The sequence below is a fragment of the Stegostoma tigrinum genome, chromosome 18 (genome assembly GCF_030684315.1).
Source record: "Stegostoma tigrinum isolate sSteTig4 chromosome 18, sSteTig4.hap1, whole genome shotgun sequence".
Taxonomy (NCBI): domain Eukaryota; kingdom Metazoa; phylum Chordata; class Chondrichthyes; order Orectolobiformes; family Stegostomatidae; genus Stegostoma; species Stegostoma tigrinum.
Window position 1 is genome coordinate 26,590,974 of NC_081371.1, and position 111,501 is coordinate 26,702,474.

Here is a 111,501-nt window from a genome sequence, read left to right on the forward strand (position 1 = left end):
GCAGCATCAGAGGAGCAGAAAAGCTGACGTTTTCGGCCTAGACCCTTCTTTCAGAAAAAGGATCTGGGCCCGACCACTGCATCCCAAAACCAGTCCAACCTGTCTCTGCCTCCCTAACCTGTTCTTCCTCTCACCCATCCCTTCCTCCCACTCCAAGCCGCATCCCCATCTACCTACTAACCTCATCCCACTTCCTTGACCTGTCCATCTTCCCTGGACTGACCTATCCCCTCCCTACCTCCCCACCTATACTCTCTCCACCTATCTTCTTTACTCTCCATCTTCGGTCCGCCTCCCCCTCTCTCCCTATTTATTCCAGTTCCCTCTCCCCATCCCCCTCTCTGATGAAGGGTCTAGGCCCGAAACGTCAGCTTTTGTGCTCCTGAGATGCTGCTTGGCCTGCTGTGTTCATCCAGCCTCACATTTTATTATCTTGGAATTCTCCAGCATCTGCAGTTCCCATTATCTCTAGGCCCGAAACGTCAGCTTTCCTGCTCCTCTGATGCTGCTTGGCCTGCTGTGTTCATCCAGCTCCACACCTTGTTATCTCAGATTCTCCAGCATCTGCAGTTCCTACTACCTCTGAAACAATATTTACCACTCAGTTAATTTTCGCCACTGGTTATAGCCCACACTCCTTTGGTTCAAATTTGCCAGAGATTTCAAAGCGGATAAGTGAGAAGAACCAAACTGAACTCCTCACTGTGTTGCAAGTGAGGAGAGAGCAGTTCCAGGGTTACACAGGGCAGCCTCATAAACTCATTTCGCGTCTTCAGCGATGGCAGGAGGAGCTTGTCAGTATTACACACGCCCACCTTTCAATGGGAGGCTCCCTGCCATCGAATGGTTCGATGTGATTGGCAGGGAAAGGAGTGTTATTCAGTGATTGGCGGAGTTGCCCGGCGAGTGGGCAGACCCTGTCCAGGCTCCAATTCACTTCTCTCATGGGGGAAAAAAAAGCCCTGAAAGTTCTGGGGCAAAGTTTGGCGGGTCGAGAGAGTTACAGGGACAGGGTAAAGGACAGGCAGCGAAAGAGAGTCGGGTAACGGATTGCAGTTATTCTGGCACATTCCAATACAATCAAGGAAAGTCAGCAACGAACCTCCTAAATCCCCAACAGGTCCCACAAAAGGGAAGAAAAAAAACGCCGCAGCGTCTGCACCGGCTCCGTGGCCGAACCTGACATTCTGAAACTGAACAGAAGAAATCAACGTCTCGGACACGGAGGGAGTTACACATCCTCAAGGCCTTTGAGCAACCCTCGGAAAGAAGACATTAAGAAATTGTCACTAACACTAGCCACTGAGGACTCGCAGAAAATCAGAGCAAAACTATTGTTGTTTCTTTTTTAAAGAAAACTCTCGAGGGAATTAGGAAAATTCGCCTATTTTGAACTGGACAGGTGTATTCGGAGAGAATCCAAACTTCCAGAAGGTGCCCAGCCCTGTCAGAGGCCAAACCACAATCTCCTATCCCAACCTGCCCTCCAGTAAGAGAATACATCATTCAGCAACATCAAAAAGCCCGCAGTTTAAACAGCCCCGGGATGTTGAGGAACATCTGGAGAGCCCGGAAGCTATTGCTGGTCATCTTGATCCCTCTTCTGTTGTTACCCCTGCCTGTCCTCTACCCTGACAGTGTAAGTGCACTATTTCATTCAATGTTACCAGGCAGCCAAGTAAAAATACATCTGCTGCTCGGGTTTCAAGTAATAACTCTACTTGCTAGAAAACACCTATCAATGAATTAACGCTGTCGTCATTCATTCATTAGCTACTTTGCATTGGCTAGTCAAAATTCTTTAATGGGGGCGGGGTGTATAAATTGTACATTTTAAAGTAATGAATGAATTAAATTATGGGATTACAGTTAATCTATTGATAATTTCAGATACATAGGACCAGTGATGCTGGTAGCAGGGCCAGCAGTTCTTTCGAGTCAACAATGTGTGCAGATTCTGGAGCGAAAAACATTTGTCTTTATAAAATGTCTTTAATGTAGAAAGATGCACACTGTGGCCCATGAATGCATTAGGAGACAACACAGAAAGAGATCAAAGATATGGGTTCTAAACATTACTCTTCTCTACGGAATGGTGGTTTCATTTAAGGCCATGTCTCCAATGTAGTGTAATCCTTCACAACCACGTCCAACTTGATTTTATTAATGTGTGTCCAGAACTTTTCTTTTTAAATAAAGGGTTATTAAACTTATGAGGTATGGCAATTGAATTAAAGCTTCTCCTCAATATATACCTGCTTTCAACAGCAGCTTTCAGATATTGACATTGAGAAGGCCCCATGCCTGAATTTCTCCTTAACGCAGAGTTCCTGTGATGAACTGAAGTATCCTGGTTGAAATGGCAAAATATAAAGAATTGACACTGTTTAGCCCCTTTAGAGGTGTCCCACGGTGCTTCACACAAAACCAGATACCTGGAGATATGATTACAATGGGAACACATGGGACACATCGGTTAATTCTAGTTCTGATGGTGACTTGGAGCAGCATTTTGACCAAGACCCGGGTGAGGTTCCTGACTTTCTTTGAAAAGTACCTGAGGAATTATAACTCTCCGCTAAATCAGAAAGAGGCAGGCAACGTCTCTGTTTAACCTTTCACCTGAAGGATGATACCTCTGAAAATGTGCTGCAATGTAGCTGGTGGTCTGAACTTTGTGTCAGGCTTGTACCCTTCCCTGAATCTTGGACACGAATGATAACACCTTGTAAAAGTCGGATAATCGGAGTTTTTGTGCTCACAATTGTATCAACTAACTACTGAATTACATTCAACTTTAGGAGAAGCCCGGATCATGATGTCTAATCTATTATTGACTTTCATTTCTATTCCGCAGCCCGTTTAGTGAATACCATATTCAGAATAAGACTGCCGTGCTTTCGGATTAAAAGTTAGGTTACTCCCGTCTCTGTATTCAGCTTCTGTGATATTATTCTGCAAAGTAAATTTACCACTGAAAGCTGTGATCTGTGGCATTTTCTTTTACAGATATTGAGGCAGTAATCTGTGTACGATCAGTTGGATCTCGTAGTTTTTCAGTCCAAAGGCTGATAGTATCAAGTTTGTCATTTACAGGTTTCAAAACTGCATGCTCCCTTTTAGTGAACTTGGAAAAACAAGTCACTGGGGGTTTAACATTTAGCCTCTGGTATAAACACATCCCACAATACATAACAGTTCAGTAAATCCTTGTTTTCCAGGGCCCCTTTAAAATTAAACAGTTACAAAAGGAATCACGATGAACTTTGGTCTCAGAAAGATGCAAATCCACAGCCAGACGTACCTAAAAAAAACACGTGCTGATGGAGGAATTAACCACATCAAGGGCAGTGGGTATCTGATCTAATTACACAATGTTGATGGAGTCATGCCTCAGTGCATTTTACATACTGTCATCGATATCAGTTTTTCAGGATTACATTCAAAAACAAAGATAACAGAAGATAAGTTTCTACAACTCACACACTCCGTCTCTAATAAAGAAGTAAATAAGTAAACGGGATGAAGCAAAGGATTCGAATGCCGCCACAGTTACTGCATCCAGCACATCCCGTATCTCCTGGAATTCTTATATTCAGCAGGAAAGCTTGCTGGTGAATGAGGAGACAATCCTGGCATCCAGTTAATGATTGTTGTCATTTTAGAAGTCGGGATATGCATACCACAGAAATCCGTACCGCAGAACCTAAAGCGTTTAACAAACCAAACATTTTACATTGCTGGCTTGGGACTGTCCGTTAACAAAGTCTATCAGTCTCATTCAAAGGAAATTATTGCAATCTATTTAGCAAAATTACGGAACAAAATTAATTTTTGTTTCTATTGATTTTCTTGTATCCTTCTATATTTAGAAAGGTACGACAGAAAAAAAAACATGCATCTTGAAATAAACTTCCACTTGTAATCTAAATATTTCATTCTAACTTCTCATGGCTTCAAGTTCTCCAAAGTTTTGTGAGGCAAGATGGAAATAGCCGGCTTTCAGCTGGCGGCTGGTGTTCGTGCTGGTGCATTTTATGTTTGGAACATGAGTTTGGGCACCTATGTCTTCTGATCTACCCGAATGGGAATACTCATAAAAGGTTCTCTTGGTCAAATTGCAGTGCTCTGATTTTACGACAGTCCTTGATTGATTAGATATTTCTGATGTCATTTTTACACACAGAGATACATTACCCTGTAATGTAGTCCAGGGGAAACATGGTTTAATGCAGCATTCTCCGAACATCTCGCTCACTAACTAGTTTTCCAATCTAGATATTAATGAGGGTGATATATCCTTGAAAGTTGCAGCAAGAACCAAGCCCGTGGCATCACAGATATCTGAACTGTTCGGTAGGAGAGGAAGGGCAATATTGTTAGGAATTCTTTAGTCATGGGAGCAGAGAAGCAACTCTATGGCTGTCTATGTGACTTCAGGATGCTTTGTTGTCTCCCTGATGCTTCGGTCATAAATGTCATGGAACAGTTGCATGACATTCTTCTGGAGGAGTGGGAACATCCAGAGCTTGTGGTCCACACTGGTACTAATGAAATGTATGGGGAGGGGGATGTGACCCTGGCATCAGAATTTCAGGACCTTGTTAGAAAATTAACAAGCAGGACCTTAAAAGTCACAATCTCCAGATTACTCCCTGTGCCACATCCCCGAAATGGAAAGATAAATCAGACTTTTATGAGGCTGGGAAAATGGTATAGGAGGGAGGGTTTTAGATTCCTGTGATACTGGGACTGGCTATGGTGAAGATTTCACCTGTACAAACTGGATGGGTTGTACCTGAACGGAGCTGGAACTGAATTCCTTGTGAGTTATTTTGCCCATTTTTTTGGGGGGGGGGGTGTGGGGAGGACTTTATCTAAATTAACAGGGGTATTGGAACCTGAAGAGAATATTTGAAAGTCATAATAGGGAGCACAAAATACTGGGAGAAACGGATAGCACTAGAATAGGGAACAGTGAATTAATAGGTGGAATCAGAGTTAAGAGAAGTCTAAATTAGAGCTACACTGGATGTGGTGAATGCACAGAGTATAATAATTAGAACCGGTGAATTACAGGAACAGGTTGTCTTGTGAAATTAATGATCTACATCTTGGGTATGCAGGGCACAACTTTAAAGTTTGTGGGTGAGAACACTTTAGCCAGTTCATAGAAAGCTCAACAAGGAAAGGGGCAGTTCTGCGCCTAATATTCAGAAAGGAGCTCTTCCAGGTGGAAGGTGTTCAATAAAGAAGAATTTTTAGACATGGTGACCATAACTCAGTTAGATTTATGATATTTATGGAAAAGGCAAAGGATAATCTTGGAATAAAACTTCTAAACCGGAGATCGCTAATTTGGCTCAAGTGGACTGGGAACAGCTGCTTGCAAAAAAAATGTCAACGGTGGGAGGCATTCAAGGAGGAAATAGTGAGAGTATAGGGCAAATATGTTCCCATAAAGAAAAAAGAGTGGAACTAAGACCATACAACTATGGACATTAAGGGATATAACAGTTAAGATTAAGAAATAAAAAGAAGCTTATGGTAAATGCTCAATATGGTAGTATTCCTCAACGGCATATGAAAAGTGCAGCACAAACTTAACAAGGATAATAGAAAAGCTAAGAAATTGTACAAAAAAGCATTGGCAAGTAGAATAAAATAAAACCCCAAAGGTTTAAAAATATACATAAAGAGCAAGAGAATAATTAGGGAAGGAGAAAAACCCATTGGGAACCATTGAGGACCCAGGATCTTAGGCACTGTCTTCAATAAATATTTTGCATCTGACTTCACAATAAGAACAGTCAATGTAGGCATAGGCATGAGGATGGAAAATGATGAACTATGAGAACAAATTAACTTAGAGAGAAAGGAGATATTAGTGGATTTAGGGGCATTAAAAGTAGATCTATCCTGGATGAGATGTATCTCTGCCTTTGGTTCCTGTTGACGGACACAAGGAAGCAGATATAAGGAGCCCTGGCAATAATTTTCAAATCTTCCCTGGCCACAGGTGATGTGCCAGATGACTGGAGAACTGTTAACATTTCTTACTGTTCAAAAAGTCAAGAAGGGATAGACGAGGAACTTATAGGCCAGTTAGTCTATCCTTGGTGACAGGGGAGTTATTAGAAATAATTCTCAGGGACAGAATATATCTGCACTTGGAGGGACACAGACTAATCAAGTATGATCAACATAGATTTGTTAAGGGAGGAATGTGTTGCAAAAAAATGGTCAAAACTTTTGAGGAAGTAATTAGGAGCAGTGCTGAGGACAATACATTTTTTAAAATTCACTTTTTGGACATGGTAATTACTGGCTGGGCTAGTATTTATTTAGTCTCTAGTTGCTCATAAAAAGGTGTCAGTGAGCTGTCTCTTTGAACCAATACAGTTCATGTGCTGTAGGTAGACCCACTATGCCATTAGGGAGGCATAGCAGAATTTTGACCCAGTGATACTGAAAGAATGGTGATATATTTCCAAGTCAGGATGGTGAATGGCTTGGAGGGAACTTGCAGGTAGTGGTGTTCCCATGCATTTGCTGCCCTTGTTCTTCTAGAAGGAAGTGGTCAGGGATTTGGAAGATGCTGTCTAAAAAGCCTTGGTGAATTCCTGCAGTGCATCTTGTAGACAGTACTCACTGCTGCTACTGAACGTGAGTGGTGGAGAAGCGGATGTTTATGGATGCGTTGCCAATCAAGTGGGCTGCTTTGTCTTGGATGATGTCAAACTTCTTGTTGTTGGAACTGCAGTCACCCAGGAAAGGTTGATGCGATCTACATGGAACACATTGACTGAAACGATGGTTGAATCAGAAACTCTTGAAACACTAAAGCAGTGTTTAGGTACAGACTTGTGTTGCTATAATTTCCAGGAAAATGGGCTAAGAGCTCAAAGATTGGATTAGTTTGGTCAGATGTTTGTTGACTAGAACATACAAGATTGGTGGAGGGGCCTACTTCTGTGCGCTAGGTGTCTATAAGTCTATGAGGCACGAAACATTGAAGAATTGTAAACCATGAGACAGTTTGGAACTTCAAAAGGACATTAACACGTTTCTGGGGTGTTTAGAAAAGGGAGGTTATGATGAACTTATTAAAAAAGAAACTTTTGTAAGACCTTAGCTGGTGTATTATGCACAATTCTGGGTGCCACACTATAGGAGTGATGTGAATTCACAGGAGACAGTGCAGAAATGGTTCATAAGAATGTTTCAGGGATGTTTTGAGGAGTAATGCAATAAGTTAGGACTGTTTTCCCCACAATGTATTCACCATCTATAAGACACAAGTCAGGAGTGTGATGGAATACAGCCCACTTGCCCTGGATGAGTGCAACTCCAACAGCACTCAATAAATTTGGCACCATCCAGGACAAAGCAGCCAACTTGATTTGCACTTCATGCACAAACATTGACTCCCTCCACCACTGATGCACAGTAGCAATGGTGCATACCATCTACAAGATACACTGAAGAAATCCACTAAGACAGAACCTTCCAAACCCATGACACCATCAAAAAGTGGACAAGAGCAGAAGATACATGGAACCACACCAGTTATACTGTCCTATCCACGCTACTCATTATCATGACTTGGAAATATATTGCTGTCTCTTCGGTGTCGTTAGGTCAAAATTCTGGAATTCCTATTCCCCTAACAACATTTGGGTTTTGCCTATGTCAAATGGACTGCAGCAGTTCAAGAAGGTAGTGAATAGCTCTCTGCATGATATCCCAAAGACTACCCATGCCCACAAGGCACAAATCAGGGGCATGCTGGATCACTCCACACTTTCCAGGATGACTGCATCTCTAACAACACTCAGAAAGCTTGACGCCTCCCATGACAAAACAGCCTGTATGTTTGGCATCTCAACCATCAACACTCACTCCATCTACTGCTGATGCTCAGTAGCAGCAATATGTACCTCTTAAAACCTTAATCATTACCAGCTAGAAGGCCAAGGACAACAAATACATTGAAACAGCATCATCTGCAAGTTCCTCCCCAAGCCAATATCATTGACTTTGAAATACATCAGTGTTCTTTCAGTGTTGCTGGGTCAAAATTCTGGAATTGTCTCTTCTCTAACAGTGTTGTCGGCATACCTACTCCAGATAGATTGTACTTGTTCAAGAAGGCAGCTCACTACAGTCTTCTAAAAAGTAATTAGGGGTGGGAAATAAATGCTGGCCCAGCCAGTAATGCCTACGTACCATGAATGAATGAAAAATGGAAAAACAAGCATGCCGAGTGCAAGTTCAGGAGAATGTTCTACAGCAGAATGTCTAACAAGAAAGGAGGCACTGCTGGACCTGTTTCCTGGTAATGGGATGGGCAAAATAGATCATATGTCACTAGGGGTGATAATGGGAACTGCAGATGCTGGAGAATCCAAGATAATAAAATGTGAGGCTGGATGAACACAGCAGGCCCAGCAGCATCTCAGGAGCACAAAAGCTGACGTTTCGGGCCTAGACACTTCACCAGAGAAGGGGATGGGGTGAGGGTTCTGGAATAAATAGGGAGAGAGGGGGAGGTGGACCGAAGATGGAGAGAAAAGAAGATTGGTGGAGAGGAGAGTATAGGTGGGGAGGTAGGGAGGGGATAGGTCAGTCCAGGGAAGATGGACAGGTCAAGAAGGTGGGATGAGGTTAGTCGGTAGGAGATGGAGGTGCAGCTTGGGGTGGGAGGAAGGGATGGGTGAGAGGAAGAACAGGTTAGGGAGGCAGAGACACGTTGGACTGGTTTTGGGATGCAGTGGGTGGAGGGGAAGAGCTGGGCTGGTTGTGTGGTGCAGTGGGGGGAGGGGACGAACTGGGCTGGTTTTGGGATGCAGTGGGGGAAGGGGAGATTTTGAAGCTGGTGAAGTCCACATTGATACCATTGGGGTGCAGGGTTCCCAAGCGGAATATGTGTTGCTGTTCCTGCAACCTTCGGGTGGCATCATTGTGGCACTGCAGGAGGCCCATGATGGACATGTCATCTAGAGAATGGGAGGGGGAGTGCAAATGGTTTGCGACTGGGAGGTGCAGTTGTTTATTGTGAACCGAGCGGAGGTGCTCTGCAAAGCGGTCCCCAAGCCTCTGCTTGGTTTCCCCAATGTAGAGGAATCCACACCGGGTACAGTGGATGCAGTATACCACATTGGCAGATGTGCAGGTGAACCTCTGCCTAATGTGGAATGTCATCTTGGGGCCTGGGATAGGGGTGAGGGAGGAGGTGTGGGGGCAAGTGTAGCATTTCCTGCGGTTGCAGGGGAAGGTGCCGGGTGTGGTGGGGTTGGAGGGCAGTGTGGAGCAAACAAGGGAGTCACGGAGAGAGTGGTCTCTCCGGAAAGCAGGCAGGGGTGGGGATGGAAAAATGTCTTGGGTGGTGGGGTCGGATTGTAGATGGCGGAAGTGTTGGAGGATGATGCGTTGTATCCGGAGGTTGGTGGGGTGGTGTGTGAGAACGAGGGGGATCCTCTTTGGGCGGTTGTGGCGGGGGCGGGGTGTGAGTGATGTGTTGCGGGAAATGCGGGAGACGCGGTCAAGGGCGTTCTCGACCACTGTTGGAGGAAAGTTGCGGTCCTTGAAGAACTTGGACATCTGGGATGTGCGGGAGTGGAATGTCTTATCGTGGGAGCAGATGCGGCGGAGGCGGAGGAATTGGGAATAGGGGATGGAATTTTTGCAGGAGGGTGGGTGGGAAGAGGTGTATTCTAGGTAGCTGTGGCAGTCGGTGGGCTTGAAATGGACATCAGTTACAAGCTGGTTGCCTGAGATGGAGACTGAGAGATCCAGGAAGGTGAGGGATGTGCTGGAGATGGCCCAGGTGAACTGAAGGTTGGGGTGGAAGGTGTTGGTGAAGTGGATGAACTGTTCGAGCTCCTCTGGGGAGCAAGAGGCGGCGCCGATACAGTCATCAATGTACCGGAGGAAGAGGTGGGGTTTGGGGCCTGTGTAGGTGCGGAAGAGGGACTGTTGCACGTAACCTACAAAGAAGCAGGCATAGCTGGGGCCCATGCGGGTGCCCATGGCCACCCCCTTAGTCTGTAGGAAGTGGGAGGAGTCAAAAGAGAAGTTGTTGAGGGTGAGGACGAGTTCAGCTAGGCGGATGAGAGAGTCGGTGGAGGGTGAGGACGAGTTCAGCTAGGTTTTGCGTCTGTCTTTACCTACAAAGGCAGATGATTCCCAGACCATGGTGACAGATGAGGAAGCTCAGTTGCTGGAGAGGTTTACCTGATAAACCGAAGGTGTTGGATAAGCTGTCAATACTTGAAAATGCACAGGACTGAAGGAGATTCATCCACATCATTTAAGAAAGTGAGAGTAGAAATTACAGAGACACTGATAATTATCTTCAATATTCCTCCAATATGGAAATGGTGTGAAAGGACTAGAGAATCGCAAACATTATGTCCTTGTTCCAAAAGGTTTGTACAGTATCACCTAGTGATTGCAGACCAGTTGGTTTAATTTCAGTTGTGATGAAATTTCTCGAAACAATTATTAGGATAAGATTTATAGTCAAATTTTTCTTAGAAAATGGACAATTCAGAAAAAAAACGTGTTAGGTAGTTAAAAGCAAATAATATCTATCTAATTTGTTGGAGCTTTTTGATTAAGAAAACAAAGAGGGTTGATGAGGCTAATTCTGTTCAGAACAGAACAGGATAGAACTAAAATTGCAAAGAGAGAGAGAAAAGGGAAAAGGAATAAAAGAAGAGAGGCTAAAGAAAGAGAAAATGCATGTTAAACGGAAAAGAAAGTGAAAAAGGATAGAGAAAGGGAGTGAGAGAGGGTATTCCAATCAAAAGTACTAGCACCGGAAGAGGAGGTTTCCCATAAATTCAGTGGAAATACTGATGGGGAGATATTTGCCTGGAAATCAAGGTTAAGTGTGGAGCTGTTTAAATCTTTACAGTCAATCCCAGTGTTTGAAGAATGAGAGTTAAACACATTTTTCATTTTGTCTGAAAGTAACGCCAAACAAATGAAGTAGCTCATAGAAATCTGGTCAGAAATCACATGACACCAGGTTATAGTACAACAGGTTTCATGTGATTTCTGATCTTGCCCACCCTAGTCCAACGCCAGCACCTCTGTACCGTAGGAATCTGGACATTGCTCATGCAGGAGAGGCTTTGTGGCAAAGCTCATGAAATTTATGCCATACTTTCTTAGGAGGCTGCTAAATGAGTGACCCAGCCATGCACCCAGTCAAATTCTGGCAACCCACAGCTACCCTGGACAGTTCCTGTCAGTTGCACTTGAAATGTTAGACAAAGGGTAATTGGCATGCTGCTTTGCCATTGAGAAAAATGTGTGGTTGGTAATAGGGTATTCCTTGGCAATAAGAAGATTCCTGATGTTAAGAACAAGAAGTCTCATTTCCACCAATTATTCAGCAATGAGATGACATTCTTCTCAGTGAGTAGTGAAAGGCCTAGTTGCATACAGTAGCTTATATTCACATTTGTTTTATTACGTCATTTCACTTCATTGATATGCGGTTTTGCATTCTCCTCTCTCCAGATAGAAATTAGGTGGTGAAATTACTGAGATAAGAGTCAGAGCAGTTACCTGGCAGCCAGCTCTCCACTTGCGCCTTTCGTTCACAATTGGTCACCAACATCTCAGAGCATACTCCATGGGCAGCTACTGCATGCACTCCTTGTCCATCAGGACTTCCAGTTTCCCCATTGGAAATGTAGGATGTCAAAATGGACTGAGTGTGAAATATCAGGGAGGAGGTGGTAGCGATTACATTGGCTGAGTGGAAAAGGACATTCACCCTCCTACATTGCTGCACATTCCTCAAGATGGCAGAGACTGCTTTAACCCAGGCTGTCATGGTTTGGTGTCATGGTCTCCCCTGCTAGACCTAGGGAGGAGAACCAAGTCTAGGCCTGCAATGCAGGTTGCTGATATCTCCCCATCTGCCCTGTTTTCAGATTTTCTCTCAGCATGTTAGACCATTATTCATGAAGGTAGCCATACTTTTTTTTAATTGTAAATTTTTCTCTTCTCTTCCTTTCTCAGTTTCACAATGAAGTACAGGTAGGTTTTCTACCTTTTCCATCAGGGACTTAACTGACAGAGGGAGCCTGACATTGTCCACTTCTTTGCCAGTTTACAATTCAGTTCTACTCCCCTACTGCCCAAATGTGACAACCCGTAGCCCAAACTGGATTTATCGGCATTTTTCTCTCCCTGAATCTGGTTGCCATTTTGCCTTGGAGTACCAATACTAGCTGTTTTAGCTTCCACAAGCCTATGCAGACTAAGTTTCATTGAAACACTTTTCAGTAGCTTACTGACTGGCTGGCCCTTCCTTAAAAGTGTATGCACTTCAGGTAGTAACTCATATCTTTGCAGTATGTTTTCCATTCATTTCTCTTTAGAATCTTCCCACTATTGGCCTCTTAATGATGCAGTCAGACCCATGCCACCACTACTGGGTTATAATAGTGATGTGAAGGCGTCAGTACTTTAGGTAAAGTGTTGTCACCAATCCTTCTTCCTGTTCTAGTCTGGGGAACTTTCTAGTAGATTGTAAAGAAAGATGAGCCACAAATTAATCTCAGCAAAAGTGGCATTTATTTTAGTAAGGAGCTCATCTTAGTAAGATTGTGCGGGTTATATTAGAGTGACTGGAACATGAGTAAAAGACATAGTTGTTTCCAAGTGCCCAAGACTCCTCAAGATTTCCCAAACACTTCCCAGTAGCGGTGTGATATATCAGAGTAGGTGCAGCTTCAGCTTAGCTCTTAGATTAATCCTTTCATATCTAGTACCAAATTAAAGGTGGTACCGTCCATGTACTATTGGGAGATACCAAAGGAAGTACATGAAATTCTGAAGCTCCTCTACGAAGGCCACCAGTATTGTATCCAACAAACTAAGCGCACTCCCTTGCTCAATCCCTGAGCCTTCCTGAAAGGTACCACTTATGTGTACCAGTAGGCTCCAAGAATTGAAGTTTCACTGGCACATTGAGTAGGATGTGGAGATAGGATGGATGGGCATAAGAATTTATATTGTAAGCCTGTGTGATGGCTCTAACCCATCTCTGGGCCATTTCCTGCTGTTGAGATGGAGTTAGAAAGACCTATCTGCTCGCAAGTGCTGGGTAGCCAATTTAAGGAGTTTAAAGGATTATTAAGGTCTGTAGTCAGAGGTCAAATGGAATTTTGTTTAACCTCTTTTGCCTCAACTCAATTCTACCACTATAGAATTATAGAATCCCTGCAGTGTGGAAGCAGGCCATTCAGCCCATCACGTCCCACAGAGACTCAGAGAGCATCTCAACCAGACCCACCCCCACACTCTATCCTGTAACCCTAAATTAACAATGGCTCATACACCTTGGCTGCGCATTCCTGTAACATTAGGACCAATTTAGCACGGCTAATCCACCTAACCTGCACATCTTTGGATTTGGGAGGAAACCAAAGCATCCAGAGGAAGCCCACGCAGACACATGGAGAATGTGCAACTTCACACAGTCACTAGACAGTGGATTCGATTTCAGGTCCTTGGTGCTGTGAGGCACCAGTTCTAATCATTGAGCCACTAAGCCACCCAATAACGGAACATCATTTACAGGGAAGCAATCAAACAATTCCAGGTATGAGCTGTTACTGACAAACAGCAAAAGGGAACACAGAAATAAAAACTAATAGAGGCTGCATTTCACCCTGACAATACAAACCAAATGCTAGAAACATGAACAACAACTATTCCACACTCTGTGATGATCTGCTGCACCATGCCCTCACCTAGTGCTTGAGCTGCCGTGCCACCCAGTAAGTAACATAAGGCAACCTAAGATCTGTCATCCATTAGGAGAACTTCATCCATCTCTTTGCATGACTGCTCCCATTGCCTGGCTCTCAGCATCTATCATATCACCGCATTGCCTGCTCCCAGTATGTAGGGCACAGTATGCCGCTAACTACTGTATTACTTAAATGACAATGTTAGGTTTCCAAGTACAAATTGCATGGTGCAAACTGATTTTAACCAGCATTTGAGGCCTCAGTACATTCACTTTGCATGCATTGCATATGGGCAAAGAAATGTTTGTAAATTAATTCAGGCTACAGTTTGCAAACACATGCCTTTGTCCCTTCAATGTGCGATTGTCCAGCAGACCCAGATCCTGTGCTTTGTGCCATCAAACTGACCTTGCACATTGTTTGATACATTTCCCATTTGCATTTTCCATCTAGAAAATGGCAAGTAATGGCAGGAAATGCAGTTCATGGTGGCTAACAGATATCTGCTCAGAACATCCATGGCTCCCTTCACCTTGTTATAACTAACAGAACATTTCCACTATCCTGTCCACCAATTGGAGACACGACACTTTGAACTTTGCCTTTAAATGTCCTGCCTGCTCCTTGAATACTGACATTACACCTTCAGGAATTTCACCCTTCTCTTCAATGCTCCCCAGTGGAGGCCATGGCAGTGGTCACTGCCAATAAACTTCCCTTCTAATGCGGTGCAAGGACCCCCATACTCTGAGTGCTTCCGAATCACTGTCACTCTCCTTGTCCCTGTCTCGACAAATGTCTCTGCTTTCATCGCCCTCCAACCTCACTCCAGCCTTGATGGATACAAACAAAGAACAGGAATAGGCTACTCCAAAAATCTCATAACACTCTGAGAGAGACAGAATATTTTCTCATCTGCCTTAAATGGGCAGCCCCCTATTTTTAAACTATGACGCCTAGTTTTAGGTTCTCCAAAAATAGGAAACATCCTTTTCTCATTTGCCAGGTCAAGTGATCTCTCAGGATCTTATGTGTTTCAATTAATTTGCTGCTAACTCTTCTAAACTCCAGTGGATACAGGCCTTTCCTGTCCTCATAAGGCAACCCGCTCATTCCAGGTGTTAGTTTAGTACAGGCACTCCCTCGGTTGCAAACAGGTTCCATTTTGGTGTCCATTCACAAGTTGATTTGTTTGCACATTGGAACACAATGCAGGACATTATAAAGGAGCCATTTGTAAGTACAGGAAAAGTTTGTATGTCAGGTCTTTGAAATTACACCCCCCGTATAAGATTGTGTTCGTAAACATGAGCATTCACAATCTGGATGTTCACAAGCCAGGGAACCCTCAGTAAATCTTTTCTGAACAGCTTGCAATGCATTAATGCCCTTTGGTAAGTACACTACAGTACACTGTACTCTAGATGTGATCTCTCTATGTCCATGTATCTCCTTGCATCATACGCCTCTGGAGCAGGTGAGACCTTAACCTGTGCCTCCCAGTCTGGGGGTAGGGACACTAGCACTGCCCCAAAGGAACCCCCTATCCTGCGCTTTTCAGAAATATTCCCCTAAATGCTTGCCACTCAACTTCTACTAACTATCCTTTAATCTAAATTACCAGTTTATTTTCACTAGCTCTATATTCACACCCTCATAATTGCCCTTGTTTAAATTCAAAATAGTGATCTTGGACCCACACTTCTCTCCTTTAAATTGTATGTAAAATTCAATCATATTATAGCCACTGCTGGCCAGGCATGTTTTCATTATGAGGTCTGCAATTAATCCTGTCTTGGTTGGTCAAAGCCACGTCTAGTATAGCATATTCTCTGTTAATGCCCTCATAACATGCTGTCCCAAGAAATTTTTCCAAAAACATTCAATAAATTCTTCATCTTGACTACCCTTACCCATCTGATTTTTGTAGTCTATACATTGTTTAAAATCCTTGAAACCCTGTCTTACCAGGTGGTTACTGTTAGGAAGCATGTATATCACTCCCACAAGTGACTTCATGATTTATCGTTCCTCATTGCTACCCAGATTGCTTCTATATCCTGGTTTCCTGAATTTATGTCATCACTCTCTATTATGCTACTTTCATCTTTAATGAATAGATGCAACCTTCCACCTTTACCTAGCTTTTCGTCCTTCCTAAATGTCACATATCCTTCTTATTTGTACCCCTTTTGGTAATGATCACCTTGCTGCTGCTGAGGCCCCCTTTCTACACTTCTTAATGATCAATGTAGAGACCCCTAGGACTATGATGGCCCTGGATCTCTAACTACCTTTGACAAGCAATTCCCAGATGTAACTAACCACACTGGGTTGACTGCTGTTTTTGCAGCTTCCTCTGCGATGGTATATAATTTTCCTGACTGCTGCTGGCTCTACAGGACTGACCATTAGTGAGGTGCTTGGTGAAGGCAGTAGGATTTAAGTATGTGCAACATGTGATGGGAGGGTTGGAGTGAGAGGGCTGGTGGGACAAGAGGCTTGGAATTTGGGACTTGGTGGGACAGGAGGGTTGGAGTGCAGGGCTTGGTGGGACAGGAGGCTTGGAATGTGGGGCTTGGTGAGACAGAAGGGTTGGAGTATTGGGTTTAGTGGTAGGGTTGGAGTCTGGTATTTAGTGGGTAAACAGTGACCAGGAGCTCTGTGGTTTCTTTGTGAAGATTCTTCACCTAGAGGCCAGATACTTTGAACCAATAAGATTGATAAGCTTCTGAGCAAGGAAAGCTGGAGAGCAACTCAGAGTCCAGCAGCAGAGATATTCCTGCAGCTGTGGGTACGGATTAACATGCGAGTTCAGTGTGGTTTGGAAGATGGCATACAGAGATGTCAGAGTGGTGATCATAGATAAGGGTTTGGCATTTTGGAAGGGGTCTAATCACAGAGTGGAAGAGATTGTCTTATCAGAAGAATAAGGAAACAGGTTTAATTATCATGGTCTGCAAGGAATGTTGGAAACACAATTATCGCTTTCACAAGGACTTTGCCTCCCTTTAATTTCTGTGTCTCCTGCTTCGGTGTTAAAGTCAGAAAGGAAGGAAAATCTGAGGCATGCAGTCTCCTCAAAATATGTAATAAGCGGTCCAGTTCCTGGGAACATGCGATTGCCTTCCTTCATCCCATTGAAACTTGAAATGTGTTTGGCTTTAATTTATGATATTTTATGTATTAAAATTCCACTTGACCTAAAACTAACTGTTTTAGATGTTAAATGACCCCCTCTCTTTCTTTCACTACATTATTACCGGCTCACACTTTCAAACACATACCCCACAATGTCTTTAAAAATCTGAATATTCAAAGGTGTGTCAAATAACAATAATTAAACAACTTGCCATGGCAAATTAGAACACATAATCTGAAGAAACAGGGCAAAAACAGTTGTCTATTCTTATTCAGTTATGAAGCCAGAATCTAATTTTTGAAAATTTAGGAATGGGTAACAAAAACTGTCCTTTTTAGCAATGTCTATATCCCATGCCAAAGCACTATATAAAAAAAATCCTGGTGACATGCTAATGCAAAGACGGTAGTCTCAAGACTGTGAACCACCAATGGAGTTGCTGGATCATTTAATTGTGTGTGATTTGGAGATGAAAATATTACAAGTTTTCAGATGAGAAGGTATTTCTATTGAGATATTAAACCAAGGCTCCGTTAGCCCTCTCAGGCAGACTTAAAAAAATCTATCTGAATAGGAGAACGTGAATTCTCATTGGTGTCCAGGGCCAACATTAATCCCTTAACCAACATCAGACAATTTGTTTATTAATCCCATTGCTGCCCATGGATCTTGCTATGTGTAAATGTTATCTGTAGGCAGTTCAACACTGTGGGAACACTTTCTAGCTGAGCTCAAGTCCATCTTTGGTGGCTTTCTAAAGATGAACAGTTTTCAGATAATAATCAGCAGCAGGAGTAATGGCTGATTACTTTCTCTTTCTTGGGCCTGGGTAACTGAGGTCACTTGTTGGGATTCCTACTGCTGCATTAGATGAGATGATGACATTGACTAGTAGCCAAGTCTGGGATATTCCTGAACTGGATACTTCAGTGCTATATCACGTGGTTTAGATATCCATTTAGCCAGCACAGAATCCACGGCCTGTCTGTTCTCTTTTGAGTGACCTATTAATAAAGATTGACAGAAGTGACATTGAATAAAAAGTAAATTAATATGAAGTAGAAATCTTTGACACTAGTGTGGAAAGCCCCTTATGCTTTGGATTTGTTAGCGCTACTTTTACTTGAATCACCTACATTTTGGTGGTTTGATATATCATATAAAACACAACGTTATTTGTCATTGAGTATCGTCTATGAATTTAACGAGGCAAGAAGCTGTGACTTGCATTTGAGTAAACATTGCGTCCTAGAGCAGAGTTGTTTATATGCTTGGAACTCAGAAAATACCATTCTTCTATCAGAGAAAACAAGGTCACAGAGTTCGAGTAAACTGATTTAACCTTTTTCATATACTAGGAAAACTATGATCCCTTCTTCAGTTACTATTCAAGGTGTCATACTTCCTCCAAGTATAACCAATCACTCAATATCATAAAAGGGAAGAACTAAAAATTGTGGAAAGAATGGAGACAATTCGGAAGCACTCTGAGTAAACAACTTTCAGGTGAAGTTCGGCTTTGCAAAACAGTAGTTAGCAAGTTAATATTGCCTAGCAATTCCACTGACTGCCTACAAACATATGTTATAACCTGCCTGAATTTCTCATATAAGTTGGCAATTTCATTGTAAGGGAACCACGTCATACTATTGACCACATTATTATTAAATTTGATATCAATTTGAGACAGAGAGTCAAAGGCAAGGTTTTAAATTTAATCAGGAAAACTTCAATCTACACCTTGTTATCCTAGAGCAAGTGGTGTGATGGGTTGGTTGCCTGATCCCACTGAGTAATTAAGATAACAAAGTGTGGAGCTGGATGAACACAGCAGGCCAAGCAGCATCTCAGGGGCACAAAATCTGACGTTTCGGGCCTAGACCCTTCATCAGAGAGGGGGATGGGGAGAGGGAACTGGAATAAATAGGGAGAGAGGGGGAGGCGGACCGAAGATGGAGAGAAAAGAAGATATGTACAGAGGAGAGTATAGGTGGGGAGGTAGGGAGGGGATAGGTCAGTCCAAGGAAGACGGACAGGTCAAGGAGGCGGGATGAGGTGGTAGGTAGGAAATGGAGGTGCGGATTGAGGTGGGAGGAAGGGATGGGTGAGAGGAAGAACAGGTTAGGGAAGCAGAGGCAGGCTGGGCTGATTTTGGGATGCAGTGGGGGGAGGGGTCGAGCTGGGCTGGTTTTGGGATGCAGTGGAGGGAGGGGAGATTTTGAAGCTTGTGAAGTCCACATTGATTCCATTGGGCTGCAGGGTTCCCAGGCGGAATATGAGTTGCTGTTCTTGCAACCTTCAGGTGGCATCATTGTGGCACTGCAGGAGGCCCAGGATGGACATGTCGTCTAAGGAATGGGAGGGGGAGTTAAAATGGTTCGCGACTGGGAGGTGCAGTTGTTTATTGCGAACCAAGCGGAGGTGTTCTGCAAAGCGGTCACTTTCCCCAATGTAGAGGAAGCCACACTGGGTACAATGGCAGATGTGCAGGTGAACATCTGCTTGATATGGAAAATCATCTTGGGGCCTGGGATAGGGGTGAGGGAGGAGGTGTGGGGGCAAGTATAGCACTTCCTGCGGTTGCAGGGGAAGGTGCCAGGTGTGGTGGGGTTGGAGGGGAGTGTGGAGCGGACAAGGGAGTCGCGGACAGAGTGGTCTCTCCGGAAAGCAGACAGGGGTGGGGATGGAAAAATGGCTTGGGTGGTGGGGTCGGATTGTAGATGGCGGAAGTGTCGGAGGATGATGCGTTGGATCTGGAGGTTGGTGGGGTGGTATGTGAGAATGAGGGGGATCCTCTGTGGGCGGTTGTGGCGGGGGCGGGGTGTGAGGGATGTGTTGCGGGAAATGTGGGAGACGCGGTCAAGGGCGTTCTCGATCACTGTGGGGGGAAAGTTGCGGTCCTGGAAGAACGTGGACATCTGGGATGTGCGGGAGTGGAATGCCTCATCGTGGGAGCAGATGCGGCGGAGGCAGAGAAATTGGGAATAGGGGATGGAATTTTTGCAGGAGGGTGGGTGTAAGGAGGTGCATTCTAGGTAGCTGTGGGAGTCAGAGGGCTTGAAATTGACATCAGTTTCTAGATGGTTGCCTGAGATGGAGACTGAGAGGTCCAGGAAGGTGAGGGATGTGCTGGAGATGGTCCAGGTGAACTTGAGGTTGGGGTGGAAGGTGTTGGTGAAGAGGATGAACTGTTCGAGCTCCTCTGGAGAGCAAGAGGCAGCGCCGATACAGTCATCAATGTAACGGAGGGAGAGGTGGGGTTTGGGGCCTGTGTAGGTGCGGAAGAGGGACTGTTCCATGTAACCTACAAAGAGGCAGGCATAGCTGGGGCCCATGCGGGTGCCCATGGCCACCGCCTTTGTCTGTAGGAAGTGGGAGGAATCGAAAGAGAAGTTGTTGAGGGTGAGGACGAGTTCGGCCAGGTGGATGAGGATGTCGGTGGAGGGGGATTGGTCGGGCCTGCGGGGCAGGAAGAAGTAGATGGCCTTGAGGCCATCTGCATGAGGAATACAGGTGTATAGGGACTGGACATCCATGGTGAAAATGAGGTGTTGGGGGCCAGGGAATTGGAAGTCCTGGAGGAGGTGGAGGGCGTGGGTGGTGTCACGGACGTAGGTAGGGAGTTCATTCCCACTGAGTAATTAGTTTGGTTATAGGTTTGATTGTTCATTTTTGGGGAGACAGAGGCATATTTTCATGTTCTGGATTAGTAACCAAGAGACCAGATTAATGCAGAAACCAGGGCCCAAACACACCTTCCAAGTGAAGCAGCACGTTACCTGCACTTCACTCAATCTAGTCTACTGTATTCGCTGCTCACAATATGGTCTACCTTACACTGGGGAAATGGAGTGTAGACTGGGTGAGTGCTTCCAGCACACTTGCATTCTGCCTGCAAAAAAGACCCTGAAATTCCAGTTGTCTGCCACTTCAACACACCACCCTGTACCCTGGCTAATATCTCCGTCTCAGGTTTGCTCAAGCACTCCAGTGAAGCTCAGCGCAAACTGGAACAACAGCACGTCATTTTCCGCTTGGGACTCTGCAGCCTTCTGGACTCAGTAACGACTTTAATAACTTAGGGGCTTGAAAGTTCCTCCATTTCCTCACCCCAACCCCCACACACTAGGCTTTGTTATTATGTAGTCTACTATTGTACACAACCCATTGTTAGCAAACCTTTGTCTGTCCAACTGTTCTTTTCTCTGCTTTTGAGCTCTATCCCCACCTATCATTTTATTCCATTCCCCTCTCCCTACCCTATCTTCTGCACACAAACCAATATTTTCCTTGCCACCGTCAGTTCTGAGGAAGGGTCACTCAACCCAAAATGTTAACTCTGATTTCTCTCTGTAGATGCTGCCAGACCCGCTGAGCTTTTCCAGCAATTTTTGTTTTTATTCCTGATTTACAGCATCTGCAGTTTTGACAGTTTCTATAGATCCAAATTAAGGCTCTGGGGTCATAATTCCATTGTGTTAGCTCGAAGAATTTAAACTTGGATTAATAAATCTGGAATATAAAGCTAGTTTCAGTAATGGTGATCATGAGCCCATTATTGATTTTTGTAAAAGCCCATTTGAAAATCTGCCATCCTTACCTGGCCTGACGTACATGCAACTCCAAATCCAAAGCAATGTAATTTTAACTGCTGTCTTAAATGGCTGAGAAAGCCACCCAACTCAAGGACAATGAGGCATGGGCAGCAAATGCTAATCTTGCCGGCATTGGCCATAACTTATGAGAGAATGTATTTTAAGAAGTATACCATTTAAATGCTTTCAGTGTAAGTTTGATTGTTTGGACACACTTTCCAGATATTTTTCATTCACAGAATATGACCCTTAGTCCATTTTTATTTCTGAAAGCCAGTGCTGGCATATTCTTATTGGAATGCCCTTATGAGGAGAGATTGAGGCGTTTGGATCTATATTAATTGAAATTTAGAAGAATGAGGAGTGACCTCATTGAAAAACATGATTTTTAGGGTCTTGACTGGGTAGATGCAGAAAGGTTGCTTTTCCTTGTGGAAAAACCTAGAAACAAAGGAAATAACATAAAAGGATCACCCATTTAAAATTGAGGTGAGAAAGAATCACTTTTCTCAGAGGGTAGTGAATCTGTGGAATTCTTGACAGGAGAGGGCTTCGAGGCTGTGTCGTTAAGTATATTCAAGGCTGAGATTGTCAGATTTTTAAGCAGTAAGGGAATCAAGGATCATGGGGAAAGGCAGGAAAGTGCAGTTGAGGATCATCAGGTCAACCACGATCTCATTGAATAGTGGTGCAATCCATATGGGACGAATGGCCTACTTCTGCTCCAATGCCTTCTGGTTTTATGGTAATTGTTCTGCTGTTTCTATTTACAGTTCCTCCAAAGCCATCTCTTTTTTTGTGTATTAGCATCTTATTTTACTTTGCACCATGATCTTTTTTGTCACTTAATTTATCCCACCTGCCACCTTTATTAGATGTTCCTTTCCCCTTCCTTTGCCCTTTCTTTGTTCCTAAATTCTGACACAAAGTCATTAACCTGAAATTTCAACTTTTTCTCTTTTATTCCTGGCATCAGCAATATTTTGATTTAGTGTTCTGTCTGTTGCACAGGCACACTGTGTCTTATTGTAATTTTGCATATCACAATGCATTGTTCCTGTTGATGTGCCAGGACATATAAAACTTGTTACCCACTGAGTAAATTTTCTGTTTCTGTCTTTCAGCCTGAAGCTCAATGTGCATATGTCCTGATAGTCACCGCAGTATATTGGGTCTCTGAGGCCGTCCCACTCGGTGCAGCAGCAATGGTTCCTGCCTTTCTCTTTCCATTATTTGGAGTCTTAAAGGCCAGTGAAGTAAGAAAAGAATCAATTTATTTATTATTTCATAGATGTGTGTGCTTTCTTCCATTTTTGCAATCAATGTATATAAAAGCAGCTTAGGCAAACATCTGGAAAAAGGAGTATAATGTAAGAAAATGTGAAATTGTCCATTTTGGTAGAAAAAATTAAGGAAGTACATTTTCTAGAAGATGAGAGATTGCAGAACTCTCATCCAAGCAACAGTAGAGTTTTTCACCAGACTCCTGACTTGTGTCAAATAAATGATGACAGAGTTTGGGGATTCAAATGTGACTCAAAAACTGCAGAATTCCCAATCTCTGACCTGTTCTTGTAGCCACAGTATTTTTGTGGCTGGTTCAGTTTAGTTTCAGATCAATGCTAGCCACAACATATTGATACTGGGAAATTCAGCTATAGTGAGCATTTAAATTATAATTGCATGCTGACTCTCAAGAAAGTAGGATGTGTTTCCTCAAGGTATCAGCATCATCTACTGCTATCCGTAATTACTCTCTGCATCAGCTGTGGTATTCTTTTCAAATCCACTTCCCAGATGCCCTTGGAGAGTTGTACTAAAAATCTCAAATTGTCTCTAGGTCATTTATTTCTGACTGTTCTGCAAGACTGTGAAAAAGGAGAGAGTCACAGTAATGAATGGATGACATGGAATTCTTCTTTAGTTCACCTTTTGGTGCTGCTGAGCTTGGCTTGTGTTGTTAATAATTATGGTCTCTGTGCCTTTGATCTCCGTGGAAGCATTCTCAAAGGAGATCAGGAGGCATTACATAGGTTTGTGACTTTTTTCCTCTTCGTTATGCATGATTGTTTCTTGCAAATATACCCCAAAAGGCAATATTTGATATCATTAAGAGAATCTATAATGATATTCATGCCTGTGTGGCTCCCATGGAGGGTGTGAGAAGAGAAAGAGGCACAGTATATGAACTATAGATTGAAGAAAATATCAGAGGAGTATGATGTAAAAATAATAAAGGAGCATTCGGAGACTGAGGGAACTGATGAAAAGGATCACCTACAGCATATTGGTTGTACCATTAAAAATGCTACAAGGCTGTATGCCTGCAAAATTTATGTACGTAACTTATGTATTGTTTTGACAAAGTCTTCCACCTTACTGCAACTAATGATTTTATTAAACAACTACTACTGTTGAATAGTAAACTTGCACTGCATCGTAAGCCACCTTTGGCACACAGTCTGTGGTGCTCCTCTTAACACTAGCTGAACATTCGCAGTGCACCAACAAATGAGTATCTGGATGTTCTGGAGAGTGATATCAAAGAGTCATATATCATGCATATAACAGCAAGATCTCCATCCAGCTCCTTCCACAACTAGTTATCGCTTTCAGTTTCTGCATTTCTGTGATTCCGCTTTGAAAACATATATATGTGTACCATTGTATGACTTTGCATCCAGTAATAGATGAGTTCCCTTGCTAAGTAAACAAGGCTGACTCTGGAACCAGGCATTGTACTGAGCACTATTTGTTGGATTTGCACTCTAATTGATTTATTCCTCAACAGAGAAACCAGATGAAAACTGAGACTTACTGTGTATCAGGTAATAACTTTCCCCATTGAGCATTGTACCTCTATCAGGAATTAGTTGCGAACTTCCAAGCCTGAACAGATTAAACAGGCTCACTCAGCATTACTGTATTTTACATGGCTTCTTGGAAGGTGGTTATGCTTTCTGGACAATATTTACTGCTAACCCAATTGCTGTTGAGAAGCATCTTCTTGAACCACTGCAGTTGACATGTGGAAGCTATTTCTATTGTTAGCTGTAAAGTTGCAGGACTTTAAGCCAATGACAATGAAAGAACAGTGAAATTATGCCAACTCAGGACTTGGAGGGAAATGTACAGATGGTGGTATCCCATGCATCTGTTTTTCATGTCCTTTTAGTATAGGTCACAGGTTGGAATGCTGTTGTGATATGAACTTTGATGAGTTGCTGTAGTCATCTTGTAGATGACATGCAATGATGCCATTGTGCTCTGCTGGTGGAAGGAGTTAATGCTTCAAATTGTGAGTGGGATACTGATCAAGCAGGCTGCCATCCTGAATAATGTGAAGGCAAGTGGAGAGTTTTCCATCACTCACTCTCCTGTCTTATGCTTTGTCAAAGATAAAAGGCTTTAGAAATGTGCAATGTGTGTGTATGTGTTTTACAAGGATAAAGAAACAATGACTTCTTTGTAGGGTAAGCAACCTATGAATATAGACTGTTAGAATCTTGCAGCAAAGGCACGGTGACTTCTGAATAGGAGTGAGTTACAGACTGTGACACAAATGTGGTACCATGTACAGACAGCAAAACTTGATTACTTGTGGTTCTTGCAATCCTCCTGTAATTTCTACCATAAATTCATACCAAATATCTTCCAAATACATGGTCATTCAACAAGTTGTTTGTGATGTATAATTTTCTGTTTCAATATGGTTGCTGTTTCATGCTTTAGGTGACTTTTATTTAAATCTAATTAAAATAATACCAATAATAAGTGAGAATTAGGTTTTAATGCCAAACCATTGGGCCAATTTTCCACTGTCAAATAGGAACATAAGAAAATCATGACTGATGCGATTGTGGTCTGATCTCCACTTTCTGGTTTACAATGTGATACCTGTTGTGTGCCTGGTTCTGACGTGCAAGAAACACATTAAATATCAATTGTTGCTAACCCAATATCTTTCATATTTTGTAATTTTATTTAAATAAATTAGGGCTAAATCAATTATTTTGTTGATTAACATGTTAACTCAATATTTTAATCAATAATTTAAATGCATTCTATCTGTATCAAAACATAAAGCCACTCAGCTTCACTGACCTGTTTTCAAGCTTAAATCTGCCAAACATATTTTTTAAAGGTACGTGGATATGTTATCAAAGGATCTAATGTATGCGGGCTAATAATTACAGGATTAACGGTCATTCATTATAACTAGGAAATAGTTGCAGAATATAGTTATGTTAATCTGCATTGTAAAATGAATTGGAGAAAGAGGGCAGAGATTAATGGGGGTCTCAGTGACATGGGCTGTGGCAAGGTATGTGACAGAGACATCTGCCTAGGTCCATCTCAATATTGGGAACAACTCACTCTACCTTTTATGTTTTTCACAAATGGTAAGGTGAGATTCTTGGAAGGTAAAAGTAAGTTGTTAATTAAGGGGGATTATTGCTTGTTAAATATCTTATTGATGGCACAACTTGCCTCATTAATATTCAGCTTTCTATCTTAACCATCTCATTAAGCAAGTTCAGTACTGAGAAAGCTCAACCTGGAAACCGGATCATATACTTAGTGAGTGCACCTTGCCGTCTACTCCAAACAATCTCCATGTTGCATATGATCAATCTGCAGCTCAGGGTACAATCAACAGACACCAGCTACAAGTACCTCTTGTCCATGGACATTGGCATCTGACATTTGTTAGCCCTTCACAGCCATCTGATACTTCTCCAATATACCAGCAGTGCACTCTGGAAGGACAAACTTGCACTGAAAGGTTCAATAGCATTGAAAGGTAGTGGCAGAGACACTTTAAGCACAAGGACTTAACCCAGCTCAAAAATGGAACCAGGTTGCATCTTAGGAGTTAACATTTATTCACTTAGCACCTACCTCATTACTCACTACATCCATGCCTTGCCTATGAACACAGTTACACAACCAGGCAGCTTGCCTTGCTGGTCAGAAGTGCTCAGTCAAGGGGATGCATCTTGAAACACATTGCAGGTGCAACAAGGAAGCAGCCATCTCTCAAGGTCTGTGGGAGTAAAGCTCAAGAATTCTATGGAGACACCTTTCAGTCAGGGGATCTCAGCAAGGGCTGCTTCTGATATCAGTCCAAGAGTTGGGCCACGGCCAGGCATTCACTTGGGGAGATTTCAGTCAGAACAACCACACCTCTGCAGTCTGGGACCTGTTAAATAGCCAGTCCTGTGGCTCCACTGTGGCCAGTCCAGAGGGGAAGGCTAATATGTTGGGGAAATGTACCACCACCAGTCAGGGCTCCTAGCACTTCTTGTCCAAAGCTGTCATGTTGGTTTACATAAGGGGGTGGTCACAGGTCAGCCCATTGGGTCCACCCACAAAAATCCAAGAGGAAAGTCGGAGGGGTGGAGTGGGAACATTGTTTCAAGGGTGTGAAGGAGTCTTGGCAAGTTAGTCTTTGGGATTGAGAGATGTAGCTTTGGGAATGGGGGAATTACAATTCTAAAGCGGGGGGCACCAGTGTCTACAAAGAGCGTATGAAAAAGCTGGGCTAGGAAGGGGATCACCACCTCTTCTCACTATTGCTTCAAGGGGCAATAAGTATCCACAGCTGGCATAGCCAACTCATGTGCCAAAGGCTGGGGTGGGCAAGATGGGCAAGTGTAGATTCTTCTAGGTGAGTTTTGTGGAGACATGGAGAGGTATGAAATCAGTGGGCTTTACGGGATAGGCTGTCAGGATGGGACTGCGATATTCAGACACTCACTGAGACACTGACGCTGGAAGCCATTGACAAAAGACCACTCACTTTCGCCTTCCACTGTGCTGGAAATTGGAAGTGATCAGTGGGAAAAATGTCTGTGAGCACACTTGGAGTGAGTGGGATAAGTGACTTAACCTGTAGAATCATAGATTCCTTACAGTGAGAAAGAGGCCATTTGGCTTATTGAGTCTGCACCATCCTCCAAACAGCATCCCACACAGTCCCAGCTCCCTACCTGATCCCTGTGACCCTGCAAGTACCATAGCTAAACCACCTAGCCTCCATATCATTGGACTGTGGGAAGAAACCAGAGCACCCAGCAGAAACTCATGCAGACACAGGGAGATTGTACAAACTCCACACAGACAGTCGCCCATGGCTGGAACTGAACCCATGCCCCTGGCATGGGGAGGCAGCAGTGCGAACCACTGAGCCACCGTGCCACCTTCCTGTCAGTGAGAGCACTGCAGCACCATGCAATGATAAAGATTTTAAAGATAAAGAATATCCTACACAGCCCACGTGCTATACAAGACACAGATGCGCAGGATCTCTATGCCCTGGTCATTGTAAAGCATTGCCCCCTACCCTTAACTGTGTGTTGCACATCTCTGCCACAGACATCACTAGACATCATTAACACCTCCATATTTGGGCACAGAGGGTGGATAAGAAAAAATGGATCAGCATGACCCAATGCCCTGTATACATGTTGTTCATCCTGTCTCCACACAATGCAGTGGGCTCTCAGCTCAGACCTCTGTCTTAGAAACTTGATTTGCAGCCATGAATTAATGCTGGCGGTATATAGAACGCCTTTTGGGGCTATACAGAAGTACCAGCACATACATTTATACAAAAGTTCACAAACATTGACAAGTCATTGTCACCCTTGCTACTGAATAAGTTTTCCTTTTCCTCTAACTACATCATAGTATAACCCCTGGGCCCACTTCTGGGGTGGAATTCATGGAAGCAAACAGACAGATGTATGATTCACTGCACTGCTGCAGTTTCCAGGCATTAAGGACCATTGCATACCACATTCCTGTCTCCTGTTCCTGTTCCTCATTGAACACATGGGAAAACTTGCTGACTGCCAATGCAACCATGCCTTCTCCTGCTTAGAACAGTGTGGGAGGCTGGTCTCTGGCAGACTTCCGAGTACCAGTGGCCTAGGATGTTTCTTCTTTGGTCAGAGTGGAGCTGTCACAGTGACGTGCTCACCAGCTCCCATACTCTTTGAAACCTGGTTTATCATTTGAGGTTTTGGGTGTAGAGAGGGGCTACAGGAGGCAGCCTTTCCGATGTTTCGTATGAGGCCTTCAAACTTTCATCCTCAGAGATCAAGGAGGTAGCTTTTGGAGGAGTTGTTTCATTTCCCTGCAGAGGAGGTAGACTTGCTGTTTGTAGCTATAAAACACAAGAGAGAAGAGTTGTGGCTAATGGTTAGAAGTAGTGTCCGATGAAGGATTCTGACAGCAAGATCACTGTGTGAGTTGCAGTGAAATGGAGACTGGTGTTTACTCAGTTGATGGGGCATAAATATTTTGACATCATCACGGGAGCGCTCCCAATCTTTTCCTGCAAGTTACATGATTCTCTCCACCTACAGTCGAGTAACCAATAAGATACATACTGCCGCTACCCATATGGCCTCACTCTGCCCTGTCATGGACTGTCTTTTCTTGTAATGAGAGAAGATGAGGGATTGAGAGCTGCAAGTGGGTGGCACCACCGTTATTGTTGGTGAAAGGTGTAAAAGTATTGAGGTGTTGTGAGGGAGTGAGTAGGCAGTGAAGGGACATGCAGGATTAGTGATGTGGGAAGTTGTGGGGTGCGAAAATGACAAATGAAAGAGCTTGCAGGTAATAGTGAAAGTGGCAGAGCATGAACCTTGATAGGAGATGGATGCAGTGGCAGAGGTGAAGTGGATTAGGGTAGGTGGATTGGCCATGCTAAATTGCCATATCGTATTCAGGGATGGGCAGGCTAGTTGGATTAGCCATGGGAAATGCAGAATTATAGGGATAGGGTAGGGGGTGAGCCTGTGTGGGATGCTGTCCAGAGAGTCAGTGTGGACTTGATGGGCCGAATAGTCTGTAGGGTTTCTATGTAGTGAGTGTGAGGTAACAGAGAGATGAGTATAGCACTTACCCTGGCACAACGGTAAAGGTATTTGATCTTCTTTCAATACTGCTAGCTGTTCCTCTGCACCCTGGAGATAAAGTCTAGTGAATATGGACCAGGCTGGCAGTGCAGTGTCCTCTGTTGGCCCTCCAAAAGAAGACTGCTCTCCTTTGCAGCTTCCTCTTGACTAGGCCCTCAATGTGGCTGTTGCAGAATCACTGTACCTTCTTGTCCTTCCTCTGATTTGCTCAGACTTTGTTATTGACCAAGCAGGGCAGCATGAGAAAGCCAGTGCTTGTCCGAGTGTACCATGGCTTTTTAAAATGTAGCAGAACCAAGGGATGCCAGTCTTTTGGCTGATATCTGTTGTATGGTCAGTTGTTTCGGAAATGGCAAATGATAAGGTGGGGCTGGAATCAGATATCACAGAACTATAGAGGTGATGTAGGTAAATAATATGGTGAGTTTGGTGAGATACATTGATAAAATTTGCTAGTCATTGTGGCAAAAACCTCCAAAAACAGAATGCAACTCCAACTTAGCCAAAAAAAACACAAAATATTCAGCTCAGCATGTTTAATTTTTGTCCTTGTGTAGGATTTGTGCTGACCATCCATAGAAACATTTCTGCTGTATGTCTCTTACTTTGGTGGCTAAGGATGGCCTTTGAAATGTCACCCACATAGGCTGCAAAAGTAATTTTCAAATCAATGGCTCAGGAAAACTAGATGTAAATATTAATAACAGTCATCAATCAAACATTTACAGACAGGACCTAGAAGGGGCTTACACTTAAACTGAGATAACAAGGTGTAGAGCTGGATGAACACAACAGGCCAAGCAGCATCAGAGGAATAGGAAAGCTGACATTTTGGGCCTAGACCCTTCTTCACACATGTGTCTACCACACATACATGACTATCCATATTCTAAGAATTATAAGAGGCACTCAGTTAATTGCAGACCTTCACTATTCTGTGCTAATGCAATAATCTGACAATTCCACAGCCCTTCCTTCCTGATCAAGGATCTACAACTACAAAGATGAGAAACGTGTTCCATCTCACTACGAGTTTTCAAACAAATCTACATCCGACAGCCTCCATTGAAAATTTTGCTCGCATTTTGATAGCCATGTAACATCCACTACAGGAGTTGAACAATCCACAACATTTGAAACAAAAAAGTTAATTCATCCCATCTTGCGACATGAACAGATTCTTTAACAAAATGTTTTGTTGAAAACCATCCACAAACAGACTAACAAACAGGGGTAAAAACATTACAGTGCCCACTTCAGTAGTGGAGATAATGAAGACTTTACCAGAGCAGGCAAACTAAGAACAGTATTCCAGATTTTTCAAGAATATATTCTTAGGAGCATGTCAGCCACCTACTTAGCTTCTCCTACATTGTGCCAAAGTGCTTAGACTGCTTCTCATCAGCAGCTAGAAATTAGTGATGTGGCCTTAGGGAACAGCATTCAAAAATAGTCTTACATGCAGTCACTGTCCTAAAGGTATTACAGTCCCTGTAGTAACTGATAATATTTAATAAAAAACCCATGTCCAGTTAATAGCTGATAGGATATCACAATATTGACTGAACACCAGTTTTGTAGGCACCTTACACTTTGAACAACAGAATAGAATTTTACTTTTTCTATTTTTAGCACAACTGAAAATTCATTGATCCCTGACACCATGTATGATAAAGAAACAACAATTTGGAAAATGGGTCATAAGTCAGATGTGACTGGTTTAGTTGACTTTACAAATTTTGTACCAATGTTCATTGCCTGAAACTCAAAGAAGAAAATATGAAGCTCAGCTTTTTTTAAACATCCTGACTCAGTCACTTTCAAACTGCCTTCCCAGATTTCCTGATTGATGCCTGAGCTCCTTAAGGCGTCACATGCCTGGAGCTGTCTGCAGTGTGAAGCAGAGGGTGTAGACTAAATTATAATTTACAGTAGCATTTTTGGAAATGCTATTTAAAGGAGAGTGTCAATGTTTCATGTGTAATCCCATAATCCCTTGTTCATTCATGTACCTCTGATTATGAAGACTAATCTCACACTAAAAGTTCAGTCCCAGCAATCTGTAGTTTAATTTCCCTCTTTACAGTTGTCTCCTGTGATGTGATTATAGATATTTTCTAATCTACCTGTTCAGAAATGTTACTGCACGCCTCTCGAGATGGTGGGACTTGAAAGTGGGCCTCTTGGGTCAGAAGCATGGACACTACAACAATACCATAAAAGGTCAATTATGATGAGATTATATGGTTGTCCACAGTCCCTTGAAATAGTTACCCAAGTAGCTACCTTCACGTTCAACCTAGACATGAGCATAAACTGGCTATTTGCTATGAGGGCATTATCATTAAACTCTGTCATTATTTGACACCAATGTTAGTGCACTTTAGTGGAGTATTGCTGGATAATAGGGGGTTGGTTAAGACAGCTGGCTGGATAACTGATTTGCAAAGCAGTTTGACACCAACAGTGCACATTCACTTACTGTGCCAGCTAATAGCACTACAAAGCTCCCACCTTCTCAATCCCTCACTTCAGTTGATGCATGATGGCCCACAGGCTAAATCATTACAGTTGTCTCGCTCTAATAAAAGGCAGGCGTGAGAGATGCAACCATTAAAAAAAATACCTTTTCTCTTTGTCTTTTGAAAATATTGCCTTCCAAGAAAGTTTTAATTTGAGTGAGAGAAAGGTTTCATTCTGGAAATGAGCATTAATAAGACTTAATATTTTAATGCTCTATTGCTGCTCCTTTTCTAAATTGATCAAAGGATATCAACATCGCTGGCAAGATCAATATTTATTGCACATCCCTAACAGTCGGACAGATTGTTTTTGAGAGAATGAAAATGAATTGCTATTCTTCAACATGCACTGCCACATGGTGGCTCAGTGGTCAGCTCTGCTCCCTCACAGGGCCAGGGACCTGGGTTCAATTCCACCCTCGGGCGACAGTCTATGGGGAGTTATGTACATTGTGTGTATGGGTTTCCTGCAGGTATTCCTGTTTCCTCCCACAGTCCAAAGATATGCAGGTTACTTGGATTGACCATACTAAATTGCAAATCGTGTTCAGGGATGTGCAGGCTAGGTGGGTTAGCCATGGGGAAATGCAGGGTTACATGGATAAGTTAGTGGGGAGTCTGGTGGGATGCTCACCAGAGGGGAAGTATGAACTTGATGGGCTGAATGGCCTTCGTCCAAATTGGAGGGATTCTATGAACAGCTGCTAGAAGCACTCCTATGGTGCAGTTAGTTAGGAACTGCTGGGATTGTTATTCAGGAATGATGAAGGAATAGTGATATATTTCTAATTCAAGATACTTCATGAACTTGTAGACAGTGGTGTCGCCACTCACCCATTCCCCTTATTCTTCTAAGTAGCAGAGATCACTTCATTAGTGTCTTTAATTATGGTAAAATCATCAAGTTGGATCTAAATCTTTTAGAATTAATTACACTTTCTTTCTTTGGAATAATTCTTCTGAGTCACTGTATGCATCCAGCTGTACATGTTACCTTCTACCCTTCCAATGAATCTCAGTTCTGACCACCTAAGTCTGATTTTAATTAAGTGCTAGTTTGCTAATCCACAGTGTAAGGAGAGGCATGTGGTATATTTGAAAGGCTATAATTGCCTTGGCACAGACTGAGTATTAACCTGCTGTAATATTGCTGATGTGTCAATAGAGAAAGTTTACACGATGGCAGAGAGTGGATTTGTCTTATTGCTATGTTAAATGGGCTTCTTTACCACAAATCAACTGCCTTATGGTGGAGGGGGCTGTCTCCCATCTTCATTACAGTGGCTGACGTGCTCAATCATTCAGGATGAAGCAAGCAGCAATCTGCCGCCAGACTGTACATGGTTCTCTATGACGTCAAGGCCTTGGAATGGGCACGTGACCAGCTTTCCTGGTGGTGAAGCAGCAGCTGAGACTTACTTACAGAAGCAGCATTTAAAACATGTGTTACTGGCAAGCTCTTTGTTCTCTGTGATCAGGAAACTTGGCAAGCACATTTGAAAGCAGAATCAGCAAAACAAAATCATAGCATCTGGGAAAACATTGGGCTTAAAGGCACCCTATAGAAGACTCTGAAAAAAAGCAAACTTTGCTTTACTGTGCAATACTGACAGGGTGCTGCAATGTCAAAATGCCACATTTCAGATAGAATGTGATAAAGAAGTGAGAAAGAACAGGGGTGTTACTATTATCATACTTTTGTTTTGTGGAAGTTTGACAGTTCAAATTCTAGAATATATTCTGTTCAGTCTTGCATGATTGGTAGATCATGCAAGAGATCTGTTGATTTTGGTTCTGATCTTGACCATACATGATCTGCCGACCATTGTCATCATTATGTTCTTCATTGGGTCAGTCCCAATCAATCGTCGGTGAACAATTCTTCTTCAGTAAGACAAGGTCCTTGCCATTCCTCTGTAATTCTTCTACAGCTGGAGGGACAAGATAAAATCTTTGTGGTTCCACTGTCTCTTGAAGTATTTGTGTTAAAGTTCCTTATCTACTTTTATTGCCCTGAGCCCAAGTGTAGCTATTTTGGGCATTAAAGAAGACAGCCTTCTATTCCCAATAAGCCTTCTGTTTACAAAGATTTTTATAGTCCTGTGGACTCAACTGTGGAGTCACCCTCTTGTATGAGAGAGAGTAAAGTCCTCAGATTTATATCTATCAGTAATTCCAGTGGTGATAAGCCATAATAGATGGTTGGCCTGGTATTTTAGCATGCCTGTATGAAAATCACCAATTTTCTTCAAATGGGATTTAATTATCTCTACCTCATCTTTGACTTCCTCCTGTAACTGTGTGTGCTGGCAGGCTGTTACACAACCAAATCCAGAAGCTAGATCAGAAGATCTGTGGTTATCAGTATGTTTTTGGTTACATTTTGAAAAGTATTCTCCTGATGTGAGTTGCAGCATTGGCCTTGTGTCATGTGCAGGGATTGCATAAAAAATTCAGTCCTATTTGCCATTTGAGGCAAAAAAAATACCAGCTGGGTTATCATGCAGAGAAATCTTTGCAGCTCATAAATAGCCTTTATTTTCTGAACTTATCATTATTCCATTCTTGCCATGAATGTGTCCCAAGAAGTGAATAGCTTAGGAAAATTCACACTAGTTGAGGAAGAGCTTTTCAGCCTGCAGGTATTTTTAAACTGCATGGTTCCTCAGTCAAGTTCTGCGACCATTTCCCCTTATGTCAATATAACATCTATGTGGCATATGCCACCTTCTAGATCTTGTAAAATATCTATGTAAAAGACATAGTCTGTTGAAAAATCTCAGAGGCAGAGTCAATCTCAAATAGTTTTTTATTGAAGCAAAATCTTGCAAATGATTGAGAAACTTAGTAAGGAGTCTTGATTGCTCATCGACTGGCACCTGCCAGAACCCCACTTTTAGACAATTTGGCTGAAGTTTTGTCCACTGTAGACATAGAGTGGGTTACCCTCGCAACTGTCAGCTGCTGAAGTCAATGCATATCCTGATGGATCCATCCGGTTTGAGTAGTGTAAGTAGGTAAATAAGACCAAGCAGCATTTGGCTGGTATTGTGACCAGGGAAATTATGTACATTTTTGTCATTTCCTGAAGTTACTTCTCAAATTGATTCATTATGGGATGCAGAATGTCTTCAAAGTCAACTCTTCGTTGTACTATAATAAACCTGACAAAGACTCACCAATAATTCCAATAATAATTTTATCTCTTTTGAGTTCAGGTTTCAAAGCTTCATTGTCACCGTTTCCTACCAATCTGTAGAGATTATTTATGAAATTATCAATAGATTCCCCAAATGCTGTACTCTTCTCTTAGATATTGCTATTCCAAAAATACTCTCAAATTAACTTTGAAAATCCTGTCAAATGTCATTAAAAGTATCTATTCTTTCTTTAGTACTTTAGTATATGCCACTGTATTTTATTCCCTTCAAGCTTTTTACCTTTGTAAGTATTTTACTTTCCTTGTCTCAAAGATTTTAGTTTATACAATATTACAATGCTACATTCTTTTCCATTCTTAATACCTTCTGTTAGATGTCATAAATTCAGATTCTTTTCAGAAAAACACCTGCAGCAGTTTTTTAGGTCTCATACCCTAGACTTTCGAAAAGGGTTTTCACAAAATGGGACAAAATGATCTTGGTAGGTTTTCTCTCTCACTCTCTCGGTATACTGTATCTCAGGAGAACTCTAAAATCCAAAACAAATTTATAAACCCAGGCATGTGATTTCCACTAAACACGTCCGAACATTTGATGTAAGCCACATTTTTCCTAACAAATGTCTTAAAAAATATCCCAAAGTCATTTTAATTACTCCTTTAAAAAATCAGTTCAGGTTTTTCTTCAACTGATGAGTGCTAAACTCCAATGGACCTTCCCTAATGGGGATAATGCAGGATTCCTGCTGAGTCTCTAACTGGCATGGCTAGTGTCTAATACGTTAAACAAAATAACTTCTCGTTCAGCCCTTTGTTATACCTGAGATGACCTTCGAAGTCAGACAACAGTGATAGTTAAAGACTTAAATGACAACAGTGCTTAAAACATTTCTCCAAATACCTCTAAGTGGTTGTTTTAATAATGGCAAGCACTTTCTTCTCCTATTTTCTACTGCTTTGATTGCTGCTATAACAGGTTAAGTTTTAGCTTGTCCTGTAAGAGAGAAGATGTTTATCGGCAACTGTGGTGTAATATGTATGGATGATGCATTTGATTTGATGAATGGCCGACAGCATGTGCAGACTTTGATGTTTGGGTGTGAGATTTGCAGCAGTACTAAATATACGTCATAAAGAAACAATGAATCTTAGGGATGAATCTTATTTGATGGTAATTGTTGGTAGGTGAGGTGAAGTAGGGTGGTGAATGGAGCCAAGAATGGTTCATATGTAAGAATATGCAAGATACATTCATCCACCTTGACTCCTTAAGTGAGGTGTTCATTTTGTGGCACTGTACCACGTTCTCAACTACTTGCATGGATGGTGGCTGCCAACACCAGAGGACATTATAAATTCAATCATGATGCAGGGTCTTGTGTATATGCCTCAACTTGCATTACAGCACAGTAACCTGGCTTACAGTAGTCTACTGGTATTGACCATAATTCTGCCATTGCCTTCAAAATGTCTTGTACAGGCAGAAGACCTCCACGGCTGCACTGGAGAGCTTGGCAAGAATTTTTGGCCTGCTATATAGAACCTGTTAATAAAAGGTTCAAGTTAGCTTGAAGTGATGTTAACTTTGCATGATCTAGCTCCTCTACTGAGATCTTTCCTGAAGAGTTTTCAACATCCAAATCTGCAGAGAGTTCATTGTTGGTGTTCGAAGATGTAAACCTCATCCATGGCAGTAATAGCCTTGAATTTAGTTTGGTGAAGGTGAAGACAGCATTATTTTCCAAGGAAAACCTTCAAGGTAGCACAGATCTCCTCATAAATGAGGCAGAAGATGTGCTTAATACCTAAATGGAAAGCCAGTCAGCAAGTAGCAGCTTAGTGATAACCTAGATATTATCTTGGAGAACTTTGCGGTGTCCCTTGGCATGACCATTACTGAGGCCTTTACTGCCTTTGCCTCTGTCAGTCATGACAACCCAGAGACAAATGCCTGTGAAGATTGGTCCTCTGTTGAAGCTTGCAGCCACTGAGCAGCTTGTTTATTCCTTTATTATTCATTTATTTATACCCATTCTGTTTAATCTCAGTATCCATTGACCATGAAAAGTTCTTGCACGATAAAGTCTTCCATCTGCAGGTCAGGGTTGTATGGCTATTTATTGCCCACGGTTGAACTAATTGTCCAAATTACCCTTGCACAATGTAAACAGTGGTGTAAGCAAGGTTCTGGAGGATTGCCAATGTTATTGGAACTGTATTCCAGTATTAAGTTCAGGAAAGGAGTAGTGTAAGTAATGAAAAGAAAAGCAGAAAGTAATAACAACAATTATATCATGACTCATTCCTTTGTCTTATTTTATCTATAATCCATGTACTATGTTTATGTCTTGATGTAATTCGACACATCTCAGGTTGCACCACTGGAACGTGGCAATATATTTTCAATATGTTGCTTCATATTTGCTATAAAGTTTTCTTCATAACAAAGGATCTTTTAAAGAAGAAATTTATAATGGATTTTCTAAAAGGTGGGGCTGAATGGCCTCCTACCGTGCCATACATTTTCAAACATTTCTATGATTCAACCTTGTGTTTCTTCCGGTGTTAGTGAGAGAAATGTTATCAGACACAGAATTTATAAGTAAAAGATCAAAGGTTCACATAACTGATGAGGATGCATTAAACAAACCTAAGATGCTGTTAAATCTTTAATCAATTAGAAGGTTTTAAGTAATATGTGTACGTAAATGCTCAAATTCCTTTCAATTCACCGTCCTGAGGGAACTAAAAGGTTTTATCAGTGTAAGGAAGAGGTGACATTTTAGGTCAGACAATGCATGTGAGGTGCGAGGCCTTGTCTAGAATCTGTTTGTGTTTTGGTTTGGAGTCAGACTACTTTTATTTCTAAAGCAGGAATTTATAAAACACTGTGTTGACTGGCTGTCTATAAATTGTGTGCTTTTTGATCAAAATAAAATGTAACTGCAATTATAAATCCAACCCATAAATTTACTTGAGTGTGCGTCCGTGTGTGTGTGTTGGCGGGGTGGGGTGGTCAGTGGAGTGTGTGTGTGTGTGTGTGTGTTTGTGTGTGTGTGAGATTTCAAATAAACCTGTTGGACTATAACCTGATGTCATGTGATTTCTGATCTTGTCCACCCAGTCCAACACTGGCACCTCCACGTAATTTCAACCTAGTATTGAGATGTTTCTCATTGTCACTTTCATTGAAGATAATATTACAAAAGAGATTATAAATCATACAACATAACTGTCATTCCAATAAAGTAAATTGGAATGGGATTTTTACAGAGTATGATTGACAGTTATGGACAGATCTGTGTTACAGGAGGATTGGTGTGAGGGGTGAGTTTGCTGCTCAAAGTATAAGCATCTGTGAAAGAAATTAGTTGATATATGAGAATACAAATTAGCAGCAGGAATAGACCATTCTGTCCCTAGACAGCCTGCTCTACCTTTTGATAAAATCATGGCAGATCTGATTTATGCCTCAACTCCATTTCCCTGACCACTCCCAAAATCCTTTGACTCCATTGTCGGTCAAGGATCTATGAACCTCTGCTTTAAAAGTATTCAACGACATTGCCCCTACTGCTGTCTAGGGAAGACTGTTCCACAGATATATGAACCTCTGACAGAAAAAGATTCTCTTCATCTCCATACCTTAAAATCCATCGGCTAATTCTCATCTTTTACTCAGGAAAAAACATCCTTTCAGTATCTACCCTGTCCAATCGTCTCATGATTTTACATGTTTCAATAAAATTGCCTCTCAGCCCTCTAGATTCCAAAGAATACAGACCTAATCTGTCTAACCTATCCTCAACAGGCAAACCCTTCATCCTAGGAATCAGTCAAATGAGCTTTTTCTGGACTTCTTGCCAAAGAAGACCAAAACTATACACATCATTCTAGATGCAATCTCATCAATGTCCTGAATAAATAAGCAAAAAATTCCTAATTTTGCATTCCATTCCCATTGCAAAAATGGATAACATTTCATTTGCTTTGCTAATTACTTGTTGTATTTGCATACCAACATTTTATCATTGATGTACCAGGACATGCCATTTCTTCTGAACCATAGAGTTCTGCAGTTTCTCTCCTTTGAAATAATGTGCTGCTTTTATATTAATCCTGCCAAAGTGGACAACTCCATACTTGTCCACATTATAATCCACCTGCTGAACCATTTCCCATTTGTTTAACTTGTCAACTGCCAGTGTAGACCCCTTACGTCCTCTGCACAGTTATTCTCCTGTCTATCTTTACATTGTCAGCAAGATTTATACATTCAGTCTTTTCATTTAAGCAGTTGAAATACTGTTTTTATTTAAGGCCCCAGCAGTGATCTCTGTGTCACATCACTTGGTACATCTTGCCAATCCAGAAATATACTTTTTGCTTTCTGAAAGCTAACCATTCCTCAATCTAATATGCTACCTGACCCATGAGCTCTTATTTTGTGTCATAATTTTTGATGTGACAGCATATCAAATGACTTCCGAAAATCTAAATGCATCCTATCCACAGCTTCTGCTTTATCCATGTTTCTTGTCATTTTCTCAAAAGACTCTCCAATAAATTAGTTTATCATGGTTTCTCTTTAATAAAGCCATGTCAATTGTGCCGTGATTACATTGAGATTTTCTAAGTTCCCTGTTGTAAACTCCTGAATGTAGAGATGCCTCTATCAGGAGATGTTGACTCTGTTCTGCCAGAATACGAAGGATTTTTATGAGAACTTATACAAAAGTTGTGAATTGCTTTACCAACTTATTTTGCTGTTGAACATCTTTAAAAGAGACGCTGTGATTTTCCATTACTAAGGTGCTGTAGTAAAAGTGTGACTTTGGGAGCAGACAAGGAGTCCTGCCAGCCCTGTACACTTACAGTAGCTATCAGCTTTCTCTGCGTATTTGGAAACTGAAACATGAACATATTGCTCTACCAGCAGGAAAGGCTTTTCACAATTATATTCAGCAAACAATCCAGGATTTCAACAAAGTGCAAGGGCACTAAAAGATACAATTATGTATTTATGAGCATGAGTGAGGAAATGTATAAATGATTAAGTTTTTGTGTTTGTACGCATTTACTTCCAAGAATGACATATGCATGTGAATTATTTGGAGATATAGATATAGGAAAATCTGAATGGTATGTTTGTCGACCTCATAATGGAGTGCCACCAGGACCTACCATTCTGGTTGCTGTGTTGTGATCAGTGCTAAAGGAACAAATATCAGTGCACATCTCAGAAACAGCTGCCCAAAGCAGACTTTAGAGGAGAACTCTCCTCTAACTAGGATTCAGCTCAAAACATCACCCTCTATGGGATGTCAGTGGTGTCTGTAAACAGGGCAAGAAACACTGAGCCATAGATTCATAGAGATGTTTCAGCACAGAAACAGACCCTTCTATCCAATTTGTCCATGCCAACCAGATATCCTAAATTAATCTAGTCCCTAGCATTTGGCCCATATTCCTCAAAACCCTTCCTATTCACATGCCCATCCAGATGCCTTTTGAATTTTGCAATCATACCTGCCTCCACCACTTCCTCTGGCAGCTTATTTGATACACATGCCATATATGTATGAAAAAGCAGCCCCTTAGGTCCCTTTTAAATCTTTCCCCTCTCACCTTAAACTTATGCCCTCTAATTTTGGACTCCCCTACCCTGGGGAAAAGACCTTGACTATTCCCTTATCTATGCCCGTCATGATTTATAAACCTCTAAATGTCACCCTTCAGCCTCCGGTGCTCCAGGGAAAACAGCTCCAGCTTGTTCAGCCTCTCCCAAATCTCAAACTCTCCAACCCTGGCAACATGCTAGTAAATCTTTTCTGAACTCTTTCAAGTTTCACAATATCCTTCCTATAGCAGGGAGACCAGGATTTGAGTGCAGTATTCCAAAAGTGGTCTAATCAATGTCCTGTGCAGCTGCAATATGACCTCCCAAATCCTATAATCAATGCACTGACTAATAAAGGCAAGTGTACTAAACACCTTCTTCACTATCCTGCCTACCTGCATCTCCACTTTCAAGGAATTATGAATCTGCACTGCAAGGTCTCTTTGTTTGGCAACACTCCTCAGGACCTTACCATTAAGTGTTTTAGTTCTGCCCTATCAACATGTAGCAGCTCACAGTTATCTAGATTAAACTCCATCTGCTGATCCTTGGTGCATCAGCCAATCTGATCAAGGCTCCATTATACTCTGAGGTAACCTTCTATGCTGTCCACCATACCACTAGTTTTACAGTCATCTGTGAACCTACTAACCATATCTCCAGCATTCATATCCAAATAATTTATATAAATGTCAAAAAGCAATGGACCAAGCACCAATCCTTGTGGCCCACCGTTGGTCAGAGGCCTCCAGTCCGAAAAGCAACTCTGAGATACATGCTGGTCCAATCCTTGAACTGGCATCTTTACTTGGTACAAAACATTTTTGTTGCAACCTTTCATATAAATTTCTGGTGTGCATTTCAGTGTAAATCTGTGCTTCCTAAGTGGCCTGCACATGTATTGGAGAGTAGCCATAATTGACACATAATAGATACCAATGGCTCTGGATGAGAGATGCAGATGACTGGTTTCTGTGGATCATGTCCTGAGCTGCAGTTTGACCATGTACAGCCCCATACATGGAGATTGTCCAATTCACCAGGTACCTGCTCCAGTTTCAATACCTAATTTACTTGCCATCTTACTTGCTTGGCGGATTTGGTAAGATTGAAAGCTGAATTTTAATGAGATGAGTTGGGCTATTAATATAGGGTGTTTTACAAACAATAATCCTCCTTAACTGGTAACTCGGTGCTGACTAGTGAGAAACTCCCTAAACTGCTCTTGAAAACAAATGATAAAGCAAAATACTCCCAGAGTCAGGACACACCTCACCAGACATTTCACCCAATTCTGCCACAAGTCTTGCCACAGACCACGTCGCTCAGACTCCTGTAAAATTCTGACCATTTTTCTAATTCAGGATGGCTTGTGGCTTGGAGGGAAACATAAAAGTGGTTGTGTTCCTTTGCATCTGCTACCTGTGGTCTTCTAGATGTTACAGTTCACAGATTTGGAAAAGGTTGTCAAAAAATACTTGCTGAGTTGCTGCAGAGAAGAGCATCTTGAAAATCAACAAACTGCTGCCGCTGTAGGTCGATGGTGAAAAGAATGGACGTTTGTGAATGTGTTGCCAGCCAAACAAGCTGCTTTGATCTGGATGATGACAGACATCTTGAGTGTAGTTGGAACTGTAATCATTCATGCAAGTGGGGTATATTCCATCAACTAGTGACTTACCTTGTAGATGGTAAGACAGGGAGTCAGGAAAAGAATTACTCTGTATAAGACTTTTAGCCTCTGATCTGCCCCTGTGGCCACTTCATTTGTATAATAAGTCCAATTCAGTATCTTGTCAATCAACATACCCAGGATGTTGACAGTGGAGGATTCAATGATGGTAATAGAATTGAATATCCAGGGACAAATGTCTTTTTTTTGGAAATGGTCAATGCCTGGTACTTGTGGAATGTGCATGTTACTTGCCTATTAGACAATCTGTCAGAGAATGTTTTGAAGTAGTTAGCAGGCTTGGTAAGGGGGACCAACCGATGTAGTGAACTGGATCTTCAAAAATAAATTGATAAATGGCCACTCAAGAAATTATAATGCAAAACTAGAACTGATGAGATTGCATATAACATATTAATATGAATTGAGAATAAAGGCAGATTAGTGGAATATTAACTGCAAGCGCAAGCTTGAGGGGATGAATTCTCTAATTCTGCTTTTCAGGGATGTGAATGGAGCTGGAGGTTTAAGCTACAGAAAACTGTAATGAAAAGGTCTTCTTGGTTTATCCAACTATTCAACTCTAGGTTATGATGGAAAACAGACAGTAGGAATCAACAGGTCATTGATAATTGGGTGGCCTGTAACTTGTTAGATCCTGTAAGGGTCAAAACTTGGGTTTCAGCTAGTTTCAGTATGCCAGTGATTTTCTTGGGGCGATTGAGTGTAATGTATCCAAACTTGCTGAAGATACAAAATTTGGTACGAAATTGAGTTGCGAGGAAAACACAAAAAGATGCCAAGAAAAGATTTGTACTGAACATGTGAAGAACAAGAATGGATTATATTGTGCAGAAATGTAAAGCTATCAACTTTGGTAAGCAAAATAGAACTGCAACTTATTTTTCAAATTACAAAGTTAATATAAAAGCATGGCAGGCAAGCAGAAAGCGATAATGTTGCTGACTAGAACAGCAGTTGTTCTAATGCCTAATAGATCTTGAGCAAGTGGACAGGTAGATAAAGTATTTAAGAAGGCATATGGTACATTGGTCTTTATTAAACAAGGCAAAGAGTTTAAGAGCAAGGAAGTTATGTTGTAATTGTATAAAATTTTGGTAGGCCACATACAGAGTATTATGTGCAGTTCTGGAATCCACATTAAAGAAGGGATGTAATTGCACTGGAGAAGGTGCAGAGGAGATTTACCAGGATGTTGCCTGGGCTGGAGAGTTTTAGTTATGAAGAGATACTAGATAGGCTGGGGTTGTTTTCCTTGGAGCAGAGGAGATTGAGCGGAGTCATGATTGGGATGTAAAAAAAATGAGGGGCAAAAACACAGTAAACAGGGAGGAACTGTTCCTCGTCATGGAGGGATCAATGACTGGGGATGTGGATTTAAGGTCAGGAACAGAAGGTTAAAAGAGGATGTTCGGAAAAAAATTCATACAGAGTGTTCTGGGAATCTGGAACTAATGGCTTGTAAGGGTGGTAGAAGCAAAAATCCTCATAACATTTAAGATGTACACTTGTGATGCCAAGGCATGTGAAACTACAGGCCAACTGCTAGAAAATGAGATTAGAATAATTATGTCTTAGCTTTTGACTAGCAGGGACTCAATAGGTTAATAAGCCTGTTTCTGTGCAACAGACCTCTATGACTATGACTCTATGACGAAAGGTTTATATGTTGACATATCAAGTGTATAGGAAAGCTATTAGAGCATTGCTGTTTATTAGGAGGAAAATTGAATACAAAAGTAGGGAGTAAAATAAAGCAAAGAATTGCTTTGGATGCTGTAAATCTAAAACAAATACTGAAAGAGAAACTCAGCAGGTCTGGCAGCATCTGAGGAGAGAAAGCTGAGTTAACATTTCAAGCCCTGTCTTCATTCTGTTTTCTGAAGGAGAGTCACCGGGCTGTTAACATTAACAAAAGTGGGAGTTTGTGTTTCATTTATACAAGATACTGGTGTGACGACATCTGGACTATTGTGTTCAATTTTGATAATTCCTTTCTTAAGGAAGAATGGAAATCTGCTGTATGCAGTTCAGAGAAGGTTTACTAGACTAATACCTGAAATGGCTGGGTTATTTTATGAGGAAAAGTTGGATGGGCTAAGGATCTATTTGCTGTAGTCTAGAAGTGTAAGAGGTAGCTGAATTGAAATATAAGATTCTGACGAATCTTGACAGGGTAGATGTGGAAAGGATATTTCCCCTTGTGGTAAGATTGAGAACTAGAGGTCATTGTTAAAAAAAAGGGTCACTCATTTCAGTCAGAGCTCAGGAGAACTATATTTTTTCTTGGAGAGTCATGAGTTTTTGTACTCTCTTTCATACAAGGTTGTGGAAGCAGAAACCTTCAATCTTTTTAAGGCAGAGCTGAATAGTTGCTTGATAAGCAATATGGTGAAAGACTGTAAGGGCAAGCTGGAATGTGGAGTTGCTGTTACTACCACATCAGCCATGACGTTATTAAAGGTAACACAGTGTCGAGCTAGAGGAACACAGCAGGCCAGGCAGCATCAGAGGAGCAGGAAAGTTAACGTTTCGGGTTGGGACCCTTCATCATAAAATTCTGTCTGCTGACGGCCAGGAGCATACGCAGTAGCAGCAAAATCTATGTAAACGTCAAAATAAATGGAGAAATAAAACCTTATCAAATGTCTATAAATGAAACAAAGTTAATGAGAAAATATATATGTAAAGAAAAATGTTAAGGAAAGGAAAAGATTTTTTTAAAATTTCACTTTAGATTACGCACACTCAGTCTGCAAAGAATCGGATGTGAGCATGCACAGTCACAGCATGTGATTGGATCGTTGGTGTTAATAACATTGCAGTTATTAAAAGGTGGAGCAGGCTTGAGGGTCGAAATGCTTGTGTTCCTAGCTCATACGTTTTTGTGTCTGTCTGTATGTAAAAAAATACAATAAAGTTGAAATGGATAGGACAGAAATAATGGAAAAAAAACTTCCAGCATGTTTCTCTAACATACTCACTTTATGCTCTGGATGGCATGAGGAAATAAAAACATAAGGATTAGATAAAACTCAGAACTGTGGATGCTAGAGATGTGAAACAAACAAAATCAGAAATTGTTGGAAAAACTTCAACATGAAGACGGGTCATAGGACTTGAAATGCTAACTCTGTTTTCTCTCCACAGACACAGTCTCCAGTAATTTCTGATATTATAATAAGGGTCCAGTCTTAAATAGACCAATGACGTTGTGGGAAAAGTCAAGCCGAAAAACCACTTCTTCAAAATTTGTATAACTTAAAAGACAGCATGACAAAAGTACACAGTAGCTCTCCAACTCCAAAACAGATGTTTGAAACAAATGTTAATACACCAAATTAGAGCCATAATATTCAAATGAATTAGAATAAGCATTCTACAGGGTAGATTCTAACTCAATGTGAAGGAAGACCACACACAGTTGAATAGTCTCTAAAAACGTACCAACTTATTCCCACCAGTCCCATCTGTTGCTATTTAAACCATGAAATTTACTTCCATGACAAACCTACATCGTTAATGCACCGAGATAGGGTTCCTATAATTTCATTACTCACATACCTTTAAAAGTGAAACAAAATGAAAATCCCAGTCAGTGGCCAGCTTGATGAATAAAAGCCTGGGATTTGTTCTGGGTGTCCACTGGAAGCACTAGTGAAAGAGGCAGTTAAGTGCAGGCATTCATACCACTGTAACCAATAAGTAGAAAATGATGCTTTTCCATTCCAACCTAGTATGTAGCTGGGTCCTTCTGCCATGCCCCTTCCTCACTGCATTTTAAAAAAGAGAATGGAAACAGAGAAACAGGGAGTAGGGGTAGACCATTCAATCTTTCAAGCCTATTGTGCCACTCAATATGATAATGACTGATCCTCTAGCACAATGCCCTATTCCCACTTTCTCTCCATACCCTTTGATGCCTCTAATGTACAGAAATTCTGTGAATCTACTCATTTCTCTTGCTCCATAGCATTCTGTGGTAGCAAATTCCTCAGGTTAACTACACTCTGAGTGAAGAAATATTTCCTCAACTAGCATATCCATCCCTATTAGAATTGTATTTTTTTCCATCAGATTCAATCATTTTTCTACACTCTGGTGAACACAGGTCCAGCTGGACTAATCTTTCTGCATGCAATAGTCCTGCCATCCCTGGATTAGCCTAGTGCACCTTTGCTGCACTCTTCCTATGTAGGGTCTTAGGTAGGGAGACCAAAACAGAACACATACTCCAGGTGCTGTCTCACCAAGGTCCTGTAAAACTGCAGCAAGACATCTCTACTTCTGAACTTAAATCCTCTTGCAGTGACAGTTAGTAAACATTCGCCTTCCTAATTGTTTGCTGTATCTATTTTCTTTCACTGACTGGTTTACAAGGATACTCAGATCCCCTTATGTATCTGCACTTCCCAACATATCACCAATTGAATAATACAATGTCTTCTCTGTTTTTCATACAGTGTTATACAGTACCTGTCATACGTTTGCCCACACACTCAATTTGTTTAGACCACCCTGAAACCTCTTTGTATTCTCCTCATAACTCACAATCGTACTTATTTTTGTGTGATCAGCAAACTTGGGACTTTTGCATTTGGTTTTCTCAAGTCACTGATATACATGTATATATATATACATGTATAGTGTGAATAGTTGGGGCCCAAGCACTGATCCCTGTGGTACACTACTAGCCAATTCCTGCCACTTGGTAAAAGACCCATTTATTCCGACTTTCTGTTTCTGATCTGTGTACCAATTCTCCATCTGTGTCCCTGTACTAGCCTGAGCCCTGTGAGCACATTAATCTGTTCTGTGGGACCTTATTAAAATCCCCCTTGAAACCCAAATAGAACACATCCACCGGTTCTCTCAATTCCATTCTCTGTTTACATCCTCAAAAAATTCCAGAAGATCAGTTAAGTATAATTGCCCTTTCATAAACCTATACTGTGAAAAGGCTGGACAAATAAGATGAAAAATAGGAGTACAATTGTGGCAAAGGGAAATATTCCCTTTAGGCCATTTAGGTTTCTTAAGGAAAGCCTTCTGTTCCTTGTTTGAGATTTTCCCATGGCAGTTCGTCTTAAGGTCAATTGGCATACATGCCATTTCTTGTGCAACACATGGAAATTGCAGTATGTCACTTAAAATGTTACTTTTTAAATAAAAAAACTAAATTGTATGCAAAATCCCTCAAGTGATAAAAGTCAATATGTAACTTCATTTCCATGATCAATGCGTCAGAGACAAGGCTAAAGTTCCCTCTTTAAAATCACATCACTTGTCATCAAGGTAGCAGATTATTCATTACCACATGTCTGCTCAGCATTTAACATGTTCACTGAACTGGGACCAAAATTCAGAGTGCATTCTTAGTACTTCTGCCTCTGGAATGAGGGACTGGGTTTCAGCTTGTAAAGTAGTTGATAACTCTTACTATGTGTGAAGTGATTATTGAGAGTGAGACTCTTTTGCCACTCCTCTGTCCTGTGTGATCTTGAAACATAGGTTCCTTTCACCTTTTTTTGCTGTTGAGCTAACATCTGAGCACCGTGAAGGAAACAGAGTAAACTTAAAACTGAAACTACATATGTTTTAGGAGGGGTGGCATGGTGGTTTGATGGTTAGCACTGCTGTCTCACAGCGTCAGGGGCCCTGGTTTGATTCCACCCTTGAGCGACTGTATGTGTGAAGTTTGCATGTTCTCCCTATGCCTGTGTGGGTTTCCTCTCGATGCTCCAGTTTCCTCCCATAGTCCGAAGATGTGCAGTTTAGGGTGGATTGGCCATGTTAAATTGCCCACAGTGTGCAAGCTAGGTGGATTAGTCACAGGAAGTGCAAATGATAGGGTGACTGGGTGGGATGCTCTTTGGAGGGTCAGTGTGGACTCAATGGGCTGAATGACCTCCAGTAGTGAATCTATGATTTTCACAGGAACATTAGCAGCAAGTAAAACATCTTTATAGGAAAATATCAGTACCTTCCAATATTATACAATCGAATGCCCTCTTACGACAGCCAAATTGGAAAGGCTTTGTGCCCATATTTCCCTCATAATCCAGAATGATTAATGGCTAGGAGCATGCTCCAAAAGTTAAAGGCATCAAGCTACGACAAATTGTGCTTTCAACCAGAGATTGTTTCCTAGTTTGAAGGAGACCAATTTGGGCAATCCGCACTCAACTAACTTTCAGGAGTGAACAATAATAGGAAGAACAGGAGCACAGGCAATTCCCTGAAGTTTTGCAGTGGGGCCAAGAGGCTTCATATAAGGAAATACTTGCTTTTTTGGGTGGCATCTCTAGCAGTCCCTTTCAAGTATTTGGTATCCATACCTTTAACAGTACTGTAAGAAGACCCACATGCACACATCTGGTGGAAATTCTGACATGCCATCTCCCTGTCTGTTCTATGGCCTTTGCTATTACATATCTTACATTCAGTTAATTCATTCCACCATGCTTGAACTGAATGGTACCAGTAACAGATGTGTTGCTTCATTATTTCCCTATAAATTGAGACCCTCTATTTGACTGTATTTGGATGGGTATCTATTATCCTACTGCTACTTTTTCAGCCAGGATTTTGCCACAGTCAAAGTAGAATAGTCCCATGTTTGAAATGTTTCAAGTCAACTTTCAGATGAAGTGGTTAATAATCACTGGACAATAAGTTTCCCTTCTGTTATCGGGTAGGTAACCCATAAAGTCTATCTGTACATTTTCCCATGGATCCGTTTCTCTAGGTTGGTTGGCTAATTTGACTTTAATGGCCTTTTCCACGTTACTTTTCTAGCACTTCTTACAATATAGGACTGCGTCTCTGCCCAAACCAGGATGTGGAGGTGCTGGTGTTGGACAAAGGTCAGAAATCATACAACACCAGCCATATAATCCAACAGGTTCATTTGAAAACACAAGCATTTGGAGTCTCAGTCCTTCTTCAGGTGTTAGTGAGAGAGGTAGGATTAGACACAGACTTTACAAGTAAAAGGTCAAAGTTTCACGCGACTGATGAGGATGTATTAAACAAACCTAAGATGCCATTACATCTCTAAACGGTTAGAAGTTTCTAAGTGATTAATGTGTATATGTAAATCACCAAATTCCTTTCAATCTGGTCTTGAGAGAACTAAAGGTTTTAATTAGTGTAAAGAAGTGATGATATTTTAGGTCAGACAATGCAAGTTAGTTGTGAGGCCTTGTTGAGAATCTGTTTGTGGTTTATCATAGAATCCTAAGTATAATCCACCTAATTTACAGTTAATTTAGCATGGCCAATCCACTTAACCTACACAACTTTAGGCTGTAGGAGGAAACCAGAGCATCTGGCAGAAACAGGGAGAATGTGCAAACTCCACACAGACAGTCACCCAGGTCCCTGGTACTGTGAGAGAGCAGTGCTAACCACTGAGCCACTGTCAGACTGGTCGGAAGTCAGACTGATCTTATTTCTAAAGTGGAATTTATGAAATGCCACATTGACTGACAGTCTTTAAATTGTGTGCCTTTTAAACAAAATAAAATGTATCTACAAATACACATTCATCTGTAGATTCTCTTGTGCGCGCTTGTCTCTGTGTGTGTGTGTGTGTGTGTGTGTGTGTGTTTGTGCGTGAGAGAGAGAGTGAGTGAGAGAGATTGTGTGGAATCCTCTCAAACACATACTAATTCACTGATCACAAGACTGCTCAGACCCCTAGGTATCAGAGTAGCCCACAAACTGCCAACCATACTATGACAGCTACAGATGAACGTAGAGGATCCCATACTCAAAACCGCCAAAACTGGGGTAATATACAAAACACAATGCAAGGACTGTGAGAAACATTACATGGGCCATGCCGGAAGAAAACTGACATATTGAGACCTGAACACCAACTAGCCACCAAGAGACACAACCAATTCTCACTGGCCTCACTGCACACGGACAGCAAGGGACACAAATTCGACTGGGACAACACATCGCTAATCATGTGGCAGGGAATTCCTGGAGGACTGGTGTTCCAAGTGGAACTCCATCAACAAACACATTGAATTAGACCCTGTGTACAAGCCACTGAGATACAAAACCGGAAATAATACCAATCACCCTAGCAAACCGAGGCATAACGGGACAGAATACCAATGTTGACTCTCTCTCTCTCACACGCTCTCTTAGACACACACACACACACACACACACACACACACACACACACACACACACACACACACACACACACAGATCCTCTCTCACATACACACTGTCTCACTCACGTGCACTCTCACACACACATACACAGATACACACACTCTCTCTTCCTTTCTTACACACACACAAACACCCAGATCTTCTCTCATACACATGCTGTCTCTTTTTCTCTCACACACACATACATACACACACTCACTCACTCTCTTTCACACACAGACACTCACTCTCTTGCCTTCATACACACACACTGTCTCTCTCTCTCTCTCTCACACACACACACACGTGCACACACAGGCACACACACTGTCTTTCTCTCCCTCCCTCTCACACACACGCACATACACTCACTCACTCTGTCACACACACACACACACACACACACACACACACGATCTCCCTACAGACAAACACATGCACATGTGCACACACGTGAATCTACTGGTGAATTTGTATTTGCATTTATATTTTTTTCCAAAAAGTACACAATTTAAAGCCAGTCAATGCGGCATTTTATAAATTCCTCTTTTAGAAATGAAACCAGTCTGACTCCAAACCAAAATACAAACTGATTCTAAACAAGGCCTCACACATAATTTGCATTGCCTGACATAAAAGGTCACCTCTTCTTTACACTTACTAAACCTTCCGTTATCCCAGGGCAGAGACTTGAAATGAATTCAGGGATTTACATACACATATTAATAAATTAAAACCTTTGAACTGATTAAAGATTTAACAGCATCTTAGATTTGTTTAATACATCCCTCATCAGTTGTGTGAACCTTTGATCTTTTACTTATAAACCGTGTCTAATCCTACCTCTCTCACTAACACCAGAAGAAAGACTGAGGCAACAAAAGCATACGTTTTCAAATAAACCTGTTGGACTATAACCTGGTGTAGTGTGATTTCTGAGCCTGGCCAAACCAGGCTCTAATTTAGTTTCCGGCAGTCATGTAACTTGTTCATTTTACTTTCTCCCATTCAAGTTACTTCCAGTTGTGTAGGTTTAAAATTGACTTTATATTCCACATGTCTGTCTGTCATTTCCTCAGTTTCAGTCACAGTATGGTTTGGTCTTTTGGACCACACATTATTGTTAGTGACTATAAGAGCACGAGTTAAGAGGTTCACCGGTGTCTATAAATCCATTCATTCCTGTTGTTGACTGAATGATCTGTGAATGGGTCCAGCACTTCTAACTGCTTTTCTTTTCTGTTTTCTTTTTACCCTTGCTTTCTTTCATTTTCCTTTGAGTCTCTTCTCTTATCCTTTCACCTCGGTTGCAGCAGCATCGATAACAGCAGCAATGAGATCGGACCCTGTGTGGAATGGTGGACCAAAATGGTGGCACAGGCCTGGCGGGCAGCGAGGCTGAGTAAATGTTGAAGCAGGAGACACCTGGTGGCAGTGGCAGCAATGCTAAGACGAGGCGTACGCGGCTCTGCCCTAGCCCGAGTTCTCCTGACTAATGATGAGAAGGTCCCAGGTCTAATTTCCTGTTCCAGACTCGCAGCCTAGGTCACATCTGCAGCTAGGCCTGGGCACCTGATGGTGGCGAGTTTGATCCCAGTGTAGGATCCTGCAGCTCTGGTGGCAGCTGCATCAGTCAGGTCGGCCCAGTCATGGCAGTGGAGGTGCTGGAGTGTGGGGACTGGTTGTTCCAATGGCGAAGTGCGGTTGTTCGCTGAAAAGCAGGGACTTGAGGCATCAGGGTGGAGGAGCCTCGACCCAGGCCCATGGTTGAGCTAGAAGCTGTCCAAAGACCACCCTAACTTTATTGAGATTAAGCTGTTTGATTTTTCTGGCTCAAAATTCTATGATTTGGTTTATTTTCTGCGTTTCAGAGTGGCGACACAAAACAATACTTTTCACTGTATTTGTGATAAATACACATGACAACAAATAAATCAAATAAATAAATCAAATCAAATCATGACAGAAAATTTGCCACATCCCATTACTATTATTCTGTCAGGTCTATTGATGAAGTAGATTAAATTATAAGATCAATGCTGACATTTCAATGTAATGCAATTAGAATTTGCTGTGCAGAGACCGTCACTATGAGTAATTTCCCTGTGCAGATCTATCAGCATGATACACAGCACCATGTAAAATATTCTGGGTCTCCAGTGTGTTGTGTTTTAGTAGATAGTATCAAGAGAGGGAATCACATTTTTCAGTTCTAGAATTGATGCTTGTTTTGCTTTGTGTAGGTTGCATCAGAATACTTCAAGGACACTACATTACTGCTGATTGGTGTCATTTGTCTGGCTGCTTCCATTGAGAAGTGGAATTTGCACAAGAGGATTGCCCTTCGTATGGTGATGTTGGCAGGTGCCAAACCGGGGATGTGAGTATTACTTCAGGTTCAGGTGTATTCTTAAGAAGGAATAGACCTAAGAACATAAAAGCAGGCCTTCAGTGAAAAGCTGTCTTCTATCAGAGCTTTACCCTCAAGGTTCAATGAAGGATAAAGTTACCAAATTAGTTATAACTCAAAAGGTATCAAAAAGTGTATGAAATATATGGACAGAACTCAAGTATTCTGTATCATTGCCCATTTAGCGTCTCACATAATTTTACCACCAGGTTTGTAAATGGGATTTGACACTCTTGCCACCTTTCTCTATTGTATTATTTAATCAAAGTTCTAATGATGAACTTCACATATTCATCTATTTTCCTCAAGTTTCAGCTAGGCAACTAAATCTTCCAATACAGAATAAAAACATCATGGATTGTTAAAGACTGTATTTTTTGCAAAATCTATGTAAAGAATCTTGGGCAATGACTTTTTTTCTGTTAGTGAAGCTACACTTCAGACAGACTGGGTACTTTAGTGCTGCCCTTGCACTAGCATTTCCAGGCAGAGGTGGAACTATCTGGCTTTATCAGAGCTGTTTTGCCCAAAGAGTCCTCATTACTTCCTCCTGCAGAACACTTCACTTGCACTGCACCAGCAATCAAAGAGGCGGTCAAGTATTCTGCCATTCTTGTCCTTAGCCACAGTAATAATTTCTGCTTTCTCATTTATTGTGCTAGACACAGGGTTTTGCCAAATATTTTTGCAATTCGAACAGCTTTTGAAAAGCTGGAAATGTGCGTATTATAAGTAATATATAGACATACAGCATGGAATCAGGCTCGTCGGTCCAAACTGTCCACACCGACCAGATTTCCTAAATAAATTTAGTCCCATTTGACAACATTTGGTCCATATCCTTCTTAACCCTTCCCATTCATATACCCATCCAGGTGACTTCTAAATGTTGTAATTGTACCAGTCTCCACCTCTCCTCTGGCAGCTCATTCCTCACATTCTGCATGAAAAATTTCTCACTTAGGTCCCTTTTAAATCTTTTCCTACTCACCTTAAACCCATGCCCTCTAGTTTTGGGCACCTCTTCCCTGTGGAAAAGTCCTTGACTATTCACTCCCTCCATACCCCACATGATTTTATAAACCTCTATAAAGGTTTCCCCCAGCCTATTCAGCCTCTCCCTATAGCTCAAACCCTCCAGCCGTGGCAACATCCTTGTAAATCTTTGCTGCACCCTTTCAAGTTGTGGTCATCTAGCTGATTCCAGTCTAGAAATCATACTCTCTCCGCTGCCAATTAACTTTATTTTTCACTAAGTTTTATTTGGAGAAATGTGTTCATCAAGATTTTCTATATAAACAATTTTTGCCCTCTAATTAAAGCAGGTGCAACAAGAGATTGAAGGACATGAGTTGGGATTTGGGAGCTGTGATGTAGGAGATGGTGGGCTGGACAAATATCTGTGTTTTGAGGTTGGGAGTTCAGCAGTTGCAATGATGGTCTGGAAAAGGAATTCACATACCCAGATGAGAAGTAGCACTTGGGCAGGATTACAAATCTCTACTCCTGATTCTTCAATTTGTGGGCATCTGAAATCAACTGCTCACTGGGGTCACCAAATGTGGCATTATATCTCCAGCTGGCAAGCCTATCACCGAATACTGCCAACTGGCAGCTACTTAAATGAGAAGAAAGACAGAAAATGCTGGAAATACTCAGAAGGTTAGGAAGCATTTTGTGGAGAGAGAAACAGAGTTAATGTTCCATGTCAGTGATCATTGGTCAGAATTAAAACATTCATTGGTATTGTAGTAGTAACTATGACGAAGCAGTTGCCCTTTTCTTCTCTGCAACTGAAATCAGCTTCTGTTAAAAGTATTAAATGTGAAAATCTAGAGGTTGTAATCTGTGATTCTAAACTTAACTATAGCGTGTACTGAGATAGGTCTCACAGACTGCATGGGATAGAAATTATGGCACTCGTAAAAAGTCATATTTTTCAATACTAATCTCAGAGTAAAAGCCCTGGAAAAGTTACACCTTGTTGAGTGAAATGTGAATGGGTTTCTTAGGCTGAAGTTCAATTAGTCTGGCTTAAGAAAACTAAAATTATATTTGTGGAATGTCAAATTCTCTCTTGTAATAACAAGAAATTTACATTCTTAAAACTTTTTAGAAGGTTTATTTTAAAATTGTGATACTCCATCTTCATTCAAAACAATTTATTTTGCTCTCTATAAAGTTTAATTAAAATTGAACAATAATTAGTATGTTTTACCTCCTGGTTTGCTGTCTTTGAAAATACATTGATGTGATTATCCTGCTTGCTGACATCACTGTGGCTGGAGACCTGAAAATCTCCTTGACTTGCTGTCAATTTCAAACCAATGCTGAGAAAAGGGGAAATCTGCACCAAAGAGATGGCTAGACGAATGAGTGAATGCTATCACTTTGCTGCTGACTGGAAAATCAGAACCATTAACTCTGTTTGATTCTCCAGAGACATTGCCTGATCTGTGGAGTATTCCCAATACTTTCTGATGCTTTTGTCATTTGTTAATCACTTATATTGGCACCAAGATGAAATATACCATTGATTTAACTTTCATGTTTGCCATCAATTGTTCCTGAGCAATAATTATCTTGTGATATACTTTCTTAAATGTGGTCTATTGATCTCATTTACTCCCAATCCACATTAGCCCGTAATTTGTAAGAACAGTGTCCAACATGATAACAAAGTGTGAAGCTGGATGAACACAGCAGGCCAAGCAGCATCTCAGGAGCACAAAAGCTGACATTTCGGGCCTAGACCCTTCATCAGAGAGGGGGATAGGGAGAGGGAACTGGAATAAATAGGGAGAGAGGGGGAGGCGGACCGAAGATGGAGAGAAAACAAGATAGGTGGAGAGGAGAGTATAGGTGGGGAAGTAGGGAGGGGATAGGTCAGTCCAGGGAAGATGGACAGGTCAAAGAGGCAGGATGAGGTGGTAGGTAGGAGATGGAGGTGTGGCTTGAGGTGGGAGGAAGGGATGGGTGAGAGGAAGAACAGGTTAGAGAAGCAGAGACAAGCTGGACTGGTTCTGGGATGCAGTGGGGGAAGGGGAGATTTTGAAGCTGGTGAAGTCCACATTGATACCATTGGGCTGCAGGGTTCCCAAGCGGAATATGAGTTGCTGTGTTCATCCAGCTCCACACTTTGTTATCTTGGATTCTCCAGCATCTGCAGTTTCCGTTATCAGTGTCCAGCATGAATTAGATTTACCTCTGGCTGTTTAATCTGACAATATTTTGCATGGACGTTGCTCAAAGTGTGAGCTGATTATGTTGCTGGGAGGGTATAATTACCATAGGGGACATCAGTGAACAAAACAATCAACTGGGTATGTCCTTCAGTAAGCAGGGTGAAGATTGTGACATTATGGACTGACAGGAAATTCAAAGCAGAGTGGGTAGTTGTTAAATCAAGTACAGTGTAAAAAGAAAAGATTTGATTATGGGAGGTAAGGAAGACAATTCAAAAGCAGACAATGTTTCTAATTTTACATTTTTAAACTGTTCAACAATTATCAAAAGCTGAGGAAATCAAACTTTGTACTTCTAATAGTTATATTTTGGTGCTAAAAGGATTCATTGGCAGTAGTTAATAATTAGCACTGCGTTAGACAGCTAGTCCAAGTTTAATTAAACATGTGCAAACCTTAAATGGCTCCAAACTGGGCTTCTTGCATCATTTCTGTTCAGCTCTAACTTCCTGCAGTGACTTTAGTTTACATTAAAATGGAAATAGAGCAACCTCACACTGCTCAGTGCATTTTAATGATGAACCTCATGGCAAGATGCCCTTTTCGAGAAACTAACAGTGAAGCAGCGCTCCCTCAACAATATGTCTGAATTTCCTTGTCTAAACTCATGCCTGGCCTCACCTGACATTGCATTGGCATCTACATATAACTAATATTAAGCATCATGCACTTTACCATTGTTTTGATCGATTTCTTTTGACAATCGCAACACACTTTCAAAGTATCTGAAGACCTCCAGTGGCAATGAAAGGCACTGCAGCCACATAAAAAAAATCCCAAATCCAAAAAAAATCTACAACTTGACCTGGAGGAAGAAAGGAAAGGGAAAGGATCGGGACCATAAACTGGGGAATAGGTCAGAGACTGAGAACTATATACATATTAGTAATATAATTAGATTCATGAAAATCATGATGTAACTGATAAACCTGACCGGCATCAGTAAGAAACAAAGACGTCAGAGCACGTGAAGAGTGAGATTTTGGACTTCACAATAGAGAACTGTATTTGTTAGCTTAAAATGTGTAGCTATATATAAAGAAGTGTTGCAGAGCATTAGGAGCAGAAAAGATTACTTAGAGATCAGAGGCAAACAGCCCGAGGCAAAGTGCACGTGCAGACACCTACAGCTCATAATGCAGACCTGGTATACTCCATGCTGCAGACCATAAATCTAGACAGGTATTTCAACAGGCAGGTAGCACTACTGGCTTAAAGCATAATATAAAGACACTTAGGGAAAGAAACCTCCAAAGCCAAGATGTGAAGTTAAAATACAGTCCAAGGCACAGCTGAAAAAGGAAGGCTCCAAAGTTGTAACATGACTTCAGAAGACTTCAAGCAAAGAGTTGGAAAAAGAGAAGACTCCGAATACAGGGCAACAGAGTAGGAAGACTTAATGGTGGAAGAAAATAACCTTTGAGATGTCAAAACTGAACTATGAACCAGCAATATTTTGGAGAATAAAGACACAGAACAAGAATGTTTTGACAGGAAGGAGAGAAAACATAAGTATTCACCCAGGTCAGTGAGGTGCAATAATTCATAGGCATGGCAGTTCCAGTAGAAACTTTGCAATTACCTCAACTGTTTGATAATGTGGAAGATCCACAATGAAACCAATGTGGGAGCTCAGGGAGCAGCTCAGGGAGAGTTTCAGACTCACGTGAAGGACTAATGTCATCAAGCTAGCATATTTTTACATGCTGTCAGGCCAATAGCTGAGAATGTTCTGGTAAGACAAGCCATGGAAGATGGAATATGTTGCATTGATTAATGCACTCAATGCATCCTTTTGCTCCCTAAAACTGGTAGGCTGAGCAACATTTAATTCATGATCCTGGCATGTGAGAAAATCAATAGAAGCCTTTTTAATTGATTTACAGAGTCACAGAGTCATACAGAACTGAATCAGTCCATGCCAAACATAATCTCAAACTAAACTAGTCCCACTTGTCTGTTCCTGGTCCATATCCCTCCAAACCTTTCCTATTCATGCATCTTTCCAAATGCCTTTTAAACATTGTAATTGTAACCACATCCATCTGACAGAAAACTCGGAAGTATGAAAGAATTGTGAGAAATGAGATGTTGTCAGACCTCCTTACACATGAGAAGAGACAGTCTAATTCACTGCACAGACAGAAATCATGGCCCAAAAATGTGTCAATATTGCAAAGAATCATCAGAGGCTTTTCTGACATGATCAGATGTGGAGACACCAAATGATGTAGTAACTCCCCCAAAAGCCTGTCAAATGCCAAAAACATAGGTGCCAGGGACATCAACCATATTAGGTTTTACAAGATATGGATCCACACACAATCACAAGTGCAATGAATATCCACTAGGGGAGCTGAGTGCCAAATTGTGGCCAGATGGGTGCTTAAAGAAATATTATAAATTAACAATAGCTTCATTACCTCAAAAGCAAAGAAATGGTTTTGCAAAAGGAAAATGTCAAGAGATTTAGAAATCATGAAACCAGGTGAAAGTTCAAGAAGATAAATATACAAATATAAGGTGAAGACATAAGGTGAAGCTTAAGAGAGTGAAAACCAATTCTAACTACCAACTTGATGGCTCAATGGTTTGAAACAGAATTTAAATTGCCATAGTTTCATACTAGCAGAGAGCTTGCCATGGTTGAAATCTTTGTGAGCCAGACCAGCAAATGTCAAACTCCAAAGTCCAGGAGACACAGGTATTCACATGTGTGGACAAATCACCACAAAACCTATCCAGAGAAGACATTTTGTCTTTGAAGTACTGAAGTATAAAATACCTAATTGTTAAGCTGAAATACGAGTTGGTCACAGAAAGAGAGTGAATATAATACTTCAGAATGAAGACGTCAGAGAATTTTGTCAGTAATTTCCAAAGATGTTTAAGCAAGCTGAAGTAGCAGTTTATATTACCCTGCAATAAGATGCTAAACCCATCTGGTTGTATGAATCCAAGAAATTCTTTGATGAGTAAAGTTAAATTTTGATTAAACAACATGATTGAACACAAGGTTCTACTGCTTGTAAGTAACAGAACCAACACAATGGTGCTCAGGCCTAGTAACTGCTTCCGAGGCCCAAAATGGAGAACTCGGATTGTGTGTGACTCTCTCTCATTTCAAGAAAGGAGTTCAACAAGAAATCCTTCCTAGCTCATCTGTGGATGATGATAGCCTGGCAAAATTGGCAACAAGAAGTTTTTCAAAGGATTGGATGTTAACACTGGGTTCTGGCAGAAACCTTTAGGCCATAAGTCAAAATTACTAAGTACACTTATTACACTGTTCAGGCAGGATTGTCTCAACTGTCTAAAATATGGGATCTTCTCTGCACCAACAATCTTCCAAACAGCATTGTCTAGAATCCTGAAGGGGAAACAGGAACCATTTTCCATATGGATGATATCTTAGTGCATGTTAAAAAGAAAGAACATGACCAGCAGACCAGTGATGTATTAAAGACACTACAGAATGTAAGCCTTACTAAAGTAGAAGATGCACTTTGTTCTTATAATAATAACATTTCTAGAACACAAAATTCAAGAACAGGGCATTGTTGAGTGGAGGAGTTAGCTAGGTGGTATTATTGCTGGACTGTTAATCCAGAGACCCAGGTAATAGCGAGTTTTGAGAAGATTTGTAGCTCAGGTTGAGGTTCTGGATGTGAGTTTGCTCGCTGAGCTGGAAGGTTAGTTTTCAGACGTTTCGTCACCTTTCTAGGCAACATCATCAGTGAGCCTCCGACGAAGTGCTGGTGTTATGTCCCGCTTTCTATTTATATGTTTAGGTTTCCTTGGATTGGTAATGTCATTTCCTGTGTTGGTGATGTCATTTCCTGTTCTTTTTCTCAGGGGGTGGCAGATTGGCTCCAAATCAATGTGTTTGTTGATGGAGTTCCGGTTGGAATGCCATGCTTCTAGGAATTCTCGTGCGTGTCTCTGTTTGGCTTGTCCTAGGATGGATGTGTTGTCCCAATCAAAGTGGTGTCCTTCCTCATCTGTATGTAAGGATACGAGTGATAGTGGGTCATGTCGTTTTGTGGCTAGTTGATGTTCATGTATCCTGGTGGCTAGCTTTCTGCCAGTTTGTCCAATGTAGTGTTTGTCACAGTTCTTGCAAGGTATTTTGTAGATGACGTTCGTTTTATTTGTTGTCTGTATAGGGTCTTTTAAGTTCATTAGCTGCTGTTTTAGTGTGTTGGTGGGTTTGTGGGCTACCATGATGCCAAGAGGTCCGAGTAGTCTGGCAGTCATTTCGGAAATGTCTTTGATGTAGGGGAGAATGGTTATGGTTTCTGGGCCCGTTTTGTCTGTTTGTTAGGGTTTGTTGCTGAGAAATCGGCAGACTGTGTTCATAGGGTACCCATTCTTTTTGAATACGCTGTATAGGTGATCTTCTTCTGCTGTTCATAGTTCCTCTGTGCTGCAGTGTGTGGTGGCTCGTTGGAATAATGTTCTAATGCAGCTTCGTTTGTGGGTGTTGAGATGGTTGCTCCTGTAGTTCAGTATTTGGTCTGTCCGTTGTAATGAACTATACAGACAACAAGCAAAACAAACGTCATCTACAAAATACCTTGCAAGAACTGTGACAAACACTACATTGGACAAACAGGCAGAAAGCTAGCCACCAGGATACATGAACATCAACTAGCCACAAAACGACATGACCCACTATCACTTGTTTCCTTACATACAGATGAGGAAGGACACCACTTTGATTGGGACAACACATCCATCCTAGGACAAGCCAAACAGAGACACGCACGAAAATTCCAAGTAGCATGGCATTCCAACCGGAACTCCATCAATAAACACATTGATTTGGAGCCAATCTACCATCCTCTGAGAAAAAGAACAGGAAATGACATCACCAATGCAGGAAATGACATCACCAACCCAAGGAAACCGAAACATATAAATAGAAAGCGGGACATAACACCAGCGCTTTGTCGGAGGCTCACTGTTGATGTTACCTAGAATGATGACAAAACATCTGGGAACAAACCTTCAAGCTCAGTGAACCAGCTTACATCTGGAACATAATAAAGACCCACTCTCTTGTGGACCGAGAGGAGGAGAGTGCTGTCTTGGAGGTGAAAGGAGGATGTCGGGTTGGCTGTGCACCCTTGCAACCAGTGGATCTTAATGCTGGCTTCAGCCTAACGCTGGTTCAGGGGAGCAGCCAACCTGCAACGATGGCTGCGGCAAGTGCTCGTGCCCCAGGCCAGGGGGTCCGGAACACCATCCATGTTTCCGTAAAGAAGGTGGATGAAGGTGCACCTGTGGACCGCACCTTCTTCGTGAAGAGGGTCCTGTTGGACTGTTGTGGGTTCGCTGCTGTGGACATTTACTGCCTGCAGGATTTCCCCGGAGGAGGTTTTTACGATGTGACCTTCAGGAGTGCCAAGCTTTGCGAGCGCTTCCTGGAGGTTTTCAAGGAGAAAGGAGGTGAGGGCCCCCTCTCTGTATTGACCGCTGTCCCGCTGTTTGTGATGCCAGCGCAGAGGAGCCGTATGGTGACTGTACACATGTACAACCCGCATGTGCCAGCAGTTGATGTCCTGACCTTCCTTGGAAGGTACGTGAAGGTGGAAGGGGACCTAACTGACATCATGGACCCCCTTTGGCATCTGGACCAGTAAGAGGGAGGTCAAGGTGACGCTGAGGATGGGCGCGGACGGGAATGTCATACACCCACCGTCCAGCTTCGCGATCGGCGGGAGCAAGGGCTACCTGACCTATGCAGGGCAACCTAAAGTCTGCCATGCCTGTGGTAGGTCAGGTCACGTGGCGGCCGACTGCAAAGCCACCATCTGCAGGAACTGCAGGGAGGAGGGACACCTTGCAAAGGATTGCCCACAAGAGAAAAGCTGCAACCTTTGTGGGGAAGCGGGCCACCTCTATAGGGCATGCCCATGGTGGGGGACCACCTATGCCCAGGTCGCCGGCGGGGGCAATGAGGGGCCAGCCCCCCTGGAGGAGAGGAAGGCACCAGGACCCAGCAAGGACCCCACTAATGTGCAGGAGGGCCAGGTCATGCAGGAGGGCCCAGCCCCGCAGGATGGGCCCGAGGCCAGCAAAGCGCCCCTGCAGGCTCCGCTCCCCCGCAACAACCCGGAGTCGATGGAGGCGGCGACAGGCGACCCAGGGGAGTGGATGACGGTCCGGAAAGCGAGGAGGAAGGTGCGTCGACGGGCCCAGGAACCGCAACCATCAGGCGGGAAGAGGCAGCTACAGGGGGGGCTATAAGAGCTCCTCTGACGAGAGGGATTCGGAGAGGGCCCGCCCGAAGCAGAAGTTAAAGATCTCGAGGGAGAAGGAAAGCAGCACCCCGCTTCCAGGTGATGGGAGGCGTCCTGAGGCTCCCTCCGACACCCAATCAAGTGCCGCTGGGGCACTGGAGGGCACCCCGGAACTTCCAGGCGGGAAGGAGGAAACAGCGCGTCCCCAGCCTGACCCAGAGCCGGACCCTCCTGCCTCTGCATCCCTGATGGGGGGATGCCACCCGGAAGGCAGCACGACGGTTTCCTGAGACCGGAGAGCGTCCAGCAGTTAGCCCGGGCAATGGGCATGAAGGGACAGACAGAGGGGCTGGACCTTTGACTTGGGGAGGGTACTGCGGTCACTGCCCACAATGGGGGTACGAGTTGCGAGCATTAATGTGCGCAGTGTCAAGTACACTGCAAAATGTGTGTCCACGTTGGCCTACCTGACCACCGTCAAGGCGGACCTCCTGTTTCTGCAGGAGTGCGGTAGGTACTGGAAATGGTCTGGCGCCTGGACCTGTGGGCCTTTGATCTGGTCGGGGGGTAACAACTGTCGCTCCTCGGGCCTGGCTATTCTGCTGCGGGGGCGCGACTTCACCATCTCTCAAGTTCAGGAGGTGGTGGGGGGACGCGCCTCCTAGTGGCTGACGTCACCTACAGGAACACTCCCCTGAGGCTGATCAACGTGTACGCCCCAGCGGTATGGAGTGAGCGGTTGGCCGTCCTGCAGCGGCTTCCACCCCTGCTGGCTACGTCCAGGCCGGTCATCCTAGGCGGAGACTTCTACTGCATCATCGATGCAGATGGAAGATCCGGCGTGGGGACAGCGGGTGGGGGGAGTCAACTAGACGTCACGTCCAGATTCCTGATGGGCACGGTGAAGGACGCCAAGCTGCTCGACGTCTTCAGCACCCCTGCAGACGGAGCGCAGTGGAGGTACACCTGGTCGCGGCCAGACGGGTCTATCCGCTCAAGGATAGACTTCCTGTTTGTGTCACGGGCGTTCTCGGTCAGGTCCACTGGCGTCAAGCCGGTGTTCTTCTCTGACCACTGCCTCCTGCTGGCCGACTGTCACTTACAGGACGACCAGCCGGCCGGCAAGGGGACGTGGAAGCTCAACACGACTCTGTTGACCCCAGAGAACGTTGAGGAGCTTAAGAGGGAGTACACCGGTTGGAGAACCATGAAACCCCTCTTTGAGTCTCCGGGCGACTGGTGGGAGACGGTGAAGGAGAACATCAAGAGGTTCTTTGTCCTCAAGGGTGTTCGGAAGGCGAGAGAGAGGCGGGGAAAGCTGTCGCGACTCCAGAAAAGGGTGCAGAACCTGCTCCTTCTGCAATTGATGGGGGTTGATGTCACGGAGGACCACCGCGAGGTGAGGGGCCAGCAAGCCTCGCTCTTCGCCACGGAGGCCTCCAGGATAATCTTCCGGTCCAGGGTCCGCTCCGTGGCCTCGTTGCCGCGGAACGCTCCGAGTAGTTGGACCGTTCCGTACCACCTGTCCTTCGTGGAGAAATTTTTGAAAGGAAACACCTTTGACCACAAGGCCGTCAGGCAGTGGTCAGCACGTTGTATCCTCGAGACCCTTCGGGAAAAGGAGAGGGTGGATCCCGTCGTGTGGCTCCCCATGCAGACTGCCAAAGTCGTTTGACAGAATGCTTCATCGCCAGAAACTTTCAAACAAGCACAAGGACATTGCTTGGCTGGCGGTGAGAGGGGCTCTGCCAGTGAGATTCTTTATGCATGCCCGGAATCTCTGCGCCACCGCACGCTGCCCTCAAGGCGGCTGCAGGGGGGACGAGACTGTTGATCATCTCCTTCTGGAGTGTGCCTATGCGCAGGAGGTCTGGAGGGGGATGCAGCGGTATTTGTCGAGGTTCGTCCCGAGCAGCTCCGTGACGCGGGACTCCGTGCTCTACGGGCTGTTTCCGGGGACGCACACCGAGACCAACATCAACTGCGCCTGGAGGACCATCAATGCGGTGAAAGACGCTCTTTGGTCTGCCCGCAACTTGCTGGTCTGCCAGCTGAAAGAACTGACCCCGACCGAGTGTTGCAGACTGGCGCACTCCAAGGTCCAGGACTACGTGCTGCAGGACGCGCTAAAGCTTGGAGCAGCCGCCGCCAAGGCGCGGTGGGGAAAGACCACCGTATGAAATCCCTCGTCCAGAATAGGAAAAAGAACCCTATCTGGTAACTGGGCCCAGCTGGCGCCTTCCCCAACTGGTCAGGGGGCCAGCGGGGGGACTGTGCGGGGTGACGACTGCCGGGGTATTTTCTTTGCTTTGTTTTTTTTTCCTCCTTTTTTTTTCCTTTAGTTGGTGTATGTACCCCCTGGGTAACCCAGAGCGGCTTGCATGACTGGGTAGGTGTGTAAATATGTTTTATTTTTTGTACATCTTACGAATAAAGTATATTTTTTCAAATAAAAAAAGGGTGACAAAACGTCTGAAAACTAACCTTCCAGCTCAGCGAGCAAACTCACATCCAGAACCCAGGTAATGTTCTGGGACCCAGACTGAAATCCCATTGTAGCAGATGATAAAAATTTGAATTCAATTTATTTTAAAAATCTGGAAGTAAGAGTCTAATGATGATCACAAATCCATTGTTAATTTTCAGGAAAGGCCCAACTGGTTCATTAATGTGGGAAATTGCCATCCTATCCTAGCCTGGCTTCCATGTGACTCCAGACCCACAGACTTTTAACTGCCCTTAACTCTAACCCCCCTGGGCACTAGGGAATATGTGATGTGGCCCTCATCCTGTGAATGAATAAAATAAATGGTGGATCCAAGGAATACAAGAGCTATCACCAGTGATTTACCAACACTGAAGTGCATGAATGATGTATTGCATTTTTTAGAATTAGAAGTTTGTCCCCAGCATAGCAAGTCTAACTCAACCCATAAGGATGCTTTTGAAGAAAGGCCAGCAATGGTACTGTTATCGGGAACACAATGCAAGTTTTGATAAGATTAATGAAAAATTATTTTCTGTTGCTGTTCTAGCGTATTATAATCCAGGCATAGATGCAACATTGCACAAGACTTGAAACAGTCCTTATTCAGGTGCACATGACAAAACGAATGTCAAGTGTTTTGATGGTGTCTAAGAAAAGTTATGCAACCATAGAGAAGGGAGCCTTAACAGCTACATGAGGATAGGAAAGATTTTCATGAAACTGAAATTCCAGGTTGCAATGAAACATAAGCCTTTGGGAATATTATGGGGATTGAAAAAAATTTCAAAAGTGCACATTTGTGTCTAAAAATTCAGGTTTGTGCTAATGAGATGTGAGTATGCCATATTCCACCGTCTGTTCCAGACAAGGTACAGGCAAAAGTAGACACACTCATGGAAAACATTAGAATTTTGAAAATATACGGGATTACATGTTGCCATGCCTACACAGCCAATAGCCACGGAATCAATAATTCCATTCAAGATTTCTGCAAAGACCACAGGAAAGGTTAACTATGGAAATTTTCGATTTTAAGAGACAGCATATTCAGACCTAGTTGGCTGTTATTCAAGATTTATTGAAGTAGCAAGGCTTCATTCACTGCAGCACCCCCACTGATTGGATCAGTGAAAAAACACTTTGTCATACACAGTTGCCCTGAAGAACTGTCATTATAGAACGGACCTCAATTCGGAACACAAATTTCAGAAAGTTCAATTTAGAGGCAAGCATCAATTAGGTGACAGATTCTCTAGCGTACTCTTAATTAAACTGAGAGACAGAAAGTGTTGTCAAGACTACGAGGTCACTAATGCATGGGAATACAGACTCAGAATTGGCTCATTCAGTTACAAAGCAACACAATTGAACAATGAGATAACAAGGTGTAGAGCTGGATGAACACAGCAGGCCATGCAGCATCAGAGGAGCAGGAAAGCTGACGTTTCGGGTTTGGACCCTTCTTCAGAAAATACTCCTCTGATGCTGCTTGGCCTGCTGTGTTCATCCAGTTCTACACCTTGTTATCTCAGATTCTCCAGCACTGGCAGTTCCCACTATCTCTGAAACAATTGAACAATGGATACTTCCAATGGAATTGTTAGTGGGAAGAAAGTTAAAATGAATGACCAGTCTTAGAATACAACCTCAGGCGAAATAAAGGCTCTCAAGACCATGATAGGATCAAATAGCACGAGAAATAGTCTATAACACAAAGCAGCAGAGGTTTTACAACTCATGATTTGAAGCAATGACTTTGTCAACCTTAAAATCAGAGCAGGAGGTCTTGTTTGAGGAAAAGAAATCAGCAGTCATAGTCAGAAAAACAGATTAACCAAAGTCTTATATTGTCAGAACTTCTGAAGGGATACTCAGGAGGAACAGGAATGTTTTGATCATAGTCAAACTGAGAGGAAAGACCAAGCATCATAGAATGTAGGTAGCCATCTAATATTTTATCAGATGTACATGGTGTCACAACAGTTCCAGATATGGAGTACAACACCAACACTCAAGTGTTGAATGGAAGTGAATGGAAATAATCCAGATCAGGTGTCCTTTGAGAAGTGGACTTTGAGGTGTTGGGGGTTGGGTGTTGGGATTTGTTGTCGATAATAATAGTGAAGATGGTAACAATGATGATGCTAATGCTAACAGAGACTGCTAAGCAAGCAAAAGTAAACTACTGGACTAAGGACCAAGTAGAGAGAAACTCAGGAAGGCAGTGGGGCATGGGAGTTTACAATATAATGAGATTCATGTGAAATGTGAAGATGTAACTGATGACATGGCTCTGATATCAAAAGGAAAGAAGACAGTAGGCTATAATAAGCATGTGGTGAGATAGAGAGGTCTTATACATTACACTAGTGAGATGTGTTTGATCACCTGCAGATGTAGAGAAAGGAATGTGACAGTATATCAGGAGGGGGAAATCCTTACTTAGAGATGGGAGCAAACAGTCTTAGGGACAATGTTTGTGCAGACAGCCACAATATAGAGATACACAACTGTCATCTCCATGTGTAATTCATTGCTTGGGTTCAAGACAAAACAATGTCGACACAGAGGCAAGACAAATTAACATCACTGATACACCGATGCTGCCCTAATTATAAGTCTGACGATGTGAAAATACAGAGTTAGAATGAAAATATACATCCAGCAAATACATTTATACATTATAAGCCTTTCATAATGTCTAAGGGAAAAGCTAACCAGTCCTGGACTTGTTTAATTATACAGAAGGCTAAATGCTCCTTTGAGATTTAAACCACACAGCTCCTTGTCTGTTGGGCCTATCCTGGATCAAATGGCATAGCTGTGTCAATTCCACATTCCTGGTTTCTGTCAAGGCAGGCTTTTAAGGTCTGTCCACCTCAAACATACTGAAGACTAAGTTCTTCCAATCTGGGACATAGTTCTAATCCCTGAGAGCCATTGATCTTCCTCAATCGCAAATCCACAATAGCTGTGGTGCCATTAGTGTATTGGTAACTGTGACTTCATGTTTGGATGCCAGTCTGAGTTGGTTTGTTATTAAACAATTTCTTTAGCAAAGTCAAAGCATCAGCCTTAAATCACTAGTTTCTTTCCCCTCCTATTTGGCAAGTTCTAAGTTTACTTGCAAGTAATTTACTTCCTCTGTTATTCACAGGTTGGTGCTTGGCTTCATGTGCTGTACTGTATTCTTGTCCATGTGGCTCAGTAACACTTCTACCACTGCTATGGTCATGCCAATTGCAGAAGCTGTGCTGCAACAGCTCATCAACACCAGCCTGGAATCCGATGTCGAATTAACTGTAATCACAGACACTGACAGCTTAGAAGACGCTTACACTAGTTCTGGCTCCCATAAATGTGGTGTGTATTAATTATCTATTATGAGTTTTGTTGATAATAACTCACTGATCACATGTTCAATGAATGTTCTGTCTCCCAACAAAATCTTGTTTCCTTCTATCTTTTCTCCTCCTTACTTTTTGGTGGAGAGGTTAAATTATTTACATTGCACATACCTCTTTGAAACACACAAATACTTTGGCCATCCAGTAGGATGCCCCGGTATAGACTAATTGTTATTATTAATACAGCCATAATTATCACATTAAGGTCAATTTGGGCAAGTTAAGTTCAACCCCATTTTCCTCCTTCCTTTCTTGAAAGCACTTGGGATAGAGCTCAAAGTGAACCTTCCATGCAATAATTCTTCATGGATATTGATCATACACTTGAGTGTCTTTGAGCATTTTGACTTTGACCAAATTGAATTTACATCTATCAGCTCAGAAGTTTGCTACCTGGGGTGAGTGGATCGTGATCAAGCGGAGATAACGTGGCTGAATTGTTCCCTTTTCTTTCAGGTGCATTGATGTTATTGGCAGCAGCTCAGCTATAGTCTTGGCTTACATAAATACAGACCAGGAATCAAATTTGACCTGGTTTAGGGTTACCATGCACAGTATCTTTAACTCAAAGCTGTTGAATCAGCCTTTCATTTTTGTCAAAGAAGATTGCTTTATTATGTGAAAATTTCATTATCTGTCTCTTATTGCTTCCAGAAGATGAGAATGAGAAGAAACAGCTGGAACTAATCTATCTTAAAGAAAAGTAAGTTTCATTATTTGCATGAAATCCAAAAAATATAGAATGGACTCCAAGAATGGTGCAAGTAAAATGAGCTGGCTTGGAATGACTTCTCTTGACCGGTTCCATTTATTTGTTCAGTTGATTTGACTATTAATTAAATTAAGTTATTAAATACCTAGAATTGGCAATACTGATGAATTCATTCTTGGAGAAAATAAAATTAATCCTGGAATTTGAGAGTACTCAATATAAATCCATTAATAAGTGGTGCTGCTCACTTCACAGTTTAAAATGAAAGGTTAACGCTTGAGGATGTTCTGATCATAACAACAGATTCTGAAGACAGAAGCAACAATATAGACCTTGTTTGTAGCTAGAATGTACATCGTATAATGTCAATAAAGAATTGCTTTGAAAAATCCTCAGACTATCCACATCTCAACATTCTGTGAGATGTCTCAACGGTAAACCAATGATAAACCTTGCCACAAAGGATCAATCTTCTGAGTTCAGCAGCGTAGTACTCTGGATTTGCATTCTCATTTAGATCATCCCAAAGAAAAAGAATCAAACTCTTGGCAATAATCAAAAACCTTCAGATGTCTTCATGGTAACAGGTGTCACGGGTCATTTCAGAAAGTCGCACTGGATTTCATGGATTATGGGGAAATGTACTGGAGTATCTGGAGTTATAAGTGATATTCATGAAATGTAAATGGCTAGAGGGATAAATTATAGTTTATGGAAATACAGAGGGATAAAGTGGAGTATACAAACATGACGAATGATGCATTAGAATACAGGCACATGCACAGGCTTGACTAACAAGAAATTTGAAGTGTTTGATATATTACATGGCATATGCTTTTCTTTCCTAGCCATTGCTTGATTGGCTAATACTGGGCACAGAATACCCCTTGTTCCATTACCCCCTGACTGAATACAATCTCCATACCAAATTCCAAATATTTCTAAGGTACCCATATCTATACACACATAGAACAAATATCATCGTTCGGTGTTGGTACCAAAAACTGTTTACATTGACTAATATTGGTATGAAATGAAGACCTGAAAGCATGAGATGTAGAGTTGACTCAGTCACAAGAAATATGATTCACATTAGTATCCCTCAACTGGGAGTTGAATTGTGAAGTGACATGTCCTATTCCTGTTCATATAATCATGTTATCTTTGAAATTAATATGTATCAGCTCTGTGCAATTCACACCCTTCCAATCTAAACAAGTGCCCTAGGCATATATACTGTATACTAATCCGATTTTCTCAAGCAAATCAGTTGTGGAACAGGCAAAATAATTTCTGCTGTGCATTCATGCTCAGTCAGAAAATGTGCAATATATTGGAAGAATTATTGACTGAATTACCTGTAACTCAAAGCAATTCTTTATTTGCAGTTATGTTCAGCAAAGTAGAGCTGAATGAGATCTCCATTGTCTCATTCGTCAGAAGTCATGAATCATGATTAGATGTTCTTTTGAGCTGGATATTGAGTGTCCTTCAGCCCACAAGAATCTGAAGAAAACAGAAATGATTTGCTGGAATTACTTAAGCTTTATTTTATTTTCCTAGTGCAGCAAAGAAGAACCAACTTGACCAGAAAACGCTGACTGATCCAGAGGGGCAGGTTTGTAACATTGTCTGATTTATAACATTATCACAGATCTTGTTTGGTTGCTGGCTGGGTTCTGTTTTTTCCTGTTTTATGGCCCTGATGTTTTCTTGCAGAAGTCTGATAATGATGTTTTATGGCTGTTTCATTACATGTGATAGTGGAACTGGATTAGCAGATAATTTCTGTTGTGTGTTTCCCATGCTATGGCTCTCACTTAAACATTTCTGTGGCCAGTAGTGGCATGATGGTTTTGTACCCTGTGCTATTTTAAAGGGTGAAGTGAATCAGATATAAGGCAATTAGATATTTATATGCACTCATGAAGTTTTCTTATACAAACTGTCATGATCCCAACTGATGTTACTACCAGACAAGTCAGATCAACCTGGCATGACACACCATATTTTGACTTATTTTATTCTTAAGAAGGTGACCTCTTACTGAAAAGTAAGCATCCAATGTTGCAGGTTTTGCTTTCGACAATAAGACAGAAGTTTACTAACAAAGGAAATTAAGATATATAGAATATACTAAATCAGCAACTTATAAAGCAAATTTAAAGGCTTTTAAATACTTAGTAAAAATATGATTTGATTAAAGTCAAAGCACTCCTTCATAAATTGAAAAGAAATAAAACAGTTTTTGTACGGTACCCAAAACACCCCCCTAATACAGTATCACAGTACAATACTTACACCATAGTCCCTGCATCAAACATCTCAGCGGGTTTAAGTCATTTAAATTCATATTTTAAAAATAGCCATTGATAGTGCACTTAAACCGTAAAGCCAGGCCTTAAAAACTGTTTTAAAATAAATCAAAATGGCTTTAGAAGTATTTACAAGTTAGTTATTGACTTCAGACGTACAAAAAACCCACAGTCTATGTATTCAAAACCAGAAACACAACCCAAATGGTGTCAAACATGCATATGTACATCATACAGTTTATAGCACAAAACTCTTCTGAGCAACAAATCTAATTCATATACCAAGGATTTTCACCACCTTATTCCCATGACACGAAGAGAGAAATCACATTGATTTATTAATGTATCCATGCATTCTTTTTGAACTGTAACCCCTGGCTGAACATCTGCCCAAAATTAGCCTGGTCATCTTTAAATATGCAAGTCAGGTTCTGATGGTATCACTGGAGCCCAAACAGCTCTTGCAGCTTGAGACCTGGTCAAAAGAGGAGTGGTGTCTTTCCTAATGGCTGAGCCCATGGGCTCCTTCAAGCAGCACAAGGAACCATTGAAAACTCCAATGGTGTGATATCTGTGGATTAACCGAAAGCCTCCACTAAAGTTCCGTCTCAAATACTGTTATAGAGAAAAGAAAGACTTGTGTAAAATGCTTTTCATGACCACCATATGCCTTAAAACATTTCACTTTTTCAAGTGTAATCACTTTTATCATGTGGGTAATGTAGCATCTAATAGACATACACATGTTCCCACAAGGAGATGTCATTTTGTTCGTGGGTCAGGAATTCATAGAATAAAACTGTGGGGTCAAGGTTAAAATTCCACCATTAGCTAATGATGGGATTTAATTTTGATTAATAACTCTGATATTTCAAAGCTGGTCTCAGTATCGATGCCATGAAACTTTTGTAGATTGTCATAAAAACCCAACTGGTTCACTAGCATCCTCCAATGAAGATTATCAGTGTTCCTTAACTAGTCCAATTTATAGGTGATTGCAGATTCACAGCAATAGGGTTAATATTTAGCTGCCCTCTGAGAAGTCTCAGGAAGCCACTCAGTTAAAGGAGAATTCAGGATGCTCAACAAACGATGGCTTTACTTCTGATGACAACATTCTACGAAAGAATAAAAAAGAAACTCTGTGATAATGATGAGATAATGACAAGCATGAGGTAGTGATCATACTAAATAAAACATAGTGATGTGCAAGAAATTGTCTGAAACCGAGGGAACATCACATTTAGTTACAGATGTGATGATGAACTAGGAAGATGTCACAATGAAAAAGGCCCTCACTGACAGTGAAGTTTGAATATGTTTTGGCCTGATTTGTAGACAAAATCAAATTAGATGGAGAGGTATTGAATATAATGAAGCAGCTAAGGAACTATAGGACTACAATGATCATTATCATATATTTTGCATTGGAAGATAAAAATGGGAAACATATTCATTGAATTGTATGAAATTGGCTAAAAGAAGTCAAATAAAATCAGCATGTTGAAAACTTTGCCTGACACTGCAGAGCAGTAAATAAAGCAAACAGAATTCTGGGCCAGTTTTAACTGATAAGGAGTGGGGTAGGGAGTGGTGGGTTCAGTTTTCGGTGCAGACGGAGGCATTAAGATCCCAAAATACTAGTGTTTAAGAAAGCCAACATGATCCTGCTCACTTCTGATTTAACTGAGCCACACTTGAAAAAATGTGTGAAATCCTGGTGGTGGTGTAGGGCTCTAATTTAGATATGTAAACAGCCAATGATGTCAATTTTAAAGCAGCATCCTGACTTTGATAGCTGATGACAACTTGACCAAGCTTGGTGAATCTCAACAGTGTCAGCAAACATAGGTGAGACTTACTGTTCTAAAGTATTGATAAGCTGGAAAGATGTTAAGGGTTGTGTATGATCTGGCAATTGGACAAGGATTTGTGACATTGCTGGCTGTTCAAGTAAGGATATGAGGGCATTCTTAGAGAGAGAGGAATGAGCGGAACTGTATGGTGTGTTGACCTGAGCAGAACTGTGTAGCAAAATACTGATGAAGTCAGAGTTTGTGGATTGACACAAGCAGTATGCCACTCATCTTTCCTGTCCATCTGAAGATCTCGATCCTTTTGAGGTGCTGTCTGCATGTTGGAGGGATCCACATTCCTGCTGATTACTCCTGAACCACTTCTAACCTTACCTGTTTAGATTGAGAGACTCGTCTCTCCTGTCAAGGGGAAATAAATATTCATTATGCATTCTCACCCCCTCCAGCCGGGCTTTCAGGGAAGAGGCAGAAAACTAGTGGGTAGCCTTGCCAGGTTATGTTTCCATTCCGAAGTCTCTGGAACCTATGCAGAATGTAACCAGACTGACCCCTATCCCGGATCTTTTAAGTAGAAATAAATTATTGACATTATCTTGCATGATGGGGTCATGTATGGGTCATCATCATATCTGTGCCACGATTGCTTCGGAAACATGGAAACAGCATGTCAAAGCCACTTCAGAGTTAAAGAGCCATAGCAAAGCTCATTCAGCATTAAATTCATGCCCCAATCTGCTGTAAATTATTCTGCGAGTAGGCCTGTAAGATTAAAGTTCAGGTCAATATCCTGAGCTCATCATTTTGAAACCGCCTATTGTGCCTAACCCACACCCTCAATAGTATATTCATCACTCATTAGCCCCCAGAGAGGAAAACATCTTCAATCTTGGACACGGTGCAGAGAGGGGTCACAGGATTAATTTGTCGGAGAAGCTATAAGTGGAGCCTTGCACCTCCAATACATAACATTTCTTGCTTTTTGAACTGGTGAAAATGGTCACAAATAAACAAACTAGAAAGCTATTGATTTCTTTTATCAGCTGTATGTATGACCTGGTGACCCCATCAACCGTATAATCTTAAGACTCCCAATTATTCAGACTCAAACACTTCAATAGATCCAAAAGGTCGAGGCCTTAGTTTGATATAATATTTGCTCAACATCTACCCCTAACAATTGATACTGTTTATTGAGTAAACATCCACTGAAGCTGTGATCCAACTGAACCTGTGAAGAAGGATAATGGAAGAAGAGAAACTTGTCAACGATAGTTTTAAAATTGCTCAGTGAATGGGGTTGAATTGGGTCAATCTTGCACCAGATTTAGCTCACTGCGGCCTATACTTTATGATAGTATATAAGATTTATTGTTCAATGCTCTACAAGTCTATGTAGTTAGAAGACACAAGAATAGAATAAGAACCTGGTTGAATTTGGAATACAGAGGCATAGAAGCAGGAACTGATATGCAGACATTATGACACAGTTTCCACGTATGATGCACATTGTCTGATGATAGTTAGTATTGCCCATACTTTATTTTAACACTGGCTGAGAATGTGTCGTTTTGTTGCTTTCGTCTGATTGAAAGATTCAGATATATGTTGAAATGGACAGTGCAGCTGGCCAAAGCTGCATTTGCTGCCAGTGCAACTGCAGGGTTGGCACTCAACGCACATATAGTTCCATATACTTATCACCAGAAACTTTGCAAAACCAAAATGTGGGGGAACATTGTGACATGTTCGCTCTGGAAAACTGCATCAATAAACATATTGAGGCAAATCCAATCCACTCATACTCACTACTCTTTAAAAAGGGTAAGTATAGTTTGTGCTGAAAGTATAGGAATTACAAAATTTAGTTGCACCAACTGAGATGTAACTTGTATCATTTACACACAAGACCAACAAAGGATGGCAAACAAAACAACAAGTAAACAGAAAGGGGAGCAGAGAATAGGATGGCAGGGGGATTGGAGAATAGTGTAGCAAGGGAGAGCAGAGAGATGTGGTGAGGGAAGAAGAGATGTGATGGCAAGAGGAGTCAAGAACATGATGATAAGGGGAACAGAGAACAATGTTGTGAACCTGGCAGTGAAAGACACAGCAACAGCAAATGCCCGACTTCCAGTCCTAGTGCAATGAGGACACAGAATGATGATGTCAATTGCACCAACTTCCTGATCCAGTGCAATATCATAAGGCACAATTCTCCAATTGTGATCTGCAGGGAAACAGTGTGGAAAAACTGCCAGCGTACGCTTCCGTTTCTGCCTTGTCAGGATTTTGGCTAGAAATGGTAGACTGAGAAGGAAATGATGCAACTGTTTAAATATCAGTGAAACAAGGTTTTACTGAGACTTACAAAGCAGCCATGTGTGAAGAAAATGCACTTAGTTTATAGTAGCAGATGATCAAGGTTAAAGTACAGCTTTGAAGGAACCGTTGTCATCAGAATAGGTTTGCTTCAGTTTTGTCTCTAGTTATCTATTTTGTTTAAAGGCTGCTGACTCAAGATTTAATCTTTTGAGGAAATGGATCAGGATTAGCATCGCAATTAATCAAAATTCCTGTCTCACTAAATTTCAGTTAGTGAATAAGGAGTGGAGGGAAATTCGGCCTTGAGTTTCGTCTGGATATTTTTTGGACCGTGGAGATTTTGTGAGCAAATTTAATCTTTCCTCACCACAAAATTTGTGCTTGTTCAACCTTGTACTTCAAAAATGGTGACTGGGTGGATTATTTCTCAATGCCCTGTGATGTCCTTAGCCTTCCACTGCCATCTGACATTACCTAAACCAGCAACAAGCAAGAACAGGGAACTTCTCTGATCTGTTTGGATCACACTGTTTTGTGCTTTTCTACTGAGTCAATGGCAATCGTTTTATCACGCGCATGCAAATGTATTGATTATAACCAGCATATTAAATGGCACAGTTCTCTTGTTTTTCATTCCCTTGCTCCATTGAATGGGTCTGCTAATGTGGGACTAAGTGCATAGCCCTTAGTGTAGTACTACCAAATCTGAAACTGATCTCAGCCAAGGTAGTAGTCACAATATTACAATTGATCAACTGTGCTTGTCAGGATGAAGAACATTATCCAGGCTTCCCATTATCATCACGTAGTACCATCCAATAACCTCCAGTGAAATACTGTACACATGTTGGATAAGGAGTAGGTGGTCACATGCATAAGTGGAACAGTTTGCAGGCATACATGAATAATGGCTAAATAAAAACCAGAAGAACTGTGGATGCTGTAAATCAGAAACAAGCACAGAAATTGCTGAAAAAGCTCAGCAGCTTGGCAGCATCTGTTAATGTTTCAGGTCTGGTCACCCTTCTTCAGAACAGAGGAAGAAGTGTCACCGGACCTGAAATGTTTATTCTGATTTCTCTTTCACGGATGTTGCCAGATCTGCTGAGCTTCTCCAGCGATTTCTGATTTTGTTACGGATACTGGCTACTTAGAAAAATGTGCTGTAGTAACCCATCACCTTCAGAACTGAATACAATAAAGTTAACAGCATTTTTAAGAGACAAAAGGAGAAAATTGGGAAGAATATATTAAAATGATCACCTGCCTTATGTTGAGTGTCTTCCTTTGACTTTGGCAGATACCCTGAAGCAGATTAGCCAACCTAACCTTTCAGGGTGAGCACAGAAGCCAGATGGACCAGCTGTACCAAAGAGAGGGAAAGAAATTTGCAGAGATTTCATTCCCTCAAATGAAGATGTTAAAGTCCGTTTGAATAATTGCACTGTTAATAATTGATTTGATTGCTGAATACTAAATTGTGATGGGCAGGATATTCATGTGGGTGATTGGTTAGTTTAAAGTTTCCCAGATATTTTCATATTGTTTTTCCTTGATTTTCTACAGAACCAGATTAATCCCATTAAGGAATACAGCAGTAAATACAAAACCAAGCATGACCACATGATCTGCAAGTGCTTGTCACTGAGCATCACTTATGCTGCCACAATTGGAGGCCTCATGACCATCACTGGAACCTCAACCAACCTCATCTTTGCTGAACAATTCAACAAGTAAGGTCATCGTTTCTTAAGCTGTGGATCTGCTTCTCAATATGTCAGATTGGTACAAGAATAAACTGTTCCTTCAGAGCTAATTAAAAGGTTGCTATTTTGCTTAAGGTGCGAAAAATAATGAAGACTCCAACTATCGATAGCATAAGTTATAAGTACAGGTTGAAGTTGTTGTACATGTCTCATTCGGGCAAGTGATGTTTAAGTAATCCAATGAGGTTTCCATAATAATAAATGAAAGACTGAGCAGGCTGAAAAAACTGAGTCTATTCCTCATCCTAATTTATATGTTTGTATGTTCTTATGCCAAAAAAATGATCCAGGCAAATTACTCATGTGTTGTGAAAGAGTCAAATGCCTGGAGCCTCAGGATAAATGTTAGGAGGGTAGGAATAAGAATGAACTTCAGGTGAAATAACTTGATTGCTGTAAGTGAACTCAGTGCCTTGCTCTGCTTAGATTGGTGGTGAGATTAGTGCTGATCTGCCTGTTATCATTTAGTGCCAACCTCTTACTCTTACCTGATATCTGCTTGGTTTAATCTAACAGTCGCTACCCAGAATCACGATCTATCAACTTTGGAACATGGTTCGTATTTAGTTTCCCCATTGCCATCATCATGTTGGTACTGACATGGATCTGGATGCATTGGCTTTTCCTGGGATGCAAGTAAGTAAAGAAGCTGAAAAACCAAAGCAGTGGCCTCGTGCATTAGCAACTCTTCATGTTGGAGTTGATTTCCTGCGTTCTTGGGCACAGCCAGCTGCTCACCATTGTTTCAAGAAATTCACTGATGTTCTAGTTAGAAAGGACAAAAAAAACTGTATCCTCCCCAGACAGAAGGAAGAGCTATTTAGATCTCTGGAATTTTATGTTCCAACTGGTGCAAGAAGCAAATCACAGATCACAAATAGTACTTAAAACACCCCTGTTCCTAATTCACTCAGGTTTATGAATTTAAAAGGCTCACAATGCAATGTCAAACATCCTATCCTGCATTTCAATGCCATTTTACCAAGGATGTACATTGATACTTGCATCATGCAATAATTGATCATTAGTGGCTGGTTGTTCCCCTGCAGTCTTAACTAATGACCACAGGATGGGACAATGGTTCCTGCAAAAAAGTGCTTTGGAGCAGATTATAGGACTTCTCAAGTTCCAGTGTTAGTATTATTACATGACATTGCAAATGCAGAAGAGCATTCATGTTTGTGAGCAGTCCTCACATTCCATCACTAACCTGCCAAAGCAAGTTAGAAATCAACCCATATGTACAAATTTATGATTTTCACCAGAGGCACGTATCAAAATTTGTGAGAGTGTGAGATTGTTTTTCTCTGAATTGGGCGGAGTTCAACACTGGAAGGATGTATTTTAAAAGTCTCCTCTCCTGCTGGGGTTTCTTGCCTGCTTGGGGCATCCATTGGAAATCACTGTGTGCGCAGCCAACTTTTCATAATGACTCAAAAATAGCAGGCAGGATGAGGCCAATTTATTGATTTGAATTCCTGCTGGGTTAATCCCTAGAAATGCAAACTCAGAAAGCTACATCGCAGAATCAAACATGTTTCAAGTGAGCTTATTTATACCGAAGACAAATGAGACAGTATCACAAAAATAACATAATTACTATAAAACAATCTCTTATCTGCAACTGACAGAAGAAGAGAGGATATATTTCATTTCAGAAGCAAGGTCATAATGTGAGAGAGTCATCATTAAATGAAATTCAGCAAAATGAGTTTTGTTATCTCAGCTAACCATCTTAGATATGGTGTGAATTACAAATATGTTAAACATAATAGGCTTAGAATTTAATTTTCCTATTATGACTTAGCAATGAGAAAGATTGCCCTGTATCATCATTTATCAAACATTACAGAGTTTGCCTATAATTTTCTGCCAATTGAAAAACAGCCAAATCCTTGGTTAGGTATCTGCTCTTGAGAAGATTCCTCATTGCGAATGCTTACTTGGAAAACTTGGGTATAGCATATAATCCAAGGAGATAACTTTGATTCCATTTGTTTGGCTACTTTTTAAAATTACTCAAGGTCTCCGAACAAATTCTAACTCGTGAACAACTGTTTCAATGTAATTTTGTAACGCCCACTAACTTCCTTATTCTACACAAAAAGGCCCTACATAAATTGGCAATGAAACTCAACCAGGCAAAACAAAGTGGTTGAATACATTCAGAGATAGTCAGAACTGCCGATGCTGGAGTCAGAGATAACACAGTGTGGAGCTGGAGAAGCAGAGTGGGCCAGGCAGCATTAGAGGAGCAGGAAAGTTGACGTTTTGGGTTGGGACCCTTGGGTCATCTTTCCAGCTTCTCTGATGTTGATTGGTCTGCTGTTGTCCTCCAGCTCCACACTGTGTTATCTTCGTTAAATACATTCTCTCATTACATCACTTGTATAATTTTTCATTACAGTTTTAAGGAAACATGTTCTCTTAGCAAGAAGAGGAAGACAAAACGTGAGGAAATGTCTGAAAGGAGAATTCAAGAAGAATATGAAAAATTGGGGCCATTCAGGTATACAATGCTTTTTGTTTCTGTTAGGAAAGATAGAGGCTATTTCATAAACAAATTTCATACCATTGAACTGAATATCACTCTCTTTTACTTTTTTGATATCTCAGCTATCCAGAAATGGTGACTGGAATTTTTTTTGTGCTGATGACATTATTATGGTTTACCCGGGAGCCAGGATTTGTCCCTGGATGGACATCACTCTTCGAGAGGTAAGTCCTAAATTTATAATACCCAGTAACCCTGTTATCCACGGGCCTGCACTTCATTATCAACACATTGACCCATCTCCCAATTCCACTGAAACACTGACCCATTTCCCAATCCCACTGGAACACTGACCCCCCTCCCAATCCCACTAGGACACTGACCCACCTCCCAATCCCACTGGAATACTGATCCACTTCCTAATTCCACTGGAACACTGACCCAAATCCCTGGCCCACTGAAACACTCATCGACTTCCCAATCCATTTGTAACATTGACCCTTCTCCCAAAAGGACTGGAACACTAATCCACCTCCAAATCCCACTGGAATACTGATCCATCATGTTTGGCAATTTTATGAGAGTTCTTTGAGAATGGAATGAACAAGGTGGTTTGAGAGGAACTGATAGATGTAGCGTATTTGCATTTTCAAAAGATAGTTAGTTAAAAGCCACCTAAAAGATTTCCGAACGATTAAGACTTGTGGTGTTAATGGTTAAATGGTAGCACAGAGTGAAGTGGCTAACGAGCAGGAAACAGAGATTGAAGATCAATGAATTATTTCCAGGTTGGCAAACTGTAACAAATAGGATGACACAGGTATCAGTGATAGGGCCTCAATTACTTACAATTTATTTCAAAGGCTTTGATGGAGGGAACAATTATATTGTAGCCAAATATGCTAATGGCACATAGATAGGTAGGACAGGACAGGACTCAGAAAGTCTGCAAAGTGATATAGATAGAGTAAGTGAATGTGTCAAGGAAATGGCACATGGAATATAAAGTCTGAAATGTGAGGTTGAAATCTTGATAGGAAGAGTAGAAGATCTAAATTATGGCCTGGATTTTCCATTGATGTAACAGTTGTTATTCAAGTGTAGGTGGAAGTTACTCATGAGAACCCTGAGGAATCCCATTGTAACAGACTCTGAAGGAACTGCATGGAAATTGAATATTCTGTTGGCCAATTCTGCTTTGTCTGAAACATAGAACATGGAACATAGAACATAGAACATAGAACATAGAACATAGAACTGTACAGCACGGGAGCGGGCCCTTCAGCCGGTGATGTTGTGCCAAACATGATGCCAAATGAAACTAATCCCTTTTGCCTGCCATTGGTCCATATCCTTCCATTCCTTGCATATTCATGTGCTTATCTAAAAATCCCTTAAATGTTCCTATCATAACTTGTGAATGTTTCTGTTTGAAGCGAAGAATTTGGAGGGCTCCAGAGAAACAAATTAAAATAGTTATTCAGGGAAAGTTAGGTAATTAAATCCATAACCTAACTCCTGAGAAACTAAAAGCAAACCATATATTTAATTCACATCCAACTACATCTTCTTCAGATCACTTACATCCTCCCCCAGCCTGGGGCCTGACCTCCCCACTTCGCTGCCTCTGTACCTGACCCCGAACCCCTTTCCTTCTCCCTGTCAACTGCCACACTAACCCCTTTGTCCACACCAGATGCACCTTCCCCATCCCATTCTTTTGGACCCAACTGCTGTAACTCGTATTGGAGGTGAACTTCACATTTTACCAGAACCTCCCCCTACCCCTGTAATGGAACTGAACAGAACACCTTGTCACTGGATGCTGCAAAGCCCCAGCCACTATTTTTAGACATGATCTTACTCCCTGTGGCTATACGTAACCCATATATTCAAGTCTGTATTAGATAGATGTTTGATCTACAAAGGAGGCAAGAATTATAGGGTAAGGTGGGAAAGTTGGAGATACGGCCTCAGTCAGATTGGCTGTGATCTTATTCAATGGCAGAACAGATCTGGGGCGGGGTTGAATGTCCTATTCCTGCTTCTACTTCTAATGTTCTTATGTTACCCCAGTCCCACTTCAATCTGGTCCATCAACTAATCCGATTCTTCACCAACGTTTCATGTGTTTTACCTTAAGTAAGTTAAAACTTAATACTTTATCAAATTTTATTGGTTATGGGAAAGCCATCCTTTGGACTGGCCATGATTTACATGAAATCTGTGAAATGTTCGTGACGAGGTGCCCCCTAATAATTTATTCATTTCTGTGACTTTCAGGAAAGGCTATAGGACAGATGCCACTGTTTCCATCTTCCTGGGGTTTCTTCTCTTCTTGATTCCTGCTAAGAAACCATCTTTCCCCTGTTATGGCAAAATGAATGGCGGTGAGTTATGATGGGCTGAGCAGCTGGCTTCTTTTCAGTCCAGACAGATTTTCCTCTCCTCCATAGTCTCAGGATATGAAGGTCCATCATTCATATAATCATCTGTATCCTTGTTAAGATCAGATAACTCAGCACAGATTGAAGATTGAAGAGGAGGATCTTTTGAATCCCAAATGTTGCTTGTAATTATTGAGCCATTAAGCACCGTCAGTCCCAATTCTTGAATCTATCTCTCTGATAATTAGATGGAGGAGCTCAGCATTTGCTGTTATCAATAATAGGAAGAGGAGCATCACTCAAAAACCTCTTACCATTTTCTACCCTGTCCCTCCATTTAAGATAAAAAAAAGGTTGACCTTGCAGCAAGCCAGCTGATATTCTTACTAGATGATGTGTTCAGAGGCTGAAGAATGTAATTTGAGCCATAGGCTTTGAGGATGATGCTCTTCACCAGTTGAGAATAGTGATACTAGAAGTAATACTAGTATTACTCAGGGACTGGGCACATCATCAAATTAGATCTGTTGTTTGGCTATTTTGGTCTAGAGAAAACCCTATTCGCAGCAGCCACTTAAATCTGGCAGCGTGAACAGCTATGAGTTGTTAATGCTTTACCCAAAGGAGTGATAATATATCCTGCAGGAATGAACACATCCTTCTATAACCTATTTGTTCGAGCATTGAGCAGAGTTTTATTGCAAATCAGCAGGTGGTTGAGCCATCACTGCTCATTTCCTGCTGCTTTTCCATGATTTATGTGCACAGTTATTTTACAAAACTAGCAAATGATAAAAAAAAACTGGTAAGTGAGCAAACAGAGGGTGTGGGTGTGTTTAATATTAGTCAGTGTCAGAGTTACATGTGCATGTCCTTTTAAGGCTGTGACATTGGAGATATTTCAAATCAACTATATAGAAATGTATTGACACAGCTCTAGACTAGGTGGGACTTGAATCATATCGCCTGGGACACACCCACTGTGCTACAGTAATCCCAACATTGAGGCAGATCAGCTCCAGAATTGACTGAAGGCAAGTGATACACATTGCCCTGTTATTTGTGGTGCAATGGTAGTGCCGCTGGCTCTAAGCAAAGAGGCCCAGCTGCTCCAGAAATGTGTAATGTCTCTGAACAGACTGACTAGGAAATACAAAGACAAATGTGTTCTCAGGGATCTTGTAGCAAATTGGTGTCACCCCGATGGAAATTTATTAGCACATTGATGGTGTCTGTACTTTGGAACCAGGTTCAAATCCCACCTGTTCCAGAGGTGTGATTTATTATCTCTGAATAGATTAATTGGAAATATCCAACAAGATGAGTTCTACCACATTACTGAAATGCGCTCTATATTCTTCTGCATGGCATGGGGTGGAAGGTGGGGGGTGGTTCCCGTATGGGCTGCTTTTTTTTCCTTTATCCCCCTGTCTGGGCATAGCTTGGAATTTTGTTTTACTGCTGGGCAGCTGGTATCCTCAGTAGAGTGGAATGACCTCGTTGCTGAATGCACAGTCCCATGTAATCCCAAATTGCTGTGGCACATGGATTCCCAGCCACCTGTTTATTTTGTGATTCTGCGGATCATGTGTACGTTGGTTGTGGACGATTGCCAACCATGCTTAGTTATTTTAAAAGCTTTCTGTTGCTCTTTTGGTTCATGTCAGCCCCGTGTTCCTGATCATCCATAACACTTTTCATTGCTTTAAAGAGAGATGGAGACCTTGGGGCTTGGAAAGCACCATTTCCCCCTCTAACTCCATTTTTAATTTAGTCCCCTCCTTCTCTCCCTCCCCTCCTTTGACCCTTGTTATTTTACACCTGGCTGGCATGGAGGGCTAGATAATTGTTGTTTTAATTTATAATAGAAATGAGTTGGTCATGGTACAAAAAATGCCTAGAGATGTGTAATGGCATTTCTGAGCAGAAGATAGAAATGAGCTCTACTTCAGATGATTAGATGGTGGTTTAAAAACAATAGATTCTACACTGCCCCAGTGGGTAGAACTTGTTAGTTGTTACAGTTTAGTTGTTTTACTTAGGTGATTTAGAGGAAAAAAATAATTAGGGTAAAGAAGGGTGAGTTCTTAATTTTGTTAGGGATATGGATGATTTGGTGGTTGTTTAATTTAAAAAAAGGATGAGTTCTTCCTGACTGCCTGCCCCTCCTTTGGTAAGCAGTGCTTGTTCATTGTTATTTGTTTGGTGGTTTAATTAAATGATTTGGTTTTGGGTATTTTTCAGAAAAAAGAGTGTAGTTAAAGGGGGAAAGGGGAGAGTTGGAGTTGTTGGGTTGTCAGTGAGTCTAGTAAAGTGATTTGGGGCCAGGTTTGTAGGGGTTAGACTGTGATTTTTCTGCTGTACATTTCCAGGATAACATTAAGGTTTGTATTGTCTGAAGTGTCTGACTCTAACTCAGAGTCCAAGTCTTTTGTGAAGGTCCTGACAACTGTGAATTACCCATCGGAAATTCAAACATCTTCAGCAGTTTCCATTGAGGTCAATGCATCTGGTAATTGGGAATCAGTGCTCATCAGCATTTGCAACTACCTTCAGGTGAAATGTCAAATAGGTGTTTCACCTTAGCTCCTTCATTTTGTTTTAATGCAGATGAGGAAAGTGCGAAAGACACAAAGAATCTGAATGTCTCAAAGGATCCCAACCCACTGGCACCACTGATAAATTGGAAAGACTTTCAAAAGCACATGCCATGGGAGATTGTCATCCTTGTGGGAGGGGGCTATGCCTTGGCTGCAGGCTGCAAGGTAAAGTTAGTCAATGATTGGATTCAGAATATTCATGTGTTGCATGTGTTATTAACTTTGACTTTTTGTTTACGGACAGGTACCATTCTCTAGAAAGATCTGAACCCATTAACAGTTGCTTGTTTAAGTAGTTCCTTCACATCATTGAAAATGTTCAAGTGGTACAAAGGTTGTGTAGGTCACTTCACACTGATGAAACTAAAATAAATAACTGACTACCCTATTTAGAAAATGGACTGTCCTTACCCAGAAGGAAGAGAAAATGAGTTTGTCTCTTGATGGATTGATAGCACACTCTACTGGCTAAAACTAGCGATATAGAGAAATGACTCTTAACCTCCAGTAGATTTGTCATTTCAACTGAAGAAGAATGTATGGGGGAAATTAATTTTCAGATAAGAACCTTCTCCCAGTAAAAATTACAGGCAACTGTATTGCACACGTATTACTCGGGTGTTTGATACCATTTTGTGTTTTGTCATTGCTTGAAGAAAGGATTTCCAATACACTCTGCAGTTTCCTTCTGTGTTCTTACACTTTAATTTTCTAACCAACCTATTTATGCATGCTATCACACATCCCTGAAGCAGATGAAACTTAAACCTAAGTGCCTAGGCTCAATAGCAGAGATAACACCACTATACCACAAGTGCCCCATATACACACTTTATTGAATTTGTCTCTTTCTCTCCCCAGGTGTCTGGCTTATCTGATTGGATTGGTCGTCAGATGGAACCAATGAGTAACCTCCCTGCATGGGCTGTGACATTGATTGCTTGTCTTTTGGTGTCAGTTGTCACTGAATTTGCAAGTAATCCAGCTACCATCACAGTTTTCCTACCAATTCTTTCCACGTTGGTAAGAAACCTTGTTCCTGACAGTGATAGAAGCAGGGACCATTTATGCTGTTGAAAAATTGTCAGCTTTTACTATGTGAAGGTTTCTCTAGTTACACTCCTTTCTGGACATACGACTGGAGAAGGTCATTGGCACTTTGAACCTATGGTGTTGTTCTATTGGATTATGACTCATCTACATCCATCTTGCCGAAGGGAGTAATTCAGCTACAGTCCTAGAAGAGTACTGGAGGGAATTTAAACAATTAGAAGAGCAAAAAGGGGGTATAAAAAAGGACTTGCAAACAGGATTAGGGAGAATCATAAAATATTTTATAAATACGTTAAAGGGAAGCGGTTAGCCAGGGAAAGAGTAGAGCCCATTAGAGACCATGGAGCCAACCAGTGTATGAACCTGCAGGATACTGTAAGGGTATTGAATGAATACTTCTGTTCGGTCTTCAATCTGAAAAAGGAGAATCTAAGTATGGGATTTAAGAAAAGGGACTATAAGGAGATTGCACAGTTTGACGTGAAAATGGGGAAGTATTGGAGGCCTTGTTGGGCTTAAAAGCTGAGAAATCTCTGGCCCAGATGAACTGCATCCCAGGTTGCTGTGGGAGGCAAGGCAGGAGATTGCAGGGACTCTGACACAAATTTTTAATTCCTTTCTGCTCATGGGGGTAAGTACCTGAGGACTTTTTAGAAGAATAGTAGAGATAAACCTGAAAATTACAGACCAGTGGGTCTCACATCAGTGGTAGGGAAACTACTGGAGGAAGTTCTGAAGGAGCAAATTACTATCCATTTGGAAAAGTTTGGGTTAATTTGGATAGTCAACATGATTTCCTCAGAGGGAGGTCATGCCTAACAAATTTGTTAGAATTCTTTGAAAATGTGATCAAGTGCGTGGATGAAGGAAGTTCAGTTGATGTAGTTTATATGGATTTTAGCAAAACTTTTGACAAGGTCCCCCATGGAGACTGATGAAGAAAGTTAAAAAGCATTGAACTGAGGAAAGCTTGGTGAGGTAGATCAGAAACTGGCTTAGTAATAGGATGAAAGGGTAGTGGTAGCAGGCTGTTTGAGTGACTGGAGGCTAATGACCATTGGCGTACTACAATGATCAGTACTGGGACCTTTATTGTTTGTTATATACAAATATGATATAGATGAAAATATGGGGTTAATGTTAAGAAAACTTGCAGATGACACCAAGACTAGTACAGTGGCTAATAGTGAAGAAGATAGTTTTAGGTTACAGGAAAATATAAATGCGTTAGTCAGATAGTATTTAACCCTGACAGTGAAGTGATGCACTTTAGAAGAAGAAGCAAGATGAGGGAGTATCCAATGAATGGCAGGACACTTGGTAGCTTAGAGGAAGAGCAAAATTTTGGGGTAATTATTCACAGACCCCTGAAGTCAGCAGAGTATGTGAATACTGATAATGGGAACTGCAGATGCTGGAGAATCCAAGATAATAAAATGTGAGGCTGGATGAACACAGCATGCCCAGCAGCATCTCAGGAGCACAAAAGCTGACGTTTCGGGCCTGGACCCTTCATCAGAGAGGGGGATGGGGTGAGGGTCCTGGAATAAATAGGGAGAGAGGGGGAGGCGGACCGAAGATGGAGAGAAAAGAAGATAGGTGGAGAGGAGAGTATAGGTGGGGAGGTAGGGAGGGGATAGGTCAGTCCAAGGAAGACGGACAGGTCAAGGAGGTGGGATGAGGTTAGTAGGTAGGAGATGGAGGTGCGGCTTGGGGTGGGAGGAAGGGATGGGTGAGAGGAAGAACAGGTTAGGGAGGCAGAGACAGGTTGGACTGGTTTTGAGATGCAGTGGCACAATTGATGCCATTGTACTGCAGGGTTCCCAAGCAGAATATGGGTTGCTGTTCCTGCAACCTTCGGGTGGCATCGTTGTGGCACTGCAGGAGGCCCCCTATACTCTCCTCTCCACCTATCTTTTTTTCTCTCCATCTTCGGTCCGCCTCCCCCTCTCTCCCTATTTATTCCAGAACCCACGCCCCATCCCCCTCTCTGATGAAGGGTCTGGGCCCGAAACGTCAGCTTTTGTGCTCCTGAGATGCCGCTGGGCCTGCTGTGTTCATCCAGCCTCACATTTTATTATCAGAGTATGTGAATACAATAGTTAAGAAGGTGTATGGGACACTTGCTTTCATCAGTCATAGTGTACAGCACAAGAGCGAGGAAGTAATTTTGGAGTATTGGTCAGGCCACAACTGGAGTACTGTGCATGATTCTGATCACTTCACTACAGGAAAGATGTGATATGGAGGGGATACAGAGAAAGTTCACTAGAATGTGTCCTAGGATGGAGAACTTGAATAGAGAACAGTTGTTCCCCTTCGTTGAGAGGTCAGTCATGAGAGGGCATAGTTTTAATTTTAGAGGCAGGAGATTCAGAGGGGATTTGGAGAAGAAACATTTTCACACAGAGAGTGGTCAGAATCTGGAGTGCAGTGCTTTAGAAGGTAGTGGAAACTGGAAAACCTACAACCTTCAAAAAAAGATTATTGGATGAACACTTCAAATTTTCTAACATTCAAGGACACGGGACAAGTGCAGGAAATTGGGATTAGCACAGTTTTAGTGGTAGTTTTGTCAGTGTCGGCTTGATGGGCCAAGAGGCCCTTTCTGAGCCATATGAATCTATGAATCTGAGATAATGGGAACTGCAGATGCTGGAGAATTCCAAGATAATAAAATGTGAGGCTGGATGAACACAGCAGGCGAAGCAGCATCTCAGGAGCACAAAAGCTGACATTTCGGGCCTAGACCCTTCATCAGAGAGGGGGATGGGGAGAGGGAACTGGAATAAATAGGGAGAGAGGGGGAGGCGGACCGAAGATGGAGAGTAAAGATAGGTGGAGAGAGTATAGGTGGGGAGGTAGGGAGGGGATAGGTCAGTCCAGGGAAGACGGACAGGTCAAGGAGGTGGGATGAGGTTAGTAGGTAGATGGGGGTGCGGCTTGGGGTGGGAGGAAGGGATGGGTGAGAGGAAGAACCGGTTAGGGAGGCAGAGACAGGTTGGACTGGTTTTGGGATGCAGTGGGTGGGGGGGAAGAGCTGGGCTGGTTGTGTGGTGCAGTGGGGGGAGGGGACGAACTGGGCTGGTTTAGGGATGCAGTAGGGGAAGGGGAGATTTTGAAACTGGTGAAGTCCACATTGATACCATTAGGCTGCAGGGTTCCCAGGCGGAATATGAGTTGCTGTTCCTGCAACCTTCGGGTGGCATCATTGTGGCACTGCAGGAGGCCCATGATGGACATGTCATCTAGAGAATGGGAGGGGGAGTGGAAATGGTTTGCGCCTGGGAGGTGCAGTTGTTTGTTGCGAACTGAGCGGAGGTGTTCTGCAAAGCGGTCTCCAAGCCTCCGCTTGGTTTCCCCAATGTAGTGGAAGCCACACCGGGTACAGTGGACGCAGTATACCACATTGGCAGATGTGCAGGTGAACCTCTGCTTAATGTGGAATGTTATCTTGGGGCCTGGGATAGGGGCGAGGGAGGAGGTGTGGGGGCAAGTGTAGCATTTCCTGCGGTTGCAGGGGAAGGTGCCGGGTGTGGTGGGGTTGGAGGGCAGTGTGGAGCGAACAAGGGAGTCATGGAGAGAGTGGTCTCTCCGGAAAGCAGACAGGGGTGGGGATGGAAAAATGTCTTGGATGGTGGGGTCGGATTGTAAATGGCGAGAGTGTCGGAGGATGATGCGTTGTATCCGGAGGTTGGTAGAGTGGTGTGTGAGAACGAGGGGGATCCTCTTTGGGCAGTTGTGGCGGGGGCGGGGTGTGAGGGATGTGTTCCGGGAAATACAGGAGACGCGGTCAAGGGCGTTCTCGATCACTGTGGGGGGAAAGTTGCGGTCCTTGAAGAACTTGGACATCTGGGATGTGCGGGAGTGGAATGTCTTATCGTGGGAGCAGATGCGGCGGAGGCGGAGGAATTGAGAATAGGGGATGGAATTTTTGCAGGGAGGAGGTGTATTCTAGGTAGCTGTGGGAGTCGGTGGGCTTGAAATGGGCATCAGTCCATTTCAGTCCAACCTGTCTCTGCCTCCCTAACCGGTTCTTCCTCTCACCCATCCCTTCCTCCCACCCCAAGCCGCACCCCCATCTACCTACTAACCTCATCCCACCTCCTTGACCTGTCCGTCTTCCCTGGACTGACCGATCCCCTCCCTGCCTCCCCACCTATACTCTCTCCACCTATCTTCTTTTCTCTCCATCTTCGGTCCGCCTCCCCCTCTCTCCCTATTTATTCCAGAACCCTCTCCCCATCCCCCTCTCCGATGAAGGGTCTAGGCCCGAAACGTCAGCTTTTGTGCTCCTGAGATGAATCTATGAATCTACTTGATTCTGTAATTCATGACAGCTATTTGTAAAATGATCTCTTTTGATTTTTTCTTTTTAATTAACAAAAGCTCTATGACGAGTCAGTTCCAAAGTTTCACAATGCTTTGTGTTGAGAAGGCCTTGAATGGAAAATGATAAGCAAAGAAGCAAACTAGTCAATGCCAGTATTGCCCTTTTAAATCTGAAACCTTATATCCCTGAATTTGATTTGGAAGTTCAGCCACATTCCTCTCACCTCAATTCAAGTGCACAAAATGTTATATTTCGACAGTGAACATTCAGTCAAATTGTGTCAGACCATGAGACTGTTATGGATAATGGAGGCTAAGTCGGGAACCTTTCACATTTGGGGTTTATGCACAATGAAGGAAGATTTTCTCTGTGTCAGGCTATAGTGAAATCATAAATCAGTTTGTTTCAAAGCATATTTTCTTTATCAGTACATTAAGTGCGTGGAAGCCTTTTGTCTTAATTTGCCATTGTAGAAGTTTCATTTGGCATTCAGCCTATTCTGTATCTGCCTTAGAAATGCCTGAAGGAATAGTATCATGGGAGATTTACTTTGCATATAAATTCAGTTGTGTCATGCTTGTGAACATTTGATTGTTGTAAAGGATAGAAATCATTATATTCTCAGTGAGGTCTCTTAAAAAAAAATTAACAAATTAAAAATGTAATTGTGGTTAATTTACATGGTCATCTAAATATCTACATGATATTGCATAAGAACGTTCTCAAAAGTGGATAATATATTATCCAGGTATAATTACAAATTTTGAGAGTGCTTTTGCCTGTCAAAAGCACTTTGCAACATAAGTCCAAATGGCCTATAGATACAAGTAAACCTTAACTGGTGTTGGATTTAGCAGCAAGAATACCTAGGTATCAGTGTTAAAGTAGGGAATTTACCAGCGCAGAGTATCAAAAATCCTGTGATAAATTATCATGGCTAGGATGCCCTGATGAAACAGAATTGGAGAGAATTGTGGGCCTGGATATTTGCTCTGAAGATGGGTCATGAGAGTTGGGAAATCTGTTGACTCACCCCAGCCACCTCAGGGGACTCACCCAAATAGTATGGTCTTCATTCTGGGGTGAGAGGGGAGAGTGTGTTTATGGCTGCAGAGTGGTATTGGGATCACTGCCCTTCCCACCAGTACAGATCAGAACTGGCCGCATCAGTAACTGAGTGCTAAGATGGACTATTTAAAACACACGGAACTTGGCCCCTGCATTTTTCTCATGTTTTATTTCCTCTTTTCCCTCACCCCGTCATGACTGCAGAAATCCTGACAGCGAAGAAGTCTCTGACTCCATGAGAGATTTCCTAGTTTTCCACTTTTGGATACAATTCTCAAAGGCCCAACAGTTGCATGTTAATGAGGTAGCGTTGCATTGTTACGAGCTTATCACAGTCTCTCCAAGGTATTTTCTCAGTTGTTCATATCCCTTGTGAAGTATACATCACTCTAAACATAAACAGGAACTCATTGCTGAGGATACATTAAATTATTGTTCATATTTTCTCTCTGTTTTTCTCTGTTTTAGTCTGAAACTCTGCAGATTAATCCCTTGTACACATTGATACCAGCCACAATGTGTGTGTCCTTTGCTGTGATGCTGCCTGTTGGTAATCCACCAAATGCCATTGTCTTCAGCTATGGGCACTGCCAGATTCAGGACATGGTAAGGAATGTTGAGGGCTAAGTTGGACATGAAGGTGATCAATCTGCACACGTTGATTGGGGTTAGACCATTTGCTGAGGTCTGTTTTATCCAGTAATTTCAGCATCCAGTCAGTGTTGGTCATGCTGTTGATTGACTAGACACATTCACAGATGGCCAATATCATAGATTTTCTTCACTGCGTAAAGCTTGCCTCCACCTCTTGAACAGGAAATGCTTTGTGCTTATAGTAGGACCTGGAAATCATGCAGGAAGTGACTGAACTGTGAACCATTAAAGAATGACACAACATCAAAGAGAATGGGCAACAAAAATTACAGGTACTGCATGGGATGTCCTGACAGAGGAGGTGAAAAGGAGAAGAGATGTCATGTATCTGTAAGGGGCTGGATGTGGTTGGAGAAGACAGTTACTCTAGTGAATAGCAGGAATCAAACACTGACTATGTGAATGTAATGCTGCAACCTGATCAGTGAACTCATGGAAGCGATCAAGGTCAGTGAATGCATGTTCAAATGCTGTAGCCTCCCAATCATACTGCATATATCAATGGGTTTTTCACACTTAAACCACTCAAACGTCAATCATTTCCATCAATTAAGAATATGTCTGACATTCATGTACTTCATCTCACTCTAACACATTGAACATTGCTGCACATGCCACATCCATGTCCCCTATTTTTAACTCAATGTATGGAATTGAGCATGAACTCTGAAATATGTTGCATGCTTGGAGTACCAATTGAAGTATATGTGATGGGCAGACAGCACCTAACCAGCAGCAGAGATGTCTGTCTACATATCCTATACATGGAGAAGACTGTATCTGCTGATATTGGGATGGCCATTCCTCTGGCCAGGGTCAGTGGTAGGTCGAAACCACCGAAGATGGCAATATCATCAAACTTAATCATCTTTTCTAGAAGATTTGTAGCTCAGGTTGTGGATGAGCTTATAGACTTGCTCGCCGATCTGGTGGATTTGGTTGCCAAGAGTTTCATCACTCTGATAGGTAACATGAGTGTGCCTCCGGTGAAGTGTCAGTGTTCTGTCCGACTTGTTATTTATATGCTTCGGTTTGCTGGGGTGGTTGTATTACTTGCGGTTTTGTTTCTCAGTGGTTTGTATACAAGTATTCCCTGACTGGTCTCTGTTTAGCTTTTCTGAATTCCTGGAGGCCTGGCATTCCAACCGGAACTCCATCAACAAACAAACCACTGAGAAACAAAACCGGAAGTAATACAACCATCCCAGCAAACCAAGGCATATAAATAACAAGTGGGACAGAACACCGACACTCCACTGGAGGCGCACTGACGATGTCAACTAGCAGAGTAATGAAACATTTGCAAACAAACCCACCAACTCAGCGAGCAAGTCTACAACTTCAACCTGACCCTCTTCCTTTCAACTAATGCCCCACAACCCACACTGCCTTTTCACCTTACGTAATTATGCATCTTTTTTTTTCAAATCCCTCCTTTATGAGTGGAAAGAATTTCATATGAGGATGGTGGCCCTAACCTTAGCTTAAAATATGGAGGAACATGGCTTCATTTGCTGGGAAAGCCCACAGCAACTCATCAGCCATTGGGCCATTACTTGCCCGGGAATGACCTCTGCCCTATCTTGGCTGACTGCTCATTAAATGACCTTTATTTCTCTAGTCTCAGCAGCAAAACAGCTTTTCAACAGTATTACTGAAGACTGGCCATCTAGAACTTGCTGCACCCTGACCCAAGTTGTTCCTGAGTAGTCACAACACTGCCATCTACTCAGCAATGTGGAAAATTGCCCAAGTACATTCTGTACGCAAAAAGCAGGACAAACCCAACCTGGTCAAGCACTGACCCATCAGGCTAATCTCAATCATCAGCAACGGATGGAAAGCAGCACTTTCTTAATGATAAAATGTTCAATGATGCTCAGTTTGAGTTTTACCAGGGCCATTCAGCTCCTGATTTCATTACAACCTTGATTCAAGCCTGGACAAAATAACTGAATTCCAGAGGTGAGGTGAGAGTGATGGCCCCTGACATCAAGATTCCATTTGACTGAGTGAGGCATGAATGTGCCCTAGGAATCAATGGGTGTTGGGAGGGAAATCAGTCTGTTGGTTTGTATCGCACTTGGCACACAGGAAGATGGCTGTTGTTGCCAGAGGTCAGTCATCTCAGCTCCAAGACATCTCTACAGGAGTCCATCTGAGTGGTGCCAGAGGCCCAGTTTTTTTCAGCTGCTCATCAATGACATTCCCTCCATCATAATGTCAGGAATGGGGATATTTGTCAATGATGGCACAAAGTTCAGTACCATTCGCAACTCGTCAGATACTGAAGTTCAAATGAAACAAGATCTGGACATTATCCAGCTTTGCGCTGACAAGTGGCAAATAACATTCATGCAACACAAATGTCTGGCAATGACCATCTACAATAAATGACAATCTAACCACCCACCTCGACATTCAAAGCTATTACTATCACTGACCCTCCCACTATCAACATCCTGGGGGTATACATTGACCAGAAACACAACTGGGCTTGCCAGAAAAACAGAACTGCCATTGTCGCCAGTCAGAGGGTAGGCATACTACAGCAAGTAACTCACCACCTAATTCCCTGAAGCTTGTTCATCATCTACAAGGCACAAGTCAGGAGTGTGATAGAATCCTCCCCACTTGGCTCGGTGGGTGCAGCTCCAACAAAACTTAAAGCTTGACACCATCCAGGTGTCAAGCAGCCCACTTGATTGGCAACACATTCAGAAACGTCCACTCCATCCACTATTGATGCTTAGTAGCAGCAGTGTGTACTACCAACAAGACACACTGCAGAAATTCACCAAGGATCCTTAGACAGCACCTTCCAAACCTATGACCACATCCATCTAGAAGGATGAGGGCAGTAGATATGTGGGAACACCACCACATGCAAGTTCCCCTCCAAGCCACTCATCATCCTGCTTTGGAAATATATTGCCATTCTTTCTCTGTCAGTGGATCAAAATTCCTGGAATTCCCTCCTTAAGGACATTGTTGATCAAACTACAGCAATGTGGACTGCCCCAGTTTAACGAGGCAGCTCACCACCATCTTGTCAGGGGCAACTAGGCAACAATAAATGCTGGCCAGCCTGGGTTGTCCACGTCCCATAAGTGATTAAATAATTAAAAAGAAATGCACACTCGGACCGATAGTCCCTGCTGGTATTGAAAGTAGCTCCCAATGAAGGGGTGTCATACAGCAGAACACAGAGGCCACAAGACATAGTCTAGAAGGCTCCAGCATTTGCAGGCAGCGGAGGGAATGGGAAAACATCTTGACGGCCTCCTTGAGCAAAGGGTGCCTGAACAGGGGCAGCCAATACCTAGCCAGCTGAAAGCCTGCCAAGTTGCCATGTTGGCCTCAGCAACTGGTAGTGTTGATACAATGGCATTGGCAGTGAAAGATAGGCCTTAATTTGTCATTAATTGGTCATTCAAGGGCTATAATTTGCCCAAGGGCAAGTGGGCCAACCGACAACTCCCCTGCTGCAGGTAAAATACCAGCATCAATGGGTAGGCCAAATATACAGCGCCACTGCAAAGGTGATTTAATGTACCCCTGTCTGTTAGTCTGATCCTGGCTGGGTTGGGGGCCAGGAGGGGTGTCCCCTGGGATTGGGGAAGACAGTTGCATATAAACCAACACTTTCCTCGTTATAAAATAATAAAGTGTGAAGCTGGATGAACGCAGCAGGCCAAGCAGCATCTCAGGAGCACAAAAGCTGACGTTTCGGGCCTAGACCCTTCATCAGAGCTCTCTGATGAAGGGCCTAGGCCCGAAACGTCAGCTTTTGTGCTCCTAAGATGCTGCTGGGCCTGCTGTGTTCATCCAGCTCCACACTTTATTATCTTGGATTCTCCAGCATCTGCAGTTCCCGCTATCATCAGTACTGAGTAAGGGTCACTGGACACTAAATGTTAAATTCCTTAATTTTATGCACCTCCATCAAAACCCCTCAGGCTTCCTGTCTTTAAGAAAAACAAACCCAGCTTTTCTATAGTCACATCCCGTCCGCCTTTTTATTAAATCCCTTCACAATGCTCTACGAAGCCTTCACATCCTGTGATGCCCAGAATAGCCACAGAGGGGGTTATTCTTTTTATAATGGTTCAGCAAAACCTTTTGTCTTTTGTCCTTTCTGCCTCTATTTATAAACACCATAAAAAGCTTAGATTTTAGTATGAAACACTTAACAGTCACAACTTTATCAGACAATTACATATAATTTGGTTGATCATATTATGGAACCAGTTCTACTTCTTTGAAAAATAATTTTCTCTGCGTCTACTTTTGATGTGTGAGGATTACACTTTGGTTTTCAGAGGCTCATGAAACATGGTCAACAACAATTTCGGTGACTCCATCATCGCAACTATTTACCTTTAGTTGGTTCTCTCCCTACCTTTGTTGCTGATAGGGTTCATTAGTGAGTGTTACCCGCAGCAAATGTGAGAGAGGAACAGCCTGTGATTAGAGGAGCAGCTCCTCACACATTCTGATGCTCTCTTTCTCTCTCATGTACAGGATGACCTTGCTGTGATTAGATGACATTGAGAGAGGGGTGACCCTACCTGCGTTGGGGCCCTCCTGATGGCAAGGGCACCCATGAATTCCACTGTATTTGTGCCCCTCTCCTGGGCCCTGCTTGTTTCTGATTTTAGAGATAAATCTCTTTCATTGAATCAGTGACCTCCCTTAAGCCAGAGTGAACAGCAAACTTTTGGATGGTATGAATATTTTTAGATGCAACTTGGAAGGACTGAGGCACACACAAAGTTCACTATCAGAATATAGACATTGCCCTCTTCTAAAGAGTGGTTGCGGCCACACTAAGTAGCAATTTTAACGGTGACATCCTTACTAAAGTGCAGACATTTCAGACATTGTTACTACTGAGGCTGAGATTGGAGCTTTGACCCTGAATAGTCTGGGTTGGTATGGTCTTCTGTCACAGCTCTTTGCCAATCTACCTTTTACTCAGTCTTTGAGAAGCTTGTGCTGTATTCTGTGAACCCTCTTCATTTTCCAACTCATATTATAAAAAATGCCTTCTGGTGCATTCAGATCTGAGCAACTGGCTGTGCACAAGTGACTCAAAAAAACTTTTAGCACGAGCCACACTATTCCCTATGCACCTTCACTATATAGAAAACATCAAGCAGATAGAAGAAGTCACCAGCAACTGATCTGTAAGGAGTTGATAATCTCATCTAAGTTACATTGGTGAGGGGTCCTTGCTACTGTTGAACAGGTGCCAAGTTGTGCAACATTAGGATAAAACATTCACTAGAGAATTAGTCTTTAAAATGACATCAAATCAGTAGTGCACACCCTCACCAATGCTGAACCAAATCACTCCAAAAGTGTCAATGTATAACAAAAAGTTCATAAAGAGCACTCATAGCATCCATGGAAATTATCCCAAGCTATCACCCATACTCCACAAACATTGAAGAGCCACCAGGATGATTGCAGAAAGAAAAAATCATAATCTTTCTTGATTTAAATGAACTGCAGTAAATTAATACAACAATTTTTTTTTATTTTAGAGGAATCATGAGAAATTCTATAATTATTTTGAAGTCATTTTCAGGCATTAAAGAAGGCCTTCCAGTTTAACTACATCCCATTGTTAGATGCACAGTGATCTGGACTTGGGCAGTTAAAAGATCTAAAATCACTTTCTGCTTATTATTGCAAACAATTGCCCCCTGCTCTGTGCACACCACTGACACATGGTACTCAACTCATGCTCCTAACGCCACCATGATACAGTTGTGAGTTTCGAACCAACACTGATTTTGGTTGTGACTTTTCATCTGTGCGACACACCCACCTGCACCAGCAATGACAAACCTACTTTCAGGTTGTAGCCTCATTTAAATTTATCCATTAATTTGAAGTTGGTATTTAAGTGATATCAACGGGCTGTTGGTTGCCTGAGTGCCTTGGTAGGGTTGGCAAAGGAGATGTTTGGAGGTGAAGAGTCATGTCTAGCTGTTCAGCAATATCTTCATGGCTCAAGGAAAATCAACTCTTGTTCTGACTCCACAAAAAAATGTTAGCAATCGCAGGCTCTGGAGCTGCTTGTGAAAAATTCAAGTCATATCAATGTGCATTACAGTTTGTCTCTGCAGTAAATCATTTGGCACAATTAAAAAATGATTGACAACCTATTCTATGTTCCTTCCTAAAATTGTGTTTATCAACTTATGTGCCATTTGTGTGAAGAATGCTAGCAATTTCTCCACATGATACCCAGATGTATTGAGGGTGAGTTCTGTAAATATTCTCCCCTGTCGCGGGCGCTGCTTGCTAAGAGCACAGTTTGAAGAGAGTATTGTTGTAGCTGTTTTCCTGATGCACAATGTTTGAAGCACGTCTTCCTCACTAGGAGGACAGAATTAGTTCTCAGATACTTTTCCAAGATTGTACTGAGTCTGAAAGTCCTATTTCTGTGTTTGCAGGTGAAAGCTGGATTTGGAGTGAATGTGATTGGGGTGGTTGCTGTGATGCTGGCTATCACCACCTGGGGATTTCCTCTTTTCCAACTTGAACACTTCCCTGAATGGATTTCTACTAGCAACATAACAAGAGGCCTTTAATCAGGAATCGCAGGACAAGAGACACAATGAGACTGCACAAAAGACAGAAATAAGCCTGAAAATCACTTGATCAATGATGACCTATTTCAGCAGGGATAACAATCATTATTCAGATTGCACACCACATTAAAGAGTGCAAATATAGTTTGCACAACCCCTTCACCTCCCCTCATTTGGCAGCTTCAAACTTGGGAGCATTTGATAAATCCATTTGAGGAGTGTTGCAGCTTTTTATTTCACCTTTGGAAAAGTTTCTGGGGCATGGAATTTTAAAGCTTTTGCAAATTATGTTTCTAATCTCTAATTCTTGCAATGGTGGTGACCCATGGAAAAATTCAGTTCCATCGGCTTCGGCTCCTTTCTTAAGTAATTATTTGTCACATATGGCCCAAAACAAGGGAGTTTGACTATATGAGACACCATGGTCATGAGTGATCATGCTGCCTCCTCACTCAGTACTTTTTCCAAAAGGGATCATGTATTAGCAGTCAGGAGCATTAACCCTGGTTTTCCTTTCTAATCTTGGGGTACAGAGGCTGATTGCAACATTTCCCCTCTGCTCTTTACATAGCCTGGGGTTTGTATAAGAGACATTCCTGGTCAGTCCGATCCCTAATATCACAGCTTACTACCCCCTTCAAAGAGTTATTTTTTAATCAAGGAACTGATGGCTTTGCAATGGATTAAACTTAATTTTGTATAGTTTAAGAGCAGTGACTACCATGGGAACATATCCCTGGAGTGATGTATAACTATGTGTATGTCAGCTTAACATACACATTAGAAACATTCCACTGCTGACCCAGGAATGTTTAACAATGTCCCTAGATGCATAGTTCAGAAACATATCTCATAGTGCTACCACATGTTTAAACTACAGGTGGTTTCATCACACAGACTGAACTCTGGTTTAACACTGAGTTCAGATATTGTTCTTATTAAAACAGAAGTACTGTAAATGTCTCATTGTATGAATACTGCCTTGGGGTAAATTCAACTGGGGACAGCTCCTCTGAAAATCCTTCAGGATGCCAATAATGCTATGCCATAGCAGGTCCTCTATCTGCTAGAGAGTCAAGCTTACAGTGTTTTTTTAAAATGTTTTTAAGTCAGTCTTAAGAGAAAACTAATAAACATATAGAACAAGGTGCAATTGACACTGCATTGATTTAGTCATTAAATGAATTATGTCATCCTGCCTTGCTGTCTCTGTTTAGGATACCCTGCAATGAGAATATAATGATTTGAACTATTGAGCTCAAGTTAATACTGTAGGTTGGTTTTGACACAAGCTACTGACCGTTGGACACAGAAGATCACCTCTCTTAAGTGGCTGTCAGAGTCAAATGAACTGAGTCTCAGCCTGTTCCCTTCAGGATCTAGTCCACAGTGCAAAACTGCCAGTCCTTTTGCAAAAAAGATTAATTTCACAATGAGGGATTGTCTGATAGGAATGCATTTAAGGGTGAAGCCAAGACACATTAGGAGGGCAAATGTGAGGTTATTTTACTCTACAGCTAACATGACAAAATCTAAACTAGGGTTGTTGTTTGCAGACACCAAATTGGATGATTAAAATTGGAAATTGTTCCATTCTCCAGTACTATATGCATCACCCCAAGCACAAATGTTATCAATTTAATACCTAAGAAATGTAGATGCAAAATATGAGAGTTTCAGGTCAAGTCACAACATGAACTTCATAACAGCAAAGAAGTAACTATGAATCTTATTGCTAAGACACAGTCAGAAAACAAGAAACAACTTCTCTCCACAGTCTCACAATTATCAACCCACTGTTGTTGAGCAGTGGGAAAGTTGAGGAAGGAATATTAACTTGAAAAAGATTTAATATCACTTTAAAAACCACTAACATTTAATATCACACTAAGAAGCAGTAATAATAATCTGTAACTCCATGGAGAAGCAATAGATTACCTTTGTGCCAATGAGAATTTCAATGACAACCACAGCAGTAACTCAGTTCTAAAATGGCACAGTACATCTTTCCTGAATTTGATGTCCTATTATACATACTGCCCTTCACTTTTTAAAAATAATTTCTATGGTTAAACCTGTTCCGTGGAAATGCTGTCAGTTATTGGCAAAAGAGACATATTGTATTTGTGCTTTTTTTTGTATTCTTTTGCTTCTCAGATTATCATATTTAGAAACATTGGAGCCCTAGTAGGCCATTCAGCCCATCGTCTTTCTTCACAATTCAGCACGAAGATGGCTAATGCCTTTTTTCCACATTATCCCCTTATCCCTTAACATCATAGCTATTTAGAAATCTGTCAATCACCACTTTAAACATGCTCAATAACTGAATTTCCACAAACCCAAAGGTTCATGACCCTCTGGGCAAAATAATTTCTCATCATTTTGGTCCTAACTGGCTTGCCCTTATTTTAAAATTGTGTTTCCTGATTCCAAATCCTCCAACCAGAGCTAACATCTTATCTAAATCTACACTGTTTATTCCTTTAAGTATTTTGTAAGTTTCAACGAGAGCACCTCTTGATTCTTGAAAACTCTGAAGAATGCACACAGTTTCCTCAATCTCTTTTCAAATGACAGTCATGCCATCTCAGGAACAAATCCGGTGAATCTTCCTTGCACTGTCTCTCTGTTTTCTAAGGTAAGGGAATCTAAACTACATATTTTTCTCTAGTGCATTTCTAACCAAGGCTCAATACAATTTAAGAAATACTTCACTGCTCCTGAACACAAATTCTCCTGCAACAAAGGCTAATATACCATTATCTTTTCTAATTGTTTGCTACATCTGAATATTAGCTTTCAATGATTGTTGACAAGGGCACACAAGTTCCTTTGTACATATGCAATTTTAATCTCTTACCATTTAAGAAATACCCCACTCATCTGTTCCTCCTACCAAAGTGGGTAATCTCACATTTTCCACACGGTATTCTATCTTCCATGCTTTTGCCCACTTACTATATCTATCCAATCCTCTTGAAGCCACTTGGCATCTTCACAGCACACATTCTCACCAAGTTTTGTTCCTGAGAATGGAGATGTTACATTTTGTTCCCGAATCCTAATCAACGACATATATTTTGAACAGCTCTAGCCCAAGTAGTGATCCTTGCAGTACTCCCCTACTCAACAAACTGCTAATCCGAGAATGATTTTTTTCTGCTCATTAATCTGTCTTTAAACCATGCCAGAATATTGTCTGCCATCCAATGAGCTTTAATTTTGTTAACAAACATCCTGTGGGGGAATATATCAAAAGACTTCTGAAAATCCAAATGCATTATGTCCACCAACTCGCTTTTCTCAATTCTGTTTGTAACATCTTCAAGATAATGGTTGGTCAATCATGATTTCCCATTGACAAATCCATTCTGATTATACAAATCAGATAATTATTATGCAAGAATCAATTTAACACATCCTCTATAGTAAATTCTAGCATTTCTCCTACTTCAAATCTGAGGCTTACAGGCCTGTAGCTCCTCATTTTTTCATTCCCTTTTTTGAATACTGAAATTACAATCTGCTGGAGCTATTCCAGAGTCTGCAGAACTTTGGAAGATGAACATCAATGCATCCACTGTCTCCATAATTACTTCTTTCAACACTTGAGATGTAAAATATCTCCTCCCCGAAGTCATCAACCCTTAGTCCTATTAATTTCTCCACATAGCCTTTTCTCTAAAGTAATTTCTTTCAATTCCTCATTCTCCCTATCCTTTGGATCTCCAATTCTAGGAGATTCCTTGTATTTTCCTAAATGAAGACAGACATAAAACAATAATATTCAGCTTCTTTGCCATTCATTTATTCCCATTTGATAAATTCTGCCTGTAATGGATCCACATTTATCTTAGGCAGTTTCCTCTTTTCATTACCAACATACTTGAGAAAACCATCCCCGGCATGCTCCAGAATCTCATCTTCTACAAGACATTAGTGCCCATTAGAGCATCCAGTCTATATGTAGATTGAAGTCACCCATGATTACTATACTACTAATGCACAGTGCTTTACCATGTGTCCATATTACCGCAATTATTCAGTCGCCTATACACAACAATTACCAATGTTAGGTCCTGTTTGCTGTTTTCAGCTCTATCTAAACAGATTCTGTACATTGTTCTACAAATCTGAGATTGTGAGATCCTCCCTTACTAGTGTATGGACCCTATCTCTTACTATCAGTGAAAATGTACCTCCTTTTCCTTTTTTGCCTGTCTTTCCTAAATGTTGAATATCTTGAATATGCAGTTGGTCTGGCATCATCTGTGGAGAGAGAAAACAAAGAAAGAGAGAAAATGTTTCAAGGAGGTGCAGTTCTGAAGAAGAGGCATTGGATTGGAAATTCTGTGGATTCTCTCCACAGATGCATCTAGTCTTATTGAGTTCTTCCAGCAATTTCTTTTTCCAGCATCTGCAGTTCTTTCTGTTATTTGAATATTCAGTTCCCAGATTTGTTCACCCTGCAGCCGTGTTATTGTAATGATGCCATGTTACATAATTACATTGTATCCATTTACCTATATTCGTGGCTTTAGGTCATCTATCTATCTTGCTGCAACTGCTGAGTGCATTTATGTAGAGTTCCTTTCACTTTTTTTGAAGGCATGTCACATTCTAACTTATATCTAATTTAATATTCCAATTTTAGCTGCTGCATGCCCTTGTTTGGCTTGCCTTCTAATTTTCACTTGTCACTTTTCTACTTCCTGTTACCAGCTTTACCTCCTGTTTGAGCTACCCTTCAGGTTCCCAAAACCTGAAAAATCACTTTAAGTCTCTTCAACAGCACCAGCAAATTTCCCTGATGCCCTCTGTTCTACCCCAATTCTAGAGCCACTTGTTCAATCAATTTCCATATTCTTATGTTCATTAACATGTCACACTGTGATTATTGCTCTTGAGGCTCTGCTTTTTAATTATCTTCTTAACTACATAAATTCTCCTTTCAGACCTCATCGCCCTCCCTTGTCACTGAAGAAAGAAACATAACTTTGTGATGCAAATTTAATGATACAGGTAGTTTACTACAAACATGTTTTCGGCAGCTGTCTGGTCAATACTGTTTCATGTGAATCATTTAGTCAGATGCAACACCCATTAATCTGTCCTCAGTCACAGGCTGATAGAGAGAGAAATCCAACTTTGCCAGGCAATATCACATGCTTTCTGAAGAAGGGTCTTGACCCGAAATGTCAAACTTTCCTGCTCCTCTGATGCTGCTTGGCCTGCTGTATTCATCCAGATTCATACTGTTTTATCTCAGATTCTCCAGCATCGGCAGTTCCTTCTATCTCTGTAACAATATCACATGCTCATGAGTTAACCAAACAGCACTAGTGCATTGATGATATAGCTGGTCAGCACCATATCTACCTGGTCAGATCTGGTATGCTGACTAATTTCCATTCAACGTCAGTATAGCAATGACCATATCCCATGAGTGAACGAAAATAATTTTTAAAACTGGTCAGTGCCAGTACATCAGTGAACATGGTAAGCTCCAGTACATCAATGAGTTATCCCATCAGAGTCAATACATTGGTGACATATCCAGTCAACCCTGATAAATCAGCTAGTTATGTGGTATGGATCAATACATTATATTACATTAGTGAGTTATTGAGTCAGCAAGCAACACAACATTCCGATAGCTACATCACTAAGTTATCCACTTGGCTCCAGTACATTGATGAGTTGTTAGACTGGACCCAGTCACTTGGAATATATCAATGGAAATATCTGCTGTTTAGCTAAGCAACATCAATGATTTTCCACAGAGTGCTAGTGTGCTATCTCCTAGCACAGGCTGAGAAGATTTTTCATTTAACTTTTCATTCCAATATACCTAATAACATATTTCTAGCCTATCATTCTATATTAAAATCACAAAGGATTATTTCAGATTGTGACAAGGTCCCAAAGCATTACAGTGGCTGATTATAATTTTATTAACCTTGGTGTATTGAAGACTCAGGTCTAACTTATGCTAACCACATGACTTACTAAAATCGAAACATAGAGCAATATTTTATCTAGAGACAGCAACTCTCACTTTGAGCTCATTGCTTCCATTCTCTTGAGGATATCATGAGTAAGCCTGTCTTGTTTGACACCTTGGATCTTACTCATTACAGTCACCACTATTCATGTGAAAAGTCTTGTGACTTGCAGTTTGGCTCACGGTGGTTCGGAAATGTTGTTCCTTCTGTAGATGTTGATATTTCTACTCCTTCTCTCTGACAAAGTAGATAATTCAATATTTACTGTCTTGTATAAACATTCTCCTATACCTGAACACTGAAAACATATTGAGCGAACAGAAGTCCAGAGTTCTGTTGAAGATAATATGAGCTTTGGTGCTCAAAGATGCATAGTCTACTCATGCTCTCCTTGTCACTGCCATTCCAACCACCAATCCCCACTCATACAACTTTTGAAAGAAAGAGCTGCTTATCTTTTCAAACCTCACACAGCACAAAACCAACTGATGTTTCCTGCCTGAGAAATTCAAAAGCTACCTGTTGTCTTGGGCATTTTAATTTTTCTGTCATAACACAAGTTGAAACTGGAATAAAGGTGCCAAGATGTCCCTGCTCTCTTTGAAATTTGCATGATTGCTCTTATTTATGGATTTTAGTAGAAATATGTATAAATGCAAACGTTGTCCTCCGTTGGAACTTGGTGTTGCTCCTCTAGTGGGGAGTACAAACTGTAGATCTGAGTGTGCTCATCATGTAAAAAAATGTCTAGGATCCTCGAATGGCATTCATCTGCTCCTGTTCTGAATCTGTTGCTGGGCCTAGCTGTCAATACTTCAGTATGTAAAGTATATAAAATCTACTGCACCATCTCAGCTAAGTATCTTGATGTTGTCTTTTCCATTTTGTTAATATACAAGAGGATGAGAGGACCCACTTGTTTAAATGTTTGACACTATTTCTGAAGACTAAGAATATAAATGAAGAAGAATCATTGGATATTTTAGCATGAAATATTTACATTCATTTAGAGTTTTAAGCACTGATCAATAAATATAACATATCATGACAATGAGTTTTGTATCATTTATGTCTGCATCTAAAATAATAGTTCAAAAAATAAATTTGATTGTTGAATTTCAGTTTTGAGCACAATCAGGAAGATCACCAGAATGCACTTGGAATTGCACTAGCTGAGTTATTTTTTGGCTTTCAATAACACTAATTAGCATCAACTGAAATGTAATATCTTCCATGAACCAGGGCATTTGGATAATATTATAAGATGCATTATTTCTTTTCAATTAAAATGTATTTCTGAGTATATTTGAGGCCACAGTTGAAGCACTGTGAGCAGTTCATGAAAACTTTGAAAGGATATATTATTTTTCAGAGTGCAGCATAGAGTGACCAAAATGATACCAATTACTAGCAAAGTTAAATTACAAGGGGATCACACAATTAGGAATGAAATTAGAAAATGACCCAAAAAGTGCAGTGCAATCTTGGAACTCACTTCTTTAAACAGAAATTGATGCTGAATTAACTGTTAATTTTAAACTAGAAGTTGATGGGTTTTTTTATTAACTGAAGGTACTAATGAACAGGAGGCAGAGACACTAATAAAACACTAGTTCATAGATCAGTCATTATTTTATTAAATAATAGGCTACATAGGCTAAGGTGCAAATCTTAGATTTTGTTTTAGCTAAGTGCGAATTTCATGGATCTTTTTGGAGGTATTCCCAGTGCAGGGCCTATGTGATTTCTTACTCCATCTTACCAAACATATCTCATTAATGGCCTACCTCACCCTGATGGTGTTCTTCTTATCTGATTCCATCCCCACTTTACCACATGCTGTTCAGAGAGCAACTTGCCATTCAGTGGACATCTGCTAAAAGACTAGCATCACTTGTACCTGCATCATCTTTTGAGAGACTGCTGCTGAAAACCTGGACAAATGCTGGCAATCTGCTGATTTCCCCCATTTGCAATGTAATGGCACAGCAGCCACAAAGCCACACTTCCGATAGCATCAAACTCAGCACAGCAGGATGCTAGAAGAACACAGCAGGCCAGGCAGCATTAGAGGACCAAACTCGGGACCCTTCTTCAGAAACCTGACCTACTATGTTCCTCCAGCTCCACACTGTATTGTCTGACTCCAGCATCTGCTATTCTTGCTATCTCCCACTGCTGACAGCATGTAGCCGACATGCCTGGAACTCCTCTTGCACATACAACATCATTCTCTCACTCTAGTGCTTGTTTAACATGGAGGTCACGCAGTTTACCTGCCCTTAGCTATGTCCCACCTGAAGATCCTCTTTGAATACCTGCCAATCTTTCCCCAATGGTCACCCACATGTTGTCTATGAAGGGCCATCACATATAGGCAAGAATTCAGACAAGTGCAAACATGAGATTTCACTGACAGCCAGCAAACACGAGCACAAAGGAAATTAATACAGACAGCAGTTTACATCCATAATGCAAGCCAAATGCTGGTATATTGACCTTGACAATGCATGATGGTCTTCTGCACCCAGCTCACACCTAAAAACATTGAGTGTCAATAAGGCCTATCTGCCCAATGCAGTTGAACTCTGTCATCCACATGGACAGCGTCCTCCAGCTCAATGTCCTCACTCTTCTCCTAGGATGACTGCTCCCATTCCCCTGGCTTCTCAGTATCTATCACATTGCTTTGTTCCCTGCACCAATTGTACAGAGCACAGCCTACCAGGATATTGTGGGACATTCTATTTGGGCTATACTGGAGGGATGCCTCAAGACTGTTCCAAGTTTAGGAACTGCCTCTTCGGGAGTTCTATTGTGTCCCACCATGGTTCTGGTCACAGAAACCAACTTGGTGAAGGTGATGCAGCAGCTCAACGACCACGACATTAAATCAAAAAGTGAGTGCCTGCTTCTTTCCATTCTATCTCAATTCTACTTCAACCATTCCACTTTCCGTTGCATCCATTAGAGTTTGCAGTCACAGTGACATGACTGCAGCCATGTCCCCTGTTCCCTTAGAACACTTGAAAGTTCCAAAAGTGATAGGGTGGTTTTGACCAGTATTCATCCCCCTATTAAGTTATTGCTGCTAACTCTTACAGCACTGAGATGACAATATCCTTTTGACCAGCACCAATGGCTTGGTGCAAAATACATTTGACCAGAATTTGATGCCATACTGTGCTCACTCTGTATTCATAGCACAAAAGTGGAGAGATGTCTGCAAATTAAATGATCACTGCCAAAAGCGTTGGGGGAGTCAAGATGAGGGTTGGCAGAAAGGAAAGCAACAACATTTGCAGAGGTGAGAACAAGGATGGTAATGGGGAGATTCTCAAGGTCTACTGGGGCATGTGAAACAGCACCAGAGGGGATGGTAGGCTATGGGAAGGGGGATTAATGGTAATGACTGCGACCATGATCTCCAGAAAGGGAGTGTAGAGGAAAAAACTAGACATCACTAAGGTATAATGCCGGCATTCAGTAGGCAGGAAGGTCAGTTGGAGGCAAAGTTCAATGTGATGGGTCTCCACATTGTGGGGATAGTTGGAAATGGGCTGTTGGAGTAGAACAAGGCACCAAAGGAATGGCAATGGTGAGTAGCTTGGAAGGGAATGGGTAGATGGAAACATTCTCATGAATCTGCTGCCATTCCCCTTCCAGACATGCTCTTGTAGCCATTGTATTTATGTGGCAAGTCCATTTCAGTTTCTGGTTAATGATAAACACCAAGATGTCAGTGGGGAATTCAGTGGTGGAAATGACATTTAATGTTACCTGTAATGATTAGATTCTCCATTTTTGGAGAAAGTCATGGTCTGACACTTGTGAAACATGAATGTCATCTGACATTTTTCAGCACTTGAACATGGACTGGTTCAGTATCTGAGGAGTCGTGAATGATGCTGACTTTGTGAATAAGCAGTGAACATCCAAATATAATGCCAATTCCTGCCTGGCTCCTACTGTTTGCAGTTTTGCAGGCCATGCTGTGCTATGTCTGTGATTTGACTTTGTCACCGAGAAGCAAGTCATTGTTTCATTCTCTTTTCCAAAGTTGTCAACGGGGGATAAATTGTGAGCAATGAAGGCAGAATGGAAACTTTTTGCAATGTCAGATGTTGTTCTGTAGGTTCAGTGTTGGGTTGAGGCGTTACTGGGATGTATCTGCACTAATATCTAATCTGCCACTAATATCCATTACAAACCCACCGACTCCCACAGCTACCTCTACTATACATCCTCACACCCCACTCCCTGGAAAGACTCCATCCCATTCTCTCAGTTCCTCCGTCTCTGTCGCATATGTTCAGATGAGGCCAACTTTGACAAGGGAGCCTCCAAAATGTCCACATTCTTCCTCAACTGAGGATTCCCCAGCTCTGTTGTCGATAGGGCCCTCAATTGGGTCCGACCCATCTCCCACACTTCTGCCTTCACCCCTTCTCTTCCCTCCCGCAACTGCAATAGGGTTTCCCTGATCCAATGCATCATCCTCCGACATTTCCACCAACTGCAATCTGGCCCCACTACTAAAGACATTTTTCCCTCCCCCACCCTTATGTGCTTTCTGGAGTGACCACTCTCTTCGTGACTCCCTTGTCCGCTCCACAGACCCCTCCAGCCCCACCACCCCCGGCACTTTTCCCTGCAACCGAAGTAAGTGCTACACCTACCACTATACCTTCCCCCCTCACCCCCATCCCAGGCCCTAAGAAGACTTTTTACATCAAACAGATGTTCACCTGCATATCTGTTAAAGTGATATACTGTATCCGCTGTTCCCGTTGGGGCCTCCTCATCGGGGAAACCAAACGGAGGCTTGGGGACCACTTTGTGTAACACCTATGATCAGTTCGCAACAAACAACTACACCTCCCAGTCGCAAACGCTTTCAACTCCCGCCGCACTCCTTGGACAACATGTTCTCCTGGGCCTCCTGCAGTGCCACAATGACATCACCCGAAAGGTGCAGGAACAGCATCTCATATTTTGCTTGGGAACCCTGCAGCCCAAGGGTATCAATGTGGACTCCACAAGCTTCAAAATCTCCCCTCCCCCGACCACATCCCAAAACCAGCCCAGCTAGTCCCCCCCTCCCTCACCATTCCTCCCACCTCAAGACCCACCCCCATCTCCAACCCACTAACCTCATCCCTCCTCCTTGACCTATCTGTCCTCCCTGGATTGACCTATACCCTTCCTAACTCCCCACTTACATTCACCTTCACTGGTTCTAACCCTGCCTCTTTGACCTGACTGTCTCCTCTCAGCCTGTGTTCTCCTTTACCCATCTTCTATCCTCCTCCCCCTGTTTCCCCATTTATTTCAGAATCCCCTTCCCTTCCCCCATTTCTGGAGAAGGGTCTCGACCCAAAACATCAACATTTCCTGCTCCTCTGAAGCTGCTTGGCCTGCTGTGTTCATCCAGCTTCACACTGTGTTATCTAGGGTTCCCCTTATCCTCACCTACCATCCCACCAGTATCCATATCCAGATGATTATCAGATGCCATTTCCCCCACCTCCAGCAAGATGCCACCACCAGACACATATTCCCTTGTCCACTTTCCGCAGGGATCGTTACCTTTGGGACACCCTGGTCCATACTTCCTTCACCCCCAACACCTCCCCACAGCCCTACGGCACCTTCTCCTGTAACCAGCAAAGGTGCAAACATGCCCATTTACCTCCTCCCTCCCCAGCATCCAAGGGCCCAAACATATCTTCCAGGTGAAGCAACACTTCACCTGCACTTCCAAGAATCTAGTCTTCTGCATTCGCTGCTCACTATGTGGTCTCCTCTACATTGGGAAAATGACTCGGTGACCGCTTCACAGAACATCTATGTTCTGCTCACAAAAAAACACCCTGAACTACCTGTTCTGATGAAGGATCTAGGCCCGAAACGTCAGCTTTTGTGCTCCTGAGATGCTGCTTGGCCTGCTGTGTTCATCCAGCTTCACACTTTATTATCTTGAATTCTCCAGCATCTGCAGTTCCCATTATCACCCTGAGCTACCTGTTGCCTGCCACGTCAATCCGCCACCTTGCTCCCTGGCCAACATCTCTCTCTCCAGCTTGCTACAATGTTCCAGTGAAGCCCAGCGCAAGGTGGAGGAACAACACCTCGTCGTCCACTTGGGGATCCTACAGCCCTCTGGATTCAGTATTGAGTTCAATAATTTTAGGGCCTAAACTCTCCCATGTCCCAGCCCCCCACCCCAAACACCAGGCCTTGTGACCGCATAGCCTGCCACTAGATACCCCCAGCTGTTAGTCAATAACAGTCCCCATTAACAACTATTCACCCTCCCAGCCTGATCGTTAGCAACTCCTTTGTCTGTCCAACTGTCTCTCTCCCTCTTTGGGCTCTATCCTATCATTTACTCCCTACCCCACCGGCCTCCCTATTTTCTGCATATAAACTGACGTTTTCCCAGCTACCATCAGTTCTGAGGAAGGGTCACTGGACCTGAAACGCTAACTCTGTTTTCTCCTCCACAGATGCTGCCAGACCTGCTAAGCTTTTCCTGCAACTTTGCTTTTGTATCTGTACCCCCACTGCTGCAGGGGAGCAGTGAAGGGAATATCCAGTCATGATCACTGAGTTGCATATGGTAAACAGTCCAAACAATAGTTTTGATGAAAGTATCAGACAAAACCAAGAACCTGAGTAGATATATATCTGTGGCAATTATAAAGAGAGGGTAGCTGTCTACGAATGCTCCTCTGCACAACCATTCCATGGCGTGTCAGCACCTTTCTAATGGATCGCTCTGCGGCCAGCAGAAACAATAGCTGTAAGGAGGCAAAAAGGCCTGGAATTCAAACCTGCATTTATATTTACTACAGGCAGAGAGGTGACCAGGGACTTTCACAGTAGATCAGGAAGAGAATCTTATCTCCACATAATGAGAAGATATGGGAAAGACCTGACAGTGTGATCATACCCCA

General features: G+C 42.0%; 1 protein-coding gene across 2 annotated transcripts; it reads left to right on the forward strand.

The window, feature by feature from the left end:
• Nucleotides 1-912: 912 nt before the first annotated feature.
• Nucleotides 913-105,580, forward strand: slc13a4 (solute carrier family 13 member 4). Of its 2 annotated transcripts, none has more exons than XM_048549427.2 (15): nucleotides 913-1,639; nucleotides 22,640-22,771; nucleotides 52,857-52,993; nucleotides 68,159-68,364; nucleotides 69,063-69,111; nucleotides 70,684-70,738; nucleotides 77,141-77,307; nucleotides 77,857-77,976; nucleotides 79,748-79,849; nucleotides 79,957-80,058; nucleotides 82,118-82,224; nucleotides 84,832-84,986; nucleotides 85,683-85,844; nucleotides 91,744-91,881; nucleotides 98,397-105,580. In XM_048549427.2, the coding sequence occupies exons 1-15, from the start codon at nucleotides 1,547-1,549 to the stop codon at nucleotides 98,532-98,534; spliced, it is 1,863 nt and encodes a 620-aa protein (XP_048405384.1). In that variant the 5' UTR covers nucleotides 913-1,546; the 3' UTR covers nucleotides 98,535-105,580. The 2 variants fall into 2 exon arrangements, with proteins under 2 accessions (XP_048405384.1, XP_048405386.1); XM_048549429.2 differs by having other exon boundaries at nucleotides 69,066-69,111.
• The last annotated feature ends 5,921 nt before the right edge of the window (nucleotides 105,581-111,501 follow it).

Bases quoted from the DNA above. Each gene is read 5' to 3' on its own strand.
- slc13a4 (XM_048549427.2), top strand. From the start codon at position 1,547: ATGTTGAGGAACATCTGGAGAGCCCGGAAGCTATTGCTGGTCATCTTG. The intron at 1,640-22,639 runs GTAAGTGCACTA...TCTGTCTTTCAG, and splicing joins CTGTCCTCTACCCTGACAGT to CCTGAAGCTCAATGTGCATA. The intron at 84,987-85,682 runs GTAAAGTTAGTC...TTCTCTCCCCAG, and splicing joins CCTTGGCTGCAGGCTGCAAG to GTGTCTGGCTTATCTGATTG.